General features: G+C 38.2%; 2 protein-coding genes across 3 annotated transcripts in view; both read right to left on the reverse strand.

Annotated features, from left to right (window-relative positions):
• Nucleotides 1–23637: 23637 nt before the first annotated feature.
• FHL5 (four and a half LIM domains 5) lies at nucleotides 23638–82786 on the reverse strand. Of its 2 annotated transcripts, none has more exons than XM_040239149.1 (6): nucleotides 82611–82786; nucleotides 40962–41132; nucleotides 40002–40176; nucleotides 37983–38152; nucleotides 33387–33573; nucleotides 23638–25511 (listed from the first exon to the last, which is right to left on the reverse strand). In XM_040239149.1, the coding sequence occupies exons 2-6, from the start codon at nucleotides 41118–41120 to the stop codon at nucleotides 25348–25350; spliced, it is 855 nt and encodes a 284-aa protein (XP_040095083.1). In that variant the 5' UTR covers nucleotides 41121–41132; nucleotides 82611–82786; the 3' UTR covers nucleotides 23638–25347. The 2 variants fall into 2 exon arrangements, with proteins under 2 accessions (XP_040095083.1, XP_040095084.1); XM_040239150.1 differs by lacking the exon at nucleotides 82611–82786 and adding an exon at nucleotides 41252–41403.
• Nucleotides 82787–92148: 9362 nt separating this feature from the next.
• The window catches only part of UFL1 (UFM1 specific ligase 1), a 70770-nt gene continuing 18739 nt past the window's right edge, over nucleotides 92149–144179 (reverse strand). The window contains exons 6-19 of the mRNA XM_040239151.1: nucleotides 139738–139868; nucleotides 114095–114153; nucleotides 111970–112116; nucleotides 110128–110303; nucleotides 108619–108798; nucleotides 106795–106915; nucleotides 104436–104552; nucleotides 101308–101425; nucleotides 100061–100227; nucleotides 99849–99979; nucleotides 94563–94643; nucleotides 94166–94251; nucleotides 93488–93668; nucleotides 92149–92868 (exon numbers count right to left, since the gene is read on the reverse strand). Of these exons, the coding sequence (XP_040095085.1) occupies nucleotides 92650–92868; nucleotides 93488–93668; nucleotides 94166–94251; nucleotides 94563–94643; nucleotides 99849–99979; nucleotides 100061–100227; nucleotides 101308–101425; nucleotides 104436–104552; nucleotides 106795–106915; nucleotides 108619–108798; nucleotides 110128–110303; nucleotides 111970–112116; nucleotides 114095–114153; nucleotides 139738–139868 (1914 nt within the window). The 3' untranslated portion in view covers nucleotides 92149–92649. The remainder of the gene's footprint in view (nucleotides 92869–93487; nucleotides 93669–94165; nucleotides 94252–94562; nucleotides 94644–99848; nucleotides 99980–100060; nucleotides 100228–101307; nucleotides 101426–104435; nucleotides 104553–106794; nucleotides 106916–108618; nucleotides 108799–110127; nucleotides 110304–111969; nucleotides 112117–114094; nucleotides 114154–139737; nucleotides 139869–144179) is intronic.

Below are 144179 nucleotides of genomic sequence, written 5' to 3' on the forward strand. Positions count from 1 at the left end.
GTTATATATTCTTGCATCCTTTATCATAGACTATGTGATTATAGCTGTGTGGATTTGTCTTTGGGTTTGCTGTCCTGTCCCATTGATCTATTGCTGTTTTTATGTCAGTATCATACTATCTCAATTACTGTAGCTTTGTAATATATCAAAGTGGTGATTTTTCTAACTCTTTTCTTCTGTAGCAAAGACATTTTTCTTTCCTTTTATATATATACTCATTTATATCAGTTTGGACTCATGGATTTTATTTTATTCAATAGGATGCAGTATTTCATTATCATTATATGAGGTGATGAGTATATTAATAAACTTGATGGGAGAACCCTTTCACAGTGTATATCAGATCATCACTGCATATATTTTAAATATTTTACAATTTTTCTTAGTGATGATATTTTAATAAAGCTGAAAAAATACATTCTCATAGCATGGAATTTGACTCTAATATGTACAAAATCAATTATGAATAGTCAATGATTTTGAAGCCATATCTTTGTTGTAGTTAGTGTACAACTTCTTGAACAATCTACTAATATTTCTTTTTTAAAAATTAAGTTTACCACTATCAGTAGGATGATTCTCTCTTTTAGATTTTAGGTTCTGGTAAATTCACATAGTTGTTTAGTCACTTAGCTGTATATGACTTTTTTATGACCCATGGACTGTAGCCTGCCAGGCTTCTCTGTCCGTAGGATTCTCTGCAAGAATACTGGAGTGGGTTGCCATTTTCTTCTTCAGGGGATTTTCCTGACCCAGAAATCGTACCCACATCTCCTGCATGGGTCTTCTGCACTGCAGATGGATTTACTGCTGAGCCACCAGGGAATCATGCCTTTCATAAGATTTTTTATTTTCTTTCTTCTTCTTCTTCTTTTTTTTTTTTTTTTTTGGCTTAGCCACCCTCTTACCCTCAAAGAACAACTTGAGAGGTTAGAAATTGGTTAAAATATATGCTGATAATAGTTACTTCTGATTATTTATTGATCATTTCTCAGTGTAGTTTAGTCCAATAAGTATTATCCATTTGGGCTCTAACAGTATGTTTTGTTTGGGATGTCTTTAGGTCAATCTCTCTTTGAAAATCCTATATGTAAAATTCTGAAAATTGGATCTTATTTGCATGTGTAGAAATCTACAGATTTATGAACAAAAGTGAAATGGCATAAACTTAGATGTGATTACCATTGTTTCTCATTTTGTCATTGAACAGAAGTGGTATGATATGGTTTAATTGAAATTGCACAAAGAAAACTCTATGTACCATTGTTCAGAGTCTACACAATAAGAAACCATGTATCTAAAGCTCATGTTTGTAGACAGAGAGAACAGACTGTCATTGCCAAGGGGGAGAGGGTTAAGGAAGGGATGGAGTGGGAGTTTGGGATTAGCAGATGTAGGCTATTACATATGAAATGGAAAAACAACAAAGTCCTATTGTATAGCAGAGAGAACTATATTCAGTATCCTATGGTAAACCATAATGGAAATATATATATATATATAAATGAATATACTTGTATAACTGAGTCACTTTGTTGTATAGCAGAAATTCATACAACATTATAAATCAATTTTGTTGTTTAGTTGCTCAGTCATGTCTGACCCTTTTGCGACCCCATGGACTGTCACCCACCAGGCTTCTCTGTCCATGAATTTCCCAGGAGAGATCCTGGAGTGGATTGCCATTTCCTTCTCCAGGGGGTCTTCCTGACCCAGGGATTGAACATGTGTCTCCTGTATTGGCAGGCGGATTCTTTATCTCTGTGCCACCTGGGAAGCCCAAAACAATTATAATTCTGTAAAATAAATAAATAAAGCTCATGTTTATTTTTAAAAATCTAATTCTGAAGCTTCCTGGAGAAAAATTACCTGGAAGAAGATTAGAGCTTGGAAGGATTTCAAATTTAGATCAGAAGTATGGAAAACATGTAGTGGCTTTATGATCAGGGCCTCTCCTTCAGTTTTCCAGGTGGCACATTGATAAAGAGTCTGCCTGCCAACGCAAGAGATCCAAGAGACACAGTGTTGATTCCTGGGTCAGGAAGATCCCCTGGAAAAGGAAATGGCAACCCATTTCAGTATTCCTGCCTGGAAAATTCCATGGACAGAGGAGCCTGGTGGGCTACAATAGTTCATGGGCCCACAAAAAATCGGACTCAACTGAGCACACACACTTCATGAGTTTAGGAAATAGGTAGGGTAATTAAGAGTGAAAAAGGGAGTTTTCTGGTTGAGAGGAGTTGAAATAGGACTAAGTTTTTCATTTAGCAGGTTATTTAGGGTTTGTATTAGTTTTAGGCTTAGCCCAAATAAGGCATTCTTTTGCTTGAGGAAGTATTTACTATAGATGTTCTAACTCCTTATTTTATTCTGTGATAATTTTAGAAAATAGCCTTGACTCTCCATTAAAGGGAGGTTTACTCGAGTTTGCAAGTTGTTATTTTAGATGATGAAAGCCACACAGTTGTACATCTTCTCCGTAAATATGGTTTTAAGTAGTACTTAATCAGATTTAGGTACTTTTAATGGAGAAATAGCTTTTGTTTTCTTTTAATTTTAAAGGAATGGTATTTATTTGACAGTGGCCTATCTGAAATGGTATTGGTGTTGGAAACACAGTGCTCCATAGCAAGTTCACATTTATTTTCCAGAATGACTGATGCAGAAGCTTAAATGCCTCTGTGCTTCCTACAGCAGTACACAGAAAATGAGTTCAGATGGCCGTCTTCTATCTCCAGATGCTCTGCTTCCATTCTTCCCACACAGATACAAACAACCTAAAAAATAAGTCAAACTATAGTCATTGAAAGCTGCCACTCTGGTCTGTGGGTGCATAATGGCTTTCCCATTCAACGCTGCAAAGCTGGCTGCAGTTCAATGATTACACATCAGCTCTGAGGCAGAGAGCTTCAGTATGAGGGTGATGAATCTATCCAAATTCAGTGGCACGTGGCTCACACTCATTTTAATCATTGTCTGTATACTATTGCTGTCTACCATTTTTCTTCACAAGAATATAAGCATTTACTTACAATTGGTTAGTCAGGAACAAAGCATCAGGTAAGTAGGGGACTGTATTTGTTTCTAAAAGTGATTTTATTGCTTTTTAAAAGTTCTACTGACAGTTGTATAAACAATTATACCTTCTTGTGAGTAGGCATGTCTTTTAAAATTTTTTTAATTGGAGGATAATTGCTTTACAATGTTGCATTAGTTTTTGCTATACAGCATTGTGAATCAGCTGTAAGTATACATATATCCTCTCCCTAATAAGCTTCCCTCCAACCCCACCCCCCCATCCCAACACTCTAGGTCATTACAGAGCACTGAGCTGAGTTCCTTGTGCTTATATCGCTTCCCACTAGCTATCTGTTTTACACATGGCAGTGTATGTATGTCAAAGCTACTCTCAATTCATCCCACCCTCTCCTTCCTACACTCTGTCCACAAGTCTGCTCTCTACATCTGCAGGGGAACTGTCTTTATATCATAGACTGTGACTCCATTATACCCTCGTTTTTATGACCGAATTGATGACAGGTTTCAAGTTAGAAGCAAATGTTGACTGATAATATCTATTAAGCACACGCAAATGGTAAATGCAGTATAAAAACCTAAAACCGTTGTATTTACTGTCATCTCACAGCTCATAATCTCAGAAAAAAGATAGAAGTTCAGCCTCTTCCTTACTTACCCACTGGATCCAAAGGAGAGTGACAGTAAGACTGTAGTGAAAAAATATCTTCCCTAGTTATTCTTAATTCAGCTTTTATTAAATAGATGTTATTTGAGAATGCTTTTGAGAAGGGCAGTTGATTACAAGTGGGCCCAAGGGAACTTTTTGGATCATAGAAATGTCTTATATTAATATTTTGATTCTGCTGGTAGTTATACAAGTGAATACATTTGTCAAATCACAGCAGACTGTATATTCAAAATGGATGAATTTTAATATATTTATATCATACCTGACTTCTAATTTATAAAGCAGTCCTGGAAATTAATATAAAGCCCAAACTAACTGATAGAACATTCTTCATAGGATATGAAAAATCAATTAACAGAAAAGGAAATACAAATGACTATGAAGAAAATATACAGATGTTAGACTCCTTTCAAAATAAGCAAAGGCAATTTAAAATAATGACCCAGAGATGATATGGAGAGGGTGGTGGGAGGGGGGTTCAGGATTGGGAACTCATGTACACCCGTGGCAGATTCATGTCAATGTACGGCAAAACCAATACAGTATTGTAAAGTAAAAAAAAAAAAAAATATATATATATATATATATATATAAAATAAAATAATGAGGCTAGTCGTTTTTTAAAAAATAAGTTTGAGGAAAATTATTGATAACAAATGTATAGAAAAATAGGTGCTGTCAAGAGGACAGCATGAAGAATCCTTGTGACGATGGAAGTATTCTGTGTCTAGACTGGATCACTGTCAACATCAGGCTATTGTATTGTGCTGCGGGTTTTCAGGATTTTACCATCAGGGGAAACTGGCTAAAGGACACAGGATCTCTCTGAAGTTACTGCTTACAACTGCATGTGGCTCTGCAATTACCTCAAAATAAAATGTTTAAAAAGAATCCATGTACAGATTAGCATGTGTAATTGGCTCCTTTATATATAAAAGGTATGAGAAACAATCTATAATGGAATGCTAGAAAGATGGAGAAGGAAATGACAACCCACTCCAGTACTCTTGCCTGGAAAATTCCATGGATGGAGGAGCCTGGTGGGCTACAGTCAATGGGATCACAAAGAGTCGGACACGACTGAGTGACTTCACTTTAGAAAGATTAAGAAACTTTAATGTAGGATGGAGGAATGGAGGAAAGATGAGGGATACAAATAGAAAGGATAATTTTCATTATATATTCCTTTTTAAAATTTCATTTATTTGTAACTGGAGGATAATTGCTTTACAGTATTGTATTGGTTACTGCCATACCTCAAGATGAATCAGCCGTAGGTATAGATATGTTCCCTCCCTCCTGTCTCTCACCCTATCCCACCCCTCTAGGTTGTCACAGAGCACCTGTTTGAGCACCCTGAGTCACACAGCACATTCCCATTGGCTTTCTGTTTTACACATGGTAATGCGTGTATTTCCATATTACTCTCTCAATTTGTCCCACCCTTCCCTTCCCCTACTGTGTCCACAAGTCTGCTCTCCATGTCTGCGTCTCCACTGCTGCTCTGCAGATAGGTTCAGCAGTAGCATCTTTATAGATTCCATTGTTGTTCAGTTGCTCAGTCATGTCTGACTCTTTGTGACCTCATGAACTGTCAGGCTTCCCTGTCCTGTACTGTCTCCTGGCGTTTGCTCAAACTTATCTCCATTGAGTTGATGATGCCATCCAACCATCTCATCCCCTGTCACCCCTCATCTTTCCCAGCATCAGGGTCTTTTCCAATGAGTCTGCTCTTCACATCAGGTGGCCAAAGTATTGGAGCTTCAGCTTCAGCAGCAGTCCTTCCAATGAGTACTCACGGTTGATTTCCTTTAGGATTGACTGATTTGATCTCTTTGCAGTTCAAGGGAATCTCAAGAGTCTTTTCCAGCACCACATTTTGAAAGTATCAATTCTTTGGTGCTCAGCCTGCTTTATGCTGCAATTCTCACAATCTGTACATGACTACTGGAAAAACCATAGCTTTGACTGTACGGACCTTTGTTGGCAAAGTGATGTCTCTGCTTCTTTAATACACCTTCTAGGTTTGTCATAGCTTTTCTTCCAAGGAGTAAGCATCTTTTAATTTTATGGCTGCAGTCACTGTCCACAGTGATTTTGGAGCCCAAGAAAATAAAATCTGTCACTGTTTCCAGTTTTTCCCATCTATTTGCCATGAAGTTATGGGACCAGATGCCATGATCTTAGTTTTTTGAATGCTGAGTTTTAATCCAGCTTTTTCACTAGATTTTTCACATAGATTCCATATATATGCATTAATACTTGTTACTTTTTTTTATCTTTCTGACTTACTTTACTCTGTATAATAGGTTCTAAGTTCATCTACTTCATTAGAACTGACTCAAATGTATTCCTTTTATTAGTGAAAGTCACTCAGTCGTGTCCAACTCTTTGCAACCCCATGGACTATACAGATGGAATTCTCCAGGCCAGTATACTGGAGTGGGTAGCCTTTCCCTTCTCCAGGGGATCTTCCCAACCCAGGGATTGAACCCAGGTCTCCCGCACTGCAGGTGGCTTCTTTACCAGCTGAGCCACAAGGGAAGCCCAAGAATACTGGAGTGGGTAGCCTGTCCCTTCTCCAGCTGATCTTCCTGACCCAGGAATCAAACCAGTGTCTCCTGCATTGCCGGCAGATTCTTTACCAACTGAGCTATCAGGGAAGCCCTAGAAAATGATGATAGAAAAAATTACAGAAAAGAATTTTCTTTTATGAAAATTCCCTTTATGGCTCGTTTTATGGCTGAGTAATACTCCATTGTATATCTTAATGTGTACCACAGCGTCTTTAGCCATTCATTTGTTAATGGACATTTAGGTTGCTCTCACAGTATATATTCTGTTTTAGATTCTAAACTCCCAAAGTTCAAGTATGTATTTTCTTGACACAGACCTGCAGACTTCTGCTTGCAATTAGTTCCTTTTTTTTTTTTTTTTTTTTCTTTTTAAAATTTTTTTCTATAAATTTTATTTTTAAAAATTCAATATAATTGATTTACACTATGATATAAATTTCAGGTATATGACAGGGACTTACAATTTTTAAAAATTATACTTCAAACTGGTTTATAAATGTAATTAGAAGATTTGCCAAGAGGACAAATCTAGTTGAATAAAAATATAGAACATGGATAATGGATTAAATAAAGCTGGAAGTTGAGTGATAAAATAGGAGATAGTAAGAAATATGAGAAATAGACATACTTGTGAATACTTACAAAATGTAACTTTTTCCATCATCATTTTCTTTGTTATGAACTCATCATTATGAAGCTGTCAGCTCTGGCTGTTGGTTAACTGATTCTTGAATCAGTGTTCATTTAGTCTATTTGCTTCATTGACTCAACTCTTATCTTGTTACTGCTTGAGTGTGTGTGTGTGAGAGAGAGAGCGAGAGAGAGTGAGCGAGAGTGAGAGGCGAGAGAGAGTGAGAGAGACAGAGAGATGGAGAAATAATAAGAAAAAAGGAGAAATTGCGTATCTTACAGTTTTGTCTTTGGGTTTCTAGTCATTTCTCAGTTCACTTTCTATCCCAAAGAGGCCACACATTTTAAACAATTAGATGCCTGGCACCAAGTAAGTACTTGATACGTTTGTTAATGTAAGCCTTGTAGCAATGCTGTGATGAAAGTTGTATTGTTATCATACTCAGCTTTATTCTTCTCATCTTCAAAATGAGTGAGATGTACAACTTCTCCAATCTTACATAGCTAGTAAGGAACGGAGCCAAGGCAGAAGTCCAGCTCTGACACCAAGTGTTTGCCCCTTGCTGCTCTGCTTATCTGACTGAGGAGCTATCGTGTGAGCACAGCGGAGGTGATGCTGTGCAGCACAGCTCCAGCAGAGTTGGTGGGGACAGAGGTGAGAACTGGGTAACTCCTTGACCAGGTTATAGTAGTCTGTATAATGAAAAGCCTGAGAATATCATGGGTGCTTGGGTCATCCTGAAGGAAATGTATATTTTATAGAGAGAATGAAATATTTTGTCAAAAAACTGAACATGGGAGAAAAGAACAAAACATTTGATATTCTGTATTGGGGAAAAGAACATGATGGTGCCTTTTACTAATGAAAATTGGTAGTAGAGTTGTTTAATTGAAAAAGAGAAGGAAATGCTTCTATTGCCCAGTTCTGCTATATGTATAGAATGTTATTAATAGTCAAGGGATGAGGGAGAGGTTTGGTTCTTGGACACAAGGGCAGGGACTGGTGATGTGAAGGGTACGAGGAGGTCGTGACTCAAGGCAGTTAGGCTGGGTAAGCTTGTATGATGGCATATAAAGGGGGGGAAAAAGTGAAAGTTTTAGTCACGTCTGACTCTTCATGACCTGTGGACTGTAGACTGCCAGGCTCCTCTGTTCTTGGGATTTCCCAGGCAAGAATACTGGAGCGGGCTGCCATTTCCTTCTCCAGGGGATCTTTCCAACCCAGGGATCCAACCTGGGTCTTCTGCATTGCAGGCAGATTCTTTACCATCTGAACCACCAGGGAAGCACCAATACATACTTGGAAAGAAAAGAATAGGGCCAGAACAAAGATGAAGAAAATGAAACTCTTACATTAGAGAAAAAGGAGAGGAAAGAGAGAGACCATGACTCATTTCAATGACAGACTGATAGATCTGAAATAAATTTTTGAAAGAAAAGAATCAGATATGTTTTACATAACTGTTGAAGATAGAATGTTTCACTGTGCTAAACAATATCAGGGTATAATTTTCAGTTAATTTTAGGCTGGTAGAAATATCACTTTTGTGAAGCCTACTGTATCTCCCTTCTCCTCGTGTTTGAATTTCTTTTCTTCAAAGTGCAACCCAGAGACCAGTGACATAACCAAGTGCCAAGTCCCATTCCAACTCTAAAATTTACCACACTGGCCCTTTGGGAACCTCAAGGATAGAAAGACTACGGCTTTAAATTGTCTCCTTTCTCTCTTGCAACTCTTCACTTGGTGAGGCCAGAATATATGCATGACTCTCAGATGATTGTTGAGTGGCTTCAGTCCTCATGGGACAATGGTTTAGAAAAAGCCTCTCTCACTGATTTCAGGGATTTTGCACATAGCATGGGAGTTTTCAGGGTATTTTGCCTTGCTGTAACTCACCCCTCCAGGATTTCATGGACCAAGTGACTACATATAAGGAAGCTCTCCCTGGGGAGAGAGCCTCCATGTTAACCCAGTGATCTTCAAGAGGGAAGGTCTGAGCCCGTAGAGATGCTGCCAAGATTACTCCTTGTCGAGAGTCCTGCCTTTAAAGTCTGCTTCCTTCCATTGCATTGTCCAGTTGCAATAGGAGTTTCTGTGCAGTTTAAAAATTATTACCCAATCCACAGTCTGGGGGGTGAAGAGTAAACTTCTGTGTTTTGCTAAATCGCTGTAGTCTGCTATTTCACACAACATGTGCTACTGGCATTTGGCCCAGAAGAAACTTTTTTCTAAAAGTAAATGATTACTAAGGAGATTACAACTATTTGACAAGAACCAAACATAGTCTAAGGTTTGGAGAAAGTGTGAGGGAGAAAAACAATATAAATTGTGGTATACAGCTGAGGCCCTTTGTATTCCTCCTGATTAAAATTTGCCTGATAAATTACTTTCTGGAAATAAACTGTAATTCCTCAACAATAACCTATGCTTCTTAAGACCAGGGCATTCAATAATGAATGGGACCTAGATAAAATAGGTTCTAAAAGTGTAATTTTTACTTTATCAGATAAATGTTATGTTTTCTTAAGAAGAGCCTCTTTAGAGTGTCATACTAAAATATTTGCAGTTGAGGTAGTATGATGTCTGGGAATTGCTTAAAATAACCTGTGTTTGAGGGGAAGGGAATAAGTAGAGATATAGGGAAAGAGATTGGCCCAGAGTTACAAATTAATTGAATTTAGGTGATGAGTACATGTGTTTATTGTACTTCTCACTCTGCTTTTACATATGTTTTCCAGCATGAAAAGCTAAAAAATAATAGCACATAATGGTCACTCTTAGAGACATTTAATTCTTGTGAATATGACTGTCTTCCTCAAAGACAGATGATCCAAAACTTCATAGCAACCGTACAGCATACTTAACACTGCCCCCGTATATTTATTTAGCAAGAAATGTTGGCAAAAAGTATTGATATATTTTTCAGGAGAAAGCTGCAAAGAATTCAGCCTGGTTAAGCCACATGTGGAAGAATCCATAGCACATCCACCTGCCTTTCTATGGAAGCATTCTCACGGGTGAAGAGAGCCATGCATTCAGATGCCAGGAAAAAGTGAGGTTCTAAAAAGAGAGGACAGTGTGAATAGAATGTAGTTTTTATTAGTCTCTTTGAGGTTGGCATCAAATTCATGTCATGGATGTTTATAGAATTTATTCAATTAGGATTCTCTTGAAAATTCTAATAAATGCATTTAAAATTTTCTTCTTTTGCAAAATACCAGGGATTACTGAATTCAGTTATAATTTCCTCCAGAAAAATAACAGCACTCCCAATGTACTATTTTTTTTTTCAGTTAGTCACTGCCAAAGCACAGTTCCCAGATAGAGTGTGCCAATTTTCCAACCAGATTGGCAGCTATGGCTTAAAAAACAATGTTTGAAACTATTGTTGGTGCAGGTGCATTTTTACATATAAGCAGAAAGAGAGACAGATTAATCAACCATTTATGAGGGAATTTGCTGTAATAGTATAAGCTCAGGCTCTGAAGCCAGACTGCCAGGAAGTATCTCAACATTTTCTTTCTGTGTGGCCTTGGGCAAGTTTTGAAACCTTTTCATGTCTCATTTTCCCCTAACTCTTTCATAGTGCAGGGGATTAACTAAGTTAATATTCATAAAGGCTCCAGAACAGAATTAGCTCCTGCAGTCACAGAGCTTATAATGATAGATATGCTATTAGAATGAGGAGGAAATGGCAACCCATACCAGTACTCTTGCCTGGAGAATCCCATGGACAGAGGAGCCTGGAGAGCTACAATCTGTAGGGTCGCAGAGAGTCAGACACAACCGAGCAGGAGCACGTTAGACATCAGTCCTGGAATATTGGAACCTGAAAGACTAGAATGTCTAGTCTAATCCTCTTATAGCTGAGGAGGCTTGAACGAATACCAGTGTCCAGGTTCCACGCTCGGAGTGCTGGGGTAGGGCCCTTGAGTGTCTAGTGTGCAACCAGAGGCGAGAAAGTTGACTTGAAAGTTACAGAAAATTGTCCTATTGCAGGTCTTTCTGCTTAACTGTACTCTCTGACATCTGGATGGAACATTCTGTGGAGGCTTTCAGCCCTTCACCCAGTGTCTGTGCATCTGTTTCCACTATGTTAAAGCAAAGCAACACAAACATATAATTAGCATGCTCATACCTAGTATTTATTACTGTGAAAACCCCTGATTTTTCTTTCCCAGCTTAAAAATAGTTGTTTGCTTTAAAATGCCATGTGCGAAAAGGCCAGCATTGCAAAGCATAGAGGTGAAAGCAATTTGCCTAAATCTGAAGTTTAGCAAAGAGCCTGGGCTAATCTAGAAATGTTGCTTTAGATGGTAACAGTTTTCTGCCACCTAGTGGATAATTAAAATAATAAACTGGCCTTTATTTAAAAAAAATCAATATTGTCACAAAGCTATGGCTTCTGAATGTCTTTTTATGGGAAGGAAAGGTTTAGTGTTAGTTAGACAAATAGTTTTCCACAAATTGTCTCGAAGGTAGTCTTCCATTTTTATTGATTTATTGACAGTTTTTCATTGTAAAGAAAATTCATTATGTCTCTTAATATTGCTAAAAAAGAAAGTGTGGATACACAAAATGGAAATCCAAATATGCCCAGTTCCTTTATGCTCACCATCCTTATGGCAGAAAGCAAAAAAGAACTAAAGAGCCTCTTGATGAAAGTGAAAGAGGATAGTGAAAAAGTTGGCTTAAAACTCAACATTCAGAAAACTAAGATCATGGCATCTGGTCCCATCACATCTTGGCAAGTAGATGGGGAAACAAAAGAAACAGTGAGAGACTTTATTTCTGGGGGCTCCAAAATCACTGCAGATGGTGACTGCAGCCATGAAATTAAAAGACGCTTTCTCCTTGGAAGAAAAGCTATGACCAACCTAGACAGCATATTAAAAAACAGAGACATTATTTTGCTAAAAAGGCCCATTTAGTCAAAGCTATGGTTTTTCCAGTAGTCATGTATGGATGTGAGTGAAGTGAAGTGAAGTAAAAGTCACTTAGTCGTGTCCAACTCTTTGCAACCCCATGGACTATACAGATGGAATTCTCCAGGCCAGAATACTGGAGTGGGTAGCCTTTCCCTTCTCCAGAGGATCTTCCCAACCCAGGGACTGAACCCAGGTCTTCACATTGCAAGTGGATTCTTTACCAGCTGAGCCACAAGGGAAGCCCATGGATGTGAGAGCTGCACTATAAAGAAAGCTGAGCGCCAAAGAATTGATGCTTTTGAACTGTGGTGTTGGAGAAGACTCTTGAGAGTCCCTTGGACTACAAGGAGATCCAACCAGTCCATCCTAAAGGAAACCAGTCCTGAATATTCATTGGAAGGACTGATGCTGAAGCTGAAATTCTGATACTTTGGCCACCTGATGGGAAGAACTGACTCACCGGAAAAGACCCTGATGCTGGGAAAGATTGAAGGCAGGAGGAGAAGGGGACAACAGAGGATGAGATGGTTGGATGGCATCGCCAACTCGATGGACGAGTTTGAGTAAGCTCCAGGGAGGCCTGCTGCAGTCCATGGGGTCTCAAAGAGTCAGACACGGCTGAGGGAATGAACTGAACTAAATGTTCACTTCCAAAAGTTTACATACTTACAGGTGTGTGGTATAGATGGATGTATTTATATTTGGCTCTTATAAAATTTTTTCTGTACTAGAAGAAATTAAAATATTGTCTACACAGAAGCTATCTACAAAAACATTCTTAGGACCAATAAGTGTGTTTAGCAAAGTTGCAGATACAAGGTCTTCATAAAAATCAACTGTATTTCTGCAAACAAATAATGAACAATGGTGAATCCAAGTTTTAAAAAACCTATACACAAGCTCCAAAATAACTGAAATATTTAGGTATAAATCTAACAAAACCTAAATAGGATCTGTATGCTTAACCATCAAAATACCCATTGCCAGACAAATAACTACTCTGCAACCCAGGCAATTAGCCACCAGTCAAAGTATAAATAAGGCTCAATGAAAGTTCAGTAACAAAGTAATGTTCAAAATAATAAACAACATTGCTTTACTTAAAAAAAAAATGGAACTTTTCATTATTGGGGGTGGTAGTGTCCAAGCTTAAGAGCGTAAACTTGAAAGCCAAACCTCCTGATTTAAAATTCAGGCTCTCCCTTGTACTAGCTGTGGTAACTTGGAGAACTTACCTCTTTGTGCCTGGGCTTTCCCATGTGATAAGGATCATACCTCAGAGGGCAGCTGAGAAGATGAAATTCAGTCAAAGTCCTTAGTCTCAATGATGTTAGTAATTTTACTAATTTAATGTTGTTGTTACTTTAACTATTTAACATTGTTTAAAACAATGTGAAAACATTTAACTGTTTAAAAATGTTATTGTTTATGTGTGTATCAGTATTTATGGGGAAGAAGTTCAGAAGTGGTTTGTTCTGAGACCACATTCACTTTAAAAAATTAACAAGCATTTGTTTAGGCTTATTTTATACTCAACATTACAGGGTATTCCTGAATACCCTGAATCAGACATTTTCCTGTTTTTGAGTCAATGTTCTCATAAATTAATGGGGGAGAATTAACTATAATTCAGAGCAAATATATTGAGTGTGAGACTAGAGTTACCATAAAGTACAGAGGTGAGAGAGGGTGTTTCCAGCTGGAGAAGTTGACTTATGAGCTGTAGCTTAAATAATGGATAAATTTTAATGGAAATTAAATTGCCTAAGTGGAGATGGTAGAGAGGACTCCATTTTTTAATGTTTGAAAATTTCCTCTAAGTATATTTTCTTTTAATAGAAATGGAAAGGCATTTTATTTTAAATATAGCAGTGTTTATGAACTTGCAGTGTGTATGAACTTATTTACAACACAGATACATATTTTAAGCGAAGGAATCAAGTTGGGAAAAAATATAAGACATTTATTTTGGATTCAACGAGTAATAAGATTCAGTTAAAGCAGAAGATTTCTTCATTCTTTCACCTAATTTGAGCATCTACTCTGTGCCAGGCTCTGTTCTAGGTATATGTATGATATAGACAAAGACTCTGTCCTTAAGAATGCATATTCCATTGCAGAAAGAATCCTGAGAGAGATGTCTGGGAAGAGACGGTGGGACTAGATTTGGGAGGAGACCTAATGAAGAACCAACAAAGGCTGCTGAGTGAGATGGAGCCACGATCAGGTGCTACCTGAGAAATAGTTTTCTGGTGAAGGAAGTGTGCATAATAGATGTAGGGAAGAGGCTATAGGGGCACAGAAACATATTTCAGTAGGAGGCAATTTAAAAAGTCCAGGCAAGAGGTCATGAAGCCTTGAACTGTGGAAGCAAAAAGGAGAAAACAGACTCAGAAGACATCCAACAGGTGGGGCAGGACTTGGACCAGCAGAAAGAAAGCGTACGAAAAATAATGCAAGATGGCTTGCTGCAGAGAGAGGAGGCAGAACTACGTAGTATGTTGTCAGCCTCATTGGCAGCATAGACTCTGGAGTCAGACCTACCTGTATCAGAATGCCTCAAGCCAATTATTTTATCTCTTTAAACCTTTGTCTCATCAGCCCAATTGGGATAATTAAAAGTACCACTTTATTAGATTGTTGAAGGAAATAAACACAGGTACTTCGCACATCACTGCAGACATGGTGAGGGCATGGCCCTGGAGGCTGTTCTTGGGGAATGTTAGGAAGGCTAAGCAGAGTCACCCACGCTTTCATGTATTTAGCATCAGACGTGCTTGTAGGGGGGCTTCCCAGGTGGCATTAGTGGTAAAGAACCCACCTGGTCTGCGGGAGACATAAGAGATAATGGGTTTGATTCATGGGTCAGGGAGATCCCCTGGAGGAGGAACTCACAATCTGCTCCAGTATTCTTGCCTGGAGAATCCCATGGATAGAGGAGCCTAGCAGGCTACAGTCCATGGGGTTACAAAGAGTCGGGCATGACTGAAGTGACTTAGCCCCGCGCGTGGACTTGTAGGGGAGGTTGCTCTCACCTTAAAGCTGACAACTGTTCACAAAAAAGGTAACTAGCCAAGAAGTTTTCAACAGTTATTCCATGTTAGAGAATGAGCTACAAATGAAAGGGCCTTCTTTTGCTTTGAGGAATCCTAGCAGCTGTGAATTTGGTGATAACTCTCCTCATAAACTGGCATAGGCCTCATTTACAGCAGCTAGAAACATACCTCATTTAAGGAAGAGAGATTTCATGAAAAACCCAAGAATGGGAACTGGACTAAAATTTCAATAGCCAGAGTGTTTTCAGTCTTAGGATCTGTCTCTGAACATTTGCCAGCTGAACACTTGTTATTACCCTATCTTTAGAAGCTGCATATAAAGCATAATATCAGGCAGCAGAATTGTGGGTGTTTGTTAAGAACCAGACAATATGGATCAAGAAGTATGCCTAATCTAGGTTAAAATCATTAACACTAGTAGGAAATTTCAGCAAGTTTCCTGGATCTAAGATAAATATATAAAAATCAATAGCATTTTTAGGTACTAGGAACAATTAGGGTTCCCTGGTGGCTCAGTGGTAAAGAATTCACCTGCAATGCCGGAGACCCAGGTTCAGTCCCAGGGTCTGGAAGATCCCCTGGAGAAGGGAATGGGAACTCACTCCAGTATTCTTGCCTGAAGAAACCCATGGACAGAGGAGCCTTGTGGGCTATTATAGTCCATAGGGTTGCACCGAGTTGGACACGACTGAAGCGACTTAGCACAGCACAGATTTTTTTTAAAAAGACACCATTTTGACAAAAGTAATAGTTATGTAACCACCACCATCACTCCTCAAATTTTCCTTGTAACTCTCTGAATTCATACCCTCACCCCCAGCCTCTAACACCGATTTCTGTCTCTATAGTTTTTACTTCCTCAGAAATTCAACTACATGGAATCATCCAGTTTACAGTCATTGCTATCTGATTTTTTCATTTTTATACATGTTTTTCCATGCATCAGTAGTCTCTTACTTTTTATTCTTGGGTAGTATCTCACTGTATGGATACACCCTGGATTTTTATCCAATTACCCATTGATAAACACTTAGTTGCACCTGAGTCTCCTGCATTGCAGGTCGGTTCTTTACCACCTGAGCTACCAGGGAATCCTGTTATTATAAAAATAAAGCTGCTGTTAATTAATAATCTTTCTTAATAAAGATTTGTATACAAAAAAGTGTGCTTAGATGTCTGTTTTCTGGAATTCCTTCCAAAGTAATTAAGTGAATAGTCTGAATCTATGTCCAGAGGGAAGTAATACCTGTCAACAGAAAGAGAATGCTGAAATAGAGAAATGGGGACCTCTGGAGGACCAGGGCAGCCCACGCATGCTGTTATGGTATGATAAGAGAATTTAGGATGCTTAGAGCTGTCTGTACACAGCAACAGGTTAAAGTAAAGTCCTCTGCACTTTTGAGAGACACAGAGAATGCACTCTGGAGTTTAAGCAAAGTAAGTACAATTACATTTCTAACTGTAAGTACATGATCCAAAACTTGCTGTCTGGCTTGACTCCATATTTGGCAGACGTATTTGGGACGGTCTGGCTTGACATAAAAGCTACTCTGCATGCAAAATCTATTTTGAGGAACCAAAAGGAAACTTCAAGTAAAGAGTTATTCTCCAGGGCACCTGAAGATTAAGTGTTTGAAGACACCCTCGTGAATTCTGGTTGAAACAAGTGCGTCCTACAGATCAGTAGTCTGTGGATAAAGAAAACAGTGATATCAAAATAGAAGATTCAGAGCAGATGCTTGAAGTTGCAGGTGCTGATTTGCAGTCTAGCTGCTTCTCACATGGGCAACTTCATTTCACACAATCAAGATGAGAAGCAAAAAGGATTTACATATTTATCATGGTTACTGATAACATAAAATATTATTATAATAACTCTTTCATAACTAAAATTTAATTCAGTGAGTATTTATTGCTCTTCTACCAAGTGCCAGACATTTTGTTAAGCTCTGGGTTTTTAAATGATGAATAAAAGCATTATCTAGGGGTAGAGCAAGGATAGAAAGGAAGGTGACAATAACTGACATTTAAATTTTTAGTAAGTGAAATGTTTTAGGTAGATGTGAAGCAGCTTGCATCTATTTCATTTAATATTCAGAGCAGCTTTTTGAAGCTTATATTCAGTTCAGTTCAGTACAGTCGCTCAGTCGTGTCTGACTCTTTGCGACCCCATGAACTGCAGTACGCCAGGCCTCCCTGTCCATCACCAACTCCCGGAGTTCACTCAGACTCATGTCCATCGAGTCCGTGATGCCATCCAGCCATCTCATCCTCTGTCGTCCCCTTCTCCTCCTGCCCCCAATCCCTCCCAGCATCAGAGTCTTTTCCAATGAGTCAACTCTTCGCATGAGATGGCCAAAGTACTGGAGCTTCAGCTCCAGCATCATTCCCTCCAAAGAAATCCAGAAGCTGATATTACAGATCCCCAATTCAAGACGGGACAATCGAGACTCAGAGTTGAGTAGCTACCAAGTGTCATACACGAAGGAAAGTGGCAAGGTCGAGACCTATACCTGGTATGCCTGGCTCCAAAGACCATCATCTTTTAGTTAGATTTTCTCCCATTTCTGACTGTAATGTAAATCAAGTTATTTAAACTGCTCACAAAATTGTAAAAGAAATTGAGGGAAATGGTGAATTTTTTTTCTAAGGGATATCAGTAAAGATTTGACATAGGTGATAACTTTGGGTTTTGGAGGTTGATTAACATTTTGACAGTCAGGAGACTCGTAGGCATAGGAAGTGTAAAGGAATGAAGCTTGTAGAGAATGACAAAACTTGCAAGGGAAAAGTTTTAAATTGTGGCTTTTCTTATGAGAATTAGGTATAAGGGATTGGGAAGGGGGTGGGATCCGAGGCAGATTAAAAAAAAAAAAGCTTTATGAGATGTACTTTAGGTATCAGATGATTCACTGATTTCAAGGATACAATTTAATAATTTTTTAAGTAATTTTACCAAGTGGTGGTGCCTCCATCGTCATAAATCAGTTTTAGAATATTTTCATTCCTTTCAACAAAGATCCCTCATGCCCATTTATAGTATATCCCCATTCCTTCTCCCTGCCTTGGGAAACCATGGCTCTACTTTCTGTCTATAAATTTGCATTTTCTGACATTTTGTATAAATGGACTCATACATATACATCTTTTTTGTCTGGTTTCTTTCACTCAGAATGACGTTTTCAAAATACATGTTGTGGCATGTGTCAGCACGTCGTTTTTTATTTTTGACTAACATTCCCTTGAATGGTTATGCTGGGCTTGTTTACCCATTCATCAGTTGAATGCTCGGGTTGTTCCACTTCTTTGGCTATTAGGAATAATGCTATTATGAACATTTATGTGGATGTATGTTTTCATAGCTCTCAGGTAGATAACTGGAAGTGGAATTGCTGGGCTGTTAGTTTTACATTTAACCCTTTGAGAAACTGACAAGCTATTTTCCAGAGTGGCTGCATCATTTTACATTCCTGCCAGCAGTGTATGAGTGTTCCTATTTCTCTACATCTTAATAGCACTTGTTATTGCCTGACTTAGTCTTTCTAGTCCATGTGAAATGGTACCTTGTGTTTTAATTTGCATTTTCTTAATGACTAAATGGTGTTGAGTATCTTTACATGTGCCCAAGATATAAAATCTAAAGATTCTGTTTGGATGATACATTTAACTAAGATGCAGAACACAATAAGTGAAATTTGTAAGAAGAATAATAAAGTAAATTAAAAATAAATAAATTAATTAATTAAAAAAATAAAAAAAATAAATAAAGTTGTGAGCTGTTCACATGATACTGAGTTGCAGATGTTCAGAAGGCAGAGAAAAACTCAGGTCTGGAACTCAGAAGAGAATTGAAGGCAAGACATGTATATTTGGGCTCAGTTACATAGAAAAGGCAATTGAAGTCAAGAAACTAGATGAGTTAATTGACAGAGAAAATGTAGGAATATCTATTTTAAAGAAATGGATAAAGGGAGGGATGACTTTAGGAGACATAAGAGAGACAAGTGCCATGCATGCCACTGGAAACAACTTTTAAATTTTGCTAATGTTCATATTTTATTATACTTCTTGCAGTGTTTTTCTTCACACATAAACTAATAAACTTGGTAACATGGACATATTATACATATTTAATAATATTTTATTTCCACTCAACCTTGAGTCATGAACATTTTCATGTCACTAGTCTTATTTTTTAATGGCTAAAGTATTTAATTATAAATAGATACCATAATTAATTTATTCTCTTATTTTGCACCTTATTAAAGAATACTGAAGTAAACCTTTCAGTACAAAATATTTGTGTGGTTCTCCAATGATTTCCCAGTATAAATTCTTAGAAATTGGAATTTCTTGTTAAAAGCATATAAAAAATATTAAGACTCTTTATTTACATTGCCAAAGTTCTTTCCAGAAATACCTTTCTCTCTCCAACAGTGTACGAAAATAATGAGCCAAATGTATCAAACATGAAAAGACTATCTCATAGATATAAGGAAAATATTTAACATTGTTATTCTTTTAGGAGATCTGTTTCCAAAATTGCCACGAGCCCCTATTGATGACAACTAACTGGAGAATTTCGTTTTTAATTTTTAAAATTATTTAAGGTGTACTACATGGTAATTTGATAGATACATATAAAAATCAATATCTCTCTATCAGTACACACACACAGACAAATATATATATAGTGAAAATATTACTATAGTCAGATTTTGAAGGAACAATGGAAGACCAACAATAGCAAATACCTCACGACAACATTGGAACTGTAAATATTATTGACTTTGGTGACTACATATCTGTTGGAAGTATTTGAGAGTAATTTTTCCTTGAGAGCAGTTATGCATGCATGCTAAGTCGCTTCAGTTGTGTCCAACTCTGTGACTCTATGGACCAGGCTCCTCTGTCCATAAGATTTTTCAGGCAAGAATACTGGAGTGGGTTGCCATGCCCTCCTCCAGGGGATCTTCCCCACCCAGGGATCGAACCTGTGTCTCTTACGTCACCTGCATTGGCAGGTGGGTTCTTTACTACTAGACCCACCTGGGTGACAGATATCAAATTGTAGTTCTCATGTCAAATTTTATCAAATTTTCTTTTCCTTTGTCCATTTATTTTGCTTTCTTCAAATGCCTTGTGGTTTTGAAAATGTTTTATTATACTATAGGGAAAACTGTCTTTAAAATCAATTAAATTTTGTTTTTTTTTTTTCAGGAATGTTAATTTCTTATTACCACTCTTTTATTCTTCATTTCTTCTTTATTCATACTCCCTCATTTATTCCCTTGGGTTAAAGTTCTCAGATAAATGGCTTCATAAATGATGCTACGGAGGCAAATTAGGAGTAGATTGTAACTTGTAAAAATAAAGAATAAGCCTCTGGGATTCCATGTGTGGACTTCCATAAATGTCAAACCTAATTTGTTTTTAGATGTGATGGGAATAGCATTTAATGTCACTGTTTGAGTCATTGAATGGATGTCTGTTGAGCTCATCAATGTTCCTCATTCAGAGAACCCTTTATGGGCATCCACTCCATAAGTTTATTACCATTCGTGGGAAAATACTTGACCCAAATACTCTTTGCTTCTCTGTGACATGGATCATAATTCTATCACAGTGAGCTGTTTCCTTTCTCAACCACAGAGATATACAATCCAGGCATTCTGAATACACATAAACTCTGTTATTTCCTGTATAAACTGAAACTTGAGCATGAATCATTTCCATTCCTTTCCCCTCCTTTTTGATTCTCAATTTGAGAAATATCTCCTCCAACCCCACATTTAACAGGTGTGTGTGGGTGTGCGCGGTCATATCTGACTCTCTGTGACCCCATGGACTGTAGCCTGCCAGGCTCCTCTGTCCATGGGATTCTCCAGGCCAGAGTACTGCCCTGGGTTGCCATTTCCTTCTCCAGGGATCTTGAACCCACATCCCCCGCACTGGCAGGCAGATTCTTTACTGCTGAGTCACCAGTGAAGCCCGATCGATCTCCTTTACTTCTTCTTAGAAAGAGGACCACAAAGTTCCCCAAACATTTCTTTATAGTTATTCCAGCTGACTTTTGGAATGTTTCTGGTAGGACAGTGAAGATCTAAAGATCTGATAGTTTTGGGGGAAGAGCTTCATGATAAAGATATATCCCTGCAAATATAATTTCTAGTAATATTCTGACCATTTCATTGAAGAAATACCATTCCAAGACGTAAATGTTTGTTTATTGAGTACCCATAAGAATTTCATCATATATTTCAAAGCCCTGTGACTTAAAAAAAATGCACGAGAAATGTTTGGTGAGAGATATTTTTCTGAATGTTTCTTTGTGGAATACATTCTGACATTAAATGAATCATCTAATGTAACTCTAGAGAGAATTTAATTGATGCTTGTAGTATGGATTAGCTGAAGTTACATGAAGTCTATTACAGATGCAGATTTTGCTTTAGACAAAATTAAAAAGAGATTAAAAGCAATAGGAGTCTTACCAATTCCCCCAGTATATAAATGAAAAGAAATTAGCAGAAGACTACCTCAAAATAAGAAATAAGAAAATTCAACTGAAGTGAGATATCTCTGATAGAATATTTTTAGAATCACAGATATAGTAATTAAAATAATTCTTAGTTTAGAATATTTTAAAATGTGATCATTATAAGACAGAACATAGATATGGAAATATTACTGTTTGAGTCAGACAGAATTACATTATGCTATTCCTGTTTTAATACTCTGAAATGATATTTGAACAGATAGCTAATTTAGGTGTTATAAAAGTGAAGATAAAATTAATAACTATGTAATAGACATATAAACACTATAAAGTTACTCCATATCTATCTTGCTTACTGCACAGTTAATGTAAAAAATAAATCTCTAAATACAGTGAGAAATATGTACTATGAAAACTTATTTAGCATAAGAAAATTTTGAAAATCAGAATTTGTAAAACAAGCAAAAATGATATTGTAATAATGAACATTTATGATTGTATTTGAGAATAATTTCTGTGCTCAATGAAATATACCTCAAGCATATTCTAACCATCTTTTCCTATTTAAAACATGAATTGCTATCAATATACCAAAGTAGGTTAAAAAGTAATTTTTTCTTAAAAATGATGTTATGTAGGACTAAATTTTGCAGTGATATTTAATCAAGGTTTTTTTTGACGGCGTGATTCATTTTCACCATGGTTGAGCAATCTTTCCCTCCAAAGTACAATTTAATGTTTCTTTTTTTAAAAGTAAGTTTTCAACCCATGATTGTAGCACCATTACACTTCACTTAACCAGTAGGCCCTAGATTTTTCCAATATGATGTGTTATGGTTTTGTTGAGTGAAAAATGACTTGGGCACCCTTCCTCTTATGATGAAAGCAGAAATTCTTTTCTGCATTTTTCTTTTTCATCTCTAACTGCAACATGACAACATAAAATATTTGATTCATTGACTTGTTCACTCATCTATATCATTAAATCTAGCTCTTGGTTTGCATTACCTATTGCTGCCCTTTTCTTCACTTCTGCAGCCACTAATCAAAGGTATTACTGGAGTCAGATATCTTCACCTTCAGAAACTTGCCCTCTTCTGTTCTAGGCTACATGCGATCATTAGCACAAGGTTCTTTACACATTGTCATAATGCTTAGCACAATGTTCTTTACATGTTTTTCTCCTCTTTTTTTTTTCTTTTTCTCCTCTTTTTAAGAACAGTAACTAACTTTCTCTTTCCTATTCTATTAAGTATAAACCGTTTATTCTAAGAGTTCATACTCTCCCTTCATCTGACCCTTTTCTTTAGCAATCCCATTTCTTCTTCCTCTTTGGCACAGTTACTCTGCTATTTCCAAGCCACTGGGTTGTTCTCAGCACACAGGTTGGTTTCTAACTGCTTCCTTATTTGTGCAGATGTCATGCCCTGAATGTTGGGAGCCCACTTCTTTCTGAGACAGTCCATTCTATCTTGTGATAAGGCAGTTAGAGGGGTTTTCTTTTTATTGACCTAAACCACCTATCACATATTATGTATGATTTTTACTTTTATCTTTATGTGTCAGTCTAATTGTGTCTTTTCTCAGTTGTTATTGCTCTGTGTTATGCCTATAGTGGTGCTTTTTATCAGCTCTCTGCATCTGGCAGTCCAGTGCTTCCATACCCTGATCTACCTCCCCACCACTCCAGAATCATAGCAGCTTGAGCTCTAACTGTGCATTGTACATCTTTAATATGTGTTTGATGACTAAGCTACCCACTAAATATGGAAGAAATATCTTCTAAAAATAGAGATAATTCCACATTTAGAAGGTAGCTTAGTGATAAGATATACTTAGCTGTACTTATCAAAGGATGACAAAATCTCTGTCTTGGAAATGATTTTGTGAATTAAGTAAAATGCCTGATCATGTGCATACTCACATCCCCCCAGTCTCACACAGCAAAATTCCTAAACGATACCAGTTGTTTAAGAAAAACCATTTTGTATGTTTACTTCTAATTGATTAACTGAGACAGTATTACATATTGTATATCCACACAGATTCAGAGTGGCTTGGCTTTCTAAATATATGGTTCACTGTTCTTATATTCTAAAGCATTGAACAATTGGCACATTCAGTTCTACATGTGCAATTTCAAGCAATGCAGGAAGAATATTAATATTTTTGCCTACATTTAAATGTTAACATGAGAAAATATCTTGGCATTGTTAATACCCAAAAAAGGACAAATATATCTTTCAAATAGCCAATGAAGCCTGACCTTTTATTTGTATCTCTAAGTTGCTGACATCTCCAAATGTTCTTGCATTTTAAACTTTTTCAAAAATTGTGTTTCCATAACAATTTTAATTGAATCTTCTGTGATGCTATTTTAATCATTGTAACCAACCACAGCATGTAATTAGACTTCAGTCAGAACCTTTAGTGCACTAATATGAGAGTGGACACATAAAAATGTCGTGTCAGTCTGGATTTCTTCTCCTGACCTCTCTCTGCTGCACCCGTGACGCTATAACTAAGGATCATAATTGAACAAGAGCAGAGGTTGATTTCCATTTATCCTACATAGTATGGAAATTTTTGTCCAGGGGCAGCTAGTTAGGGTCATCATCAATAGATGTGTGGTATAAAGATAAACATATAGTGATAGGTTTTCATTAAGGCCGTGACCAATAAACACACTGGTTTATTTGTAGAATGGCTCCTGAAGGTCGAGAGTGCCCCTCAGAGTCAATGCAAGAGACTGAAGTTCTAGGCACGGTGACGTAAGTAGCACAGGTGATGTGGGTAGCCCAGGTGCGGAGGAAGCCTCATTTACAGACCTTATTGCTCTATTGTGCTTCTTTACAGGTCCTGAATTATCAGCAGTGAGTTATTCTTTTTAGGTTATTATTATTATTAGACTTCTTTAAAACTCACTTTTATGTCTTCTCATTAATCATCTGTGACATGTTGGAAGGCAAAATGCATGAGGCTCAGAGCTAATTATGCATTCTATTATGCCTTTAGATATCTGGATGAAAGTCATGTTCCAACTCACAATCCCTTCCCTAAAACTCATTTCCACAAGTGATGATTTAATGATCAGTTTACTTTAAAGGTTTGCCTTTGGGGACAATGATTATCCTGGTTTGCTCTTTTGAAAGAATAGACTTTTCTTTCAGGGAATATGTAAATATTTAGGAAAAAATTTCATTGTGGACTTTGAAATGCTTTCAACACAAAATGTGTTGAAACCTATGCTTCAACTATCCCTGGGGGGAAAGGACATCTTTGTATCTATGCAGAGAATGAGGGGCATGGTGCCCAGAATTCTCAAATTCCTTTGATTAAATATGGTAACCAACTACTTGTGGAAGCAGGGAGGATGAGGGCAAATTGCAGCTTTGTTTTTCAACTCCAAAGTTAGTACTTGTGAACAATAAAAGAATGATAAAATGACAAAATACCTAAATATGATGATTACTGATGTTTTCCCTGACCATTTTTGTTTTTCTACCATTCACAGCCAAGCATGTTATGTGTAACTAGTGAGGAATGCAAACATTAGTCTCATATATATGTCTTTCAATTTGATCTTCTTGGTATCCTTCTTACTCTGCAGTTTTGAAAAACATCAGTTTTCAGTAATAAAATCCATGACTTCTAGGTATAGGTTATACATTAGATTACAATAAAGAAATATTTTCCCATATTTTCTAACAGCAGAGTGCAGTATTTTGCAAGGAAAGGTGTCTTTGTGATTTAGAGTGTATTCATTTCTGTTAGTCTGTGCTTTTTCTGAGCCCTTATAGTTCAGTTGGAATGTGTGCAAAAACACTTGTGCTATAAACTCTGCATGAATTTTTTCCTAAACATTAAGTCAGAAGGGCAGTGTCAGTTGAGTTTTGGATTTAGTGAGAACAAAAGCAAGGTGGATTTGCGGTGGGGAGGGACTGTCTCCTTCTAGACGTCAGTGTCCACCCCAGAACCACATTTGCGGCAGAAGACTTCCTTGTTGTGAGTCAGGAAGCCTTCCCCCACCAAGGAGACGGAGCACTTCCCACAGTTAAAGCATTCACTGTGCCACTGGCGGTCTTGAAAGCAGATAAACTTGGCGCCTCTGAGACCTGTAAAGCAATTGGAGAAAAAGAGTAATCTATTCTTTCAACAAATAGATGGAGCATTCTATCAGGTACACTTCTGGGAGCTGGAGATAAAACAGAGAGTAAGACCGCATCAAGAAAGTAGCCAAGAAATGATGCCACCCGCAACGGCCTGTATCCATCCATTTGGGAATGACACCCACAGGTTCTTCCTTTGAGATCCAGCCAGATACTCAGTCAATTTTGTCCCATAATCTACATAAGTATGTTGAACTTGGGTATGCTGCTGCTGCTGCTGCTGCTAAGTCGCTTCAGTCGTGTCCAACTCTGTGCAACCCCAGAGACGGCAGCCCACCAGGCTCCTCCATCCCTGGGATTCTCCAGGCAAGAACGCTGGAGTGGGTTGCCATTTCCTTCTCCAAAGCATGAAAGTGAAAAGTGAAAGTGAAGTCGCTCAGTTGTGTCCGACTCTTAGCGACCCCATGGACTGCAGCCTACCAGGCTCCTCCGTCCATGGGAGTTTCCAAGCAAGAGTACTGGAGTAGGTTGCCAAGAACTTGAGTATACAAAGCACATATTTTTGGAGACAGCTCCCAATTGCCTAAGACATAAGGCTTCCCTTGTGGCTCAGAATCTGCCTGTAATGCAGGAGGCCTGGGTTCGATCCCTGGGTTGGGAAGATCCCCTGGAGAAGGGAAAGGCTACCCAATCCAGTATTCTGGCCTGGAGAATTCCATGGACTGTATTAGTCCATAGGGTCACAAAGTTGTACACGGCTGAGCGATTTTCACAAGACATAAGGAAATTTAGGGTATTGCAATGAGAAGAAGGAATAAGTTTTGAAGTCAGAACTTCAAAGTAAGTTCCATATCTTACTTATCTAAGTAAGTTACTTACTTAGTTACTTGCTTATCTAAGTAAGTTCCTTACTTATCTAAGTAAGAATATTTTTTCCTTCCTCGTGACCCTGTTTACTTTGAAGCAAAGTTAAGGTAAAATAAATGAATACTTCCCAGCCTGGTATCTGATATTTTAATGACTTATAGTTCTCTTCTCTCTTTTCCCATGTTTAATTTTATTCAAGATAAAGTCCCACAGTCATACTATGGCTTGAGACACAATTTCCAAAAGGCTCCAATAGAGAATTTCACCCAAACTGTCCTTAGCTAGCCTCGTATGATAACCTTGCTACCTTGCCCAGAGTTGACGACAGTGTAGGCTTGCAACAAAGATGTGTGAATCTGATTTCTGTGGCTGCTGAAGCCATGTTACCCAATGAAATCAGCTCCCCCATTTCAACTTGGGCCTTACTTGAGCCATAGGGTTTCTATTAATAAGAAAGGTATGAGAATTTGAGTCTTTGATGAGACTCTGTCTCTTTACCCCATATATGAATCCAGGGTACAGTTTAAGGAACTGATTTTGAGGAGTTGTAAAAAAAGGAGAAAAGGTCTAAGGTCTGGTAAGGGTTTAGGTTGCCCTAGACTTGAATCTTCATTTGCTAGGTTTTCTCCAAGTGATCTTAGTGCTATGAAATTCTTGTGGTTTGCTTATCACACTATTTTAGTGAGGCTAAAATAGTTCATGTGCTGATGCACATATGATTTCCAAATATTCCATTTGGGATGGTAAAGCAAAAAAGGTGAATAAATATTTTATTTCAGGTAAATTCTCCTTAGATATGATAATGAGCTTTTGTTTCCTTCCTGGAAATGTTTTTTGATGCCTTCACATACAATTTACTAGTTCAGGGATACATTTACATCAAATTCTTGTACTTTTCTTGATTAAATTTATAGCTTATTTATGATGTCATCATTACTTTCTAATGAGAGTAAATCAATAATGTACCAATTAATCCCCTTAATGTTATTCAAGATGTTAATAAGCTGATTGCAAGAATAATGTTCTATATATACATAAACCACTTCTGTTCATGAATTTAATTATTACATATCTAGCATTTTGATGCACATGAAATTTTCTTGATTTTGTTATTAAGCTTTGTACAGGTGGCAAATGTAAAAATAATTCTTCTAGAATTTTACAAAGAAGAATAAAAAGGAAGCATCTGGTAGCAGGGATATAAGAAAGTCTTGACTTAACATGTGAGATGGTTATAAATTGTTTTGATTTTGGATGTGTTTACTCCCTCATATCATAAGGGTCATTTTCAATAAGAAAGTCAACCAGGAAACAGGACTCTGACACCTGTTTTATCTGGCTTCATTTATTCCTGAAAATGAAGAGCTGGCCTTTGTTGAGCTCTTAAAGATGAACCAGTCACTATTCCAAGCCCTTTACTTCATATAGCTCTCACCTCACTCCATGGGGTAGTTATTACCATCAACCCGACTTTGCAGATAGTAATTGTCAAACAGAGAGGTTAGCCTCTTGGCCAAATCACCCGGCTGCTAAGTGGCAGGTCTGGGATTCAATCCTAGGCCATCTGTTTCAGAATCTGTGCTTCCAACTTCACCAAATTAAGTCTGAATTTTCTTTCTTAAGGAACATAACCAGAAATATTAGCATCTCTGTCTGAAGAAGCCAACATTTGAAACTCACTTTACTGAAAATAAACAGAAATAGAAAACAGCAAAGATGTGATCTTATTTAATTCCTCATTTTGCAAGAAGACAAATGAGGACCTTGGAGGTGAATTGCATACCTATAGTCACATAGTAATCAGGGGCAGAGACAAGGCCATGGTCTTTTACTCCCTAGATCAGTGCTCTTCCCACTAGGTCAAGCTGCTTCATTTATCTCCTTAGAAAGGCAAATCCTATCTTAGAGGAGAAAAAACTTATAGTTACATTTTGAGTTGTTCCTTATAGATCTAGTTAATTTAAAATGATGTTTTAAAAACAATTCTAACATAGTTTCTGGGGATGACATATTGTTTGCCTGAATGTACAATTTTCAGAAGATAAATGTATGGTATTAATATATAGTTTCCTGCGGTACATTAGTTCAAATAGCTCAACTTTAAAGAAGCACTACTACAGAGAATATATATATATATCAGTTCAGTTCAGTCGCTCAGTCGTGTCCGACTCTTTGCGACTCCATGAATTGCAGCATGACAGGACTCCATGTCCATCACCAACTCCCGAGTTCACTCAGACTCACGTCCATCGAGTCAGTAATGCCATGCAGCCATCTCATCCTCTGTCGTCCCCTTCTCCTCCTGCTCCCAATCCCTCCCAGCATCAGTCTTTTCCAATGAGTCAACTCTTCGCATGAGGTAGCCAAAGTACTGGAGTTTCAGCTTTAGCATCATTCCTTCCAAAGAAATCCCAGGGCTGATCTCCTTTAAATTGGACTGGTTGGATCTCCTTGCAGTCCAAGGGACTCTCAAGAGTCTTCTCCAACACCACAGTTCAAAAGCATCAATTCTTCGGCGCTCAGCTTTCTTCACAGTCCAACTCTCACATCCATACATGACCACAGGAAAAACCATAGCCTTGACTAGACAGGCCTTAGTCAGCAAAGTAATGTCTCTGCTTTTGAATATGCTATCTAGGTTGGTCATAACTTTCCTTCCAAGGAGTAAGCGTCTTTTAATTTCATGGCTGCAATCACCATCTGCAGTGATTTTGGAGCCCCCCAAAATAAAGTCTGACACTGTTTCCCCATCTATTTCCCATGGAGTGATGGGACCAGATGCCATGATCTTCATTTTCTGAATGTTGAGGTTTAAGCCAACTTTTTCACTCTCCACTTTCACTTTCATCAAGAGGCTTTTTAGTTCCTCTTTACTTTCTGCCATAAGAGTGGTATCATCTGCATATCTGACTGCTACTGCTACTGCTGATAAGTTGCTTCAGTCATGACCGACTCTGTGCAACCCCATAGACGGCAGCCCACCAGGCTTCCCCGTCCCTGGGATTCTCCAGGCAAAAACACTGGAGTGGGTTGCCATCTCCTTCTCCAATGCATGAAAGTGAAAAGTGAAAGTGCAGTCGCTCAGTCGTGTCCGACTCCCTGCGACCCCATAGACTGCAGCCCACCAGGCTCCCCCGTCCATGGGATGCCCCAGGCAAAAGTACTGGAGTGGGATGCCATTGCCTTCTCGGTTATTGATATTTCTCCCAGCAATCTTGATTCCAGCTTGTGTTTCTTCCAGTCCAGCGTTTCTCATGATGTACTCTGCATAGACGTTAAATAAGGGTGACAATATACAGCCTTGACGTACTCCTTTTCCTATTTGGAACCAGTCTGTTGTTCCATGTCCAGTTCTAACTGTTGCTTCCTGACCTGCATACAGATTTCTCAAGAGGCAGGTCAGGTGGTCTGGTATTCCCATCTCTTTCAGAATTGTCCACAGTTTATTGTGATCCACATAGTCAAAGGTTTTGGCATAGTCAATAAAGCAGAAATAGATGTTTTTCTGGAATTCTCTTGCTTTTTCCATGATCCAGCAGATGTTGGCAATTTGATCTCTGGTTCCTCTACCTTTTCTAAAACCAGTTTGAACATCAGGAAGTTCACGGTTCACGTATTGCTGAAGCCTGGCTTGGAGAATTTTGAGCATTACTTTACTAGCGTGTGAGATGAGTGAAATTTTGCAGTAGTTTGAGCATTCTTTGGCATTGCCTTTCTTTGGAATTGGAATGAAAACTGACCTTTTCCAGTCCTGTGGCCACTGCTGAGGTTTCCAAATTTGCTGGCATATTGAGTGCAGCACTTTCACAGCATCATCTTTCAGGATTTGAAATAGCTATATATATATATATATGTATACACATACACATACATATATATATTTAAAAGTGTTAGTCGCTCAGTTTATGTCTGACTCTATGACCCCATGGACTGTAGCCTGCCAGACTCCTCTGTCCTTGGGATTCTCTAGGTGAGAATACTGGAGTGGGTTGCCATGCCCTTCTGCAGGGGATCTTCCTGACTCAGGGCTCAACATTGCAGGCAGGTTGTTTACCGTTTGTTGCCTGAGAAGCCCATATATATTTAAAAATCAGATCAAAACATACTAAAGTGAGTTGGAAGTTTTTGAAGGCATTCAGTTTCTGGTGTGTCTCAATCACAGAGCCTAAAGAAGATTAAGATAATGATCAACAGACTGATTATTCTAAATATATATCCTGTATTTGGATTACTTTGGGGACAAATCTTTGGTTCCTGATCATCCCTATGTTTCATGTGGAAAATGTGGTTTTTCTGTCTGATTTTGAAAAGCTGGGTTCAGTAATTGACCTGCAGCAGTCCATCAGAAAAATCACAGACACATGCATCTGTGGTGATGGATCAGAATGGAAACTCATCAGGTTCAAAGCTTGTATAGGCTCTTTAAGATCCATACTAGCCATTTGAGTCCCTGGAAGTTTTCAAAGATTTTAAAGTTGTTAAAATTTCTCATTTCTTCATGGAAATCCACCAACCCACCCCCCGCCAGCGCCCTGTCCCCCACCCCCTACCAGCCCCCACCTCCCCGCCTTTTCTGGCCAATTCAAGAAAAGTGTTGTAGAATAAATTGTCTGAGTCCATCAAGCTGTGATTGCATATTCTACTAAGTTTTTGGAGCTCCAGTTACTGTTACATTTTTGGAAGTTTCATTTCTAACTAGAACCAGTAGAGAGGGTGGCTTATTCCCTTGGCTGCAGGAGTTGCCAGATATGCAGAAGCAGGAGAGCAGAGTTATTAACAGCCCAAGCCTTGGAGCCCTATGATCTAAAATTGCCAGTGTATGTCCCTGAAAGGGCTGCAGAGGTGACATAGCTGAATGATTGTGGGAGGAACAAAGGAGGCAAGCCCTACACAGTGGGCCAGTCACTCTCCCTGTGACAGTGACCTGGCCAGGAGTGTGAGGGCAGTATGCTCACCTCGGGCAGGCTCTTCATTTTCTTTTTGGCTGAAGAGATGGATTTTACATTAGTTGTTTCCAAGCTTATGCAGGCCAAACAAAACATGCTTGCTGGCCAGCTGTAGCCCATGGGCTGGTGTGAGATTCTAAAAAATATGGTGCCTTGTATGGAGAAACAAGACCATGCTCTGTTTATCTAGGAAACTTCCTCCCTTGCAAGAAAGTGAAAGCCTATCAAGCTGGGCTAGCAGCAAAACTCTTTACTTGGAGATAAATAAATATTCAATTTTACTTATGATATATCTGAAGATGGAGGAGAAAAGGGATAAAATAATCTGTAATAATCCTGTGTTACATAAACTGAGCCAGAAGTGAAATATGATCTAAGAGTACTAGGAATGGAGAACAGAAATACAGTTCTGCCATGCTATTTGGTGACCATATCTAAAAGAATAGCTATTGAAATGGAATATTACTCAGCCATAAAAGGGAACTTATTTGAGTTGGTTCTAATGAGGTGGATGAACCTAGAGCCGGCTATACAGAGTGACGTAAGTAAGCAAGAAATATTATATATTAATGCATGTATGTGGAATCTAGAAAGATGGTACTGATGAAATTATTTGCAGGGCAGCAACGAAGGCACAGACACAGAGAACAGACTTATGGATTCAGGAGCTGGGGAAGGAAGGAGAGAAGGGACATATGGAGAGAGTGACATGGAAATATACATTACCATATGCAAAACAGATAGCCAATGGGAATTTGCTGCATGACTCAGGGACCTCAGATCGGGGCTCTATAACAACCTAGAGGGATGGGATGGCGGTGGAGGTGGGAGGGAGCTTCAAGAGGGGTAGGACATAGGTATTCCTATGTCTGACTCATGTTGATGTTTAGCAGAAACCAACACAATACTGTAAAGCAATTATCCTTCAATTGAAAATAAATTTTTAAAAAGGAGAGAAAAAAAGAGCTATTGGGTTTCTCAGGGATGAGAGTGTCAGTTCTCTTATGACAGGATTAGCATTTTAGAAGTAACTCAGAGGAAAATACAACGTGCTTTTTACCTTGAAAACTCATTTAGCACAGATAGATTTACCATTTATGTTATTTTCAAATCATATCACACATTTTTGTTTAACAGAATGCTATCTTATTTTATCTATTCATAATTTGATAATTCTGTAAGTGAACAGAATGAAAAGAGAATAATACGTTTGTTAGAATCATCTTAAATTGAGGTTTAATTAATTCCTCACCTATGCTATCGTAATTATTTATAACTTCTGATTTTGCACAGTACTTGCATTTAATTAAAACTTTTTCTACTTTAAGGCCCCTTTACACTTGTTTAGAATTGAGCAGCATTTTGATTTATAAGTATCCCTTTCTCCCACTCAGTTTCTTAAACTTCTACCTCAACTCAGGCCTGGAGAAGGACATGGCACCCCACTCCAGTACTCTTGCCTGGGAAATTCCATGGATGGAGGAACCTGGTAGGCTACAGTCCATGGGGTTGCAAAGAGTCGGACGCGACTGAGCGACTTCACTTTCTTTCTTTCTATAGTTCCTTTTGGAGAAGGAAATGGCAACCCACTCCAGTGTTCTTGCCTGGAGAATCCCAGGGATGGAGGGGCCTGGTGGGCTACAGTCTATGGGGTTGCAAAGAGTCGGACATGACTAAGCAACTAACACACACACACAGACACACACACAGACACACACACAGACACACACAGACACACACACACACACACACCTCCCCCCCACCAAGGCCTCCTTGTGAAGATCTTCTTTGTTCATCTTACTCTCCTTTCCTGAACTATTACTTTACTTTGAGTCAGTACCATAAAGTTTAGCATTAATGACCCTCTACAGAGCCCAGCTGCCTTAATTATACTCTATACTTACCTTGAGGGTTCTGTGTACTATTCATATTTATATATAAGTACTCATGCTTGTTTCAAAAGGAAACATAAGGGAAAGATCATCCTTTTTAAAATGACATTTCCTAAATGAACTGTATAGCATTTTCAGAACCATACTTTTTCATGCTAGGAAGATATTAAACTTACCAGTAATAGGCTTGGTGCAGGCGGCACACTTTTTGGCATAAAGATGGTTGTAGCAATCCAGACAGAATGGATAGTCATCTCTGGACATAAACTCTTCCTCACAGAGCTCTTTCCTACAGCCACTGCACAGGAAACACTCCTTATGCCATGGCTGGTCACGAAACGTTATCCCACCTGAAGTTATCACCTGGAAAATGATCACAAAAAAAGGCGATGACCATGGAATGTCTTCTGTGATTCTCTTCTTTGCCCACAAGTGGTACTTCTAGCTACCCTATCACCTTGTGTCAGGATGTCTTTTTCCTGTGATTTCTTGGAACCAAAGTAAAACAAAAGGCTATCTCGATCAAATAGAACTGGTGAGAATTATCCTAATTTTTCTCCTACAGTGGTATAGGAAAGAAGCAGGGTCATGATGAGCTCAGGAAGATAAAAAAGATATAGGCCCTTGATTTCTTTGCTCATCTTTCTCTTTCTTGTTGGTCTTCAAAGATCTGCCATTAGACTTAAGATACTTTCTATGCTATGCTCTTATGTTCATATATAACTTCTAAGAATCCTTAAAAAAAGCTATTTTTTCCTGAATGCTTTATTCAGCAGTAGCAACCCTGGAGGGATTTGCTCAGCACCATTCTCAGGTGGTGCTAGTGGTAAAGAACCCGTGCACCAGTGCAGGAGCTGCAGGAGACTCAGGTTCAGTCCCTGGGTGGGGCAGATCCCCTGGAGGAAGAAATGGTAACCCCCTCCAGTATTCTTGCCTGGAGAATTCCCATGGACAGAGGAGCCTAGTGGGCTATAGTGCACGGGGTTGAAAGAGCTGGACATGACTGAAGGAACTTGGCATGGCACACATCATCTGCTAATAATGACTAATATTTCTAAGATGTTTTTTCAGTCTTTAGTCCTGTGCTTAACCTGTTCTTAACATTCTCAACATCCTGACACAGTATCTTCCCTCTTTAGAGATGAACCACTCCAGAGAGTTAGAGCAGTTACATCTCTTGCTAGGGACACACAGAGTGAGAATTCAAACCTGCAGTCTGATTCCACAGTCTGTGTGCCTAACCATGAACATATACTGAGACGAGATTGCTTTGCACTGATAAGCCACTGAGAAATCCTTGTTGAATGAATGAAGAAACACCAAGGGAAAAAATGTTTGAAAAGCAATTCTACCATTGTACCTAGCACAAATGGGATGACTGGGCAACTGTGTGAGTTTTCAGCGCTAGGATTCAGTCATCAGTGCTGTACGTTGAACCTTAATGTGTGATGTGTTAGGGTTTTGCAGAGATGCTTGTTATTCTGCCATAAAATATTTTCTAACCCAGTTTAATCCAGGGATTCTACCTTTTAAAAGACTGAGATATCTCTATTTAAAAATCAGATGGAGAAACATTAGACAACTTTACTTGTGTAGCAATTTTTAAGTCCTAGCATCTTTCAAATCCATGGCTGCTGAGCTCTTGGGGGTGGCTTGGGAACCTGGCAAGCATTCATAGAAATGTCTTCTAATGACTGAAGCAATGTGATATCTGAGATGGCGCCTGTAGGCTTTGTATGCAAATTAACTAGATATAGAAAAAGTCTATTCTAAGCCGTTCTATTGTGACAGATTAAACAACTCCAGGCTTTTGAAAAGATTATCCTAAAGATATTTAAAAATTTTCCAATGACTACCTTAATAATTAAAGATATTTGATAGAAAGTTATTTTTTGTAAACGAGAAAAATATATATACTATTCTAAATAAGTAAATGGGAAACATAATGGTGTGTCTGAACTAAAGCAATTTAAAATGCCCCCTACTGACTTCAAATGCCTTACAACAGGCACAGCAGAATTCAAGATTCTTTTGATTTGTTTGGTCAAATGATTAGCAGGCAAGGCTTAAAAGATTCAAAACTTGAAAACTGTATTCACAGCAAAATGAAACTTGATGTACACACTAAATATTGTTTCATTATGGAGATGAAACTCTGGAACATTAAAAATAGCTTGTTTGTGATTATATTCCTTTTGAAGAGGCAGACAGGCTAAGATGAAGTCTAACATCCAAGCCTGGTTTTTGATACTGATTGATCCCAGGACTTAGAACATGTTTCTTCTCTGGCAAAGTGGCGGCAACAATGATTTTGCACTCAGTGGATGACAGCTGATCAATTTTAGAACATGTGACACTTGTGGAATTTGAATTCAAAGGACTATTGTTTGAGGTTACTTGCTTTCTGGTAGAAAATACATTTTAGTTTCAGAAAATAAAATCTATGAAAAAATTCTGTGGGCTGGTTGTCAAGTAGTTTTTGCTTATTTTCTTTTGTTTTATATTTGGTCTTTGGCTTGGGTTGAAACAAATTGTTTTTCTTCAGCTTGGATCATCTTGATTAGAAACATTTATATCCAGTTTTCCTTAAAGGACTTGTGGTTTTAAAAAATTAAATAGAAAATAATCTGGCATGTTGTGATCTTTCTACTACCCAATACAAACATTTCATAAATTTCTGGGGACTTAAAATCATGTCCTAAATATAGGGCAGGCTCCTCTAACCTGGGAAACATCAGGGCTTTGGCCCCAGACAGTGCTCAGCTATGATATACTAGAGAAGATATTTGAATCTCAAATAGCACTGAAGGAAACTTTACATTGTGTGCCCAACAAATGATTTTAAAATGACTCCCACAAGTCTCATTTTAGGGTAAGTCCTTAAGAAATACAGCCTAAAAATGGCCAACTTAGTTGTCCCTCAAAACAATCAAGTCAATGTATCCATTTTATTTCCATCATCTCTTTCTAAATGCATTTCATTGACTGATACTTTTGCAGAGCTGCTTCTTCATCTGTCTCAGGGTCATAGAGTCTAACTGTTTCTTGTAAAGTCATTTTCTAAGTCAGTATTTCTGATAGAGTAATGGAAGTCTCCATGGTTGAGATGGTTTTATGTCATGTTACTTTCAGTTGTACTTTTCAGCCACCACAATCCTAAAGGAAATCAGTCCTGAATATTCATTGGAAGGACTGATGTGAAGCTGAAACTTTAGTACTTGGGCCACCTGATATGAACTGATTCATTGGAAAAGACCCTGAAAGACTGAGGGCGGGAGGAGAAGGGGAAGACAGAGGATGAGATGGTTGGATGGCATCACTGATTCAATGGACAGGAGTTTGAGCAAGCTCCAGGAGTTGGTGATGGACAGGGAAGCAGCGTGCTACAGTCCATGGAGTTGCAAAGGGTCAGACAGTAACTGAACTGAACTATCGTGTAATTTAATAATTGTAATTTAGGACTTTATCGATGCCTTCTCAAATGCAGCTTCAGTATTTTAAATATATGTAGAAACTTACTGTGTGTGTTAATTTGTAGATAGTGGTAATGACATGCTAGCTGTCTGGATGTAAATATGCAAATAGTCTTAAGAGATCTGCTAGAGAGGCCTGTCGGAGAAGGCAATGGCAACCCACTCCAGTACTCTTGCCTGGCAAATGCCATGGATGGAGGAGCCTGGTAGGCTGCAGTCCATGGAGTCACTAAGAGTCGGACACGACTGAGCGACTTCACTTTCACTTTTCACTTTCATGCATTGGAGAAGGAAATGGCAACCCACTCCAATGTTCTTGTCTGGAGAATCCCAGGGATGGTGGAGCCTGGTGGGCTGCCGTCTATGAGGTCGCAAGAGTCGGACACGACTGGAGCGACTTAGCAGCAGTAGCAGCCACAGAGTAGCCTGTAGATCAAAAGTGTTTAGAACCCACTATACATGTTTCCATGATTCAGGCTTTCTGATCACAACTTACAGGGGTATTTGAAACTTATGATACCTCACAGGTCAAGGATTCCTTTGAGAACATCAATATATATTAATGGATTACAGACATGTTATCAAGGTGATAGAGATGAGTGACTTCATATAAAACTTAGAGGATAAAAAAAGAATTGTACCAAGTTTACTTGAAAAATGTGACTTTTTTTCCTGTTGGAAAAGTTTGAATGGGTATCCAAGTTAAAAGGCCCTACATGAAGCTTTGCAACTGGAGGCGAAGGAAACCACTTGCAGTGCTTAGCCTTCTTTCTGTCTAATGAATGAGTTTCCCTAATGATCTTGTCACTCTTGACTGTCATTCTCTTATCTGTCTACTGCTAGAAATATAAAAGCTTCAAGCCAAGAAGACATTTACATTGCTTGGATATAAAGTGAGAAGTTAAATATCCTGTTTAAATTGGTTCCCTTAGTCACTCTGTGAGACAAATCCATCTCCCTCTGAAATTATATGGATCAAAAATTTTCTAAGAAATATTTGTATTCAAAGAGAGATGTGGGTCCTTCTTGCATGAACGGCAGTGAATGGAACTGGAATATCAAATCACTTGAGCTTTTGGAACATTAAATTCATGTTCTGGTGGCATTTTATGGTGATAAAAATAGATGGGCTTCCTCCCTGTGACAGGTAGTGCTTTTGAACTTGTTGGAATTCAATACTAACGTGAGTGTGCAAAGATGGCTATAATATGGTAGTATCAGTTAATTACAAATATATAATGTTGCTAAAAAGCAATGGTTTGGAAGATTTCATAAGCTTCATGCTCTATAGATATTTACCTTCTTACAAAAGGTGCAGTAGTGAGCAAACTCCTTCTCAAAACACGGCACACAGTAATTGCCAGTCTCTTTGGAAATCAAAGGTTTAGTTCCTATTGGCTGTCGGCAGTGCTCACACACAAAGCAGGTTTCATGCCAGTAGTTACCCTTAAATTCCATTTTGCGGGAACCTGGACCCCAAAAGTAAGAGTCTATTAGTATAAATCAAGTTTCATTGTTTTCTTTCAAGCAGTAATACATCAGATCACTTAAACTATATGTTAAGGCAATAAACTAATCAGCCACATAGAAAAAAAAAATAGTGTTTGGTTTCCAAAACATTTATCTGAAAAAAGAGGTCAATAGAATTCAGCCACAATGATGGTGAATCACTCTTTTATTGGAAATTCTTGTGCTATTTCATAATTTTATGATGTGAAAGGACTATAAAAGTAGACTCTGAAAGGCTGCATATGGTTTAGATAAATTGGGCCATAATAAGAATTACAAGGATATTAGGAATGCCCAGGGCACAGACTTCTGAGATTGATGTTGTGCAGTTACAGTCTCCCAGAAAAATCTGTGAATCTATAATAAGAAGATGAGATAGAATTGTTCTTATGCTGTTGTCCATAGGTATTGAGAAGAGGATCAACGAAGAGGATTATTACTTGCCTAAAGGTGTAACAGTTTACATGGATCCTTGCTTTCCCTGAGAGAAAAGAAAGATGACTGACCCTCAGAGCAGTGTTTGTTGAGATACAAAATGATGCTTGATTCCATTCTCCTATGATGGGCTGTGCTTTTTGATGCTATTGGTTCTGCCTAGGACAGGGTGTTAAATGCAGTTTTAGCATTATTTATTGGTGTAGCTTTTATTCCCTGGTTCAGTTTCTGGTTCAAAATGTTTCTATGAATTATGTTTATGACAATATATAAAAGACAGTACACTTTGCCCAATGGAAACAGAAAGTGTAATCTTTTCATTTCTAAAGTACACTAAGCAAGATAAAGAGATAGTAAGAAAGATGTCTTTCTGAAAAGCAGGGTTTTGTGTAATAGTCCCCTTTATCTGTGAGGGAAACACCGCAAGATCTCCAGTGGATGTGTGACACTGCTGCTGCTGCTAAGTCACTTCAGTTGTGTCTGACTCTGTGTGACCCCATAGACGGCAGCCCACCAGGCTTCCCCATCCCTGGGATTCTCCAGGCAAGAACACTGGAGTGGGCTGCCATTTCCTTCGACACTGCAGGCAACACCAAACTCTGTGTGTGTGTGTGTGTGTGTGTGTGTGTGTGTGTGTGTGTGTGTGTGTGTGTGTGTGTGTGTGTGTGTACCGTGTATTTTGTGGTCTCTTTCTGAATATACCTTGCTATTAGAATTTACTGCCTTTTCCATCTTATCTAAGTGCTTACATGCACTGTGGCCGTAACTTTTGCAGTTTGAGGCATGACAGCAAAACTAGCATAAATTTCTTTTTCCTCCTTCATGATTTCATGCATGGGGAATTTGTTCTTACATTAGATCTTAGTAACCGCAGCATGCAATTTATTTCCTTATTAAATTGAGAACTGTCTTTTCATTTAAAGGAAGCACTTTATGGCTTTTTTTCAGCATACCTGAATTGCCAGCATCACTACTATTGCACTTTGCGGCCATTATTAACTAAAATAAAGGTTTCTTGAACCCAAACACTGTGATACAGCAACAGTCTGATCTGGTAACTGAGATGGTTATTAAGTGACTACTGGGCAGGATGCTCTGGACAAAGAGATGATTCATGTCATGGAACAGGTGCAGAGAGGTTTCATCACACTACTCAGAACAGTACACAATGGAAACCTTAAGGAACTTTGATTGCTGGTATTTTCCAGTTAATATTTTCAGACTTAACATTTTTGACCTTAGGTAACTACAACCATGAAGAGTGAAACCATGGAAGGAGAATGGAGGTGCTAATGCACTACACTCTTCCTGTGCTTGGGTTTAATTTAAAGCATTGTAGCTTCAGTTACAGACCAAAAGGCCTTGAGATCTTACCAGGCATGATGGTCTTCTTGCAGTGAAAGCACTTGGAAGAGCACTCATTAGAATAGCACTCCGAGCACAGCAGGCGCTCATCCTTGGCAGCAAAAGGCTTTTCCACCAAAGAGTGATTGCATTTGGTGCAGTTAAAGCATCCTTCATGCCAGTGCCGGCCTTTGTAACAAAGATCCTTCGAGATAGTGAATAAAAGTTAATTAAGTGTGTTTGTGATCAAATAGGCCATTTTGTAAGACAACACTAAACACTCTGGGGCTCTGGTGCTAGGAGGTTGTGCTGTTAGCTTGAGGGCATGATGTTGATACTACTACCTGGAGAGAGGAGACTCTCTGCGGCAATTAGGAGCTAGAGCCTGCTTCCTTGGTTGGTCACAAAAGACAGATGGAAAATAAGGGACTCTCCTATTTCTTCCAATTTCCTGAGATGATTTTTATTTTTAGATGATAACATCCTATTACTGTTTAAGATTTAAGTAAACAAAATCTCAACACTACTTACCTAAAGCAAAGATTTTAAAAAAAAGAGAAAATATACAACAATATGCATTCTGGTAGGAATGGGCTGTATGTATGAGAGGTGTCAGGGCACAGTGTCTTTAATGAATATGAAACTGATTCAAAGTTAGGAAATAAAGGTTTTTGAATCTTTATACTTCCGATTGTTTATACAGTTCTTCATTTATACTCTTGTCATTCTAGAAAAAACACTTTAGCTGTGTAACTTTGGTCAAATAACTTCTTTAATCTTTAGCATCCTAGACTGTCTCCTAAAATCACTGTAAGGATTAAAGCATGTGTTATGTTTCACAGTGCATAGTGCTTTGAACATCAACTTGATTGATGATAGCTTTGAAAATCCTTATATCTAGTAGCAGAGCATTAGATTATTAAAGAAAAATAGGAATCATAACACATTTTTCTGCTGATCATATGCAATAATTCTGTGAATTAAACCTACCTTGGAACCTGATTCAATTGGTTCTTTGCACTCCTCACAATAGTTAGAAAAGATACGATCGTAACAAGAAACACAGTATGGATTGTCATCCTTTAGTACATATTTCTTCCCAAGAAGTGATGCCATGCAGTATTGGCAATAAAATTGAGCAGTTGTCATTTTGCCTTAATCCTGTGAATAGAAAAATAATTCACATACATAAAGGGAAATTTTTTGATAAATTATAAAGCCTCAATACAGCATGAGTCTAGCACTTGAATGGATTTATATCTTCTTATATGAACACCCACCAGTTTAGGAAATATGCTGTAGTCATGGTGACACTTGGAGGGATTTAGGAAAGGCTACTCTCCCATCTTGGCAGTTCCTGTGTATTTTGCTAGCAAAACATGTCAAGCCAGCAGCCGGAGTGTGGAAAAACATCTTGTATTCATCATTCACTAATGTGGAATTCAATGAGAAAGTGATATTTGTTGAAATAGGATGGTTTCACCTCAAGGATATAAAAATGAACTGTTGATAGAGCTTTCACTAACTGTCATCACTTACTAGCTTGTTGTAGAGATCTGGAGGTGGAGTTCCATGGAAATAAGTCTTTTTTTTTTTTCTAACTGAAATAGAAATTACTAATCAAGTACATTGTCATTTTCTATGCCATCCTTTTATTTCCCAAATCTCTGGGCTTCCCAGGTGGTGCTAGTGGTATAGAACCTGCCTGCCAATGCAGGAGACTTAAGAGATGCAGGTTTGATTTCTGCACATTAGTTAGTTCTAAGGTCCCTGGAGACATCCTTCTTACCTGTGGCTTCACCCTCCCCAACTACACTGTTGTACCTGCCATTGAGCAATATGTAGACATGCAGTCAAAACCATCAGTAGTAGAAAAGAGCTATATGCTTCTTAAAGTTTTAGGGCTAAACTAACATGTACACAGAAGGAAAAATAGCAGCAGCATTTTATAAAATGAAAAATATAAAGCCAAGGTTAAGAGAATTATAGTTATTTTGTAAATTTAGGAAAACCATTAAACAAAATACATGGATTTCAAAAGGTTTGTGTTCAGTTGTTCAGTCGTGTCTGACTTTTTGCAACCCCATGAACTGTAGCATGCCAAACTTCCCTGTCCTTCACCATCTCCCAGAGTTGGTCAAATTCATGTCCATTGAGTCAGTGATGCCATCTAACCATCTCATCCTCTGTCATCTCCTTCTCCTCCTGCCTTCTATCTTTCCCAGCATCAGGGTCTTTTCCAGTGAGTTAGATCTTCACATCAGGTGGCCAAAGAATTGAAACTTCAGTTTCAACATCAGTCCTTCCAATGAATATTCAGGGTTGATTTCCTTTAGGATTGATTAGTTTGATCACCTTGCTGTCCAAGGGACTTTCAAGAGTCTTCTCCAGCACCACAGTTCAAAGGCATCAATTCTTCGGAACTCAGCCTTTTTCTAAATTTATTGTCCAGCTCTCACATCCATACATGACTACTGAAGAAACCATAGCTTTGACTGTACAGAACTTTGTCGGCAAATAATTATGTCTCTGCTTTTTAATGCACTGTCTAGGTTTGTCATTGCTTTTTCCCAAAGAGCAAGCATCTTTTGATTTCATGGCTGCAGTCACTGTCCACAGTGATATTGGAGTTCAAGAAAATAAAGTCTGTCATTGTTTCCATTGTTTCCCCATCTATTTGCCATGAAGTGATGGGACTGGATGCCATGATCTTAGTTTTCTGAATGTTGAGTTTTAAGCCAGTTTTTTTCACTCTCCTCTTTCACCTTCATCAAGAGGCTCTTTTAATTCTTCTTTGTTTTCTGCCATAAGGTGGTGTCATCTGTGTATCTGAGGTTATTGATATTTCTCCTAGAAATAGTGATTCTAGGAGAATCTCCTAGCTTAGTGATTCATCCAGCCCAGTTTCTCATGATGTACTCTGCATATAAGTTATATAAGCAGGGTGACAATATACAGCGTTGACATGAAAAGTGAAAGTGTTCCACTCCATTGTTCCATGTCTGGTTCTAACTGTTGCTGCTTGACCTGCATATAGGTTTTTCATTAATTAGGATTAAACATGAGTTTTTTGTTGTCACCAAAAGTAGTACCACTGATTTTCTTGGAAAATAAATATATTATGAACTACAGATACTTTCTAATTCTCCATCTCAGAAATTTGTTATATTTTTTTTTTCAATTTTAGCAAAATGAGAAAATCCACTATTGTGATGCTTTTTTACAGAACTTTTAGTGCTAGTTTTTATTTACTGTATTTAAATTGCATTCCCGCAAGTTTGCCTTCTTTCATTTTAATGGTAACATTTTCAGCTGAGTGTCTTGTTAAATGTACTCTGCCATTAAGTCTGTATATAGTAGATCTTCAGTAACAGAGAAAAGACAGGATTTGGAACATGTTTGTCTTTTCCAAGGAAGGACGAAAATTCAGACTACAAGTTCCCAATGGAACATGCCAAAATTATCTGTGAAGAATATTGAATCCCCTATTTGCTTAATTCCACAGAAATGTCCCTTTTAAGCAAATACTACACACACTAAAAGGATTGCTGAAGGCTTGGGAACAGGAGGAAATAAATGTGAGTCCCTTGAAAGATTTTAAAACTCAAATTTTGTTCATGTTTACAGTGATCAAGTGTTTTCTCTCTTAATAGTGAAATAAAATATATACTTTTAACTTTCATCACTTCATATGGAAAATGCCATTTTCATTAGTCATGTATTTCTTTAGTCTTAGATGTGTATAATAGCACCATGAAGCATAGCCTCTCAGAACTTAGAAACTCCCAGGCTCCTTCCATTTTGTGAGGCTTTTGCTAAGTCACTTCAGTCGTGTCCGACTCTGTGCGACCCCATAGACAGCAGCCCACCAGGCTCCTCGGTCCATGGGATTTTCCAGGCAAGAGTACTGCAGTGGGGTGCCATTGCCTTCCCCGTGTGAGGCTTTTAGTATATTATAAAATGAAGAAACAACCAAAGGGATCACAAAATTGGCAGATTTTCAAGTTTTTATTTTAAACCACATTTTAAATACAATAATACTTGTACCTCATTTGGTGATGAGTTGTCTAAATATAAAATCTAAATCTCTAAATATTTTATAAATATTGATATAGAAGTATATCAATGAATATAAATACTTATCTAAATGTAAGTACAGGAAGATATGGTTCTGCCCCATCTCCATTATAATTACATAATAGGTCTTGCTCCATAAAAATTCTTAACAAAATGGACCATATTTTCCCCAGTTTCTTTTAAAAGAGAAAGTACATCTTATTTCACCTGTTTTTTAAAAGCAATGTCAGGAAGCTGGGGAGGGTGAAAGAGTTAGTCCATTATCTCAAAACTGTATAATTTTGCATTTTATAGAATGATACAGTGGGAATAGGCATTTGGTCCAGGTCAATGTGTATTGAAATATCTACTCAGTAATAGCTGAACTCTCTGCCCTCAAGAAGTCTGGATCCTCTTAGCTCTTACATTGGTAATCAGTTCAGTTCAGTTCAGTTCAGTTGCTCAGTCATGTCCGACTCTTTGCGACACCATGAATCGCAGCACGCCAGGCCTCCCTGTCCATCACCAACTCCCTGAGTTCACTCAAACTCATATCCATTGTAACAGTGAATATAATTTGAGATAGAGTAGACTGAATGTTCACTCTCTTATTCTTGGTTGGGAAAAGTACACTAAGGAATTCAGTCCTCATTTTTATGAAGTCTGTCATTTAATTATGGGTATAGGAATACATCCACGTAGAGTTTTCTTAAACAGGAGTGTTACAACCATATAGAATATGATACACATTCCACTAGAACCATAGAATTCTTAGTGACTTTATAAAGGAGTGAGGAGCTACAGCATAGGAAGACCTTCCTAGGAAGATTTTAAAGAAGTTAAACTTTTGCAAATCTGTTAGGAAGGAAGGAAGAGAACAAGGATTTTGATTAGCAGAGAAAGGAGAAAAGACAATGAGAGAAGGCATGGGATTACATCCAAAGCTGGGAAATGGTAAGTCTTGCCACCAAATTTTCACCGAGGTATATTCAGGATAAAAGAAGACCTTCCAACTATTTAAAGCTATTTGAGTAACAGTTAGAACTGAACATGGAACAACAGACTGGTTCCAAATAGGAAAAGGAGTACATTAAGGCTGTATATTGTCACCCTGCCTATTTAACTTATATGCAGAATACATCATGAGAAACACTGGGCTGGAGGAAGCACAAGCTGGAATATCAAGATTGCCAGGAGAAATATCAATAACCTCAGATATGCAGATGATACCACCCTTATGGCAGAAAGTGAGGATGAACTAAAGAGCCTCTTGATGAAAGAGGAGAGTGAAAAAGTTGGCTTAAAGCTCAACATTCAGAAAACTAAGATCATGGCATCCGGTCCCATCACTTCATGGCAGATAGATGGGGAAATAGTGGAAACAGTGGCTGACTTTATTTTTCTGGGCTCCAAAATCACTGCAGATAGTGACTGCAGCCATGAAATTAAAAGACGCTTACTCCTTGGAAGAAAAGTTAAAAAGCAGAGACATTACTTTGCCAACAAATGTCTATCTAGTCGAGGCTATGGTTTTTCCAGTGGTCATGTATGGATGTGAGAGTTGGACTATAAAGAAAGCTTTTTAATTGATGCTTTTGAACTGTGGTGTTGGAGAAGACTCTTGAGAATCCCTTGGACTGCAAGGAGATCCAACCAGTCCATCCTAAAGGAGGTCAGTCCTGGGTGTTCACTGGAAGGACTGATTTTGAAACTGAAACTCCAATACTTTGGCCACCTTATACAAAGAGCTGACTCATTGGAAAAGACCCTGATGCTGGGAAAGATTGAGGGCAGGAGAAGGGGATGACAGATGATGAGATGGTTGGATGGCATCACTGACTCAATGGACATGGGTTTGGGTGGACTCCGGGAGTTGGTGATGGACAGGGAGGCCTGGCGTGCTGTGGTTCATGGGGTCGCAAAGAGTCGGACATGACTGAGCGACTGAACTGAACCTTTAATACCAACAGTTCTAAATGGGGTTGCTGCTGCTACTGCTGCTAAGTTGCTTCAGTCTTATCCCACTCTGTGCGACCCCATAGACTGCAGCCCACCAGGTTTCACCATCCCTGCGATTCTCCAGGCAAGAACACTGGAGTGGGTTGCCATTTCCTTCTCCAATGCATGAAAGTGAAAAGTGAAAGTGAAGTCACTCAGTCGTGTCCAACTCTTAGTGACCCCATGGACTGCAGCCCACCAGGCTCCTCGGTCCATGGGATTTTCCAGGCAAGAGTACTGGAGTGGGGTGCCATTGCCTTCTCCAAATGGGGTTGGGGGTAGGCAAAAATTCAAGAGTATGAATTTTTCCAATTGGGTCACATTTTACTGCCTTATTCTTTCCTAAACATAATTCTGTACTTTTTTTTTCTTTGCCTGTTTTCCTCCTCTTTATCCCTTTCATTAATATTTCTGAATAATCAGGGAATAATTTGTACCCATAGTTCAGTTCAGTTGCTCAGTTGTGTCTGACTCTTTGTGACCCCATGAACTGCAGCATGCCAGGCCTCCCTGTCCAGCACCAACTTCCAGAGTCCATCCAAACCCAGTGTGCCATGTACACCTGCACAATGCATTATCCAGACCAGCCCAGTGGCAGAAATACCTGCTCAACCATGAAGACCAATTTTTCTTTTTCTGGTGCCAATAATGTAACTCCTTAGACAACATTTCTTTCTCAATCCCATAAAGGGTCATGCTCACCCTCTTACATGGAAACATCTTTGATGAACTTTACATACAATGCTGATATATCATTTCCCTTAAAGACAACATTTGGTGCAGAACAGACTGGTCAGATGACCTGGGAGATAGTAGGGTGCACCGATTGTAAGTTCTTAGCTTAAATACTTACTTATGACCTTATTAATGTTACTATGTTGTATTCAGCCTATTTAACAAGATTGTTTCCTGCATTACCAAATGTGTGACTGAACCTCTGATAAAATTAATAATGATTCAGTTCATTTCAGTCACTCAATCGTGTCCAACTTTGTGACCCCATGGACTGCAGCACAATGGGCTTCCCTGTCAATCAGCAACTCCCAGAGCTTATTAAAACTCATGTCCATTGAGTTGGTGATGCCATCAAACCATCTCATCCTCTGTTGTCCCCTTCTCCTCCTGCCTTCAATATTTCCCAGTATCAGGATCTTTTCCAATGAGTCAGCTCTTCACATCAGGTGGCCAAAATATTGGAGTTTCAGTTTCAACATCAGTCCTTCCAATGAACACCCAGGACTGACCTCCTTTAGGATGGACTGGTTGGATCTCCTTGCAGTCCAAGGGACTCTCAAGAGTCTTCTCCAACACCACAGTTCAAAAGCATCAATTAAAAAGCTTTGTTTATAGTCCAACTCTCACACCCATACATGACCACTGGAAAAACCATAGCCTTGACTAGATGGACCATTGACAAAGTAATGTCTCTGTTTTTTAATATGCTGTCTAGGTTGGTCATAACCCACAAGGACAGACCAAATGGCTTGTTTTCAATCATTTTCTAACAGGTAAAACTACCATGTGATTCTTATCTCAGGAGCCCCCATCTGAGGTTTAATTTGGCTAAGATGTTTAAAAATGTTTGCTTCCAAATATTTAAAATCCTTGAACAGAGCTGATTTATGAGTCATAGGAAATCTTAATATTAATAGTAGATCCCAATTGGATAGCATTTAACTTTTCTAGGCATGAACTTAGAAATGTTAGTATCAATATCAATTAGATACTCACGTCAAGCTTTTCAGTGGGATAAGATTATATATATTCTTGTCAAACTTCTTTCAAAGTCATTCTGCAGTTACACAACAGTTTACCGAATTTTTATCACTGTATACTGAGGTTTTAGAAGATTTTTTTAGAGGTACACTGATACATCTAAGAACCTATGAAGATAAGGTAAATAGCTCAGAAGTTCAGTGTCATGGATGGACTTGACTTTCTTCTTCCAATTCTCTGCTTTAGATTTTAGATTTTTGCCTAAAAGGATGTCAGTTTACAGTAATAGCTTTCATGGGTGAGAATGCTGTTGGATACATGTTTTTTTAAAACTAGGAATAATTTTGTGTCAAGTAATGTTATATGGTGAGTTAATGATTAGAAGGCAAATTCTGTGAGCAATATACTCACTTATATTTTTATTATGCTGAACAGAATTAATAAATTCACAAGAAGTATACTGCAGAGAACATCAAGCAGGAGAGAGGCAGGGACTTGAGGCCATGCAGGTCATCGTTAACATGATTGTGTTTGCAGGGCATCATGCACCGTTCACTCATTCATTATATAAACAGGTAAACCTTTTTTATTTGCAAAGTAATCAGCTAAAAGTCCGTGAAGGACGTAAAAATAGACTAGACTCAAATTCTATCCTCAGAGAGCTTATAATCTAGTAGAAAGAGTAAGGACATTTTATAACTAAACAAAAATTTGGAAGTGATAAGGAGAAATGAAAATTTATAATAATTTAGAGCAAAGGTTCTAAACATGATGCATATTAGAATTTTAAAAATTTCCCCCAAAGTGTACCTGTATCCCAAACCAATGAAATCAGAATTTCTTGGTGGGGAGGGAAGGAGAACAAGTATCTTTAAACTGCCAGGAAGTTCTAATGTCCAGTGAGAATAAAAAAAGCCTCAGTTAAGGAGAGGAAAGGGATTACTTTTAGCTTGGAAAAATTCAGGAACAACTTAGAGAAAATGGCATGTGAATGGATCGTGTGGTAGGTATTATAGATTTGTTCTCCCAACCTGGTTCTATCCTCCTTCTGGTTGGAGAGGTCAGGCAGCTAGAGATTTTTCCTGGAACCTCTTACAGCTAATATTCAGGATGCAAATTTAGCTGTTAACTCCAAATAGGTGTGTACATGGGCAAGCGGAAGCAAAGTAAAGGACATGCTCCGGCTGCTGTTGCTGCTGGTGGGCTGAGTCATAGAGTGGTGTGTGGTTTCCACCATTCAGAATGCCTGGACTCAGGTTTTCAGGGGCCAGGGACTTGGTTTGGGGCTGAGAGAGACAGGTGTGGCAGTGGAACTGCTAGCAGCAGCAAGTTTCTGACCTCTGGATTATGGGGCAGACTTACACTGTTGGTGGGAATGCAAACTAGTACAGCCACTATGGAGAACAGTGGGGAGATTCCTTAAAAAACTGGAAATAGAACTGCCTTATGACCCAGCAATCCCACTGCTGGGCATACACACCGAGGAAACCAGAATTGAAAGAGACACGTGTACCCCAGTGTTCATTGCAGCACTGTTTATAATAGCCAGGACACGGAAGCAACCTGGATGTTCATCAGCAGACGAATGGATAAGAAAGCTGTGGTACATATACACAATGGAGCATTACTCAGCCATTAAAAAGAATGCATTTGAATCAGTTCTTATGAGGTGGATGAAACTGGAGCCGATTATACAGAGTGAAGTAAGCCAGAAAGAAAAACACCAATACAGTATACTAACACATATATATGAAATTTAGAAAGATGGTAATGATAACCCTGTATGTGAGACAGCAAAAGAGACACAGATGTAAAGAACAGACTTTTGGACTCTGTGGGAGAGGGAGAGGGTGGGATGATTTGGGAGAATGGCATTGAAACATGTATACTATCATGTAAGAAGTGAATCGCTAGTCTAGGTTTGATATAGGATACGGGGGCTGGTGCCCTGGGATGACCCAGAGAGATGATATGGGGAGGGTGATGGGAGGGGGGTTCAGGGTTGGGAACTCATGTACACCTGTGGCGGATTCATGTCAATGTATGGCAAAACCAATACAGTATTTAAAAAAAATTAAAAATAAAGTTAATGAAAGACAAGACCCCCCCAAAAAAACCCCAAAATATTACTTTTCAGAGTAACAATAAATTGAGAAGTTACCTACTTCTCAACAGAAAAAATGAAAGGTAGATGATGGAAAAATAAAATGGCTGGGAAAAAAATGGGAGCCTACCTAGAAGTCTATACTTTATCTTTTGATAATAAAGGTGAAAAAAAAAAAAGATTTTTTCAGACAATTAGAAACTGAATATACCAATAGCACATCCTTATTAAAGTAAATACTTAACAGTATTCTTCATGGAGAAGAATATTGAGCTCAGACTGAAGCTCAGAGATAGATGGGTGAAAAACAACCAAAATTATAAATATGTAGATGAATCTGAATAAATATTAACATAGAGCAACTTTAAAGAATTTGAAAATTTAGGCAAAATGGGAAACTTCTAAGATAAGTAAAATATTAAAACTGAACAAGAAGAAATATAAAATTTCAACTGGTTGGTAACTATTAGACAAACTGAATTTGAAATTAAAAGTCTACATACAAGGTAAAATACAAGTTCACATGGCTTCTTCAGTGGATTTTACCAAGAAAGAAATAACAATAATATTAGCAAACGCTACCAAATAATTAAAAACAAAAAACATCCATTTAATTTTGAACACATTAAAATTTTGATGATGTTGTCTTAGTCACTAAGTCATCTGACTCTCTTGTGATCCCATGGACTCTGGCCCACCAGGTTCTTCTGTCCATGGGATTTCCCAGGCAAGAATACTAGAATGGGTTGCCATCTCTGTGGGATCTTCCCAACTCAGGGATTGAAACTCCATCTCCTGCATTGACAGGCAGTTTTTTTTTTTTTTTTTTTTAAATCACTGAGCCACCAGGGAAGCCTAAAACTTTGATACCAAAATCTAAAAACATTATGAGAAAAAATGTTTAGGCCAATCATGCTCATAATAATAAAATATGCAGTAATTGCAAGAAAGCACAGATAGTGACTAACTGAATCCAGTGATTATGAAAAAGTTAATATGATAAGTAGAGTTTATCCCAGGAATGGAGTTTTAGTTTAAAATTAAAAGAATCATTGTATTTTACCACATTTACCAAATAAAAGAGAAAGCCATATTCTTAGCAGATGCAAAAAGACATTTGATAAAAAATTTTACTTCACAATTAAAAGCTTAGCAAACTAAGAGGAATTTTCACAATGCAGTAAAAAATACAGCAAATATTATCCTTACTGGCAAATGTTGGTAGTTTTTACTGAGATCAGAAAAAGGAAAAGAATGTCCTTGATTATCATTTCTGTTCAGTTTTATACTGAAAGTTATAGTCTATGCACTAAGATGAGAAAAAATGTAAGAATTGAAAAGGAGCAAATACAGTCTCATTTACTGGTGACTGATTTTTGTGCAAAAACATCTAAGTAATTCCATATTATTAGAATTTACAAGTGAGTTATCAGTTGCTGGGTAAAATGTATAAAAATCAATTGTATTCTTATAGTAACACAGAGAAAATGAAAATTTTAAAAATATATAATTTATGATATAATTAAAAGACCTCAATTACATTTTAATATAATAACAATGTGAAACCTCTACATAGAATACTTTGAAGGAACATAAAGAAAACTCAAAGCAGTATAAAGATATACTATGTTGATGGACTTCAAAATTTACTTTTGTGACAGTGTTATTCGTCTTTTACCCCTTTCAAAATATATAGGAAAATGTTTTCATTAACTTGTAACAAGGAAAGAGTTCTTAAACAAAGTGGAGAGAGTACTAGCCAAATAGGGGAATTTTAATAAATTAGACTACACTGAAATTAAGAACCACTATTTCTCAAAGGGCTCTCTTGCTGGCTCAGTGGTAAAGAATCCACATGCCAGTACAGGAGAGGTGAGTTCAGTCCCCGGTCTGGGAAGATGCTCTGGAGAAGGAAAGGGCAATCCACTCCAGAATTCTGGCCAAGAGAACCCCATGGACAAAGGAACCTGGTAAGCTACGGTCCATGGGGTCCCAAAGAGTCAGACATGACTTAGCAACAAATTTTTCAAAAGACACAGAGAGAGTGAGAATGATAGCCAAAGTGTCAGGGAAGGTATTCAATGCAAGAATCAACTAAAGAATCATATCCAGAACACATAAAAATTCTACAAATCAATAAGAAAAAAACCTAGACAATCCAATAAAGGAGAGAAAATCTCAAATAGATACTATACCAAAGAGGATATTCGAATAACTGATCAACATGAACTTGTGTTCAGTCTCATTAACAGTCACTGAAAGAGAGTTTAGCAAGTTCTTTGATACAAAACCAATATATAAATCTCACAGAATTTCTATACCCCAGAAATACAATGTTAAAAAGGTTTTAAAATAATAAAATTTATACCTGTATTAAATGTAGTACAATGTATCTAAAAATTTTGATAGTAGGAGGGCTTGTCATGAAAACCAAAACTTAAAGTAGTTAAGGCAAAGTACTAGAACTGGATAAACCATCTGTGCAATGTAATAGAAAATCAAATCAAACATTTACACACATACAATAATAGTTCAGTAAAAGAAAAAGTATTCAGTAAGTGGTACTGAAGTAATTGGTTATTCACATGTCAAAAAACGAAATTGGGTCCTACCTTACACTGTATTGAAAACAGTTCTATCATCAACATAAAAGCAAAGCTTAAAATACAGTAGTAAATTTCTATGATCAGGTTAGGGAAATTGATCCAGAGAGATGATATGGAGTGGGAGGTGGGAGGGGGATTCAGGATTGGGAGCTTGTATACACCCGTGGTGGATTCATGTCAATGTATGGCAAAACCAATACAGCATTGTAAAGTAAAATAAAGTAAAAATAAAATTAAAAAAAAAAATAAAAAGATGCAAAAACACAAGCTACAAATAAAAAGATAATTTTAAAAATTTCTTATTGAAGGATACTATTAATATTGAAAAGACAAGCCACAGAATAACAGATTAATGGATGATATTTGCCACATATATAACTGACAAAGAATTACTATGCAGGATATATAAAACATTCTCATAAATCAATAAGAATTAAAGGTAAACCAATAGAAAAATAGGCAAAAGACATAAGCAAAAATTCTTCTTTCTAAAATATTTTAAAGGAAGCTCAATCTACTCAGTGAAATTTGAACTGACCTGTTCAGCAAATGATGAGATAATTTATACTCACAAGGTCAGAATAAACTATCAAGTCTGAAAATTGGAAATGTTAGAATAAGGAGCAACGAGAACTCACACACTGAAATAAAACTGAAATATGGATGGACAAAACTACTTTGAAAAGCAACTTTTTTCATTGTATTGTAAAGTTGAACATGTACCTTTCAAATGACTCAGTGATTTATTGCCTAAGTGTGTGAATCATAAATCTTGCAGGGATCACCTGAGAGAGTGCTCATGGCGCACAGTTTATGGTAGCCCTAACAGCAGCAGACTCTGAAAATCTATCAAAGGAAAAGTGGATAAATAAGTATTAATAGATGTATGGTCATATAACATACTGCTATACAGCAATAAAAACAGAATTACAGGTACCCTCCTTAATATAGATAAACTTCACAATATTGAGTGAAACAAGTTATAAAATAGTACATACATTAGGATTGCATTTTTATAAAGTTAAAAAGCAGCCCAAGTTGATTATTTGGAATTATAATAAATATGTTAGTAAACATAATATTATTAAGGCTATTAAAGCACAGAGATGATAAACACAAAAATCAGGATTCAGTTTAAGATTAACTTCTGGAGTTAGATTGGAATTGGGACGTGTCAGAGGGTTTCAAATATATTGAAAATACTTGATTTCTTTAAGCAAAATTATTTCTTATACTTTGCATATAATAGAAATATTTTTAATATATGTTTTATTTTTAATAGTTAAAAAATGAGTGGGTGGTAAATGTGCAGAAGTATTATAATAGATTAAACCATTCTTTTATTATGTTTGTCAACAGAGAAGTAATCCAGATGCAAGTAGCAATATCTTGAGGATATTTCTGCATGCTTATGGCGGTTATAGAATTTATTGTCCAAACAAGGAAGATATGAGGATAGTTGAGGGCTGATTCAAAGGGCAGTTGCTCAGGACGATCATTTTATTTAATTAATTTATTTTTTCAAGAAGAAAAATGAAATTTAAGCCAACCTGAGAATGATAACTTAGGAGATAAACTGTCAGGAAACTCTGAGAAATGTCCCACTTGTTACAAGTCTAATATGCAGTCATATACATTTTCAAGACAGAGGATTATACATCCAAATGATGTTTTACATAAAGCTCGCTAGGAATACATAGACCAAATAAGCATGTACAAAGTGGTTATCAAATCACCATGACCCCCTACTGAGTTGGGAGTGACCATTTAGGTGCAAAAGGGAGGAGACAGTTTTCTCTCTCTCAATACTCATTTACCATGAATTGTGCAAAGCCAAAATGTGGTTCCAGTGTGCATGAGATTCATCTTATTACTTGGCAATAAGACATGAGCTTTGTCTTATTACTTTCCTGTCAGAGATTACAAGCTTCAAAAGTGAGAGGGCTTTTATTTTTTATAATGAAGTTGAAACGTGTTAGTTTTAGTCTCTCAATCATGTGTGAAAGTGGAAGTGAAGTAGCTCAGTCGTGTCCAACTCTTTGTGACCCCATGGGCGGTAACCTACCAGGCTCCGCAGTCCATGGCATTTTCCAGGCAAGAGTACTGGAGTGGAGTGCCATTTCCTTCTCCAGGGGATCTTCCCAAACCCAGGTCTCCTGCATTGCAGACAGATGCTTTACCGTCTGAGCCACTAGGGAAGCCCTCAATCATGTGTAATCATGTGTAACTCTTGGTGACCCCATGGACTGTAGCCTGCCAGGCTCTTCTGTTCATGGGATTCTCCAGACAAGAATACTGCAGTGGGTAGCTATTCCCTTCTCCAAATTATATCCCAAATTATATCCTGGAAGTTGAAATGTACTAGGATATAATTTGGGTCTTTTGGTTTCCAACAATGTCTATATGTTGGTGTGGTTTTCAGGAATTTTATTCAGTTAAGGGAGTTGAATTACCACGTATCCTTTATTCTAAATATCAAATGTAAGTTGTTAGATTGATTCGATTACAGCTTTTTAGTTCCACATGGAGGCAAGAAGTACTATATAAATTCATGAAGTTGATTTTGTGTCTTGATAAGAGGATATACAGTAAATGATATTTAAGATAATTCCATCTTTACTACATGATTTGCAAATTTTGCTAAATAGATGAAAATAATGCCACAGTCATGGAAGGACTGATGCTGAAGCTGAAACTCCAATTCTTTGGCCACCTCATGTGAAGATTGACTCATTTGAAAAGACCCTGATGCTGGGAATGATTGAAGGCAGGAGAAGGGGATGACAGCAGATGAGATGATTGGATGGCATCACTGACTCAAGGGACATGAGTTTGAGTAAGCTCTGGGAGTTGGTGATGGACAGGGAAGCCTGCCGTACTGCAGTCCCTGGGGTTACAAAGAGTCCTGAACCGAACTGAAAAGTGTACTATTCTAATTAATTTTTTAATTGGAGTATAATTGCTTTATGATATTATGTTAATTTCTGCTGTACAACAATGTGAATCAGCTAGATGTATACCTGTATTCCTTCCCTTCCACCCCGGTCATCACCAAGCACTGAGCTGGGCTCCCTGTGCTATACAGGAGCTTTCCACTAGCTGTCTATTTTACACGTATGTGTGTGTTAGTTACTCAGTTTTGTCCGACTCTTGCAATCTGATGGACTGTAGCCCAGCTCCCCTGTCCATGCAATTCTCCAGGCAATGACACAGGAGTGGGTTGCCATTCCCTTCTCCAGGGGATCTTCCCAACCCAGGGGTCAAACCCTGGTCTCCTGCACTGCAGGCAGATTCTTTACCACTGAGCCACCAAGGGGGCTGGTAGTGTGCGTATAGCAATGCTACTCTCTCAGTTCATCACACCCTTTCCTTCCCCACTGTGTCATCTATGCCTGTGTCTGTTCTCTACCCCTGCCCTGAAAATAGTTCATCAGCACCATTTTTCTAGATTCCATATATATACATTAATATATGATATTTGTTTTTTCTCTTTCTGACTTACATGTAGTCTGTATGACAGATTCTAGGTTCATCCACAAAGTGCACTGTTCTTTAATTCAAAGTTTGCTGGACTTTCTGGCCTAATCTTCATCTGGTTTTTCATAGTAGCCTTATTCAGCCTGTGCTAATACATCTCTGCTCATCTGGGAGTGCTGCATGACTGCTTCAATTGCCCATTCTGGTCTTTCACTGATTCTGTAAAGTGGATCTGTTTCTGCTTTTCTTTAGGAAAGAAGTTGAAAGAATTTAAATCCAAAGGGCATAAGGAATGTTAAAATGCTCTTGAAAAATGTTAGTTCAAAACATTGAAGTCTTTGAAACATGTGATTGATATACAGAACTTGGATGAAGACTAAAAGTGGATGAAGAATCTTAATTTGAACTATGCTGAGATGAATTTACCTGGGCTTAATTTCCCCATTTAGTATTTTAATTTGAATTGTTGCTCTGAGGGCAGGTAGTGGGCTGATGGTCAGCACAGAGCATTTGGGAAGCCTCATTGAGCGAAGTATATTTTTCTATGCTCCGTAAGGAGGTACAGATACCATGGTGATACACGTATAACCATGGCAGCTTGTCTGCCAGCGCACTTGTTTCAGTTATTCTCCCTCCCTGCCTGTCCCCCCCACATATCTTTATTGTGGTGGTGGTGTTTAGTTGCTAAGTCATGTCTGACTCTTTTGTGATATCAGGGACTGTAGCCTGCCAGGCACCTCTGTCTATAGGATTTTTCCAGGCAACAATACTAGAATTTCCTTCTTCAAGGGGTCTTCCTGACCCATAGATCTAAGCTGCCTCTCCTGCGTTGATAGGCGGATTCTTTACCGCCACCAGGGAAGCCATACCATCTTACTGATTCCACTTCAGAAGCATTCCTTAAGTCATTGTGTAAACACCCCCCCCTTATATTTCTGACGGACAATAGTGGCTTACATAGAGTTGAAGATATTATTAAAAATTTCTCAGTCTATTGAGTGGAACCAAGCACATTTCTACTAGGTGATTTTGCTCTCTAAATAAGATCAGTTTCCCTGGGAATTCCAGAACATCCTTCACAATGCTCAAGAAAATTCTTTCTCAGACTCATGATCATCTCCTTTCCCTGGAGAAAAACATGACAACTCTTCTTTGACTATAAAATCAACTCCATTACTTAGCATGGAGAGCGTTTACTACTTTGTCTACTTTTCTCACCATCTCTTTGTCCCTTCTCTAACCTTGGGCCATGTGGTACATACACACACACACCAGCCCTTCACCTATGCTTTAGCCATTTCCAATGACCCAGTGGTAAAGAAGCTGCCTGCCAATGTGGGAAACATGAGAGCCTTGGGTTCGATCCCTGGGTTGGGAAGATCCCCTGAAGGAGGGCATGGCAACCCACTCCATTCTTCTTGCCTGGAGAATCACTTGGACAGCAGAGCCTGGCAGACTACAGTTCATAGGGTCACAAAATGTTGGACACGACTGAAGCAACTCAGTATGCATGCATGACTCCCTATTATTCTAATGCACTATGTCTTTTTATACCTTTGAGCCTTCACACATGACTTTTCTTCTATCTTTAATGACCTTCTCCTTCTCATCCCCTACCTTGTCCACCCCCTCATGGTTCAAGGTCCAGCTAAAAATCCTTCTCTGTAGCTTTCTCAGATCTCTGAGGACACAGAAGTGGCTCTCATTAGTTCATACATATGTGGGTTTTCACCACATTTGTATTGTGTGTCTTTCTCACTTCTAAGCTCCTCAAGGGAGGGATGAAGCCTACTTCTGTGTATCTCATGTCTGAGCACAGCAGGGCTTCAGCACATGTTTTATGACTGAAGAAATGAATGAATGGAAAACTTCCTATTTCCCATGAGCTCGGAATCCAAGACAAGTCCTAATGAAAACATAGAGGATTCTATCGACAGCATAAAAGATAAAGGTTCAAGAATAAAAAAGTTAAGAATTTGCATATTTGACTTCAATAGTAAATTAATTCATATCTATTATATCTTTGGCAAATATATCCAAGGACTGAGATAGAGATTAGGGAACAGAAGGTGAAGCTCCAAGGAAGCTTCTTGTCTATGGCAAGGAGGGTCCTTTCACTTTCCCTGAAGAAGTCAGCTAGAATGCCCTTTAAATCCCAGCTGAGGAAGGTATCAAGGAAACAGCAGAAGGTGGCTAATCTATTGATATTATTAAAGGGTTTCTCTCTAAACTGTGGGTACCAGTAAGCTTCCATTAACAGTTTTTGAACTGTTATGATCAGATACTTCAGTTCTCTGTTGGAAGCTTCACCAGCCTGTGAATATGATTTTCAGAGACAAATCATGTCTTTACCAAGATTGCAAGGTCATTGTCTTCTGAAATCTGTGATGTTAGCTGAAGTATTGTTTCACTGAAGTGTTATCTGAGTGACTGAATTTGACAGAACTTGGGCAGAGTTAAGTGAGATATATGAAGAAATATATCCTCCACAGTCTGTGTAAACTAGGGCAGATGAAATAAGTATTAATATATGTTTTACAGTAGAAACTTTATTTTTGGGGGGCTCCACAATCACTGCAGATGGTGACTGCAGCCATGAAATTAAAAGACTCTTGCTCCTTTGAAGCTTTGACATAGACAAACCTAGACAGTGTTTTAAAAAGCAGAGACATTACTTTGCCAACTAAGGTCCATCTAGTCAAAGCTATGGTTTTTCCAGTAGTCATGTATGGATGTGAGAGCTGGACTACAGAGAAGGCTGAGCACCGAAGAATTGATGCTTTTGAACTGTGGTGCTGAAGACTCTAGAGAGTCCCTTGGACTGCAAAGAGATCCAACCAGTCCATCCTAAAGGAGATCAGTCCTGAATATTCATTGGAAGGACTGATGCTGAAGCTGAAACTCCAGTCCTTTGGCCATCTCATGCAAGGAACTGACTCACTGGAAAAGACCCTGATGTTGGGGAAGACTGAAGGCGGGAAGAGAAGGGGATGACAGAGAATGAGATGGTTGGATGGCATTGCCGACTTGATGGACATGAGTTTGAGCAAGTTCCGGGAGTTGGTGATGGACAAGGAAGCCTGGTGTGCTGCAGTCCATGGGGTCAGACACAACTGAGTGACTGAACTGAACAGTAGAAAAATTTAAATTCTCAGATTTGAAAATACTAGGGAGTTAGAATAACTAGTAAAGTTATACTCTTATATTTTTCCTTTGTTTCTTTTCCTAGTTCTGATGGTGGAGTTGAATAGACCTGTGTGTACTTTATTATCTGGTTTTTGCTTATAACCCAACACATAATATACAGAGAATACTGGGTTGGAATACAGAGGCTATAGTTTGTTGCAGAGGCTATAGTTTATTGCAGTAGTTGCTTTAGCCCTAGCATAGAAATGAGTGCTATGGAAACAATTTAATCTTTCTGGCACTTACTTTCCTTAACTATGAAATGAGAACATCATTAGCAGTGTATGATCCTACTAAAGTATCAAGTGAGATTGGGATGGAAAAGGCATGAGTGAGTTGGCTGTAGGTGTACTTGACTTGATGGAAAATGTGCAATTATAACTGTAGTTCCTATTTTGAAGAAGGAGGCTATTTTCCTAACCCCTCAAACACTACTTTTGAAAACTCAACAAACAATTTTAAAAATAACTAAAGCCATAACTTCAGGCCATTAATCAAAAATAACCTAAAACAAGCATCATAGAATTGTGGTGGAATGTTTGATATTAGTCTCTAGGGATGTATTCACAAGCTCAGTTTGTTGGAAGCTGAATGTTTTGTGTAGAGAGGTCAAATGAGAATTCTCCTGAGAGCTGATGCCACTGCTCTCCCATGAAACAAAACAGCTGACAAGAGCTTTCCATCTGGTTAATTTGTTCTGTGGATACTAACAAAGAAAACAAGTGCTTTGTATGATTTTCTTGGAGGCATTACTTTCAGAATCATGTAGTTATGGCAGCTATTACTGATACAGAGGTAAAATGTAGTTCATGATACTATATAAGAATAACCATATTTTATCAAATGTTGTATTCTTTACAAAACAGAAAAAGTAGAGCTCTTAAAAATACATGGTTTTAATACCATCCTTGATTCTTTTCCTCACTGGGATATAAGAAAAGTTTAAAGACAAAAAGAATACCACTTTTAAGGTGAAACTGCATTATCTAGGCCTCTGCCTATTGAAATACCAAACTTCCTGCTTTTAAATCCATCATTAGGCTTGTCTTAGTTTTTATCCTGAAGGAACCACTATCATTTCAATAGGTATAAGCTGTCTTCCCTTCTACTCCTTGTCAACTTGCTATTATTTCTGTAAAAGTTGTTCTGGAAGAGCAAATACTGTTCCTAGGTTGCCTGAGGATCTCCTTAAAGTCTTGAGTTCTCATTTAGTGCTGGGGTTTGGTATATACAAGACTAGACTATTCGCTCAGTGGTGTCTGACTCTTTGCGACCCCGTAGAATGTAGCCCACCAGGCTCCTCCATCCATGGGATTCTCCAGGCAATACTGGAGTGGGCTGCCATTTCCTTCTTCAGGGGATCTTCCTGACCCAGGGATAGAACCCAGGTTCCCTCATTGCAGGCGGACGCTTTAACCTCTGAGCCACCAGGGAATCCCGGTATATACGAGGACTGAACTAAATGTGGTAATTTATGTAAATATGTTTCACATCGAGTCTGCACATGTAGTGGTAGGGTATTTCCTGCATGTGAATCCCCCAAATCAACCTCATTTCCTGGAAGTGGATTCTAATCTAAACATAACTGCAGATCTGATGTTAATATTAGAGACTATTTCCTTCACCCATTTCTAAGCTTTTTGAAAAATTCGAGTACGTATGGAATACTGAAGATAGTAGTTGTGATAGTTTTTTGGTTCTGTTTTGTTTTGCTTTGTTTGGCTGGTCTTCTTTTCTATTTGAGGTCACCTTCTTCATGCTCACCAACTACTCTCAGTCGTTGAGCCCTGTGTGCCGTGCTGTGCTAAGTTGCTTCAGTCATGTCTGACTCTTTGAGACCCCATGGACCATCGCTGGTCAGGCTCTTCTGTCCCTGGGGTTTTCCAGGCAAAAATACTGGAGTGGTTGGCATTTCCTACTCCAGGGGATCTTCCTGACCCAAGGCCTGAAAGCACGTCTCTTATGTCTCCTGCACTGGCAGGTGTGTTCCTTACCACTAACATCACTGGGGAAACCCCATCTGAGCTGGAGTAGTTTTCTCAACATTGGGGAGGGAGCTGATTTGTCTACTTAACACTGTTTCTATCTGCTTTTTCTTGCAGCTATTGACAAATACAAGTATATTTAGCAAGAAGTGTGACCTGCCACTGTAGAAACGAAGTCTACTCTAGAAGGACTGAATCTCTAACACATGCTGGTCAGCTGAATTACTTACAGCGCCAGGTATTTGAGTTCACAAGATCACAGGAGAATTTTGCTATGGCCTAGTGGAATGTGCTTCATCAGACAGGAAATGCAATGTCTTTTGTACCTTTTTTCCTTCAATTTTTGAGTTCAATGTCATGTGTTATAACGACACTGTGATTTGATCACTATAAAACCAAGACTGCTATTTTGTTTTCTTGGTGTTTTAAAATAAACTCTAATTTCCTTCCATAATTAGTAATGAGAAAACTCTATCCTTAATTAATTCACCTTAAGAAGATGATAAACATATTCACTTTACACTGTGGCTTGAGAGCAGGTTAGGGTAATAACCACGGACCCAGAAATTTAGGAAAGATGAGCTGAGTGCTCTAATCACAACAGTCTGATTGATGCTTCTTAACTCCATGTGATCTTGAAAACCTAAAAGTAATGCTACTCAGAATATAGAAGAATCAAGCAAAAAATGCTTTCCATGATTTTCTTCCAATAAATATGTTTTTAAATATGAGAAACCACTTCTATTCTGATGAAAAATAACATTAGAAACTCTCCAGTGTAGTGAAGAGTATGCTTTATTTGGAAGGTGGCCAATATAAAATGATAAATGTATCCTTTGTCTAATAGACCCTATAAAATAGTTTTCTAAGTCGAACAATGGCTTAAAATGACAACTCCAGTTAAACAAATTGGGAAGAACTTTCAGTCATTTAACTAAGGGCACTAAATAAGAGTTCACAATCAATCACACAGTTCTTTCCTAAGAATAAGTCTAACCATATAATATACTGGTTTTTATGTATCCTGGCATTAATGTATATTATAGATTCTTTTGGTTTATGACCTTCTTCTAATTCATAAAACATAATGATGGAAAAGGACCTCTTTTCTGGGTCTTCTGAAATAGACTCTATCAACAAGTTCTATTTCAAGTATTAACTTAAAGCTGCAGACATTTTTGCATTTTAAGATATATGAATTTATATTATAATGTATATATAAAGAACATGAGTTACATTTACAAGTTGTATTACAATATGTTCAATGAAGGCCCTTTGTGTTTCTCTTAGATAATGTTTATATTCTAACTTCTATTATAAGTTATGGAGGAGGAGGAGGTAATTGTACTCCTTATGACCATAATGTAGGCTCACCGAGGGCAACCACTGTATCTTTGTTGTTCTTCAGTCACTAAGTCGTATCTGACTCTGCAACCCCATGGACCGTAGCACACCAGGTTTCCCTGTCCTTCACTATCTCCCAGAGTTTGCTCAAATTCATGCCCATTGAGTTGGTGATGTTATCTAACCATCTCATCTTCTGTTGCCCCTTTCTCCTTTTGCTTTCACTCTTTCCCAGCACTGAGATCTTTTTCAATGAGTCACCTCTTCACATCAGGTGGCCAAAGTATTGGAGCTTCAACATCGGTCCTTCCAATGAATATTCAGGGTTGATTTCCTTTAGAATTGACTGGTTTTATCTTCTTGCAGTCCAAGGGACTCTCAAGAGTCTTCTGTAGCATCACAGTTTGAAAGCATCAAAGAAACTCAGCCTTCTTTATGGTCCAACTCTCACATCTGTACATGACTACTGGAAAAACCATAGCTTTGATTAGATGGACCTTTGTTGGCAATGTGATGTCTCTGCTTTTAAATATGTTGTCTAGGTTTGTCATAGGTTTCCTTCCAAGGAGCAAGTGTCTTTGAATTTCATGGCTACAGTACTGTCCACAATGATTTTGGAGCCAAAGAAAAGAAAATATGTTACTGTTTTCACTTTTTCCCCTTGTATTTGCCATGAAGTGATGGGACCAGATGCCATGATCTTAGTTTTTTTGAATACTGAGTTTTAAACCAACTATTTCACTTTTCTCTTTCACCTTCATCAAGAGGCTCTTTACTTACTCTTCACTTTCTGCCACTAGGGTGGCATATCTGAAGTTGTTGATATTTCTGCCGGCAATCTTGATTACAGCCTAGTGATTCATGCAGCCTGGCATTTCACATGATGTACTTTGCATATAAGTTAAATAAGCAGGTGACAATATACACCCTGATGTACTCTTTTTCCAATTTGGAACCAGTCTGTTGTTCCATGGCTGGTTCTGACTGTTGCTTCTCAACTTGCACACAGATTTCTCAGGAAGCAGGTGAGATGGTCTGGCATTCCCATCTTCTTAAGAATTTCCCATAATTTGTTGTGATTCACACAGTCAAAGGCTTTAGCGTAGTAAATAAAGTAGAATTAGATGTTTCTGTGGAATTCCCTTGCTTTCTCTATAATCCAATGAATGTCAACAATTTGATTTCTGGTTCCTCTGCCTTTTCTAGGCACAGCTTGTACATCTGGAAGTTCTCAATTTATGTACTGCTGAAGGCTAGCTTGAAGGACTTTGAGCATAACCTTGCTAGCATGTGAAATGAGGCACAATCGTACAGTAGTTTGAACATTCTTTGGCATTGCCCTTCTTTGGGATGGAAATGAACACTGATCCTTTCCTGTCCTGTGGCCACTGCTGAGTTTTCCAGATTTACTGGCACACTGAGTGCATCAGTTTATCGGCATCATCTTTTACGATTTCAATTAGCTCAGCTGGAATTCCATCACCTTCACTAGTTTTGTTCTTAGTAATGTTTCCCCAAAGACCCACTTAACTTTGTATCTTACTCATTTCTGTGCTCCACATGGAGCCTGGAAGTGTCCAGCACTTACTGGATGATCTTTTAAAATGTCTCAGATAAAACTTACAGTCATTTTTTACTGAAAGTGATGATGACTCAAGATCAAGAAAATAAGCTGAAGTACCTCCCGTCTTGAATATTCTGTTGGAAGGCATTCTTATGAATCTCTAGTGACTAGAAGCATGCCAGGTATAAACTAGCTTCCCTTAATTTCTAGGGAGGAGACATCAGATACTCTTTCTTTTTCTCTGAACTGGTAGGGCAAATCAGAGGGTAGCAAATGTCTTGTCTTTGCAAGTCTACCAGCAGTTTAATATATGGATACAGGTTTGGAGTAAATGTCTCTTTGGACCTTTTAATTCTGTTTTCAACAGTAATAGTCACTGCAGCCTTTATACTCCTGTGAACCTCTAGTAGGGATTCTCCTAGGTCCTTCACAGACCAGGGGAGAGGGTGGCAATCCCAGCAGTCCACCACTGAGGGCTGACCATAAGGCATAAGTGCCATAAGGCATAAATGCCCCTCTTCACAGGAACATAATTTCCACTCATTCTCAAAATTCTTAACTCTTAGTTGATCATTCTCATAACTTTTGCACGGACAAGTCAAAGAACCAGTTTATAAAACTACTCTAATCATTCCATTTGGCATTTTGGAAGCATCTAAATACATATATGGAAGAAAAATATGACATTTGTGTTCTGCCTTATAAGGTAGAATATTGTAAATCACACCCATAGATGGTGCTTTGAAGCAAATTAGATAATATACATCAAAATACCTTAAAACAATTATGAGTTATGGAAAAATAAACCTTGCTGAAATATATAAGAATTAACGGTAGATAGAAAATTTTAAGAATATATATAGTTTGTTATCCTAATAGTGCTATAACATTTGGTACTGATCAAAAAATGCTTTCCTTCTCATTAATCAACATTTAACTTAAAAATACCTGGGGGGGTTGGATAGGGGGTATGGGATTGGGAACACGTGTACACCCGTGGTGGATTCATGTTGATGCGTGGCAAAACCAATACAATATTGTAAAGTAAAGAAAAAATAATAATTTTTTAAAAAGTGAGAGGAAAAAAAATAAAGAACTAAATCAACCAAAAAAAAAAAAAAAAAACCCAAAAACCTAGACACTCCTGAAGAAACTCAAAACAGCGATGAAGAGACTGGGAAGGTAGTGAGATTTATTTTCTGCTTGTATATAGTCTTTTGTACCTTTTGAATTTTGTACCAAATGACCTATTTTAAAAACTAAATGAAATCTTAAAAGACTAAACTTACTTAAGTCACTTGTTCTTGATAGAACGTAAGGACTAGAAGAGATAGATAAATTTTAACTCCTTATTTTACAGGGATAGAAATTAAACTCCAAAGAGGATGTTTATAGATCTAGTTTTTTTTTTCCAGAAAAATGGAATATATCTTCCAAATAAAATTTTGTAAATACTTAGAAGGAGATACCCACATTGCTAATCAAGACGAATTTTAATAAAACTTCTTTTCAGACTAGATTACTAGTTAGTAAAGATTGAACTTTAGGACCAAATTGTTAAATAGAAATGAGATTTTCTTTAAAATCAGCCAAAATTTAATGCCAGTTTAGTGACCCACTTAAAGAGTCTTACATGTACCACTGTTTTGGTAATTTCACACAATTAGTTTCTCAACTTTGCTCTGCATGATCTCATTTCTATAAAGGAAAAAGAAAGAATTGACTTCCACTTTCCAATATATTAGTTGTACAACCAACCAATCTTTACTTCAATGGTTTACTAAAATAATTAAATCTCAGTCATTACAACAAGGATGAGGAAAGATAGAGAAAGAAGGAAGGAAGATGTGGAGACATAGAAGAATTATAGAGAAACTTGGAGAAAGGAATCCCCTATAGATACAATAAGATATTTAGAGAGAAGGCATCTAGTGCTGCAGTCATTTTGATATTTTTCATTCTCTTAAAAAAATGCTTCTGATTTCAGCCCATTTTCACAGTATCACTAGATCTAGGAGCTGAGAGGGATTTTTGAAGTTCTCTAGTTTATTCCTCTCATCTATCATGTGAGAAAAACTGAAGTCTAGGAACGCAAATTGACTTTTTTTAAGCTTACAGAGTCGTCATTGAAAAAACTTCATCCAGAATTCAGACCTCCAGGCTCCTTATAGAAGCCATTTGCTATCACTGTTTTCATACAAACACAGGCAAAACTTTGTATGAAATGACAGCTTTGGTTACCGCTGTGATTTTTTAAAAAGGGAAGAGGTGAAGTTCACTTCTGTTCAGTCACTCAGTCACGTCCAACTCTTTGCAACCCCATGGACTGCAGCACCCCAGGCTTCCCTGTCCATCACCAACTCTCAGAGCTTACTCAAACTCATGTCTGTTGAATTGATGATGCCATCCAACCATCTCATCCTCCGTCATCCCTTTCTCCTGCCTTCAATCTTTACCAGCATCAGGGTCTTTTCCAATGAGTCAGATCTTAACATCAGGTGGCCAAAGTATTGAAGCGTTAGCATCAGTCCTTCTAATGAATATTCAGGACTGATTTCCTTTAGGATTGACTGGTTTGATCTCCTTGCAGACCAAGGACTCTCAAGAGTCTTCTCCAACACCACAGTTCAAAACATCAATTATTTGGCACTCAGCTTTCTTTATAGTCCAACTCTCACATCCATACGTGACTACTGGAAAAACTATAGCTTTGAGTAGATGAAACATTTTTGGTAAAGTAATGTCTCTGCTTTTTTAATATGCTGTCCAGGTTTGTCATAGCTTTTCTTCTAAGGAGCAAGCATCTTTTAATTTCATGGCTGCAGTCACCATCTGCAGTGATTTTAGAGCCCAAGAAAATAAAGTCTGTCACTGTTTCCACTGTTTCCCCATCTATTTGCCATGAAGTGATGGGACCAGATGCCATATCTTGGTTTTCTGAATGTTTAGTTTTCAGCCAGCTTTTTCACTCTCCTCTTTCACTTTCATCAAGAGGCTCTTTAGTGATGGCACTATCTGTATCCAGCACTCTACCTTTTCACTGTGTCCAGGTTGCAGCCTCACATGCATTAAGAGAGGCGATCATTACATGCCTGAAGGCAAGCTGCCACTAGCTGTAAAAGCCATGCCATTAGCCTCAAAAGCAAGTACATGTTCCCCCCAACATTCGCGACAATTCAGTTTCTATTGGTTTTTGCTATAGTTGTGTGTGTTAGTTGCTCAGCGTGTCTGACTCTTTGCACCCCCATGGACTATAGCAAGTCAGGTTCATCTGTCCATGGGGTTTTCCCAGGCAAGAATACTGGAGTGGGTTGCCAGGCCCTCCTCCAGGGGCTCTTCGCGACCCAGGGATCAAACCTAGATCTCCCACACTGCAGGCAGACTGTTTACCTTCTGAGCTACCAGAGAAGCCCTTTGTTATAGTTATTACTGATTAACTGTGCAGTTGGGAAGAAAAGCTTTATCTTCCGCATCCTCACCTAAAAAATTGAGGTAATGATGTGTGTGCATGTGGTGTGTGCGTGTTTGTGTGTATGTCTGTGTGAGTTTATATGCCATAAAGAGGGAGTTTGGGTTTGGGTTGGAGAAGGGGTGGAGATTAAGGCTAACTAGTTTTCCTAGTATTTATACCTGAAGCAAAATAATCTTCCTACCCAGAATGTGATTTAAAAAAACACAAGGCAGGGTTATATCCTGTACTTTGTTGATAACACTAATCAGTAATTACAAGCTACTCTCTTGACAGTTTCAAATTTGTTGGTGATGGAGTGGGTGGCCACTGAAATAGTTACAGGGTAATCTTTAAAATCAGCTCTAATTTTTATCTGTTCTCAGTCTCAGAGATTTTTTAACCAGAGTCAGTTCTTGGTATCTGTCAAAGGAAAATGATTGGACCCAAAAGTATTCATGGCCTTCACTCAGCACTTGTGGGTTACAGCTTTGGCAATACAATGTGTGGATCTCAGGTTGCTTATGCTAATCCTGTGTATAAAGCAAAGGGGAAAATCTGTTGTCATTTCTTTGGAAACCAAATGTTCACAGTATTAGTTGACAAGTACTGGTTATGATTTAGTGTTATTTTCATTTTCACCCCAGAGCTCACTCAATGTGCGAATTTTTAAGGGCTGCCAACCTGTCACACTAGCGGTAGCAGAGCCCTCTGCCTTGTTCAGGGCTGTGTCCTGGCACCTGAAAGAGAGCCTGGCCTACGTATCTGTTGAATGAATGCAGGAAGAAAGTTGAAGCTTTGGCCATAGGACCTTGACTATTTAGGGTCAAACTGCCACTCCCCTCCCACTTTAGAAATCGGACTGATCCAGAGTCTTTAAATGACTGTCTTTGAATCACATTGCTTTCTGTGACTTATTCCTGGTCTAAGTTCTTTAGCATAGAGTTTCAGACCTTTCAAAATCTGGCATCTGTGTTGACCTGGTTTCTTCAGTTTTAAACCCAACATCAAACGGTTCTCTGAACACGGAGAACTTTATTTCTGTAGTTTTCACAAAGAGCTCTTGAGTGCCTAACATAGTGCTTGGCAGTGAAGGTAAAACTGGGTCTCTCCTTGTGAAAAACTTCTACTCTAGCATGGGAGAAACCTACAAATAAGCACTTTACTCCATCACTCTGCCACCAGACCAGAGTCCTGGCTCTAAAACTCCACAGCTCTCCGTATGTCAGCACACACTGTGCACCATAGCCCTAGTTAATCGTCCTTCCTGCTCAAAAGGGAGCTTCAGGCAGGACAGATGCTATGTTGGCCCCAAACTGGCTCATGTCTAGCATATTATCAGCACGTGCTGGTCACTCACTAAATATTGTGAATGAGAGGGAGTGAGAGGAGAAAGGAGAGGGCATCTGGACATAAAAACTTGGATGTAGGTACAGGATGCCCTGGAAATTTTAGGAAATTTCTAGAAAATGTCAGGTAAAGCTTCATCCAGAGCTGTAACTCAGTGGTAATGAATCTGCCTTCCAATGCAGGAGATGCAGGTTCCATCCCTGGGTAGAGAAAATTCCCTGGAGGAGGAAATGACAACCCATTTCAGTATTCTGGCCTGGAGAATCCAATGGACAGAGGAGCCTGGCAGGCTACAGTCCATGGGGTTGCAAAGAGTCAGACACAATTGGGAATCCATGTGCATGTTTAGATCTGTAGCTTGAAGGTGGAATAAAAGCAAGTCTCTAAGTAAAGGTGGGCTTCCCTGGTGGCTCAGAGGTTAAAGCATCTGCCTCCAATGCAGGAGACCCGGGTTTGATCCCTGGGTTGAGAAGATCCCCTGGAGAAGGAAATGGTAACCCACTCCAGTATTCTTGCCTGGAGAATCCCATGGATGGAGAAGCCTGGTAGGCTATAGTCCACGGGGTCGCAAAGAGTCAGGCACGACTGAGCGACTTCACGTTCACTTTCACTTTCTAAGTAAAGGTGAGGAAAAGCAGCAAGGACTCCACACAGCTGTGTGGAGAGCAGTAGGTGGGGGTGTGGACTAGGCCAAAGATCATTGCTACAGCTGCTAGAGGGACCACACTTGGAGTGTGGTCCATACCTGGATAGGTGAAAGGTCACTTACTGTTACACGTCAGAACTTTCAAAACTCAACTACACATTGCTATGAATAATTTTAGCCTACTGTTCTCTTCTTGGTTGGCTGAAAACCATTCTGTTAAGCAGGCCTGAGACGTATAACATCAACTGAAAATCTCTCTTATTTGGCATTTCAACAATTTACATTGATGACTTAAATTTATACTAAACTAAGATTACAGGTGTTACTGTTGTTCAGTCGCCAAGTTGTGTTCAACTCTTTGCAACCCCATGGACTGCAGTAAGCCAGGCCTCCCTGTCCCTCACATCTCCCGAAGTTTGCCCAAGTTCATGTTCATTGCATCAGTGATGCCATCCAGTCATCTCAACCTCTAACGCCCTCTTCTCCTTCTGCCCTCAATCTTTCCTAGTATCAGGGACTTTTCCAATGAGTCGGCTGTTGGCATCAGGTGACCAAAGTACTGGCGCTTCAGCTTCAGCATCAGTCCTTCCAAAGAATATTCAGAGTTGATTTCCCTTAAGATTGATTGGCTTGATCTCCTTGCAGTCCAAGGGACTCTCAGGAGTCTTCTCAATACCACAGTTTGAAGGTATAAATTCTTTGGCTCTCAGCCTTCTTTACAGTCCAGCTCTCATACCAATACATAACTGTTGGGAAGACCACAGCCTTGACTATATGGACCTTTGTCAGCAGAGTAATGTCTCTGCTTTTTACCACACTGTCTGGGTTTGTCATAACTTTCCTGCCAAGAAGCAATCGTCTTCTGATTTCATGGCTACAGTCACCACCCACAGTGATTTTGGAGCCCAAGAAGAGGAAATCTGTCACTACTTTCACCTTTTCTTCTATTTGCCAGATGACATGATCTTAGTTTTTTAACATTTAGTTTTCAGCCAGCTCTTTCACTCTCCTCCTTCACTCTCATCAAGAGGCTCTTTAGTTCCTCTTCACTTTCTGCCATTAGAGTGGTATCATCCACATATCTGAGGTTGTTGATGTTTCTTGCACCTATCTTCATTCCACTTGTAACTCATCCTGCCCGGCATTTCTCATGATGTGCTTAGCATATAGGTATAAGCAGAATGACATCAGACAGTCCTGTTATACTCCTTTCTCAATCCTGAACCAATCAGTTTTTCCATACAGCATTCTAACTTGCTTCTTGACCTGCATACAGCTTTCTCAGGAGACAGATAAGATGGTCTAGTATTCCCATCTCTTTAAGAGCTTTCCATGGTTTGTTATGATCCACACAGTCAAAGGCTTTAGTGTAGTAGATGAAACAGAAGTAGATGCTTTTCTAAAATTCCCTTTCTTTCTCTATGATCCAGCGAATGTTGGCAATTTCATCTCTAGTTCCTCTTCCTTTTCTAAACCTAACTTGGACATCTAGAAGTTCTTGGTTTGAGTAATGCTGAAGCCTAGCATGCAAGATTTTAAGCATGGCCTTACTAGCATGGGAGATGAGTACAACTGTCCTATGGTTTAAACATTCTTTAGTACTATCCTTCTTGGGAATTGGGATGAGGATTGACCTTTTCCAGTCCTGTGGCCACTGCTGGGTCTTCTAGATTTACTGACATATTGAGTGCAACACTTTAATAGCATCATCCTTTATGGTTTTTTGAATAGCTCTATTCCAGCAGACCTTACATTTATACAAAGAAGTAGGAATATTTTTTGAATTAAAAATCATATTAATGAGAATCTCTCATTTCTCTCAGACTTCTATACTGGCCATGTAAAGGAATTTGTCTTTGGAAAGTTTTGGAGGTGAAATGTTTGTCCCTTCACTTGCTAATTCTGTTCTCCCTGGGAGGTCACTTAACTGAGAAGCAACTGGGCAAAGGACCCCACTCAAGTGTTTCCCACTTCCCTCCAATGGGATTTGCCAAGGCATAGGCCTAAACTCTGTTCTCCTGGAGGGAGCCCACTGCAGCCACCTGGCAACAGGAAGGAGCACTGAGTCCGAGTTCTTTGCTGCTGCTGCTAAGTTACTTCAGTCGTGTCCAACTCTGTGCGACCCCATAGATGGCAGACCACCAGGCTCCCCCATCCCTGGGATTTTCCAGGCAAGAACACTGGAGTGGGTTGCCATTTCCTTCTCCAATGCGTAAAAGTGAAGTCGCTCAGTCGCATCTGACTCCTAGCGACTCTATGAACTGCAGCCCACCAGGCTCCTCAGTCTACGGGATTTTCCAGGCAAGAGTATTGGAGTGGGTTGCCATTGCCTTCTCCATACACAGGCTAGTTTTTATTAATCAGAATGGTAAATTAGGATTCTCTGATTATTTTAACTTTGTAGTTTAAAACTTAACAAAAACAAAGTGAAGGAATGAATAGTGTTATTTCTAAGCTCTTGGCTCAGTCAAAAGACAAACAATAAATAAATATTTTAATTACCTTGATAAGAATAACCATTGATTCTATTTTAAATGTCTTTAGTAATTTAACTTGTAATCTAGTCCCTCTTTAGATTACAGTTCATAAGATTTTTGAATTTTGAGTATCAGTTTTTCAGATAGAATTCTAATAATTACCTACATTTATTTTCATTAATCAATTTTTTTCAGATCACTTGGTATCTGAATGAAAAGTATCATAAGCAAAGTACTAATGCTATGCTATGCTATGCTAAGTCACTTCAGTCATGTCCGACTCTGTGCGACCCCATAGACTGCAGCCCACCAGTCTCCCCCGTCCCTGGGATTCTCCAGGTAAGAACACTGGAGTGGGTTGCCATTTCCCTCTCCAATGGATGAAAGTGAAAAGTGAAAGTGAAGTCACTCAGTCGTGTCCGACCCTCAGCAACACCATGGACTGCAGCCCTCCAGGCTCCTCGGTCCCTGGGATTCTCCAGGCAAGAGCACTGCAGTGGGGTGCCATCGCCTTCTCCAAGTACTAATAGGTGTTTTAATACTGATTTATGGTTTACAAGGGCTTCCCTGGTGGCTCAGACAGTAAAGAATCTGTCCACAATATGGGAGACCCAGGCTTGATCCCTGGGTTGGGAAGATCTCCTGGAGAAGGGAATGGCAACCCACTCCAGTATTCTTGCCTGGGAAATCCCACGGACAGAGGAACCTGGCAGGCTACAGTCCACAGGGTCACAAACAGTCAGACACGACTGAGCGACTAACACACACATGTGGTTTACGAGGTGCCTTTGGGTCTATTATCTAGAACATTAATTCTTAAACGTTTTTAGTTTGAGAATTTCTTATAAAAGCAAAAATAAACAAATGGGACCTAATTAAAATTAAAAGCTTGTGCATAACAAAGGAAACTATAAGCAAGGTGAAAAGACAGCCTTTGAAATGGGAGAAAATAATAGCAAATGAAGCAACTGACAAACAACTAATCTCAAAAATATACAAGCAACTCCTTCAGCTCAATCTCAGAAAAATAAATGACCCAATCAAAAGATGGGCCAAAGAGCTAAATAGACATTTCTCCAAAGAAGACATACAGATGGCTAACAAACACATGAAAAGATGCTCAACATCACTATCAGATAAATGCAAATCAAAACCACAATGAGGTACCATTTCACGCCAGTCAGAATGGCTGCGATCCAAAAGTCTACAAGCAATAAATGCTGGAGAGGGTGTGGAGAAAAGGGAACCCTCTTGCACTGTTGGTGGGAATGCAAACTAGTACAGCCACTATGGAGAACAGTAGGGAGATTCCTTAAAAAACTGGAAATAGAACTGCCTTATGACTCAGCAATCCCACTGCTGGGCATACACACTGAGGAAACCAGAATTGAAAGAGACACGTGTACCTCAATGTTCATCACAGCACTGTTTATAATAGCCAGAACATGGAAGCAACCTGGATGTCCATTAGCAGATGAATGGATAAGAAAGCTGTGGTACATATACACAACGGAGTATTACTCAGCCATTAAAAAAATACATTTGAATCAGTTCTAATGAGGTGGATGAAACTGGAGCCGATTATACAGAGTGAAGTAAGCCAGAAAGAAAAACACCAATACAGTATACTAATGCATATATATGGAATTTAGAAAGATGGTAACGATAACCCTGTATGTGAGACAGCAAAAGAGACACAGATGTATAGAACAGTCTTTTGGACTCTGTGGGAGAGGGAGAGGGTGGAATGATTTGGGAGAATGGCATTGAAACATGTATAATATCATATATGAAATGAATCGCCAGTCCAGGTTTGATGCAGGATACAGGATGCTCGGGGCTGGTGCACTGGGATGACCCAGAGGGATTGTATGGGGAGGGAGGTGGGATGGGGGTTCAGGATGGGGAACATGTGTATACCCATGGCGGATTTATGTTGATGTATGGCAAAACCAATACAATATTGTAAAGTAATTAGCCTCCAATTAAATAAATTTAAATTAAAAAAAGAATTTCTTAGCACCTAATAAAAGTTATTTACCTCTCCTTAAGAATATATTCACATTTCTGTGTTCATGGAACTTTTTCAAACTTGGTGAAGCCAAGGTTCTTGGAACTAGGCTGCTGAGTGCAGGTTGCCAACTACATCTCAAGAACAAAAATCCAGCCACAATCTGTGTTTGCATGGCTTGAGGCCTAAGCATAGCTTTTACATTTTTAAGTGATCAAAGAAAATCAAAAGAAGGATACTTTTTTTGCTATGTGAAATTATATGACATTCAATTTTCAGTGTCTATAAAGTTTTATTGAAACACAGTCTCTTTCATTTACAGTCTATGGCTACTTTTGAACTATCACTGCAGAGTTGAATAGTTTTTGAAATCTAAAATATTTATTGTCTTTTCCATTTACAGAAAACATAAAATATATTTTGTGTTTTTTAGTTATATTTTGTTGAGTGTTTATTAAATTATACTTAACTAGGATTTGAAAAGAACTTCTGCACACTGCTTAAAAAATATAAAATTATTTACTAAATGACTTTTAAAATAACATTAGGGATCAAGACCATCCCCATGGAAAATAAATGCAAAAAAGCAAAATGGCTGTCTGGGGAGGCCTTACAAATAGCTGTGAAAAGAAGAGAAGTGAAAAGGAAAGATATAAGCATCTGAATGCAGAGTTCCAAAGAATAGCAAGGAGAGATAAGAAAGCCTTCCTCGGCGATCAATGCAAAGAAATAGAGGAAAACAACAGAATGGGAAAGACTAAAGATCTATTCAAGAAAATTAGAGATACCAAGGGAATATTTCATGCAAAGATGGGCTTGAGAAAGAACAGAAATGGTATGGACCTAACAGAAGCAGAAGATATTAAGAAATGATGGCAAGCATACACAGAAGAACTGTACAAAAAAGATCTTCACGACCCAGATAATCACAATGGTGTGATCACTTGCATGGAGCCAGACATCCTGAAATGTGAAGTCAAGTGGGCCCTAGGAAGCATCACTATGAACAAAGCTAGTGGAGGTGATGGAATTCCAGTTAAGCTATTTCAAATCCTGAAAGATGATGCTGTGAAAGTGCTGCACTCAACATGCCAGCAAATTTGGAAAACTCAGCAGTGGCCACAGGACTGGAAAAGGTCAGTTTTCATTCCAATCCCAAGGAAAGGCAATGCCTTAGAATGCTCAAACTACCGCACAATTGCAGTCATCTCACACACTAGTAAAGTAATGCTCAAAATTCTCCAAGCCAGGCTTCAGCAATACGTGAACTGTGAACTTCCAGATGTTCAAGCTGGTTTTAGAAAATGCAGAGGAACCAGAGATCAAATTGCTGACATCTGCTGGATCATAAAAAAAGCAAGAGAGTTCAAGAAAAACATCTTGCCGGGAGCCAGTGTGAGGAACTCCGCCCATGGCAAAGGTCATGAGGAAGGATGCTTCAGCATACGCAAAGGCGTGATCAAGCCTCAGGAAACTCCCTGTTCCCGAGCATCTACCCCCAAAACCAGAGTCTACCTACCTTACTGTTTCATGCTCTCACCTATATCTCTGACTTTACGGGGGGCTGACCCCTGTTACCTCTCTCGGAGAAGGAGTTAACTTACAGCTCCAAGTCAATAAAAATTCCTGGGCGTGACAAGAGTGTTCCAACATATGAACTCCTCTGAAGGTTATCTAGCCTGCCTGTATGGGTTCGTCCAGCCACATGTGATTGTTTACAGCCTCCCAATTGTGAAAGGCATGAGATGTATTAGACTTACTAAAGGCAAATTCTTTTGGGAAGTTAGAAATATTTGGTATAGTGGGTTGGTTAGGAATTATACTGGTGAAGGGTTCATTTGTTGTGCCAATAATTGCTGCTAATTCCCTGCCCTGGGTGTGACAAGGGTGTCTCAGGTCAAACCTCTCTGCTGACAGACTAGCTTGAGTGACAACCTCTCAACCATAAACAGCACAGAGAGCTTGGAGTATTTTGAAAGTCTTAATTAGCATAGGGCTTTTCTCATTGTTGAGTCAATGATTGCCGCCAGGCCTCCATATCCTTAGGCACCTGGGAATATATTAATCAATGTATTTGGAATATACAAAAGGAAATATAATAGTTTTTGATGTTAGAAATACTAGACTTTTTGAGTTAATGAATTTTCTCTTTTGTTATAGATCACTGTACTTTGTTATAAATCACTGTGTCTTGGCTATGTAAAAATGTAACTTTACCACTATCTTAAGACTAAATAGATCTTAAGGGGAACATTGGCGAAGGGTTTTCCTTTGTTGGGCTGATGTTTGCTGCTAAATCTCCATATTCCCTGCCCGTATAATGAATATAACTAGCATATAGGAGAAATAAGTATTAACCTTTAAGCAGATAGGAGAAATAAGTATTATCCTTTAAGATTAATCATGTTAACCTTGGGTTAAATAAATTCCTTTCTTGATTGTAACTCACTACACCCTCACCCTATAGGAATGCAACTTTATTTGGAGGGTGGTGCCTGGTTTAAGAAAAAACACCCTTGGAAAAAATGTTTTTTTTGGTTATCAGAAAGAAAGGATCATAAAATGTCAGCAGGCCTCATGGCCAGAAGATGATGTAAAACCCCTAAGACCTTTTTTAATACATTTATGTGAAGCACCTGATTTTGATAAAGGTCAGGACTGCTGACCCCCACGTGACTCTGTATTCATCCCTATGTATAACAAAAGGTATATAAGCAAACCTAAAAATAAAGAAATCGGATCAGTTTCTGGAAAGACTGATTCCCCCATGTCTCTTCTTTCTTGCTCTCCGTTTTTCTGGCTGAATTCCCATCTGGAGCGTGGGTGCCCGCCACGTCTACTTACTTGCCCCGGTTTTTAAGTTCCATACAAGAGGGAGCCCAAGGAGGGGCACTTTCCGATATTCAAGTGGCACCGGTGGCCCAACGTAGATGGTGCAAATTCCTTGTTTTGGAATTTTATTTTTATCCCACGTAAACCAAGTTATTCAGCCTCTTTTTCTCTCCTACTATTTTCTGGCCAAATTCCCATCTGGTACATGGGTACTCACCAAGCCTACTAATTTTGCCTGGGCTTCTAAGATCAGACCAGGGAGGCCTCAGTACCTCCTCTCCTTCGGGAGAATGGAAAGACGCCTGTGGCCTATGTAGGTGGTGATTGGTATTCCATGTAAACCAAGTTATTCAGCCTCTTTTTCTCTGCTAATTTTCTAATCCCTCTCTATCTGTAATTAAATAAGTTTTTTCCTAGGATGCCAATTCCGTCCCCACCTTCGAATTACCCTGGATCCACTGGGGCTGGACTCTGGCAACATCTATTTCTGCTTTATTGACTATGCCAAAGCCTTTGACTGTTGGATCACAAGAAACTGGAAAATTCTGAAAGAGATGGGAATACCAGACCACCTGACCTGCCTCTTGAGAAACCTATATGCAGGACAGAAAGCAACAGTTAGAACTGGACATGGAACAACAGACTGGTTCCAAATAGGAAAAGGAGTACGTCAAGGCTGTATATTGTCACCCTGCTTATTTAACTTCTATGCAGAGTACATCCTGAGAAACACTGGGCTGGAGGAAGCACAAGCTGGAATCAAGATTGCCGGGAGAAATATCAATAACCTCAGATATGCAGATGACACCACCCTTATGGCAGAAAGTGAAGAGGAACTCAAAAGCCTCTTGATGAAAGTGAAAAAGGAGAGTGAAAAAGTTGGCTTAAAGCTCAACATTCAGAAAACTAAGATCATGGCATCTGGTCCCATCACTTCATGGGAAATAGATGGGGAAACAGTGGAAACAGTGCCAGAGTTTATTTTTGGGGGCTCCAAAATCACTGCAGATGGTGATTGCAGCAATGAAATCAAAAGACACTTACTCCTTGGAAGGAAAGTTATGACCAACCTAGATAGCATATTGAAAAGCAGAGACATTACTTTGCCAACAAAAGTCCGTCTAGTCAAGGCTATGGCTTTTCCAGTAGTCATGTGAGAGTTGGAGTGTGAAGAAGGCTGAGCGTCGAAGAATTGATGCTTTTGAACTGTGGTGTTGGAGAAGACTCTTGAGATTCCCTTGGACTGCAAGGAGATCCAGCCCGTCCATTCTAAAGGAGATCAGCCCTGGGTGTTCTTTGGAAGAAATGATGCTAAAGCTGAAACTCCAGTACTTTGGCCACCTCATGCAAAGAGTTGACTCATTGGAAAAGACTCTGATGCTGAGAGGGATTGGGAGCAGGAGAAGGGGACGACAGAGGATGAGATGGCTGGATGGCATTACTGACTAGATGGACATGAGTTTAAGTGAACTCTGGGAGTTGGTGATAGACAGGGAGGCCTGGCGTGCTGCAATTCATGGGGTTGCAAAGCGTCAGACATGACTGAGCGACTGAACTGAACTGATAGAGGCTAAAATATTCAAGGTCTTGTGCTCAGGGCTCAGTTGCTCAGTCATGTCGAATTCTTTGCAACTCCATGAACTGTAGTCCTCCAGATTCCTCTGTCCATGGGATTTTCCAGGCCAGAATACTGGAGTGGGTTGCCATTTCCTTTTCCAATTCAGAGTCTTAACTAGTAAGAAAAATAACTTGTGCTTAATACTTAGCCTGTGCCAGACACTGTTGTAATTTTAATATAACACATTTATCCCTGGTGTCTCAGAGGTTAAAGCGTCTGCCTCCAATGCGGGAGACCCAGGTTCAATCCCTGGGTCGGGAAGATCCCCTGGAGAAGGAAATGGTAACCCATTCCAGTATTCTTGCCTGGAGAATCCCATGGACAGAGGAGCCTGGCAGGCTACAGTCTACGGGGTCGCAAAGAGTAGGACAGGACTGAGCCACTTGACTTCACTTCACATTCCTCATTTTAAACCTAAGAAAGTGTTATAGTGTCATGATCTTCATTTCATATAAAAGGACCAATAACAGACACACACACGCACACACATGTGTGTGCAGTAAGTGACTCTTCTAAGTTATCAGATTTAGTGAGGAATACAACAGAGACTTGGCTCCAGCCAATCTAGCATGAAAAGTATGGTCCACGAACCAGTATTGTCAGCATCACCTGGGAACTTGTTACAAATGCAACAACTGAGGCACCAACCCAGACCTACAGAATCAGAATGCACGTGTTAACAAGGTGGTTCCTGAGCACTTTAAAATTTGGGGACTTCTGCTGTAACCCACTGAACTCTGCGGCTTCTCTCTAACTTTGAGAAGGAATCTGGACATTATCCTAAGGCCAGTGGAGAGTCAGGAAAAGGCTTGAAGTAAGAGATGGTGAAAATAAATCTATTTTTAGACCAACAGTTTCACGTCAATGACTCTGGCTTCAGTATGGGGAGTGAAGCCAAAGAAGGCAATTCTGGAGGCAGGGAGACCCATGAAAGGACTACTGTTCACCAAATAAAGGAGGATGGCAGCCTGAAATAGGGTGATGGCAGTGACAAAGGGAAGCTGGTGAGTGGATGAGCTGGTGTGAACAGAATTTGGAGATTCTTTGGGTATATAAATTGAGGGAGAGGTGGAGTCAGTTCACCTCCAGTTTCTGGCTTGAGCAACTGGTTGTGTCATGGTGTCATTTTCTGTACGAGGATACTTAGGGGAAGCAAGGTGGAAAGTATGAGAGGCGGTTGATGAGTTTACTTTTAGATTAAAATGAGACTTGAGAGGACTGTGGGAAAGTCAAGGAGAGCTATTCAATCAGGTCCGAAGAGTGAGTGTGGGGAAACCACATAAATTCCTTGGACATTTTGAAAAGGATCCCAGGGCAAATTATAGGTCACAATTTCTACCTGGCTTGCCCTTCATGTCCCTCCACTTACTCCATTGTATTCACTAAGGTCTACACCTGCTCTGGGAAGTCCTATATTCAGCAGACAATCAGACATAGAGGTTTGTTGCTCAGGAAAGATACCTTAGCTGGACGTAAAGACTTCGGACTCCTAAGCATATAGAATAGACTGTAACTGAAGCTGTGACATTGCTCAGAAAGAGGAAAGGAGTCTAGGATATAGGGAAGAGGTAGAGGAATCTGTGAAGCTGACTGAGCCTAGTGGTCTTAGAGGTGGGATAAAAAACTAGGAGTTGGACATCACGGAAGCTCTGGGTAAAGAGTGTTTCAAGATGGGAAAAGTGGAGAGTAAGGTAAAATGGTTCTGAAACAGTGCAAAGAGAATAAGAAAGAAATTTCTGCTGGATTTAGCAATACACTAGTGATTGATCACCTCAGTGAGAGCTGGGGAAGACTGATGAGGATCAAAGCCAGATAGCAATAGATTGAGAAGTGAGGGCTAAGAAAGTGGGGATTCTTTACAGTGTAGACAATACTTTCAGAATATTGATCTATAAAGCTTAGGAATGAGGGTAAACTGGAAAAGCTTGGTAATGAAGCAGAAGCTTTTGAAGATGGGGGATTTGAATATGCTTAAATGCTGAAGAGAGGAGCCAATAAAGAAGGAAAGATTAAAGTCCGTGATCCCTGAAGTAGAGGATATGAGATAATGGGCACTGATTTAGGTCTTTCCTTTTATGCCCCAATCTACCAATAGGTCGGTATGGGGATTTGGGAGAATAGCCAGAGAATAGGGAGGTCCCCCTTCAGTCACCTGTTCCACATTCTGGGGTCTCTAGAGGCTTAGTCCTATCACCTTTCCATTCTAAGCCTTAGTCTCCACAGAAGAAACTTATGATATTTGAATCTTCCACTTTTATATCAGTAGACATGCTATCCAGAACAAGTATGACTATGGATTAATTATGTATCTGCTTCAAAAATTAACCCTTAAATGTCATCTTCAGCTAAAATCTTTGCCTTAACCTTACCTGTCCTTGGGTAAATTGAGAGAGACAGACATACTTCCACCTTAATCCGTTTAAAGATTGCATAAACCCACCAACTCCAGGTTTTGTGGAGAATAGTAGTTCCTAATCAGGACACCTCAAGAATACTCAAGAATAGGTTTCAAGAGTATATCAACCCCAGAACTGTTAAAGGAAAAAAATCTATATACAATGTGCCTTTTTCCTTCTGAGACATGTCCGTTGATTCTCAGATTGTTAAGAGAATCTGTGATCCCAAGTCTAATGTGCAGATAGTGCTCAAGCTGATAATTTTGGAGGGATTCGAGCTGTTATGGTAGGAGGGAGTCCCCTATCCTCCTTCTCCTTCCCCTCCTATTCACAATTCCTTCCAGGGGGCCAAAAGGTAACCAAGAAAAATGATGACAATCAGACAGGATAAAGAGAATTACAAGAACATGGAAATGTAAGGTTGTTTAACTGACATCTGATTCAGAACTTTCCATGTGAACCCAAGTATTTGGTTTCCAATTCTAAAGAGGTCGTTTCCTAGATTGAAAATGTGAAAAAACAAATCTAAGCTTATGCACCATGTTCTAGAAAAAATTTTACTTTCAATATTATAGTAGAAAGTTGCTAGCCTCGCTTAAGGAACCCAAATTAATCCAACTTTACTCAGAATGTTGTTGGCAAATATAATAAAAATAAGAGGTAGATTTGTCAGTGAGGTGATGTTACATTAAAGCACAAATCTGCTGCTCTTGTTTAGGTAGAACAGTCCCAGAATTGGCAACTAATGACAACACATGGGAATAAATAGAACAAGTGTAGAAAACAGATGTCAGAGTTTACCTTTCCCACCGAGCAGTTTGGATTATGGCTTTAGGCACATATCATAACAAATATGTTAAGAAATATCCTGTGTGATGTGTATATCTGCAATTGTTTGTGCTAAATTTTAACCCATGTATGTTGCTAATAAAAATCCTAGAACCTATACATGATAATATTGTGAATGTGAAATGACAGCTAAAATGACTTGTTACATTTTATTTATAAGAATTACACATTTTATTAATGATTCTTTTTGGTTCCCACATTTCCAAAACCCAAATTGACAAGTTGAGGAGTTGCATTTGGTTTTCAAATGGATGACAGACACCAAAAAGAATCTGATTAGAGAGGGAAAAAGTATAAACACATATGGGAACCATACTTCTGCTTTCATGATACTATCTCAGTTTCAAGAAGCAATGCTTTAGATTCATTTAGCATATTACACATGGGTCAGACACACAGAAATTTTAATTCAATCTTAGAAAGCCTAAGATTAGGAATTGTCTTTATGCCTGCTTGTGAAAAAGAGGCAGTTTTTCTTTTTTTTTTTTAATAGCAGGAACTCACTAACTCAAAATCTGTAAATGACTTTAAATTGTGCTCTGGATATATAAATCCAGCCGTAAAATATCCTTAGTGATAAAGTTAGTCATTCAAATAAATTAAGCCAATTAAAACCCCAGAATCAAGTCATTCCCTTTTTTATGAATACAATGAAGCTGTATCTCCAATTACAGACAATTTTCAGAACTCAGGAGACAAGTGAAGAGTTATTTGGCTACTATGTTGCCTTTATACACATGGCATCAAATTGAGAAATCTGAAAAGCTCAGCATATAAAGTTTGATAACTCCGGGCTCAAATGCCTTTTAAAAAGTTTCCAAGAAACTTCAAGATATATACTTGCTTGCCAAGTAAAACCAAGTCACCACAAAGTTTCCTTTAAGTAGCCATGAGAAAGTTTATAAAAATCTCCAGCACTTAAAAAAAAAAATTAGAAATGCAAAGACAACATTAAGGAGAAGAAAACAAAACTTACTTTTTCTTAAAGCCGCTTCTTCCAACAGTTTAAACAGGATGAAAGGAGAATATATGATGATTTACTCATTCATATGTTACCTCCAAGAGGTACAGGATGGGCCACCAAAACTATCTGAGGGTCCCTCCCAACTGCAGCCTTTTTAACTTTGTGGAAGAAAATAGGAGGGTGTGTGGGTTTCCTCCAAGTCTTGTGACATGTACATAGCTGACTCCTACTGGGCTGAAAAAGCACTCGTCAATTTTTACTTAAAATTATGAGTAGCAAATTCTCTGCAGGACATCCTTAAAGGGAAATCCTGCCAGAATTAGTACATGAAACGTCTAGATAATCTCCAGAAAGTTTAAAATATAAAGTGTACATACAGACATTCACATACACTCAAGAAATTCCCACTGCTTAGTCTAAATTGAGGGTATATTTAAATAAAAAAATTTTTTCTATAAAGGATAATGTATTTCCTGGGTTTTTGTTGTTGTTGTTGTTGCTGTTATTTAAGTGACAGAATCCTTCTTATGGGTTGCTGTGTGCTGTGCTTAGTCGCTCAGTCATGGCCGACTCTGTGACCCCATGGACTGTAGCCTGCCAGGCTCCTCTGTCCATAGGGATTCTCTCCAGGCAAGAATACTGGAGTGGGTTGCCATGCGCTCCTTCAGAGGATATTCCCAACCCAGGGATCGAACCCAGGTCTCCTACATTGCAGGCAGATTCTTTACTGTCTGAACCACCAGGGAAGCCCCCAAATACTGGAGTGGATAGCCTATCCATTCTCCAGGTGTTCTCATCTCAGGAATCAAACTGGAGTCTCCTGCATGGCAGGCGGGTATTTTACCAACTGAGCTAAAATCAGATCTTCTTATAGGTTAGAAATGGACAAACTACCGAGATTTTCTGTTGAAATATCTGGAAAGAGATGAGGCCCGATGTTCTCACCTGTAGCGTTTTTGGTAGCTTGAGAGATGAATCGTGGGGTGTGGCCTCTATCACTGCCTTCCTGGGAAACTGGTGAACTTTGAACCTTAGACTTGACTCGGATAACTCAAAGTAGTTACCTGCTTCTTGCACCTGTACTCTGGACCTGGCATTCCCTGCTGCTGCCTCTTTCCCTCTGAGCTGGCAACAATTGTTATGTCACGTCCATGGCTGTATGACTTCACTTAAGCACAAACTGTCTTTTGAAATCTGAAGTCAAAACTTAAAAAGTGGCCAGATATTTCAGGAGATGGATCTAAAGAAATGGTTGAATACTGAACTAATCTACAACAGGAATTCTCAGTGGGTCATATTTATCTACAAAGCAGGTGACATTTACTTTTGATCTCTCTGTTTAAGGCCATTTCTTCAGTTTGTAAAGGTGGGTGAGGAAGGAAATGTTCTGCTTTAACTCCATCTAGTCCCAGACCGAGCTTGACCTGTCCTTGCTCCAGGTGCCAAAGAAATATGTTAGAGTTTTCTGAGGTCACACTCAGTTACATACAATCAAAAAACCTGAGCTAGGGAAATATATAAAAGCAATCAACTCAGTGCCTTGTTATTTACCTGACTTTGATGATAAAGATATTATGAAAATGAAAACATTGTGATGAGCAGCAACAAATTGATTCAGTGAAAGGACAAGAGAACATTCAAACTATTATAAAAATTCAATCTAACATAAAATCTATTATTAGTAATAGCTTTTAATTCTCATGATGCCACGGATAGACCAGCATTAATTTTCTCCTTTTAAAGGTGAGGAAGTAGAGTCCAGGAGTTATAAAGTCGCCTATGTCCCCATGTAGTTATGGAACCCTCTTTATTGCCCCCGTGTTTTCCTGAGAGGGTAATCTTCATTCATGCATTCAACCTAAGATCCTCCTGCTCCATTCTCAAACTACTCCACATAGCTCCATTAAGCTCATAAAATATCTTAGTTAACACTCTTAAGAGTAACTGTCTTTAATCTTACCTGAAATTTCTCATCTCTGCCATGTCCATTTCTTTTTGAAACTCTCTTCCCTTGGTTTCACTAAGTCATTCTCCTAATTTTCTTCTTGGGCTTAGCATCTTCAACCTCCTTTCCCTTTATTCACCTCACTCGTCCCTAGAATTTCATTTTCAGTTCAGAATGCTTCTCTACACTCTCCATGGATTTTCTCATGAAAACAATTAGCAATGTATTATGACTGCTAAACCTGTATTCTCAGCTGGTATTGTGCTCTAAGGTTCTAGGCCTGTATCCTGTGGTCTCTTCGCTGTCTTTGCACAGAGGTCCATAGGCATCCCAAACACCTTTATCTCTTTCCCACCTCCCACTGTACAGATGAGGTCTGCTGCATTCCTTGTCTCAGGACATGGCACAGTCACCTAACCCATCATACCTTGGACTTCTCACTTTCCTCAGTTAGTCTTCACCATCCCTATCCTCAACTTCTGGTGGTTCTACTTTGTTAAATATTTCCTAGATTTGTCATTATCCCTGCATTCTGGCCCTCACATTTCTCACTTGGATTGTTGTTATCAGTCATAAAACATTTGGCGTCTGCCTCAGTCTAGTCCCCTTCTATAATTTCTTTGTATCACTATAAAACAATATTTAAAGATATGTTTATTGAATTATAAAATACACGCTTCTTGCAGAAAGTCTGAAATAATGAAAAACATTGTTTAAAATGACTTGCAATGCAAGAGACAGTCACAATTCATCACTCAAATATCTTTGAAATATTCTGTATGCATACATGTAGCTATACAAGGAAATGTTTATGAATTTTCATGCAAATACTTACACAGCTTCATGTCAATCTATGCCAAAACCAATACAGAATTGTAAAGTAAAAATTAAAAATAAATAAATTAATTTAAAAAAAAAAACAAAAAACAAAAAACAAAAATACTATAAGTGAAGGGGAAAATGCTATCATAGTTAAGAGATGGGATTTGTTCCTAATTAAATTCATTAAAGAATAAAAAAAAAATAAATATGTTTAATAAGAAAATCAAAACCACACTGCATATATCTTTTTTACTTAATATACTGTGATTTTCCAAATCAAATATTTTTGAAGTGGCTGCAAATAATGGCTGCAACATAATGAAGTATGTGATGGAATAACACTTCCTCTTTTTTTCTCTATGATCTGTTTTCTTCAACATCAAAACTTAGCCTCAGCATTTATAATTTATGACTCACAAGACTTAGATTCTGGTGGGAAAGAGAGAAGAAAAAAAATAGAACACTGTAAGTTCATTAATTTAAACATTTAATTTAAGGCTGCACTTTACTAGTAAGACAGTTTAGTAGGAAAACAATTTGCTAAAATGATTTTTTCTTCTTTATAATGAATAATAGACACAGGAGAAAACCTGTGGGGATTTTGTCTTAGCTTGACTAGTCAGAGAAAGGACTTTTCTTTGGTGGAAGACTGCCTCCTTTCCTTGAGAGATGTATCATCCACATTTCTCTTCTATCAGAGTCTGGGGGGAAAAGATTTGTACACGTTTTTAAGTTCACATTTTACTTCTCAGGAGACATTGATCTCTCAAATAATACATACATTTTAAAGGATTTTGGCAAACTGTCAAATTGCCTTTCAGAATGGATGATCCTTTTAAAAGACAATCACCTCACTTCCCTGGTTAATCTTTAAAGGCAACCTCTTGCTTTTAGGAGAATGGCTAACTTCTCAGCTTAGCATGTAAGCCATTTTGTGATTCCTCCTCCTCTAGTCTCTCCAGCTTCATCTTACACTACTTCCCAAATCATTTTTCATATTTCTCATACTTTAGGAATTCCAAAATTTCTCGCTTCATATTCTCTTAGTAGTCTGGAATCTCCTTTTCTTTGCCCAGAAACGCCCTTACCAGGCTAGTCCTACTTTTCTCAAGGGTCGCCTCCAGCTGGTTCAGTTCCCCTCCCTGCAGTGCAAGACAGCTTGCTTTCTTCTCCCATTACATCCTCTGCTTGCTGCTCTCCAAACACTGTATTGAACTGTAACTGTTGATTCTTGCCATCACCTTGAAAGCAAGACACACTTTTAAGATTTGTAGTATTATTCTTTGTACTTAGTTGTCTTACAGGATCCAGGAGATTATTGAGCCAGGGATTGAAACTCACCATGTCCTCCCTTTCCTCCATCACACCCCAGTATAATCCCTTCCTTCCTGCTCTTCAAACATACATCCAGGTTAAGTCTTACTACTAATCATTGAAGAGGAACAGAGGTGCAAATAGAGACAAGCCTGGTAACACAAATAAAACACAACATTGGGAACTTTAAAAAATTTAATACCTGTTTAATGTAGTAGTTCCTTCTTTTTGTGTGTGATGTAAATGGAATAAACAGTTTTGAAGATCCAAAAGTCAGGCTTTCTTTCTTAACGATTTGGAAAAAGTCTGACCTGGGTTCTATTTTTTTTAAAAAAATTTATTTATAGTTGATTTACCATGTTTCAGATATATAGCAAAGTGACTTTTTAATGCTATATATATGTATATATATACACACATACATATATGTGTGAACACATACACACAGAGATACTTCCCTGGTGGCTCAGATGGTACAGAATCTGCCTACAATGCAAGAAACCCAGGCTCGATCTCTGGGTCAGGAAGATCCCCTGGAGAAGGAAATGGCAACCCACTCCAGTATCCTTGCCTGGAAAATCTCATGGGCAGAGAAGCCTGTCAGGCTACAGTCCATGGGGTCACAAATAGTTGGACACAACTGAGCGACTAACACTAAAACACAAGCACACACAAATATATACATATATATTTTTCAGATTTCCCCCCATTGTTGGTTATTATCAGATATTGAATAGTTTCCTGTGCCATACAGTAGGTCCTTATTTCATCTGAAATTCCAAACTTATCTCCCCTCTACCCACTGCTATCCCCCCTGGTAACCATGAGTTTGTTTTCTATGTCTGTGAGTCTATTTCTGTTTTGTAAATAAGTTCACTTATATGGGCTTCCCGGGTGGTGCTAGTGGTAAAGAACCCAACTGCCAATTCAGAAGACATGAGACTCGGGTTTGATCCCTGGGTTGGGAAGATCCCCTGGAGGAGGAAATGGCAACAAACTTCAGTATTCATGCCTGGAGAATCCCATGGACAGAGGAGCCTAGAGGGCTACAGTCCATAGGTTCACAAAGAGTCAGACACGACTGACGTGACATAGTACACATGCATTTTCTAGATTCTATGTGATACCGTGTCTCTCTGACTTGATTCAATTAGCATGAAGCTCTAGGTCCATCCATGTTGTTGCAAATGGCATTATTTCATTCTTTTTTAATGGCTAATATACTACAGGAAAAGTGAAAGTTGCTCAGTCGTGTCTGACTCTTTGCAACCCCGTGGACTACACAGGCCATGGAATTCTCCAGGCCAAAATATTGGAGTGGGTAGCCTTTCCTTTCTCCAGGGGATCTTCCCGACCCAGGGATCGAACCCAGGTCTCCCACATTGCAGGTGGATTCTTTACCAGCTGAGCCACAAGGAAAGCCCAATATACTATATATCTCTCTGTATAATATATATGCCCTATCTTCTCTTTCTGTGTATCTTTTGATGGACATTTATAGGCTTCTTTTATGTCCTCCCATTACATCCTCTGCTTGCTGCTTTCCAAACACTGTATTGAACTGTAACTGTTGATTCTTGCCATCACCTTGAAAGCAAGACACACTTTTAAGATTTGTAGTATTATTCTTTGTACTTAGTTGTCTTACAGGATCCAGGAGATTATTGAGCCAGGGATTGAAACTCACCATGTTAAGTAGTGCTGTTGTGAACACTGGGGTGCATGTATCCTTTCAAATTAGTTTTTGTCTTTTCAGGGTATGTGCCCAGGAGTGGACTGCTAGATCATATGGCAACTTCATCTTTAGTATTTAAGAAACCTCCATACTGTGCTCAATAGTGGCTGCACCAATTTATATCCCCACAAACAGTGTAGGAGGTTTTCTTTTTCTCCATACCCTCGAGCATTGTTTATAAGCTTTTTGATGGCCATTCTGACCAGTGTGTGGTGATACACTTCATTGTAGTTTTGATTTGCATTTTTCTAATAATTATGATGTTGAGCATCTTTTCAAATACCCATTGACTATCTGTATGTTTTCTTTGGAGAAATGTCTATTTAGATGTATTGCCCATTTTTTAATTGCTTTTTTGTTGAGTTGTATGAGCTGTTTGTATATTTTGGAAATGAATCCCTTATCAATCACATCATTTGTAAATACATTCTACCTTTTGAGGGTTGTCTTTCCATTTTCTTTGTGGTTTCTCTTGCTGTGCAATGCTCTTAAGTTTAACTAGGTCCCATTTTAAAACTTCTGTTTTTCTTTACATTACTCTAGGAGATAGATCAGAGAAGGCAATGGCACCCCACTCCAGTACTCTTGCCTGGAAAATCCCATGGACGGGGAAGCCTGGTGGGCTGCCGTCCATGGGGTCGCTAAGAGTCGGACACGACTGAGCGACTTCACTTTCACTTTTCACTTTCATGCATTGGAGAAGGAGATGGCAACCCACTCCAGTGTTCTTGCCTGGAGAATCCCAGGGACGGGGGAGCCTGGTGGGCCGCTGTCTGTGGGTTCGCACAGAGTTGGACACGACTGAAGCGGCGTAGCAGGAGATAGATCAAAAAAAGTTACCATTTATGTAAAGGAGTTTTCTGTATGTTTTCCTCTGTAAGTTTTATAGTATCCAGTCTTATATTTAAGTCTTTTAACTCTATTGAGTCTATTTTTTTTATATGGTGTTAGAGAACATTGTAATTTCATTCTTTTACAGGCAGCTGTCCACTTATGGAAGAGACTGTCTTTTTTCCACTGTATATTTTTTCCTTCTTTTTCTGTAGATAATTGACCTTAAACACACGGGCTTATTTCTAGACTCGATTCTGTTTCACTGATCTGTGTGTCTGTTTTTGCTTATTTGATTACTGTAGGTTTATATTCTTAAGTCAGGGAGCAGGATTCTTCCAGCTCTTTCTCGAAACTGTTTTGGCTATTTGAGGTCTTTTGTGTTTACATACAATTAGCAATTTTTTTGTTCCAGTTCTGTGAAAAATACAATTGGTAATTTGATAGGGATTACACTGAATCTGTAAAATGCCTTGAGTAGTATGGTTATTTTAACAATATTCTTTTAATCCAAGCACATGGTCATCTCTTTCCATCTGTTTGTGTGGGCTTCAGTTTCTTTTATCAGCATCTGAGTTTTCTGAGTACAGGTCTTTTGCAGTTAAGTTTATTTCTAGGTATCCTATTCTTTATATGGGTTCCCTTATTTCTAGAATTTCATTGTTATAGAAATGTAATGGATTTCTGTATATTTATTTTGTATCCTGAACTTGACTAAATTCATTGGTGAGCGTATAGTATCATGTCATCTGCAAATAGGGACAGTTTTACTTCTTTTCCAATTTGGATTCTTCTTCCGATGCTGTGGAGTCCTGGGTTCTATTTATTCTCCTGTTTGTGTAGTGTGGCCTTCAGAGGGGAACAACTTGAGTGAATCTGTAGGCTATTTTAATAGCCATAACTTTAACAGTGCTCTCAGATTTTGTGGAAAATCTACATGCCAGAATTTATAAATCTGTTTCTTTCATTTTCCTTATATACTATGTACACTGGGGTCAAAGCTTCATTGGTATTAGTCAAAGACAGTGAAACTTCCATTGTCCCCACCCCTTCTTAACTCACAGAAGTTAGTTCTTGATAGGAAAAGACTCCCATTTGGCTGTGGGTCAAGTGGCATTTCTAAGGAAGGAATGAACTGTTTCTTTTCACTCTACAGACACACTACTTCAAATTACGGCTGCACTTTGACTTCACCCTTGGTGCTTCATGGTCTGACTAAAGTACATTCTCCAAAAAGTTCAAGATGGGTCTACATTCAGGCTAAGCCACTTCTACATTTATTTTTTATATTTTGTGTTAAGGTCTTTTTGGGAAATACACTGATTTTTGGTTAAGATATGCCACTGTTCACTGACTCTTTCTGATGGTCAGAAATGAGTTTCCTTTGACTATTCAAAAACAAATGGTCTGGAGATAGAACATATATAAATACCTGAGCATATTATTCAAATATCCCTGCCATTATGTGCAACAGTAAGAAGTACTAATAGCAGATAAAAGTTTAGCTATACATTTGCTGAAATCCAGGTAACTGAAAATGATTTATTAAGGTGAAATGGTTCATGAATGGCAAACTTGTAAGGAATGAAAGACACAGAGGACTATGGAACTATTTTTGTGTACAAACATAATAAAATCCTCTAAAAATATTCAGAATAATAATTTTAAAATGTAAATACACATACATCAATCCTAGTAATTAAGATAATAGAAGATTCAAAGTACATAAAATTTAATAGAAAGAGAACTTTATTCTAAATAACACTCTTAAATCTACCCATTAAGAGCACAGTAAACATTTTTTATTTTATTAATGAAATTAGATTTTTACATATAAAATCAGCTAAGTAATTTTATTTACAAAAATAATAAAAACTGCTTATTTACTGTGGAAAAATAACCATTTTGATAAAAGAAAATAATTTAATGAACGTGTAATGCAACAAAGTAAGAATGGCTTTTTGTTTCATTGTCTGATACTTTGACTTAAATGTGGATTACTTTGGTATCTCTTGAAACCTAAGTAATAAGATCCTTAAACAAGCACTGAATAAAAAATTAGGTTGGGTGTATTCTGGAAGCTGAATCAACATGACTAAGTGGAGTTTGTGGTCACAGACAATTTGTCATTTTTCTTTCTTTGCCCTTAATGAAAATACATTAATAGAAAATTACCAATGGAAAATACTTTAAAATTTATAATATTCCTATCAACTTTGACATTGCTTAGCAAATTATATTAACTTCTTTCAATGTTAATACTTTGTCTAGAATTAGGGTAGAGGTAGACTAATCTTTGTATTCAAACATTTTAAAACATCATTTTAAATGCCATATAAGGAATAATATAAAATAGTATTTTTTAAAATATTTGAGGTTTAATTTACTATATTTTAAATAATTAAATTCCTTTTTTATATACAGTAAGTTGCTTAAAACTCATTTGATTAAAATTATTACTCCAAGGAACTATTTGTCTTTTAATTGCTAATCTTTACAAATTAAGAATACCTATTTCTTAATAAGTTTCTATTTTTGAAAAAAAGTTCCAATGATTTAAATGCATTATAGATCCCCTACAACAAAGTATTAGGTGACAGTGTCTACTGATATGAAAAATGAAATTCAGAAATGCAAACTGGGTTACAGAAAACTATTTGTACTACATTTTTAGTAAATGTGATTTAACACCTGTAAGTAGTAAATTATACTTTTCCTCTCACTCTTGTTAGCATCTTATTTTAGAATAGAGCACAGAAATGCATGGGGCTCTCAGGTATTCTATATCTGTAAACACATCCCTGAAGCCCCCAGACACAGAGAAGTTCACTCTTGTGGGGGAAATGAGAGACCCTCTATCTGCCAGGAATAAGAGCAAGAGCTTAGTAATAAAACAAAAACAATAGCTGGCAAACTTCTGTATTTTAGGTTTGAAGCATTCTCTATTAATTTTAAAGAAAAATACACTATTTTCATTTTGATACCAAAGGTTTTTCCTTTCTTTAGAAAACATTGACCACATTTTGAGTTTCTATGTAAATTATATTTACACATGTCACCTGAAATCTAGTAACACAACAAATGAGTCCTTTCCTAGAGATAAAAGATATCAGAAAATTTATTTTTCATTCAGCTTATATCAAGAAAATAAACTTGAAATGTGTAATTTTTAGAATAATGTGAAAAAGAAACCTTCCATGGAGAGTCCAATTTACAAAAACTTACATTTTTTTAAAACTTACAATGAATACAATGCTACTGTTTTAACTGAACTGTGGGTGTAGGAGGTGCTATTGAGGGGATTCTGGACTGTGAAATGAGGTTTTTTTTTTTTGGTAACCACTCACCTTTAACTTTGGGGGAAAAATATTTACTGTATGACAATATTAAGTAAATTAAAATCATCACTCTTCTGTCACTGATGACTTCCTCGATTTGAGAACAAGGTCTTTAATGGACGAGGAAAGCTCCTGAAGTTCTTTACGAGTTGTATTGATGATATCCTCTTGTTCTTTGTCTAATTCATCACTCAAGGGATCTTCTCCCTGCCCAGCCTTCTTATTTTGACTGACTAAATGCTTTACAACCAAACCTTGATACTTTACTAAAAGAGTATGTTGATCCTGTGAAAAGAAAAAGGAGAGGAAAGTTAACGAACATGATTTAATTTTCTGTGGGACAAAGTAAGATTTATTCAACCATTATACACTGCAGGTCTTCATCGTTACAAATTACTGGTCATAGAAGTAGAAGGCTGAATCTAGCAAGGTCCTTGCTCTCAAGGAGGTTTCTTGCTCTCAAGGAGGTTAGTTTGGGGGAGATAAAACATGAATACAGATAATTTTAATGTAAGTTGACTGAGCTGGGTTCTATCACCAAAGATAAAGTGACATGAGAATTCAAAGAAGCCAGTTTACTTCTAGCTGAGAAGTCCCTCAGAACAATGTGTGTTCGGTAGGACTTTTTGAGCCGATCCTTGAAGGACAGGTTAAACCTGCATAAACTGAAATGGAAGACTGAGCATTACTATATCACTTCCAAAAGCTTAATTTCTAAATTCAGAATATTCTTTACTAGAGATCTTAAAGGATCCTGAAACATTCCTGAACTAGACTGAGTTTTAAAAATCAATCTCCTCCTTCACTGTTCCCACTCTAGGAAGCAGAAACATGATGTTAATACACTCAAAATATTCAGAATCTACAAGTTTTAAAAGTTTCAAGTACACTGAAAATATAATACCTCTGGAATTTTACTATTCAGAAAAGCAATGATCTGGGGGACACATCTTCCAGGTGCATGAAGCATGCTATGGGTTAAGAATTGAAACAACAGAACCGACGTGAGATGCAGAATAAGAGCAGGGTCTTCTGTGACTTTTAGCTGTTCAACCAGTGCTTGTCGATGCTGAAACAGTACCTGCCTAAACAAAAAGAAAGTAACACAAGCATGTTATCATATTCTAACAAGTTCTCACCAATTTCAGTTCTTCCCTTCTGTATTCATTTTTAGGTTTCATAAACAATTTAAGGGATCGTTTATGCAACAGACACAGTTCAGAACAGCACTGATAAACTAATATGCTAAAAAATGATAGAAAAACTATATAGATAGAAAAACTATACATCAGAGATTCTCAAAGTATGCTTTTTATTTTGAATTGTTGGGTATCAAACAGAAGTGCACTGGTTTAAATAAGGCTTCCTATAAAGAAGGTCTTAAGGCTAATAAGAATTATTAATTCCTAGGCTTGATCAGCTATGGGATTAAGAACTCTGATACCTTATTCCATTGGGTTAGAGAGGGACACTTAAGGATATGAAGACTGACTATGTTTGAAGGTCTACAGCCATTTAGATACAACAGTTCTCTTTGCAGGATTCAGACAGATTCCAATTTCAGACATTAATTCAGTGTTACCTTTCTCTTTTTTTGTCTCCCTTCTTCAACATAATATCACAAGCTTCTGCTGCAGAATCCAGACAAGCAAGAAAGTCTTCTATGCTCTGGAAAGGTGTTTAAACCATTATTTACTTTTATAAACAGTTGCCGAAAGAAAAGCAGTCATTTAATACTGTTTTATAATTTTATACCCCAAATACAATTTTTAAAAAGGTCATTTTGTCATTAGGTTTGAAACTGTGATTTAGGACTAGACAGTAAAGTGTCCCCAGCTTCGTCTCTCTCTTCACCCTCAAAAGGGATGTCCTGACTGTAAATTAATAGTTTTAAATTTAGTTTTCAGTTATTTTGATAAAAATCTATTCAAAGATCACAAATTCTAGCTCATATCTAAATACAGTAAAGCTTTATTTACCTTTTCATTCAGAGAGTTGTGGAGTTTTGTGAGAGCCACTTTTGTTTCTTCTGATAATTTACTTAGAATTTTTTTTCTTACCTATAGGGAAAAAACAATCCTTTGAGATTGTATATGCACTACATGTCAAAGCTACAGAGTACATCATGAGAAACGCTGGGCTGGATGAAGCACAAGCTGGAATCAAGATTGCTGGGAGAAATATCAATAACCTCATATACGCAGAAGACACCACCCTTATGGCAGAAAGCAAAGAACTAAAAAGCCTCTTGATGAAAGTGAAAGAGGAGAGTGCAAAAGTTGGCTTAAGGCTCAACATTCAGAAAACAAAGATCATGGCATCTGGTCCCATCACTTCATGGCAAATAGATGGGGAAACAGTGGCAGACTTTATTTTGTGGGGCTCCAAAGTCACTGCAGATGGTGACTACAGCCATGAAATAAAAAGACGCTTACTCCTTGGAAGAAAAGTTATGACCAACCTAGACAGCATATTAAAAAGCAGAGACATTACTTTGCCAACAAAGGTCCGTCTAGTCAAGGCTATGGTTTTTCCAGTGGTCATGTATGGATGTGAGTGTTGGAGTGTGAAGAAAGCTGAGCTCTGAAGAATTGATGCTTTTGAACTGTGGTCTTGGAGAAGACCAGTCCATTCTAAAGGAAATCAGTCCTGAATGTTCATTGGAAGGACTGATGTTGAAGATGAAACTCCAGTACTTTGGCCACCTGATGTGTAGAGTTGACTCATTTGAAAAGACCCTGATGCTGGGAAAGACTGAGGGCAGGAGGAGAAGTGGATGACAGAGGATGAGATGGTTGGATGGCATCACTGACTTGATGGACATGAGTTTGAGTAAACTCCGGGAGTTGGTGATGGACAGGGAGGCCTGGTGTGCTGCAGTCCATGGGGTCACAAAGTCAGACACGACTGAGTGACTCAACTGAATATATGTTCAAACAAAGCAAAACAAAAAATGTGTATTATTCTTGTTCTTAAATTTCAGACTGCAAACTCGGGATAAAATACACTAAAATATTTTAACATCAGAACGCTAGTCAACAGCCAGCCAAAGAGGCTAGATGCAGCCCGCATTCATCCCATTTGCTCCTGCAGTAAAAGAGGAGGATCAGAGAGCTTGTGAGTGAATGAGCACATACCCACCGTTCATCTTGCAAGAAAAAGAGAATCTGGGGTAAGAGGCTGCTCCTTATCTTTTCCATTGTGGTGGGAAGAGTATTCTTCCCTAAGGCCAGATGAGGGAGCCCCACTCATAAAGATCAAGCGTATCTATAAGTGAGGGGACTTGAGCCATGGATAGACAGATGCTATACTGTCTGGTGTGTGGAACTTTACAAAGCACATCTGGGGCGGAGTGCAATAAAGTTTGGTGGCATTTGTGGACAGTCTTATGGCTCCTCCTAGTGCAAAAGTTCTAGAGGAGGTCTTACTGGAACGGTGTGGGCAGCAGGCTCTAGAATTAGTGTCTCGGAAGACTGGACAACCTACTGACTCCTGCCCTCCATGTTATACCAATCTTCCTGTGGCCCTTGAAAGGCATGGGACAGAACCCATGTGTTTTCCACAGTGGAGGTTGGCATGCAGGCAGGTACAGGAAACAGTCCACATAGCTGGCACTCACTGTTCGAGCTGAAGAATGGAAGGGACACAGTGCCTTTCTCGGGTAGGAGGAAGAGATAAATGGACCTCTGTTTGGAGGTTTAGGGAGAGTCCTTGATATGAGGAGAAGCTGCATGATAATAACATTTCCCCCAAACTGCCTATCTCACTTATGTGACTAATGTCACATCAGGAGAGGCCGCAAGCATTAGGCTGATTTAGTTTGAACTGGATCAATGCCAGTGATATGCAGTCAGTCTCATAAAGGCACTTTTGTCTCTTTCATTCTTCCTAATCTCCAACTTTAAGTGGATCTAGGGTGGCTCAGAGGTTAAAGCGTCTGCCTGGAATGCAGAAGACCCGGGTTCGATCTCTGGGTTGGGAAGATCCCCTGGAGAAGGAAATGGCAACCCAATCCAGTACTCTCGCATGGAGAATCCCGGTAGGCTACAGTCCATAGGGTCACAAAGAGTCGGACGTGACTGAGTGACTTCACTTCACCTCAGAGTGTGGAAGGAGAGGAGGATGGGGCAGACCATACTTTTCTTCCTCTAGGCAAATGGGAGCCATAGCTCCACCTTACACTGCAAAAAGGGAAGAGAGGAGCTTTGAATTTGAGATTAGAACTTAAGAAAATGAACTGGAGTCAGTCTAAATAAATGATACAGTGTCATGAAATGAAAATAACTGCAAAGTTATAGAATCTGGTCAGATAAGGGATGTGCAACTCAACAGGAAAGAGGGGTCTGACACAGCAATAATTAGGAGAAAATAAAACCTGATTTCAAAATAACTAAACTCCATTACTCTCACCCTCTCCCCACCTTGTTCTGGCTGTCTCATGGGATTCTAAACTGTTATGCTAGCCTAGATCTCTGAGGATTTGTTAATATTTCAGCTGCTTTACTTCCAGTCTCTGTGACAGACACCTCTTCTCCCTATCTATACTACCTCTTTGGATAGTCACCTTCATTCTCTGAAAGGTTATCTGGTGAAATTAAATCCAATCTGGGTCATCTGATGAGCTTAAAAGAAGATTTTGTACACTACAGAGCTTATTTGTGTGTGCATGCTTAGTCAAGTCCAACTCTTTGTGGCCCCCTGGACCACATGGGCCAAATTCAGACTTAAATTGAAGAAAGTAGAAAAAACCAATAGACCATTCAGGTACGACCTAAATCAAATCACTTACGATTATACAGTAGAAGTGAGAAATAGATTTAAGGGACTAGATCTGATAGAGTGCCTGATGAACTATGAAATGAGGTTCGTGACATTGAACAGGAGAAAAGGATCAAGACCATTCCCAAGAAAAACAAATGCAAAAAAGCAAAATGGCTGTCTGAGGAGGCCTTACAAATACCTGTGAAAAGAAGAGAAGCGAAAAGCAAAGGAGAAAAGGAAAGATATAAACATCTGAATGCAGAGTTCCAAAGGATTACAAGGAGAGATAAGAAAGCCTTCCTCAGCAATCAATGCAAAGAAATAGAGGAAAACAACAGAATGGGAAAGACTAGAGTTCTCTTCAAGAATATTAGAGATACTAAGGGAACATTTCATGCAAAGATGGGCTCGATAAAGGACAGAAATGGTATGGACCTAACAGAAGCAGAAGATATTAAGAAGAGGTGGCAAGCATACACAGAAGAACCGTACAAAAAAGATCTTCATGACTCAGATAATCACGATGGTGTGATCACTCACCTACAGCCAGACATCCTGGAATGTGAAGTTAAGTGTGTCTTAGCATCACTACGAACATAGCTAGTGGAGGTGATGGAATTCCAGTTGAGCTACTTCAGATCCTGAAAGATGATGCTGTGAAAGCGCTGCATTCAACATGCCAGCAAATTTGGAAAACTCAGCAGTGGCCACAGGACTGCAAAAGGTCAGTTTTCATTCCAGTCCCAAAGAAAGGCAATGCCAAAGAATGCTCAAACTGCCACATAATTGCACTCATCTCACACGCTAGTAAAGTAATACCCCAAATTCTCCAAGCCAGGCTTTAGCAATACGTGAACCGTGAACTTCCAGACGTTCAAGCTGGTTTTAGAAAATGCAGAGGGACCAGAGATCAAATTGCCGACATCCACTGGGTCATCGAAAAAGCAAGAGAAAAACATCTATTTCTGCTTTATTGAATATGCCAAAGCCTTGACTCTGTGGATCACAAAAACTGTGGAAAATTCTGAAAGAGATGGGAATACCAGACCACCTGACCGGCCTCTTGAGAAACCTATATGCAGGTCAGGAAGCAACAGTTAGAACTGGACATGGAACAACAGACTGGTTCCAAATAGGAAAAGGAGTACGTCAAGGCTGTATATTGTCACCCTGCTTATTTAACTTATACGCAAAGTACATCATGAGAAACGCTGGGCTGGATGAAGCACAAGCTGGAATCAAGATTGCCGGGAGAAATATCAATAACCAAAGATACGCAGATAACACCACCCTTATGGCAGAAAGTGAAGAGGAACTAAAAAGCCTCTTGATGAAAGTGAAAGAGGAGAGTGAAAAAGTTGGCGTAAAGCTCAACATTCAGAAAACGAAGATCATGGTATCTGGTCCCATCACTTCATGGGAAATAGATGGGGAAACAGTGGCAGACTTTATTTTTTGGGGCTCCAAAATCACTGTAGATGGTGATTGCAGCCATGAAATTAGACGCTTACTCCTTGGAAGGAAAGTTATGACCAACCTAGACAGCATATTGAAAAGCAGAGACATTACCTTGCTGACAAAGGTCTGTCTAGTCAAGGCTATGGTTTTTCCAGTAGTCATGTATGGATGTGAGAGTTGGACTGTGAAGAAAGCTGAGCTCTGAAGAATTGATGCTTTTGAACTGTGGTCTTGGAGAAGACTCTTGAGAGTCCCTTGGACTGCAAGGAGATCCAACCACTCCATTCTAAAGGAGATCAGTCCTGGGTGTTCATTGGAAGGACTGATGCTGAAGCTGAAACTCCAATATTTTGGCCACCTCATGCAAACAGTTGACTCACTGGAAAAGACCCTGATGCTGGGAGGGATTGGGGGCAGGAGGAGAAGGGGACGACAGAGGATCAGATGGTTGGATGGCATCACTAACTTGATGGACATGAGTTTGAGTAAACTCTGGGAGTTGGTGATGGACAGGGAGGCCTGGTGTGCTGTGATTCATGGGTTCACAAAGAGTTGGATGCAACTGAACTGAATTGAACTGGACTACATGTAGACCACCATGCTTCTCTGTCCATGGGATTGAACCTGTGTATCCTGCACTAGCAGGTGGATGGACTTTTTACTACTGTGCCACCTGGGAAGCCCAATAGCGAATTTATCTTTTTTAAAAGAGGTGATGTTCTCCTGTTACTTTCTATACGCTAACAGGAAGTAGAAGGCCAAGCATGCATGTTATCATATTTATTACAGGCATTTTCAGACACAATGACTAGTATTTCCTTTACAATGACTAGTATTTCCTTTTATTATTACTGTTAATAGACTGGTCATATTACCAGTCCTGGGAGCAACTGTATATACAGTGTACTAAACCTGAACTAAAAATCTGACAGATTTCTAAAAACTCCTTCCTGAATTTCATTTTCCTTTTAGGATGTGAGAAAATAAAATGTGCCTGGACTTCAAAGCAAAACACATCAAGAGTGGCAAGAAAAACACTAACTTACTTCACTGGTAATGGCTGCAGGATCATCTACTGCCATCATTAAGTCCGAAGCTAAGAAGTTGAAAATGAGATTAGTGATATCAGTACACACTGTTTTCAGCAAGTGTTTGGTAAGAGCAGCCTGGGTATCATCTGGAAAATAAAGATGCTTTATTAAAACGAATGTCCGAGAACAACTGAGAATCAATGAAAAAACACTATTAAGTACAATACCTGTAAAGAACTTCATCCCTTTTTCAAATAATCGAATATTATTGTAAAGGTTTGAAACCTCTTCTTGCAAGTCCTTGATCGTGCGCTTTCTACCAGTTCCAGAGGCCGAAGAAGTTGAAGACATGTAAACTGAATGTACCACCTCGAGGTAAGTTTTATTTAAAGGTCTATGAATAAGATAAATATATTTAGTTCATTAAAATGCACTGGGTTTATGTAGAAGGAAATTTTGCTTCTATGGAAATAAGGCTTTAAAAAGATCTCTATTTTAAAAAAAATAAGATTTGGAGAATGGGTCACAAGAATTTTTCCTCTAATTCCAGAAATTAAAATTGAGAATAATTAATTTGAAGTTATCATCAAATTTACTGCACTAAAGACAACAAGAAAAATGGTTTTAACAAAAGCTTCAGTTCAAATTCAGTTCAGAGCAGACTATAAATACAGCAGATTATAAATGTTTCCCATCCTTAGGAATAATAAGTTATAACTTAAACTCTCAATTTCTAAAGTACTATAAAAAGATCCATATTTTAAAAAATCCTTATGCTAAACACAGAATAGACTTTTAAAATGTAGTGGCAAACAGTTAATAGTAACTATTTCAACTTTTCATATATGAAAAATGTAACAATGTAACGTATTTATGCACAAGAGCATTCATTTAAAATTTTTAAAATTTGACTACAAAAGCTCTATTTCTAAATTCAAAAAGTTAGATACACTGGGCTCCTGGATTGCATTTAGAGAAGCTTATACACACAGACTAACTTGTGGGAAAACTTCATGGTAGTTAGGGATAGTCGTTATATACAATTTATTTCTGTATAAAAATAAATTTAGCCTGGCTCATTTACAAGGTAGTGCTGTCTAAATTTATTCTCTCTGAGGGCAGTTTGTTACTTTATTTTCTCTCTAAAAGTGCACTGTTTATCTTCTGTTTGACAGAGAATAATCTTTTCATTGTAGATGTTACTTTTCATGCAATGTTGTTTTTCTTCCAACTAGGACTGGAAGAGAGAAGGAGAAGAGACTGCCTACACATTCCTGCCCTGTATTTTTGGCACTGTCTTGCCCAGCACATTTAAATATTTGTTGAACTACTTCTATAAGCAAACAAAATCTGGAATTCAGTGACTGTTAAATTTGAAGTTTTGAAAACACCAATATCATATGTTTTCAATGAGGTTGTGAAAATTTTAATAACTCACTAAATTTCTACCATAAAACAAAAAACATATACTTGCTTTATTAAATATTCTGCAAGCTCAGAAATAAACTCCTCAGGGGCATCTTGTAAGTGTTTTCTTAAAAAATCCTCAATCTCATCCTGGAACATAAAAGTAATCTCTGGTTTCTTCTTTCCTGTAATAAAAATGAGCCACAGGAAAAAACAACAAAAATAAGCAACCTACAAGCAAATAATGTATTTAATAAGATAGTAATTTATTCATTGCTGATCATAAAGTCTCTAATGTTAACTTTTGTCACCAAAATTGCCCATGTCAAATAGAAATAAGCAATGAAAACACTGTTAAAATAGAAAATATAGTGGCATTTCAAGTAATAAAATTTTGTTTTCTACATGTCAGTCAAAAATAGTAATGATGATTCTTCCCCTAATCTAATTTGGATGATGCAAATATCTGGAAATCAAAACAATCAAGTGGACTGTTAAAATCTTAGAATAAATTTTTGTTGAACAATGGATATGGAGCAGACTGTCCTTCTTTATAAATATTTACTAAAAATCAAATCATCCTTATAATCAAGTGTACCACAGTTCTAGTAGAATGAAGCTAAAAACTGTCTTTTTGAACAGGCATGGATGAAAAAACCTACAATTTTACAGCCATAATTATTTTTGCTCTCACAAAAATAATTCTATGCCAAGGAAAATTTGTATGTAATGGAAATAATTGTTAACTGAGGAAATGTCATGCCTACTCACTTACTTGGAAAAGTATGGGTTGCAAAGAAAGCTAACAGTATTTCCATAATTAATTGTTAAAGTATAAAAAAGTGATTATTGCCAGCTAAATTAGGTTACTGCCTCTAAAATAAAACCTTAGAGATAACAGAATAGCTCAAAAATCAATTTTCAGTATGCATCAAGATCTAAGTACAGCTACTTCTTGTAGCTTTAGAATAGATAGGAAAGTACTATCCTTTTTTTTCCCCTGAGTTCTGCTATTCATTCCTGCTCTCTGACATCAAATAGTTATGTGACTTCTGTCTGCTTCCTGTAGGTATTTGACTAGTTATTAAACTGTATTGTTTCCTTCCAGTAATCTTTTACACAGAGTTGAGCATGTATTTTAGCTGAGAATCAAACTGCATCCCCCATTTCTGAGATTACAACAAAACAATTTTTCAAAAGCACTGAAACTGCCTTTTTTAAAAAAAATTCTTTTATAGCTCCTCTCCTACTAAACTATACAGAAAAGGAGTATCACAATGCCTCAATTACTTAAGACTACAGATTTTAGAGAAGTATTTTCTTAAATGCCCCTTCATTAACTCCTTGTTTAACCTCTGAGGAACTCACACAGAATAGTTTTAATGCTAATGAAAAAAAGGGTTGAGTTCACAGTTTCTAAGATAATTTTCTGTTAATTAATATTGCTTTATGTATGTTGAGAACAGTACCTATTTTGACTTATTTTAGAATACTTTAGATGGATCTTAAGCAATTGTTCTATTATAAGTAGTGGTGTATTAACATCTGAAGCCTTGTCACTTGATATTTATATTTCCCAAGCCAATAAATAATAAATTCTGTGGAAGAGGTACAAAAAAAAATCTCAAATCATCATTTCAAGTTTCTCTTTGTGCTGGAGAAAAGGAGAAGGGGAGGTATCATAGTTTCATTAATTTTTAAAACAAACATAAAAAAATCATACATTTAGAAAAGCAAAGTAAGGTGTGCCTTGCTAACTTAACCATACCAAATACTAACTAAAGCCTAGATAAAGAAAGATGCATATACCTAGTTCCCCTGCTTAGATAGAAGCAACCAACCAATTAGGTGTTACCATAAAAATTAAACATGGATAAAATTATTTTTAACTTAAATTTGCAGAGAGTCACTTTTCATAAAATGTTCTAATTTGCTTTGCATGGAAGCTGGGAGACCATAAAAATCTATGCAAGCTGTAACTGCAAAATGTTTCTAATAAACAATGGGAAAATTTATGATTGTTCTGTAACCTTTTAAAAATGTTTGTGAAAACATTCAAAGTTTTTATTGCTGGTTATGAATGTATATGGAAATGGAAAATAAGACTAATAATTCTAATTTAGTACACTGTAATTTAGTGCATCAAAAACACTGAGAATGAAAATGTTTTCTTTGTAAAAAGCTTATCAATAATAATTTGAACACTGCTTACCTTCTTCTCATCCTGTAACTTAAAATACAGAGCAAGCATCTTTTCTAGGCCTGAGCAAGCTGTCATATTCCCTTTATAACTCTCATCAGCTTCCAACATTTTATTCTTTGCCCTCTCAACACTGAAACACTTATGAGAATTCCCTTAAGGTGAAGCTTTTTTGTCAATTTCACGCCCTGCCGCTGCTGCTGCTGCTGCTGCTACGTCGCTTCAGTCGTGTCCGACTGTGCGACCCCAGAGACGGCAGCCCACCAGGCTCCCCCATCCCTGGGATTCTCCAGGCAAGAACACTGGAGTGGGTTGCGATTTCCTTCGCACCCTGAAGACATCTTTATCCTTTTTGTCATAATCATTTCGCTTATCTGCATCAAGTGTGCCTTTACCAAGCTCCTCTGCACAGCTAAAGTTTCTTGAACAGAAGCAACTTCAACATTCCCACAGTCAGGTGTTTCTTCTACAGCTCCACTTATTCTTGATTCATATTTCCAGTGTTATCACTTTCCTTTGCCACACATTCATCTTTGTTGGCCAATTTCCTCTTTTGATTATCCATTTTTGTAAAATGCCACATGGATTTATCACTGGGGGACAAGGAAGTAACACAACTACATGCTGTGTTTTCAGCGGGTAAAGCAAGTTAAGAGACGCACAGTGATCAGTCCCTGACAAACTTGGAAATAAGCGACGTGACTGTCAGAGATCATGATGCACATCTGCTGTTCACGTGACCTGTGGACTAAGGAGCCAGCAGCCAAGTCGGTACCTTATGCAATTACTCAGTCAGTACACTACCCTGGTAACTGAAATACGAACTGCACTGTTGGGGTACTGGTGCTATTTAATCGTGAAATTGTGCCCACTGAAACTCTGCAAAGCAAGGACTTCCTGCATAATCACAGACACCTCACTGTATGCATCTTAAGAAAGTTAAGTTAAAAAAAAAATCACACACATACAAAGGAGAAGTGAAATGAGCTACACACCTGTGTGAGACGACTCATCGTCACTATCATCATCTTTTCTTCCCTTCTTCTTGGTTTTCTTAATTTTGTACTCTCTGGCATTGCCGCCACCTCCTCCTCTCACACTTCCACTGCCCTCTGGTGGGAAAATGACATTAGTTAGTATTACCTAATACTGTTTTTAGAAATAATGACACTATATTGCCAAATAAACTTAACTTTTAGCCACTTTTTAATGTTGCGGTTTATTAGAATATTTTTAAAATTCAAACAATAAAAATTAATAAGATGAAATATTTGAATTAAAGCAACTCACTTAGATAGCCTATCTACTCTAAATGCAGTCTCTCTCTAATAACATCTATTTTCTGAAGCTTTGACTTTTTCCTGGCCAAACCTATCCCTTTACCTTCCTTCTATCTTCCTCAAAAGTACCCGAAGTTGCTTATCTCTGTTACCACAGCTTCACTAACAGCCCCTATTCCAGTACCTCACAAATTTGGTTTTGTCTTCTTGATTGAAAGATTATTCCTCAGGTTTGCAGGAGACATGCTGACTCTCCCACCATCCTAAAAAAGAATGAACTTCTTGACAGTAGGGAGCCTCTCTCACTAATGTTCTCATCCTCGGGGTTAAGGCAATGCTGGACAGATAACAGGTGCTCAATAAATTCTGACCATAAATTGGTTAAGTGGAAAAATAACAATCACCTACTGGCTAAATAAAGACTAAAAAAATACAAACCAAGAAACAGACTAAGACACTATAAATAAATTAGAGGTATTTCTCTATTATATATTTAAAATATCTATTCAACAAAATAATAATGGGATTATAACATTGAAAAATATTGAAAACATATTTCTTCATAAAAGATTCATTTTTAAAATAGAATGATATATATATAAACAAAGATTTTTTTCTAAACTCTAAGTAGAATTCCCTTAAAGTCAAAGTGAACTGAAAGTCACATAGTCGTGTCTGATTCTTTGCAGCCCCATGGACTATACAGTCCATGGAATTCTCCAGGCCAGAATACTGGAGTGGGTAGCCGTTTCCTTCTCCAGGGGATCTTCCCAACCCAGGGATTGAACCCATGTCTCCCACACTGCAAGCAGATTCTTTATCAGCTGAGCCACCTAGATTTCATCATATTCTATAAGTTCTATTGCTTTTATGATAGAAAAACACAACTTTCAAAATAAAAGTTTAAAGTGAATGTGTTTTTTACATTTGGTAATAAGTTTCTTATGGTAAATATGTTTGACATTATTCCACGAACTGTAATTAAACTATTATAACAGCAGTATCAGAGCAAAACACCAGATGACCCTGAAGTTTTAAGGCTACAAAACAGACTATACTGATATAAGTACAACCAACTGATTAAGTGGTTTTAAATCTTCAATTAACAAAATATGCATTGCTATGAAAATTATGATTACAGTAATTTACCATATAGTTTTCCTAGAATAGAGAAATTTCAAAATACCATTATTGATTCTGTATAAAAAGATTTTTGAAGAGAAAAATAATCTTGAAGTAGTGAACTTCCACAGCAAATAAAGTTTTTATAATGCATGTTCAGTATAGCTGTATTTATTGATGAAATACATTGAATATCTAATTTCTTTAACCTTGATATAGCACTAATAAAATTTTTCATACTACAAAAAGTATGGAAAATACATGTTAATTTCCCAATGCAAGTTACTAGTATACCAGTGATACCTAGGATAATTTCCAGTGATTCTAAATTAAAAGAATACATAAAAACAGGCCCTCAGGAAATTAATTCACTCAATAAATACTTATGGAGCACTTAAAATATGCCAAGGAGTGCTCTAAGTATTAGGGAAACAACAATAAATGAGATGGAGAAGATTCCAAAATGATAAAAGACATCACAGTGATAAAAGTGATGTAAAAAACTACGAGAATAATATATGGAGACTGACAATGTTGTCTACTATTCTCGGTAGTGGTTGGGGAGGCCTCTGTAAGGAACTGACATTTCAAGGGGAGCTCTTGATGATAAGAAGGAAACAGTTACTTGAATTCATGAGACCATTCCAGGTAGAAGTGAACGTAAACTTGCAAAGTCTGAGAATCAAGAAAGAAAAAAGAAAGCTACTAGGGCTGGAACATTAAAGAGCAATGGGAATAGGAAGACATGAAATTACCTTAATTCTCACAAAATAAAAGAGTAACCATCAATATTTTCATTTTTATTATCAAGTTAATTCATTAGCAAAAGATGTGGTTAATATCAGCAGATGAATTAAATAAAAGGCCTTCCTAAAGGTCTGATAAATACAAAGTTCACTGCAATGAATAAAAAACTCATCTTGAATCTTCCATGTTATTAATAATTTGTTACCTGTTGCTTTCCTCCTTCGTTCATCTTTTTTATCCTTTTTACTTGTATTAATGCTTTCTAAAATGGAGATTTGTTTCAGATCTTCTTCAGTGATTAAATGAACAGGATTGTTTTTCATTTCCTGAAATAAAACATACTTATTTTTTGTAGGCAAAAATACAAAATATTACGAAATGCATAAAATAAAACTTGTTTATATACTCATATCCTAATTGTTTTTTGTTTGGTTTCACTGCTAAGAATTATAGAGCTTTGTCTCAGCTGCCACTCAGATTGTTAGTCCTTGCCCCAAATCAATCTCCTTCCTTGTTGTCCTTGACTTTTTGTATTTATCACCAGGTAATGAGAAATCCTATGCCTGATCACATAACAACTAACTGGCCACACAGTACTGGATGTAATCCTCTTTAAATGTTATTGGCTAATTTTGCCACTGCCTAACAGGTGACCCTTTCTCCCTCTCTTTTCAAGATTCCCATGGTCCAGTACCACCTGGATATCCGAGATGACTAGAAAGATAATGGAATCTCCATTCCCACAATAATGATCACATATGAGTTGCATACTTAGTCATGTAAACTTTTCCCCACTCTGGACTCATTCTTGATCTCTGCTTTTTTTATAAATTTATGTTAGAAACAATGAACTATTTCAAAGTTCAGAAAATGGTTCTAAATCTGTAGTGAAAAACATTTTCTTGTTGAAAATATTTCCTTTTCAGTTTTTCAATGAAATGTTATATCATTTTGTTTGAGTGTCATTTTATTTGAGATGATAGTTCAAACAAAGGAATTTTTTTTCCCCTGAATTTATTTTTGTGGTTGGAGGGAGGAAAACAAGAAAAAAGATAGTGTTAAACTGCAGTTTAGTAAAAGGTGACAATGAAAATAATAATGTAGTCATTTACTAACTGGTGGCTAACATGTATCAGACATTTTATTTACATCATTTCTTAATTCACATTTATCCTTGTAAGAATAGGCATCATCCTTTTCTTTGAAGATGGGGGAACTAGAGGTCTATTAGTCAAACACCTAGGGTAAACAAGCTGAAATTAGAACTCAGGTTTACAGATATCAGTCCAGTGTACTTTATACTCCTCTCTGCTGGTTTGCAGGCCAAAGAGAGAAAAGTTATGTCATTTTTAAGATTATTAAGGAGCTTAAAAGGAATATAGATAAACACAAATTATATACTTAATAGGCCCTCATGAATTAACAGTCTGAGATATAAATGGGCTTTTTCTACCTATTTGTGAGCAGGCTTTATTATGAGGGTGCTGTTAACCAGAAACACGAATTCAACAGTCATTAAAGCAGACATGGTATGACCTCTGCTTCTAAACACTTCCACAGTAGCTGCTCTGAGGAACTAATCAATTTGGATAGTAACACTTTCCTCAGTAAGTTATCTGGCTGGTAACTACTAAATAGGTAAAATTATGAGGCTCTGCTAGACAGAGTAAATATAATGTGCATTGATAAATAGATACACTCTATATTATGCATATAATCCACTGGTATCATTGTTACGGATTTTAATGTTGGACAAATACTTTCAGGTGATAAGTATATAATTTCACTGATAAGATTTTGATTTATAAAATCAGCTTCCTATGTTCTAATTTCTATATTCTGATGGGAATGAAGGAGGAGAAAAATAAATCCAGGAGAGGAAATAAAAAGGAATGATGCACTGAAGGAAAATAATGTATGAAACAGTGTTCAGTTTTGGGTATACTGCTTACCTTATTTTCAAAAGTCATCAGATGACTGTAATGTGAAAATACTGTTAAATCAGTAGGTGAAAGGAAATCTGGCATACCTTTTCAGCTTTCTGGTGCATCAGTTCACTGAACAGATCTGTACAATCATTTATAAATTTTTCACTGACTACAATAGTATCGCTAAAGACTACAGCTGAAGCCTGTTTGCTGAGTGCTCTCATTACATGTTGAAGCAATATTGCAGCGTCTTCAACTGATAAGGAACTGGGTAGCAGAGGCTAGAATTACAAACAAAATGAAAACAAAGTATGAATGCAATATAATACAGATCAACCATTTGTTATATATATGCCCTCCCTAAGTGATCTCACTAAGTTCAATGGTTTTGGAACCATCTATAGAGGAGAGTGAAAAAGTTGGCTTAAAGCTCAACATTCAGAAAACGAAGACCATGGCATCTGGTCCCATCACTTCATGGGAAATAGATGGGGAAACAGTGGAAACAGTGTCAGACTTTATTTTGGCGGGCTCCAAAATCACTGCAGATGGTGACTGCAGCCATGAAATTAAAAGATACGTACTCCTTGGAAGGAAAGTTATGACCAACCTAGATAGCATATTGAAAAGCAGAGACATTACTTTGCCAACAAAAGTCCGTCTAGTCAAGGTTATGGTTTTTCCAGTGGTCATGTATGGATGTGAGAGTTGCACTGTGAAGAAGGCTGAGCGCCAAAGAATTGATGCTTTTGACTCTGGTGTTGGGGAAGACTCTTGAGAGTCCCTTGGCCTGCAAGGAGATCCAACCAGTCCATTCTGAAGGAGATCAGCCCTGGGATTTCCTTGGAAGGAATGATGCTGAAGCTGAAACTCCAGTACTTTGGCCACCTCATGCGAAGAGTTGACTCATTGGAAAAGACTCTGATGCTGGGAGGGATTGGGGGCAGGAGGAGAAGGGGACAACAGAGGATGAGATGGCTGGATGGCATCACTGACTTGATGGACTTGGGTCTGAGTGAACTCCGGGAGTTGGTGATGGACAGGGAGGCCTGGCGTGCTGCAATTCATGGGGTTGCAAAGAGTCGGACACGACTGAGCGACTGAACTGAACTGATATGCTGAACAACCTCACAAATTATATTTCTAATTTTATCACCACCCTGAACTCTGAAATCACATATCCTACTGCTTCCCTAACCTACCTCAACTCATACCTAAAAACATGTCCTGTTCAAAACAACTTGGTTTGTGCCTCCAGGTGTGTCCAGAACCCAGCTCCCATCTTTTCTTCCCCATTTTCCCCCCATCTTAACCATGGACCCACTTTCCATTTCGTTGATCAGGCCCTAAACCTACAAGTCACGCCTCGTTCCTCTCATAAACTCACAACCTAACTTCAATTCTTGATACCCTTGCCTCCAAAATACATTTCTTCTTAGCTCTTTCTACTACCTGAAATTATCATTTTCATTAATATCCCTCTCCCTTCCTCAACCATGAAAGTATTCCTCTTGAGAGCTGTATCCTAATTCTTAAAATGGTCATATACTAGTGAAATACCAGCTGTTCTTGGTTTAAAGGAAAATTAAGAAGAAAAAGATAAAACATACTGCAATATCAACCCATGTTCCAGAGCTGATGGCTTCCTCTACTGATGCTTCCACCTGATCCACAAGTCCTTGGCCAACACAAGCTGCTTTCAAAAACAAGAGTTGTGTAGTCTTATATCTTTTCTTTATGTAGCTCACAGCATCTGGGATTCCAAGTCTGGACAAAGCATCAAATTCTAGAAATGCATTACAAGATTGGAATAAAATTGTTAATCACTCTTAGAATTCTTAGAAAATGTTAAGTTCTATCAAAATCTATTCTTTGGGAATGCACTGTATTTTAATAGAATTTTTCAAGAATAAAACATATCACAGCCTCCTTCCTGGTTATGTTACCTTGTGCCGTGTTTTCACGCGTGCTCAGTTGTGTCTGACTCTTTGAGACCCCATGGACTGTAGTGTGCCCATCAGGCTTCTCTGTCCATGGAATTTTTCAAGCAAGAATACTGGAGAGGGTTGCCATTTCCTTCTCCAGGGCTTCTTCCCAACCCAGGGATCAAACCCTTGGCTCCTGCTGCATCTCCTGCACTGCAGGCAGATTCTTTACTGCTGAGCCACTGGGGCCCTATGTTACACTCCCAAATTTTTATTACTGAACATATTTGTAGATAAATTGGTTCAATTACTTCATTAATCCTGCTTTGTCTTTTACTCTCCAACTGAGGAGTCGAAGGGAAGCATGAGGACAAAAGAAAAAAGGGCAATAAAATTAGAACTGAGGATAAAGGAATATAATGATTAGAGAAACAAAAAATGAAATTTTGCTTATCACAGTTAGCTAAAGGAATGGAATTTATTTTTCAAATGTTTTATCAGACAACTGATGATAGCAAGTCTCTAGTCTAATTTATACTAGTAAAAGAACTAGTATATAAAAAGTAAAATATTTAAGACTTAAATTTGTAACCATTAACATTACTGGAGATAGCTACCAACCTCTCTTTGTCCTCAAATAATAATATTTAAGAACATGAATTACAACAAAATTTTAATTCAAGTTCTTGGCTGCAAAGGCACATTATAGAAAGTCAAGAAAATGTAAGTCAAAACACTACTCATTCTAGCACACATTTAAACTGAACGCTAATGACTTATAGGTTTACTTATTTTTAGGTAACTTATCTCTTGCGTTTCTCTAGTGGCTCAGGCAGTAAAGAATCTGCCTGCAATGCAGGAGACCTGGATTTGATATCTGGGTCGGGAAGATTCCCCTGGAGAAGGGAATGGCAACCCACTCCAGTATTCTTGCCTGGAGAATTCCATGGACCAGGAGAAGCCTGGTTGTTTATAGTGCATGGGGTAGCAAAGAGTCAGACATGACTGAGTGACTAATTCACACACAGAGGCACTACTTGTTTTAATGATTAAATTCAATCAATGTATTTCTTTCAAATGATGGAACCTCAGAAACAGAATTTAGTATAACTTCAATGTTTCTGAAATACTGGGTAACTAATAAAAATGATAAAACTGACAGCCAATAAACTATTTCTAAGATTATGTAAGCCAGGCAACTTCATTAAGTTATAAAACAATTACTTTTTATGAATTAAAAAGAACTGGAAGTATTTGATATATAGTATCACATTACTGGAAGGCTGGTAACAATCAATACCAGCTTTGGCCTTTCTACATTACAATTGTTCAGTGACTATGGAACTAAACTCAGTTGCATGACACAAAAACCTTCAATGTGACTACTTTCATATTCAAAGAGAACCACTCTAGTCTGCTGGTCAACAGTAAAGTACATGTGTATACTCACTCCCAGGATTAATACAGTCTTCTAAGAATGTGTTTAACATTAGAAATGATTTTTTGTTTAAAGAAAAAAAAAATTACCCAGATAGCCATTCTGCCTGAGAAAAGAATCCACCCAAGTACTCTGTGTTCTGGAGTAAATGTCAGGGATAAACACTGCCTTATCCTGTCTCCCACCAACCACAGTGCCTCGTAAGCGTCCATTATTAACAAGTTCTTCAAGAACAGCTTAAAAGAAAAACAAACAAATAGAAACAGAGCAGATAAAAATCTCAAAAACACTTTACAATTTCACCATTTATTTATTATCCTTAAAAAAAGCAATTTAAAATTCAAGTTACATACTAAATAAAGACATTATATTTTAGACAAAACTTTCCTGCTACTTATGAGAATACTCATGTCATAAATTCAGGAAAATGTGCCAACTAGATAAAGATGCTGAACTGTAATTCAAACTAATTAATATTAATGTTGAACTGTTTAGTCTGAGTTATTTTGGAAAAACATTCCATTATCTATCTCATGATTAAAAGTAGATGACTATACACTTTCAGAATAGATAATACACAATCACTGGTATAACCAAGTTCAATATTCTCATATTTAGAAAATCAAGACACCTGGATCCTATTAGAATCAACAGTGTAAAATGAAGCCATGAAAAATCTGTATAAATTATTATACTTCCACTGTTTAAGCTGATGCAACACATTTAAACCCTACCTATAACAGAAGTATAATACATGGCTAAGAGGATGGGTATGGACCCAGAGAGCGTAAACTTCGACTCTGTCACCTACTGGTGCTGCCATTGACACCAAATTTATGCTTTTTATTTAAACTGTAACATTTAACTACATACTTTGTTGTTTTAAATATCAAGCCCCTAAAAAAAGGATAAAGCAGATAGGAAGGAGTTACTTCTAAGTGTACCAGCAAGAGCATTCAAAAGATGTCTGGGACAAAATGATTCAGGAAACTTAGCCTTTAACAGAAATAAAAATTAGTTTAAAAATGAATTTCAGAATTCCACTGCTGAGTAAATCAGAATACATCAGAAAGGTCTAGATTTCAAACATATAATTTAAAATTTTGTGTGACTGTACAACACAAATCCAAGCTAAATTCAGACCAAAATTATCAAGTTATCAGTTATTACTTAAAGAAGTTTACATTATAATGAAATTCCACCAAACCCAATTAAGCAGATTCCAAAATATATCACATTTTTAATTTTAAGTTTGTCTTAAAAAATTTATCTCCACATTCTGAAAAACATAGTGAATAAAAATTAAACTTTTGGTTCTGAATTTGAATTTCTTTTCTATTATTTATTTTAATTCTTATATTTGCATAGATACCTGAGTTGAAAAATTAAGCCACTGCTTTAAAAAATTATTCCAGCCAAGCTTAGGGGAAAAAAAAAAAAAAACCTCTTCAAAACCTCTTAAGAGTTTCACAAATGAATAGCGAAAGAACTCAGCCATGTATATACATATAAACTACCACATTGTTAATCAGCTATACACCAATACAAAATAAAGTTTAAAGTTTGAAAAAAAAGTTTCACACACAAAATAGGCAATGGACCAACATTATTTTAGAGAATCACTGTATTTTTTAAATGCTAAGAGTATACTTTTAATGCTATAAGCATTTTGTAAAATTCTTTTAGCCAAACACCCCATGGATGATAGCCCACCAGCTCCTCTGTCCATGGCATTTTCCAGGCAAGAATAGTGGAGTGGGTTGCTATTTCCTACTCCAGAGGATCTTCCTGATCCAAGGATCAAACCCAGGTCTCCTGTATTGCAGGCAGATTCTTTACCATCTGAGGTACCAGGGAAGCCCCCACACCCTTACTTTCATAAAAAAATTTAGTAAAAATTGATAAGAAACAAAGTGAAAATTATTCTTAATCCTAAAATTTTAAATCTCTCTATATATGTATACACACAACAGAGTATTTTATACACATACACAATTTCTTTAAAAATTCCATTCCTCTTGAGGTACCTAATACTAAATGGTGGATATAACAGATAAGACACATACATGAAAAATGGTATAGAGAAACTTAGCAACTAGAAATATTTTAATAAGTTTTAAGATTAAAAGAGGTAAAAATATTATAATTAGTTAAGTTTTATATTTAGTCTATTCAAAAGCTAATTAAGTGAAATGCAATTTAAATCAAACTCACAGTAAAGAAGCTGCTCCTGAAATCCATATCTTGAAATCAAAGAATTCACTGCTGTAGGCCTTTATGTAGAGGAAACAAAACAAAAACCTTTTTACTGATTATAGAGTTGCACATAGTTAGGAATTAAATAAACTAGGATGATTAGCTTATGAAAAACATAAATTAATTTAGAAGAAAAAAAATGAAGGCAAAAATTGTATCAGAGATCAAGATGGTGGAAAAGAAAGATGTGGAGTTCATCTCCTCCCATAAATACATCAAAAATGCATCTACATGTGGAGTAATTCTCACAGAATACCTTCTGAAAGCTGAAAGACCTCATTCAACTAAAGTTGCAAGAAAGATCACCAAGAAACTGGGTAGGAAGAGAAAAAGGAGCTGGGACAGGATCTATGCCCTCAGAAAGAACCTGTGAAAGAGGAAAGGTTCCTTCACCCTGGGAACCCCTTTCACTGGCTGAAATGTCAACCAGGACGGAAAGAGAGCTTCAGAGACTCAGAGGAGTGTGCAGTAACTGGCAGAACAGAGAGAGATTGGCACTAACGGTCTGTCCACCTCGCTGCAATCCCCAGCCAAGGACACACGTGTGCTAGTGGACATCGCGGGTTGGGTGCTGAAACGTGGGGTCCAGGGGATAGACCTGGGGAGAGGACAGAGGTTGGGTGTGCAGAAACAGCCTGAAGGAGGTGGAGTGTGCTTTGGAGGTGTACACAGGATTGACCCTGAATCTGCTGTAGAAGCCCCATTGTTAATACAGTAACCCTCGAGAGAAGGGAAGGGCAGGGCCCCACCAGAGCATCTTTAATCTCTGTGTGCTCACAGTAGTGTGGCTCTTCCTTTATGAGCTCTGGGAGGATGCAAGAGCTGGAGTGATGCCCACATTTGGAGGTGGGGCTGAAATCTGAGCTGTCTCAGCAGCTGATCAATCTACAGATTTACGCCATGCTGGTGGTTTTGCAAGCTCAGCACCTGTTGGACATACAAGCAGATTACTGGTGCTCCTGTGGCTGGGGCAGGTCTGGCATGAACAGTTGCAAGCTTTGGGGGCATGCATATATATAGGTGGGACTGGCGTCTGTAGCTCTCCTGGCGGGTCCAGGTGTGTGACCGTGACAGCTTAGGCACCTAACTGCAGGGGACCTGAGCCTGTAGATCTGTGCTAGTGGTTTTGTGAGCACAGTGCTTGAGGGTAACCCAGGCCAATTTCCTGAATTCCCATGGTTGAGGAGTCAAAAGCAATTCCAACAATGCACTTTTTGAGCCCACAAGATGACGGACGGGCAACACCACAGAGTGCACTCCCAGTGGACAGCTTCTGTGGAGGAATTACGCAGTGCTTTCTCCCGCAGTGGGAGCACTCCAGTCCTGCCCTTTTCATACCACAGCTTTGAAATGGATTTGGGGGCTTCCCTTGTAGCTCAGTCAGTAAAGAATTTGCCTGCAGTGCAGGAGACCTGGGTTCGATCCCTGGGTGGGGAAGATCTCCTGGAGAAGGAAATGGCAACCCACTCCAGTATCCTTGCCTGGAAAATCTCATGGACAGAGGAACCTGGTGGATTGCAGTCCATGGGGTCGCAAAGAGTCGGGCATGACTGAATGACTAACACACATACTCCAACAACTAGGGAGCAGCTCTGTTCCCAACAGGGCTCTGAAAACCACAGAGCAAAGAGGAGGCCCTGCTCAATATCCACTGGAAGCTCTGGTCACAATACCAGTCACACCCCCATCAAGGGGATAATGGCCAGCACATACTGAGAAAAGACTTGACAAGCACCTGTACTAAAAAGAGCCCTCGCATCAAATGTTAAGATTCATGCAGGCTACCCAGGGATGCTCCTACATAAAATCAGTTCTCTAAGACCACAGTAGATAGCTATTTCTCCTAAATTAAGAGAGTCAGAAAAACGTAAATAAAATGAAGAGGGACCATACCCATTTAAAAGATCAAGACAATTCCCCTGTAAGAGAAAAAAAAAAAAAAAAGAAACAAACTTCTCCAGTCTACTAGACCCTGAGTTCAAAAAGGAGGTAATAAAACTACTGAAGATTAAGAAAGGTTATCAACAGAAATGCAGATCTCTGTAACAAGTAACTATAAAGAGGAATCAAGAAAAACTAGAAAACTCATTTGCTGAGATTAAAGCCAAGTTAAAGGCAATAAATAGCAAACTGAATGATACAGAAAATGGATAAATGATCTGGAAGGTGGAATAATGAAAATCACCCAATAAGAGCAGCAAACAAAAAGACAAATGAAAAAAAAATGAAAGCAATATATGAGATCTATGGGATAATATAAAGTATGCCAATCTATGCATAACAGGATCTCAGGAGAAGAGAAAAGGGGATTGAAAACACTGGAAGAAACTATGGCTGAAAATCTCCCAAATCTAAGGAAACAGATATCCAGGTAAAGGAAGCACAGAAGCTCCCCCTCAAAAAAGAAGAACCTAAACAAACCCCACAATAAGACATATTATAATTAAAATAGCAAAGTTAGAGAAAGGTTTCTAGGCAGCAAAAGTAAAAACAGAGTTACAAAGGGAACCCACTTAAGCCTATCAACTGATTTCTCTACAAAAAGGTTTCACGCCAGAAGAAAGTGACATTTGATGTCTTGAAAGGGAAACCTATAACTTAGCAAACTCTACCAGCAATATTGTCATTTAAAATAGGGGAGATAAAGAATTTCTCAGACAAGCAAAAACTTAGAAAAAATACAGCAATACTAAACCTATCCTAACAGAAATATTGAAAGGTCTTCTCTAAATAGAAAAGAAAGAATAATCTGTAGGGGGAAAAAAAAAAATCACAGCTGGAAAGTAAATCACTTAAATAGGCCACTACACAGATTAAAAAAATATTGTGAAAGAAAGTGACAATAACTACAATGACCAGCAACAGGATAAACATGAAGATGTGAAAGAGGACATCAAAATCATAAAATATGGGGGAAAAGAGTAGTAAAATATAGATTTTTAAGAATATGTTTGAGCCTATATGATTACCAGTTTGAATCAAGGGTTTGGAATGTGTTAAAACATCTGAAAAATAGGGTAATCATAAATCAAAAATACACAACAGATTCACAAAACCCAAAAAACAAAAGCATACTACAAAAGAAAACCATCAAACCACAAAATGAAAGACAAAATGAAAAAGGAACCATTAAGAAATACAAAACAACTGGAAAACAAGGTTTAAAATGGAAATATATACCAATAATTACCTTAAAGGTCAATAGACTAAATGCTCCAAGCCAGAGTCAAAGAGTGGCAGATTGGATGAAAAAAAAAAGGCCTACAATATGCTGCCTACAAAAGATCCACTTTAGGGGGCAAATGACACCTAAGGATTAAAAATGAGGGGATGGATAAAAGTATATCATGCAAATAGCAGTGGCAAGAAAGAGAGGCTAGCAATACTCATTTGAGGAAAAATAAACTTTGAAATAGAGACCATAAAAAAAGATAAACTAGGACACTATATAATGATGAAAGGATCAGTACAAGAGGATATTACACTTGTTAACATATATACACCCAAAATAGGAGCATCTGAATACATAAAACAAATACTAACAGACATAAAGGGAGAAACTGATGGGAATACAATAATAGTAGGAAATTTTAGCACCATATTCACATCAATGGAGAGATATTCCAGACAGAAAATCAATGACACACTACAACAGATTTAATTGATATTTTCAGGACACTACATTAAAAAGATCCAAGAATACACATAGTTGCCGAGTGCACATGGAACATTCTCAAGGAGTGACCAGAGATGAGGCTATAAAACAAACCTCAACAAATTGAAGAGGGCAGAAATTATTTCAACTATCTTTTTTGACCACAACAGTATGAAACTAGAAATTGACCACAGAAACAGAAATAAGAAAAAACAAAAACAAAAAAACTATTGGTGGAGACTATACAACATGCTACTAAAAAAATAATGGGTCATGATAAAATCAAAGAGGAATGCTGAAAATACCTCAGGATAACTGACAATGAAAGCATAACCATACAAAATCTCTGGGATGCAGCAAAAGCAATTCCCTTAGAGGGAAGTTCATAATGATACAGGCTGTCCTCCTAAAACAAGAAAAACCTGAATTAAACAACCTAACCTCTAACCTAACACCTAAAAAAAACTAGAAAAAGAAGGAAAAATAAAACCTACAATGAACAGAAGGAAGGAAATAATGAAGCTCAGAGAAAGATAAATTAAATAGAGTTAAAGAAACCCAGAAATAATCCAATGAAAAAAATGGGCGGAATACTTAAGACATACATTCCATAAAAGACATACAGATGGCCAACAGGCACATGAAATAATGTTCAACATTGTTAATTATTACAGAACTGCAAATCAAAATTACAATGAGGTATCACTTAATACCAGTCAGAATGACCATCATCAAAGTCTACAAATAAATGCTGGAGAAGGTGTAGAGAAAAAGGACCCCTCCTACACTGTTGGTAAGAATGTGAATCTGTACAGGGACTATGGAGAACAATATGGAGGTTCCTTAAAAAACTAAAAACAGAGCTACCATGTGATCCTGTAATTGCACTCCTGGGCATACAGCTAGACAAAACTATAATTTGAAAAAAACATGCATCCCAATATTCATTGCAGCACAGCAACCTAATGTCCATTTAGCAACCTAAATGTTTAGTGACAGATGACTGGATAAAAAAGGTGTGATACACCTCCCCCCATACACAGTGGGGTATTACTCAGCCATAAGAAAAATGCTGTTTTCTGCAGAAACATTAATGGAGGTAGAGACTATCATACTAACAGAAGTAAGCCAAATAGCATATGATATTGCTTATATGCAAAATTTTAGAAAATGATATGAATAAACTTATTTACAAAACAGAAACGGACCCACAGGCATAGAAAACAAATTTAGTTACCCAAGGGGAAAATGGCGGGAGAAATAGGGGAGGGATAAATGAAAATCTTGGGATTAATACATATATACTAGTATATATAGGGCTTACCTGGTAGTTCAGATGGTAAAAAACCTGCCTGCAATCTGGGAGACCTTGGTTCAATTCCTGGGTGGGGAAGATCCCCTGGAGATGAAAATGGCAACCCACTCTAGTGGAAAATCCCATGGACAGAGGAGCCTGGCAGCCTACAATCCATGGAGTCACAAGAGTTGGACACGACTCAGTGATTAAACCGCTACCCAACCCGGGCTTGTGAACCATAAATTTCCAGATATTTAAGCTGGTTTTAGAAAAGGCAAAGGAACCAGAGATCAAATTGCCAACATGCGCTGGATCACTGAAAAAGCAAGAAAGTTCCAGAAAAACATCTATTTTTGCTTTATTGACTATGCCAAAGCCTTTGACTGTGTGGATCACAAGAAACTGTGGAAAATTCTGAAAGAGATGGGAATACTTCTGGGTGAACCAGAAGAACTTCCAGAGTTCTAGAAGAAACCTGTATCCAGGTCAGGAAGCAACAGTTAGAACTGGACATGGAACAACAGACTGGTTCCAAATAGGAAAAAGACTACATCAAGGCTGTATATTGTCACCCTGTTTATTTAACTTATATGGAGAGTACATCAAGAGAAACGCTGGACTGGGGGAAGCACAAGCTGGAATCAAGACTGGCAGGAGAAATATCAATAACCTCAGATATGCAGATGACACCACCCTTATGGCAGAAAGTGAAGAAAGACTAAAGAGCCTCTTGATGAAAGTGAAAGAGGAGAGTGAAAAAACTGGCTTAAAACTCAACATTCAGAAAACGAAGATCATGGCATCTGGTCCCATTACTTCATGGCAAATAGATGGGGAAACAGTGGAAATAGTGTCAGACTTTATTTTTTTGGGCTCCAAAATCACTGCAGATGGTGACTGGCAGCCATGAAAAGATCCTTACTCCTTGGAAGGAAAAAGATGACCAACCTAGACAGCATATTGCAAAGCAGAGATATTACTTTACCAACAAAGGTGCGTCTAGTAAAGGTTATGGTTTTTCTAGTAGTCATATATGGATGTGAGAGCTGGACTATAAAGAAAGCTGAGCGCCAAAGAATTGATGCTTTTGAACTGTGGTGTTGGAGAAGACCCTTGAGAGTCCCTTAGACTGCAAGGAGATCCAACCAGTCCATTCTAAAGATCAGTCCCAGGTGTTCACTGGAAGGACTGATGTTGAAGCTGAAACTCCAATATTTTGGCCACCTGATGCGAAGAAAAGACCCTGAAGACTCATTTGAAAAGACCCTGATGCTGGGAAAGATTGAGGGTGGGAGGAGAAGGGGACAACAGAGGATGAGATGTTTGAATGGCATCACCAATTCAATGGACATGAGTTTGGGTAACCTCCAGGAGTTGGTGATGGACAGGGAGGCCTGGCATGCTGCGGTTCATGGGGTTGCAAAGAGTCAGACACGCCTGAGTGACTGTACTGAACTGAACCACTGTAGAGCACAGGGAGTTGTACTCAGTATTTTGTAATAATCTATAATGGAAAAGAATCTGAAAAAGAATATATACACACACATATACATATATAAATATAACTGAATCGCTTTGTTGTACACCTGAAACACAACACTGTAAATTAACTATATTGCAATTTTAAAAAAATAGAAAGTCAATAAAACCAAGAGTTGGTTCTTTGAAAGGGTAAACAAAATTAGCAGACCTCTAGCCAGGCTCACCAAGAAGAAAAAGAGAGAACCAAATAAAACAAGAAATGAAAGAGATGAAATAACAACCAATATTGTAGAAGTATACAATGTCTGTTATAAGAGAATACTATGAGCAATTACATGCCATAAAATTAGACAACCCAGAAGAAATGGACAAGTTTCTAGAAATATACAGCCCACCAAAACTGACTTAAGAAGAACTACGTAATTTGACCAGACCTATCCCTAGAAGTAAAATAGAATCTTTAATTTAAAAGCTTTCTACAACAAAAGTCCAGGACTTGATGGCTTCACAGGCAAATTCTACCAACCATACAAAGAATTATACTGATCCTTCTCAAAATCTTCCAAAAGACTGAAGGGGAGGAAACACTCCCAAAGACATTCTATAAAGCCACAATCATCCTGATACTAAAACTAAACACACCATCAAAAAAAAGAAAAGAAAATTACAGGTCAGTATGTTTGATGAAAATAGATGGAAAAAATATCAACAAAATATTAGCAAACTGCATCAAACAACACATAAAAAAGACCATTCACCATGACCAAGTGGAATCTATCCCAAGTTCACAAGAATGGTTCAACATATCAAATGAACGTGATAAACCATATAAAGAAAATAGACAAAACCACATGACCTCAACAGATGGAGAAAAGCATCTGACAAACTTTCATTATAAGCAGATGACATGATGCCATATATCAACAACCATTCATGAAAAAAATTCTTACCAAAATGGGTAAGACGAACATATCTCAAAATAATAAAAGCTATGTGTGACAAATCCACAGGTAAGTTAATACTCAATGGTGAAAAGCTGAAAACCTTCCTAATAAAATTTTGGAACAAGACAAGCGTGCCCACTCTCACCACTTCTGTTCAACAGAGTATCAGAAGTCCTAGCTGCAGGAATCAGAGAAGAAAAAGCAATAAAGGGTATCCAAAATAGAAGGGAAGAGGTAAAATTTTCATTATAAGCAGATGACATGATACCATATATAAAAAACTCAAAAGATTCCAAGAGATGATTCTATGCATGGACATCACCAGATGGTCAATATTCTTTGCAGCCAAAGACAGGAGAAGCTCCATACAGACAGTAAAAACAAGACTGGAAGCTGACTATAGCTCAGATCATGAGCTCCTTATTGCAAAATTCAGGCTTACACTGAAGAAAGTAGGGAAAACCACTAGGCCAGGTATGACCTAAATCATATACCTTATGATTATACAGTGGAGGCGAATAGTTTCAAGGGATTACATCTGATAGACAGAGTGCCAAAAGAACTACAGATGGAGGTTCATAACATTTTATAGGAAGGGGTGACCAAAACCATCCCAAAGAAAAAGAAATGTAAGAAGGCAAAATGGTTGTGAGTAGGCTTTATAAATAGCTGAGGAAAGAAGCTAAAGGCAAGGGAGACAGCGAAAGATATATCCAACTGAATGTGGAGTTTCAGAGAAGAGCAAGGAGAGACAAGACGGCCTTAAGTGAATAATGAAAAGAAACAGAGGAAAACAACAGAATGGGAAAGACTAGAGATCTCTTCAAGAAAACTGGACATATTAAGGGAACATTTCATGCAAAGATGGGCATGATAAAGGACAGAAATGGTAAGGACCTAAGAGAAGCAGAAAAGATTAAGAAAAGATAGCAAGAATACACAGAAGAATTATACAGAAAAGTGTCAATGACCCGGATAACCACGATGGTGTGGTCACTCACTTAAAGCAAGACATCCTGGAGTCTGACGTCAAGTGGGCCTTAGGAAACATTACTATGAACAAAGCTAGTGGAGATGATGGAATTCCAGCTGAGCTACTTAAAAATCCTAAAAGATGATGTTGTTAAATACTACACTCTGTATGTCAGCAAAACTGGAAAACTCAGCAGTGGTCACAGGACTGGAAAAGGTCAGTTTTCATTCCAATTCCAAAGAGGGGCAATGACAGAGACTGTTCAAAGTACTGTACAATTGTGCAAGCTTATGCTGCATGCTAGGCTTTAGCAGTTACGTGAACCAAGAATTTCCAGATGTACAAGCTGGTTTCAGAAAAGGTAAAGGAACCAGAGATCTCTCGCCAACATTCGTTGGATTACCGAAAAAGCAAGAGAATTCCACAAAGACATATACTTCTGCTTCACTGACTACAATAAAGACTTTGAGTGTGTGGATCCAACAAACTGTGGAAAACTCTTAAAAAGATGGCAACACCAGACTACTTTCCTTGTCTCCTGAGAAACCTGTATGCAGGTCAAGAAGCAACAGTTAGAACTGGACATGGAATAATGGACTGGTTCCAAATTAGGAAAGGAGTATAAGACTGTATATTGTCACCCTGCTTATTTAACTTCTATGCTGAATATATCATGTGAAACGGTGGACTGAATGAATTACAAGCTGGAATCCAGAGTGCTGGGGGACATATCAACAACCTCAGATATGTAGATGACACCACTCTAATGGCAGAAAGTGAAGAGGAACTAAAGACCCTCTTGATGAGGGTGAAAGAAGAGAGTGAAAAAGCTGGCTTAAAACTCAACATTCAGAAACTAAGATCATGGCATCTGGCCCCATCATTTCATGGCAAATAGAAGCTAGAAGAGTCAAAATGGTGACAGATTTTCTTTTCTTGGGCTCCAAAATCACTGCAGACAAGCACTGCAGCCATGAAATTCAAAGATGCTTGCTCCTTGGAAGGAAAGTTATGACAAACCTAGAAGGCACATTAAAAAGCAGAGACATCTCTTTGCCGACAAACGTCTGTACAGTCAAAGCTATTATTTTCAGTGATCATATGCAGATTTGAGAGTTGGATCATAAAGAAGGCTGAGCACTGAAGAACTGATGCTTATGAATTATGGTACTGGATAGTCAGTTCAGTTCAGTTCAGTTGCTCAGTCGTGTCCGACTCTTTGCGACCCCATGAATCACAGCATGCTAGGCCTCCCTGTCCATCACCAACTCCCGGAGTTCACTCAGACTCACGTCCATCGAGTCCGTGATGCCATCCAGCCATCTCATCCTCGGTCGTCCCCTTCTCCTCTTGCCCCCAATCCCTCCCAGCATCAGAGTCTTTTCCAATGAGTCAACTCTTCACATGAGGTGGCCAAAGTACTGGAGCTTCAGCTTCAGCATCATTCCCTCCAAAGAAATCCCAGGGCTGATCTCCTTCAGAATGGACTGGTTGGATCTCCTTGCAGTCCAAGGGACTCTCAAGAGTCTTCTCCAACACCACAGTTCAAATGCATCAATTCTTCGGCACTCAGCCTTCTTCACAGTCCAACTCTCACATCCATACATGACCACAGGAAAAACCATAGCCTTGACTAGACGGACCTTTGTTGGCAAAGTGATATCTCTGCTTTTCAATATGCTATCTAGGTTGGTCATAACTTTTCTTCCAAGGAGTAAGCGTCTTTTTATTTCATGGCTGCAGTCACCATCTGCAGTGATTTTGGAGCCCCCCAAAATAAAGTCTGACACTGTTTCCCCATCTATTTCCCATGAAGTGATGGGACCGGATACCATGATCTTCGTTTTCTGAATGTTGAGCTTTAAGCCAGCTTTTTCACTCTCCACTTTCACTTTCATCAAGAGGCTTTTGAGTTCCTCTTCACTTTCTGCAGGGGGGTGTCATCTGCATATCTGAGGTTATTGATATTTCTCCCGGCAAACTTGATTCCAGCTTGTGTTTCTTCCAGCCCAGCGTTTCTCATGATGTACTCTGCATATAAGTTAAATAAGCAGGGTGACAATATACAGCCTTGACGTACTCCTTTTCCTATTTGGAACCAGTCTGTTGTTCCATGTCCAGTTCTAACTATTGCTTCCTGACCTGCATATGGGTTTCTGAAGAGGCCGGTCAGGTGGTCTGGTATTCCCGTCTCTTTCAGAATTTTCCACAGTTTCTTGTGATCCACACAGTCAAAGGCTTTGGCATAGTCAATAAAGCAGAAATAGCTGTTTTTCTGGAACTCTCTTGCTTTTTCCATGATCCAGCCCATGTTGGCAATTTGATCTCTGATTCTTCTGCCTTTTCTAAAACCAGCTTGAACATCAGGAAGTTCACGGTTCACGTACTGCTGAAGCCTGGCTTGGAGAATTTTTAGCATTACTTTACTAGTGTGTGAGATGACTGCAACTGTGTGGTAGTTTACATTCTTTGGCATTGCCTTTCTTTGGGCTTGGAATGAAAACTGACTTTTTCCAATCCTGTGGCCACTGCTGAGTTTTCCAAATTTGCTGGCATATTGAGTGCAACAGACTCTTGCAAATCCCTTGGACAGCAAGGAGATCAAACCAATCAATCCTAAGGGAAAGAAACTCTGAATATTAATCAGAAGGACTGTTGCTGAAGCTAAACCTCTAATACTTTGGCCTCCTGATGCAAAGAGGCCACTCATGGAAAAGATCTTGATGCTGGCAAAGAATGATGGCAAAAGGAGGTAGGGGCGGCAGAGGATGACATGATTGGATAGCATCACCAACTCAATGGACATGAATTTGGGCAAATTCCAGGAGATACTGAAGGACAGGGGAACCCGGCATGCAGCACTCCATGTCTGGCTGCAAAGAGTCAGACATGACTTAGTGACTGAACAACAACAAAAGACTCTACACAAAACCTACTAAAACTGATAAACGAATTAAGCAAGGTAACATGATAAAACATTAACATATAGAAATCTGTTGCATTTTTTTATACTAATAATGAAAGTTGTCAGAAACAGAAAGTAAAAAAGCAATCCTTTTTAAAATTGCATCAAAAAATACTCAGGAATAAACCTCATCAAAGAGGTGAAAGACTTACATGCTCAGAAGTACAAAACATTAACAAAGGAAACTGAAGATGATGCAAACAAATGGAAACATATCTCATGCTTTTGGACTGGAAGAATTAATATTGGTAAAATGTCCACAGTACCCAAAGCAATCTACAGATTTAATGTGATCTGTATCAAATTACTCATGACATTTTTCACAGGACCAGAAAAATCCTAAAATCTATATGAAACCATAAAAGACCCAGAATTGCCAAAGCAATCCTGAGGAAAAAGAACAAAAGCAGGAAGCTCAACCCTCCCAGACTTCAGATAATATTTTAAAGCTATAGTAATCAAAACAGTATGGTATTGGCACAAAAACAGACATCTAGATCAATGGAACAGAAAAGAGAGCCCAGGGAATTCCCTGGTGGTCCAGTGGTTAGGACTCTCCATTTCCACTGCTGATGGCACAGGTTCAATCCCTGACTGGGGAATTAGTATCCTGCAAGCCACATGGCAAAAAAAAAAAAAAGCCCCCCAAGACAAAATACAGAGAGAGCTTAGAATAAACCCACCACCCATGGTCAATTTATCTTTGACAAATGAGGCAAGAATATACACAGAGAAGAGTCTCTTCAGGAAGTGGTATTTGGAAAGCTGGAGAGCCATATATAAATCAATGAAATCAGAACACTCCCTCACACCGTACACACACACAAAAACTCAAAATGGCTTAAAGACTTAAATGTAGGACGTGACACCATAAAATGCCTAGAAGAGACATAAACTGTAGCAATGTTTTCTTAGGTCAGCCTCCTAAGGCAACAGAAATAAAAGCAAAAGTAAATAAATGGGACCTATTCAAACTTATAAGTTTTTACACAGCAAAGAAAACCATAAACAAAATGAAAGGACAGCCTATATACTGGGAGAAAATATCTACAAATGATGAGACCAACAAGGGATTAATTTACAAAATATACAAACAGCTTACATATCTCAATTAAAAAGATCAAAAATCCAATCAAAAATGTGCAGAAGACCCAAATAGACATTCCTCCAAAAAAGACATACAGACGGCCAACACACACATGAAAAGATGCTCAGTGTAACTAGAGAAATGCAAATTAAAACTTCAATAAGGTATCACCCTCATATGGGTCAGAATAGCCATCATCAAATAATAAATACTGGAGAGGATATGGAGAAAAGGGAACCCTCCTACACTGTTCATGGGAATGTAAATTGGTAAAGCCACTATGGAAAACAGTATGGAGGCTCCTTAAAAAACTAAAAATAAAGTTGCCATATGATCCAACAATCCTGCTTCTGGGTACATAAACTGGTCAAAACTGTGATTCAAGAAGATGTATGCACCCAATGATCAAAGCAGCACTATTTACAACAGGTAAGACATGAAGCAACCTAAGCGTCCATAAACAGAGGAATGGATAAAGATGTGGTACATATCAGTTCAGTTCAGTTCAGTTGCTCAGTCGTGTCCGACTCTTTGCGACACCATGAATCACAGCACACCAGGCCTCCCTGTCCGTCACCAACTCCCAGAGTTCACCCAGACTCACGTCCATCGAGTCAGTGATGCCATCCAGCCATCTCATCCTCTGTCGTCCCCTTCTCCTCCTGTCCCCAATCCCTCCCAGCATCAAAGTCTTTTCCAATGAGTCAACTCTTCACATGAGGTGGCCAAAGTACTGGAGTTTCAGCTTTAGCATCATTCCTTCCAAAGAAATCCCAGGGTTGATCTCCTTCAGAATGGACTGGTTGGATCTCACTGCAGTCCAAGGGACTCTCAAGAGTCTTCTCCAATACCACAGTTCAAAAGCATCAATTCTTTGGTGCTCAGCCTTCTTCACAGTCCAACTCTCACATCCATACATGACCACAGGAAAAACCATAGCCTTGACTAGACGGACCTTATTCAGCAAAGTAATGTCTCTGCTTTTACATATATACAATGGATTACTACTCAGCCATAAAAAAAGGGATGAAATAATGCCATTTGCAGCAATATGGATAGACCTACAGATTATCATACTAAGTGAAGTTAAGTCAAACACAGAAAGATATCATATAGTATCATTTGGATGTGAAATCTAAAATGTGATACAAATGCTCTTATTTAAAAAACAGAAACAGAAAACAAACTGATGGTTACAAAGGAGAAAAGGGGTAGGAGCGGGATAAATTAGAAGTTCTGGATTAGGAGACACTAATTACGATAGATAAATAAGGTTCTACTGTATAGTACAAGGATCTATATTCAATACCCTGTAAACTATAATGGAAAAGAACATGAAAAATATATACATATATATACACCTGAATTACTTGCTTTACATGAGAAATGAACACAATACTGTAAATTAACTTAAAAAAAAAAAAAAAAAAAGAAACTGCACCAAACTTTATATCCTTAAGCAGAATTATGCTACTGAAATACCAGGTAATTAATCTGTCTTCCTATTCCAGGATCAATTTCCTTTCCAACCAAAATTTAACTTCAGATTTAGTGATATTGATCCTGGGTGTTCATTAGAAGGACTGATGCTGAAGCTGAAATTCCAATACTTTGGCCACCTGATGCGAAGAGCTGACTCATCTGAAAAGACCCTGATGCTGGGAAAGATTGAGGGCAGGAGAAGGGGACAAGAGAAGATGAGCTGGTTGGATGGCATCACTGACTCAATGGACACGGGTTTAGGTAGACTCTGGTAGTTGGTGATGGACAGAGAGGCCTGGTGTGCCGCGGTTCATGGGGTCACAAAGAGTTGGACATGACTGAGCTACTGAACTTAGTGATCTTGACTATCTGCCTTGCCCCTTATATTAATATATTTTTGTTTATTCTGTTCTTTCTGTCTGAGAGACTGTCCTCACCTGGTAAGTCACTGAATCTTTTATGATTGTATTTTTGAAGAAAAATGAGATCATACACAAACTGAAAGGAAACTGGAATGCTGTGTTCCAGTTAAGGAATTTGACTGGGAGAGATCCACTTTAATTAATCTCTTTTAACAATATTTTCTGTAATGACTGCACATATTTTTAAAAGCAGTTTGAATGAGATATATATAACTTAAATATAAATCTAACCAATTCTAAATATAGAATTCAATGAGCTCAATAAATTAATAGAGCTGAGCAACCAACACCACAATCCAGTTTTAGAAGGTTTCCCTCACCCAGAAAGTTTCTTCCTAGATATCTGCAGTTAATTCCTGTTAGCACTTGTAACCCAGAGAACCACTGATTGGATTTCTGCCCCTACAAATGTGCCTTTTTAGAGATTTCTCATCAATGGAGTCAATATGTGTCTTGTGCATCTGGCTTCCTTTGAGTGAGTGAAGTCACTCAGTCGTGTCCGACTTTGTGACCCCATGGACTATAGCTTATCAGGCTTCTCCGTCCATGGGATTCTCCAGGCAAGAATACTGGAGTGGGTTACCATTTCCTTCTCCAAGGGATCTTCCCGACCCAGGGATCGAACCTGGGTCTCCTGCACTGGGGGCAGATGCTTTAACCTCTGAGCCACCTGGCTTCCTTACTTAGCATGTTTTTGAGGTTCATGAATAATAAAGCAGAGATCAGCATTCATTCCTTTTTATTGCTAAAGAGTATTCTGGTATATGGATATACCACATTTTGTTGTTTGTATCCATTATCAGTTGATGGACATTTGGATTATTTCCAGCTTGGGGATATTATGACTAATGCTGCTATGAAGATTTGCTTTCATGTCTTTCTGTAGAGATATGCTTTAATTTCTTTTGGATAGATTCTTGTGAATGCTTTTCTTTTACAATAATTATAATTTAAGTAAATCATTAAAAAATAAATCCAGATTTTTTTTCTGACTCCAATTCTTTTCTTCCCTATTTATTTTAAGCCAATTATACCAGATCTCTGGTTTAGGTGTAGTCTGTATTTTTGTTTTTATGCACTAGCCAGAGACTCTTGCAGGGCACAAACAAAACCCTGTGCTCACCAGGATCAAGGGAAAGAAAGGAGCAGTAACCACCACATGAGACTGAGCCAGACCTGCCTCAGTGTTTGAGGATCTACTGGAGAGGCATGGGTCAGCAGTGACCTGCCACAGGGACAGGAACACTGTTGCCAGCAGTCCTAGGAAGTGCAGCTTATTGGCATAAATCCTCTTGGAGGAGGTTGTCATTAGGCCTAACAGAGACTATACCCCTTCCACAGAGACCACAAGACTCCAGGACTGGGCCACCTCAGGCCAAACTACAGGGAGGGAGCACAGTCTCACCCACTAGCAGATAACTGGATTAAACATTTACTGAGCATGGCCCTGCCCACCAAAGTAAAACCAAGTTTTCCCCACAGCCAGTCTCTCCCAACAGGAAGCTTGCACTAGCTTCTTATTCTCACCCATGAGTGGGCAGAGAGAATGAAAACCACAATTACAGAAAGCTAACCATATGATCACATAGATCACAGGCCTGTGTAACTCAGTGAAACTGTGAGTCATGCCATGTAGGGCCACCCAAAATGGACGGGTCATGGTGGAGAGTCCTGACAAAGTGCAGTCCACTGGAGGAGGGAATGGCAAACTACTTCAGCATTTCTGCCTTGAGAACCCCATGAACAGCATGAAAAGGCAAACAGATATGACACTGAAAGATGAACTACCCAGCTCAATATGCTACTAGAGAAGAGCGGGGAAATGCTCCAGAAAGAATGAAGAGGCTGAGTCAACGTGGAAATGACGCCCAGTTGTGGTTGTATCTGGTGGTGAAAGTAAAGTCCAAAGCTGTAAGGAACAGTACTTATTGTGTAGGAACCTAGAATGTTAGGTCTATGAATCAGGGTAAATTGGAAGTGGTCAAACAGGAGATGGCAAGAGTGAACATCGACATTTTAGGAATCAGTGAACTAAAATGGACGGATATGGGAGAATTTAATTCAGATTACCATTATATCTATTACTGCAGGCAAGAATCCTTGGAAGAAATGGAGTAGGCCTCATAGTCAACAAGAGTCTGAAATGCAGTACAAGAGTGCATCTCAAATACGACAGAATGATCTCCATTTGTTTCCAAGGCAAACCATTCAACATCATAGTAATTCAAGTCTATGCCCCAACCACTAATGCTGAAGATGATGAAGAATGCTTCTGTGAAGACCTACAAGACCTTCTAGAACTAACATCAAAAATAGATACCCTTTTCATAACAGGGTATTAGAATGCAAAAGTAGGAAGTCAAGGGATAACCTGGAGTAACAGGCAAGTTTGGCCTTGGAGTACAAAATGAAGCATGGCAAATGCTAACAGTTTTGCCAAAAGAATGCACTGGTCATAGCAAACACCCTTTTCCAACAACACAAGAGATGACTCTACACATGGATCATCAGATGTACATACTGAAATCAGGTTGATAATATTCTTTGCAGCTGAAGTTGGAGAATCTGTATACTCTCAACAAAAGCAAGACCAGGAGCTGACCGTGACTCAGATCTTGAACTCCTTATTGCAAAATTCAGACTTAAATAGAAAAAAGTAGGGAAAACCACTAGGCCCTCAGGTATGACTTAAACCAAATTCCCTGGGATTATACAGTAGAGATAACAGATTCAAGGGATTAGATCTGATAGAGTGCCTGAAACACTGTAGACAGAGGTTCATAACACTGTACAAGAGATGGTGACAAAACCATCCCCAACAAGAAGAAATGCAAAAGGCAAAATGGTTGTTTGAGGAGGCCTTACAAATAGCTAAGAAAAGAGAAGCAAAAGACAAAGGAGAAATGAAAGATATACCCATTTGAATGCAGAGTTCCAAAGAATAGCATGGAGAGATAAGAAAGCCTTCCTCAGGGATCAGTGCAAAGAAATAAAGGAAAATAATAGAATGGGAAAGATTAGAGATCTCTTCAAGAAAATCAGAGATACCAAGGGAACATTTCATGCAAAGATGGGCTCAATAAAGGACAGAAATGATATGGACCTAACAGAAGCAGAAGAGATTAAGAATAGGTGGCAAGAATACACAGAAGATACAAAAAAGATCTTCATGACCCAGATAACTACGATGGTGTGATCACTCACCTAGAGGCAGACATCCTGGAATGTGAAGTCAAGTTGTCCTTACGAAGCATTACTATGAGCAAAGCTAGTGGAGGTGATGGAATTCCAGTTGAGCTATTTCAAATCCTGAAAGATGATGCTGTGAAAGTGCTGCACTCAATATGCCAGCAAATTTGGAAAACTCAGCAGTGGCCACAGGACTGGAAAAGGTCAGTTTTCATTCCAATCCCAAAGAAAGGTAATGCCAAAGAATGTTCAAACTACCACACAATTGCACTCTCACATGCTAGCAAGGTAATGCTCAAAATCCTTCAAGTGAGGCTTCAACAGTATGTGAACCAAGAACTTCCAGATGTTCAAGCTGGATTTAGAAAAGGCAGAGGAACCAGAGGTCAAATTGCAAACCACCACTGGACCATAGAAAAGTGAAGGGAATCCAGAAAAACATCAACATCTGCTTCACTGACGACACTAAAATCTTGACTATGTGGATCACAACAAAATGGAAAATTTTTAAAGAGATGGGAATATCAGACCATCTTACATGCCTCCTGAGAAACCTGTATGCAGGTCAAAAAGTAACAGAACTGAACATGGAAAAAAGGACTGGTTCAAAATTGGGAAAGGAACACATCAAGGCTGTAAACTGTCCCCTGCTTATTTAAATTATATGCGGAGTACATCATGCAAAATGCTGGGCTAGATGAAGCACAAGCTGGAATCAACATTGCTGGGAGAAATATCAATAACTTCAGATACGCAGATGACACTACTCTAAAGGCAGACAACAAAGAGGAACTAAAGAGTTTCTTGATGAGGGTGAAAGAGGAGAGTGAGGAAGCTGGCTTAAAACTCAACATTCAAAATACTAAGATCATGGTATCTGGTCCCATCACATCATGGGGAAAAAATGGAAACAATGGCAGGTATTATATTTTTGGGCTCCAAAATCACTGTGGACAGTGACTGCAGCCATGAAATTAAAAGACGCTTGCTTCCTGGAAGAAAAGTTATGACAAATCTAAACATATTATAAAGCAGAGATATTGCTTTCCCCAAAATGGTCCATCTAGTCAAATCTATGGTTTTTCCAGAAGTCATGTATGGATATGAAAGTCTGACCATCAAGAAGACTGAGTGCTGAAGAACTGATGCTTTCGAATTGTGCTAGAGAAGACTCTTCAGAGTCCCTTGGACAGCAAGGAGATCAAACCAGTCAATCCTGAAAGAATTCTACCCTAAATATTCACTGGAAGGACTGATGCTGAAGCTCCAACACTTTGCAAACAGCTGACTCATTGGAAAAGACCGACGGTGGGAAAGATTGAGGACAGGAGAAGGATGAGATGGTTGGATGGCATCACCAATTCAGTGGACATGGGTTTGAGCAAACTCTGGGAAATATGAAGGACAGGGAAGCCTAGCATGCTGCAGACCATGGGGTCACAAAGAGTGGGACATGACTGAGCAACTGAATAACAAAAATATGACTAACAGACTTTTAAGTTATTCAAACTACTTGACCTTCTCTTGTTGACTATTTAAGACATGGTAATTTTTCCATATAAAAGGAGAGAGAAAATATTAATTCAAAATATGCTTAATATTTGAAACCTCTGTATGGGGATTTTTGATTAAATTATTATTTTTTCCATATTTCCATATAGGCCAATTTGGTTTTATTATTTTACCTAAAATATTCAGCTAAATTATCTACAGTTCCTGGAACCAATTAGCCCCTTCATGGATCACTGTCCTGTGGTGGTGAAGGGGCATGTCAGACTCAGTGAAGCTATGAGCCATGCCATGTAGGGCCACAAACACAGATGGGTAAAGTGGAGAGTTCTAACAAAACATGGTCCACTGGAGGAAGGAATGGCAAACTACTCCAGGATTCTTGCCATGAGAACCCAATGAACTGTATAAAAAGGCAAAAAGATATGACACTGAAAGACGAGGCCCACAGGTTGGATGGTGTCTAATATGCTACCAGAGAAGAGCAGAGGACAACTACTAATGATAGCTCCAGAAACAATGATGTGGCTGGTCCAAAGCGGCAGTGATGCTTGGTTGTGGATGTGTCTGGTGATGAAAGTAAAATCCAATACTATTAAGAAAAGAATTACATAGGGACCTGGAATGTTAGGTCCACAAATCAAGGTATATTGGATGTGGTCAAGCAGGAGATGGCAAGAGAAAACACTGACATCTTAGGAATCAGTGAACTAAAATGGATGGGAATGAGTGAATTTAATTAAGATGACCATATATCTCCTACTGTGGGCAAGGATCCCATTGAAGAAACGAAGCAGTCCTCATAATCAACAGAAGAGTCTAAAATGCAGTACACTTGGGTGCAACCTCAAAAATGACAGAATGATCTTGGTTCATTTCTAAGACAAGCCACTCAACATCAGAGTAATCCAAGTCTATGCCCCAACGGGTGTGGAAGAAGCTCAAGTTGATCAGTTATACGAAGACCTACAAGACCTCCTAGAATTAACACCAAAAGAATATGTCCTATTTAACAGAGGGGACTGGAATGCAAAAGTAGGAAGTCAAGATACCTGGAGTAACAGGCAAGTTTGGCCTTGGTGTACAAAACGAAGCAGGGCAAAGGCTAACAGAATTCTGCCAAGAGAAAACACTGGTCAAAGCAAATACCCTTTTTCAACAAAACAAGAGACGACTTTACACATGGACATCACTAGATGGTCAATATCAAAATCAGACTGACTACATTCTTTGTAGCCGAAGATGGACAAACTACATACGGTCAGCAAAAACAAGACCTGGAGTTGACTGTGCCTCAGGTTATCAGCTCCTTATAGCAAAATTCATGCTTAAACTAAAGAAAGTGGGGAAAACCATGAGGCCAATCAGGTACGACCTAAATCAAATCCCTTATGATTAGACAGTGGAGGTGACGAATAGATTCAAGAGATTAGATCTAGTAAATAAAGTAAGCCTGAAGAACGATGGACAGAGGTTCGTAATATTGTACAGCAGGCAGTGAGTAAAACCACCCCAAAGAAAAAGAAATGCAAGAAGGCAAAGTGTCTGAGCAGGCTTTACACAGTGGCTGTCTGAGGAAAGAAGAGAATTGAAAGCAAGGGAGAAAGGGAAAGGTATACTCAACTGAATGCAGAGTTTGAGAGAAATGCAAGGTCAGAGGAGAAGGCCTTCTTCAATGAACAGTGCAAAGAAACAGAGGAAAACAACAGAATGGAAAGGCTAGAGAGCTCTTCTAGAAAACTGGATATATCAAAGGAACATTTCATCCAAAGAGGAGCACAATAAAGGACACAAACTGTATGGACCTAACAGAAGCAGAAGTGATATAGAAGAGATGGCAAGAATACACAGAAGAACTGTTCAAAGAAGATCTTAATGACCCAGATAACCACGTTGGTGTCATCACTCATCCAGAGCCAGACATTCTGGAAGTGTGCAGTCAACCGGGCCTTAGGAAGCACTGCTGTCAGTAAAGCCAGTGGAGATGACGGAATCCCAGCAGAACTATTTAAAATCCTAAACGATGATGCTATTAAAGTGCTGCACTCAGTATGTCAGCAAATTTGGAATATCCAGCAGTGGCCTCAGGACTAGAAAACTTCAATCTTCATCCCAAATTTCAAGGGTAATACTACAAGATGTCCGAACTACTGGACAATTATATTCATCTCCCATGTTAGTAAGGTTATACTCAAAATCCTTCAAGCTAGCCTTCAGTGGTATGTGAACTGAGAACTTATAGATGTCCAAACTGGGTTTAAAAAAGGCAGAAGTACCAGAGATCAAACTGCCAACATTTGCTGGATCACAGAGAAAGCAAGGGACTTCTAGAAAAAATATCTACCTCTGTTTGATTGACTACATTAAAGACTTTGACTGGTGGATCATAACAAACTGGAAAATGCTTAAAAAGATGGAATACCAGACCATATTATCTATTTCCTGAGAAACCTGTAGGCGGGTCAAGAAGCAATAGTTAGAACCTTGTATGGAACAACTGACTAGTTCAAAATTGAGAAAGGCATACGACAAGGCTGTTTATTATCACCCTGTTTCTTTAACTTTTATGCAGAGCACATCATGCGAAATGCTGGGCTGGATCAGTTACAAGCTGGAATCAAGATTGCTGGGAGAAATATCAACAACCTCAGATATGCAGATGATACCACTTTAATGGCAGAAAGCAAAGAGGAAGCAAAAAGCCACTTGATGAGGATTAAAGAAGACAGCAAAAAAGCCAGCTTAAAATTCAATATTAAAAAAAACTAAGATCATGGCATCTGGTTCCATCCCTTCATAGCAAACAGAAAGGGAAAAGGTGGAAGTAGTTACAGATTTCCTCTTCCTAAGCTCTAAAATCACTGTGGATGTTGACTGCAGCCAAGCAACTAAGAAAGGAATGCTTCTTGGCAGGAAAGTTATGACAAACCTAGACAGTGTATTAAAAAGCAAAGACACCCCTTTGCTGACAAAGGTCTGTATAGTCAAGACTATTGTCTTTCCAGTAGTCATGTATGGATGTGAGAGCTGGACCATAAAGAAGGCTGAGCGCCAAATAATAGATGCTTTTGAACTGTGGTGCTGGAGAAGACTCTTGAGAGTCCCTTGGACTGCAAGGAGATCAAACTAGCCAACCCTAAAAGAAATCAACCCTAAATACTCATTGGAAGGACTGATGTGGAAGCTGAAGCTCCAATACTCTGGCTAACTTGATGTGAACTGCTGACTCATTGGAAAAGACCCTGATGCTAGGAAAGACTGAAGGCAGAAGAAGAGGGTGACAGAAGATGAGATAGTTGGATGGCATCACCAATTCGATGGACATGAACCTGGACAAACTCCAAGAAATGGTGAAGGGCAGGGAAGCCTGGTGTGCTTCAGTCCATGGGTTGCAGAGTTGGGCACGATCTGGCAACTGTACAACAACAACAAACCAATTAGGTCCAATTACATGGTCTGTGAATTTTGCTTTCCTCTGTTTATCTTATTACAAGCTTTTCATGTTTTTTATTTTCTGTTCCTTTCTACCTGAACGTATTCCTACAAACGTACAAAGGGCTCCTTGAAGAACTTTATCTTAAAACTACTGGGTGCATAAATTATTGTGGATGTTCTATAAAAGTTTAATTGGATTGCACAAAATTTCTAGCTTTTTTAGTACAATGAAACTTAGCTGCTGGATTTTTATTTCAACTTGGAATTGCAATGTAGTTTACCTACATATCTCATTCTTCTAACTAATTACTTCAGTGTGAACTCATGGTGTTTGATACACAAAAATAAAAATGCAAAAAAGAAAATATATATATATAGGGGTGTACATGTATGTTGTCATTGTGCCACTCGGTTGTGTCCAACTCTTTTTTGATCCCATGGATGCCAGGCCTCCCTGTCCTCCCATGTGTATCATTTAGCTTGTCTGCTGAGGGCTTGGGAGCTGGAACAACCCAAACAGTAATAAACAATCTAGTGTCCAGATCTTGGTTTCTAAATACTCTACTAAAATGGCTGATTCTAAGGTTGAACAGGCAAAGGATAACCTGAGCCTGGAACTTCTTTGCATATCAGAAAGAAAACAAGTGTTGGAAAGATTGAGAAATGTCAAAAGAACAAAGAAGCCAGGCTGAAGGGCATTCCACTAACCTAAATCAGAGCCAACTTGAAAATCTAAATAATGATAACAAATGGATTATAAGCCAAAGAATAATATAGAAAGCCGTAAGTCTGTAGTGATTTAATAAATGAATAAATTGAAAATTTGATGAAAAACAGGTTAACTCACAAGATCTCAAATTGCCCTCCCCACAAATAATTATAAAGGGAAACAAAAAACCTTAATGAGAAATCTATATACATTCTTATTAAGAAGTTACAAGGCACCTCATCAGTAAATCCTGGAGAAGGAAATGGCAACCCACTCCAGTATTCTTCCTGGAGAATCCCATGAACAGAGAAGCCTGGCAGGCTACAGACTATGGGGTTGCAAAGGGTCGGACACAACTGAGCACAACACAGCAGCATCAGTAATTGGAAAAATCTAAATTGCATGCCACCTGATAGGGTTCAATGACAAAGACATATAATCACTTCTCTGATATTCCTGCCAATGATGAATAACCTGAATTATCAGTAGAAAATGTAGCAGAAAGGAAAGAATGAATATTCTCATGAAAGTAAGGTAGGTATTCGAGATTGAAAGTGACCAAGGAGACTTGACAAGTACATGCAATATGTGATTTTGAACTGCAATATGTGATTCTTTTTCTATATAGAATACTATTAGGATTCAACTGGTAAATCACAAATGGGATCCAAAGATTGGATGGCGGTAATGGATCAAGGTCAATTTTCTGATTTTGATGTTGGTATTGTAGTTTTATAGGACACTGCCCTTGTTTGTAGGAAACAGACTAAAGTATCTTTGACATAATGTCAGCTACTTTCTTTCAAATGGGACAGAATTTGAGAAAAGGGTTCTCTTTCAACTTTTCTATTAATATAAGTGTGAGATTAAAAAAAAGAGAAAGAATACTATTGCATTAGATTGCGAGCTCTCTCTTCTAACCTTCTAGTGTTTTGTTCTACTAGGGCCCTGCATGTATCAGGTATTCAATCAGTGTGTCTGATTTACTGAATGACAAAAGGAAATCACTGTGGCTTTCATGCAAAAGAGCATCCTGAAACAGTAAGAATAGAAGAGGAGGGACTTGTTAGAAAACTACTAAAACAGTCCAGTAAAAAATGGCCTGAATTGGTGAGAACAGTGATGTCAGAGAAGTAAAGATTACATAAACATTTAGACTATGACTTCAAAAGATGTGTTACGGAAACGGAGGTGAGAGAAAGGTGGCATAAAGGATGACTCCCAGGTTTCTGGCAAAACCAGCCTGATGATGGCGTTTACTGATAATGGAAACACAAGTGGAAGAATTCAGAAGAGATGAGGAGTGGGACAGCTCAAGACAGTGAGTTAGTTTAAATATGTTGAATTTGAGGCACTTGTAAAACACTTTAATAGAGATACTATACAAGTTGTACGTGTCTGGAACTTAAAAGTAAAAGCACCTATGCAGGTAGTGCAGGACTGAGAAGAGAAGATGGCCTGAAAGAAAACTTTCAAGACTAGTGAATGGAGGAAGAGCCAGAAAAGCTGACTTATAAGGCACAGCCAAAAGAGGTTAAGAAGAAACTAGGAAAGTGTGGTGTTAAAAAAAAAAAAAAAAAGAGAGAGAGAGGAGAACATTTCAAGAAGACATAATTGGAGTTAAATGGTGCTACAAAGTCAAGTAAAACAAGGACAGGAAATACCCATTAGATTTAACGAGACTGACATCATTGCTGTGTTAAGTGGAAGAAGCCAGATGGGTAAGCTGAGAAGTGACAGAAGGTAAGAAAACTGAGACAATAACTGTAGACATCAATTTGAGATGGTTCGCTTTAAGGAAAGGAATAAACAAGCTGGTAGAGGGAATGGAATCCAGGGTTAAGAGAGGTTTGATTGTTTTAAAATGGAGAAATCTGGACATTTATAAGCTGGGGGACCAAAAAAACTACTGAGATAAATTTAATGACACAGGAGAAAAGAGAAAACTGAGAATGCAGGTTTTCTTAATTCCATGCTGGAGTTTGTCACAGAGGCCCCAAACATTCAGTTAAAGTGATTTTGAAAGTACAATGGTTATTCATTAGACTACTAGAATTTTATTTAATAAAGAGTTCTAAAGTCATCCAGCACCATCTGAGGCTCAAAGAAGTTAGGTAACTAACTTACCTGTTCAGGGTTACATGGTTACTATATGATAGAGCTATGACCCAGGGGTTTCTGACTGCAAGCTCTTTCCAAGATCCCAGAGTGACTATATATGATCTAAGTATTCTGCAGAAGTGCATTTGGGATCTTAAGGGTGGTGAAGGTAGAAGAAAAAGATGTGGGTTGGAGAGAATGTGGACACATTCTAGAGTCTGGAATTCCCATTTCATGGAAGTTCCCCTTCTGTTTAATAAACTAGGGTCCTGAAGAAGATTTAAGGTGGGGGGGGGAAGGGAAACAATGATCAAAGAAATGTAAAAACACACATACTTTAAAACTTGCTTACCGGGTAATAGCACTGAACAGTCCACGGATGCGTGCTTTATGTCTAGATACAAAAGCTTCAGTAAATATTACTCCTCTGTTATCAAGATCAATGTGTCCGTTAATAATTCTACCTAGTCGCTGAGTTAATGCCTGAGGGTAAAGATGGATGAAAATTCTTATTAAAATGACAGAACAAAATTACAGATTTACATTTGTACAGGTTTACTAAAGTATGCTGCATGCTGATGTTGTATTAATCATATGATTGAATAATTTCAGCAAGCATGAATTAACAAGATATATAAAGTAAAATGAAGACTTAGGATCTAGGAAACTTCATAGTCTTATGGTGAAAACAAGAATTGAATGAGTCTAATAACTGATATGTTAAAAAACTCAGCTACCTGCTAATCAGGCCTATTTATAGGGTAAAATAAAAGAGATTAACCAGTTTTCCAGATATAGGCAGCCTGAAACACAGACAACCAAGACATTTACAAGGATCCTGGAGAGGATCCTATATGGAACCGTTAATACTAACAAGAGAGATAAATATTATCCCAAGATTCTGCAACCTAGGGATACATAAAACCTGAAAAGTTATACTCTGTGATACACATATTAACAAACTGTGTCCATAAATCTATACTGACAGACAACCTGATTTCTTGGTAACCTGAGGAGAGCATTTCTCCACAGCTACACTATGACTGGGATCAGGTTTATGAAATAAGCTTGGATGTATTTCCCTTTCCAGGACAAGTTAAATCTACTCGAGTCAGCCTGGCTGATACTTCTATGGTACAGAAAAATGCTTTCCAAGCAACTTTTTTTTTTTAATTAAATTTTTATTTTTACTTTATTTTACTTTACAATACTGTATTGGTTTTGCCATACATTGACATCAATCCACCACGGGTGTACATGCATTCCCAAATATGAACCCCCCTCCCACCTCCCTCCCCATAACATCTCTCTGGGTCATCCCTGTGCACCAGCCCCAAGCATCCTGTATCCCGTATCAAACATAAGACTGGTGATTCGTTTCTTACATGATAGTATACATGTTTCAATGCCATTCTCCCAAATCATCCCACCCTCTCCCTCTCCCTCAGAGTCCAAAAGTCTGCTCTACATATCTGTGTCTCTTGCTGTCTCATATACAGGGTCATCACTGCCATCTTTCTAAATTCCATATATATGTGTTAGTATACTGTATTGGTGTTTTTCTTTCTGGCTTACTTCACTCTGTATAATCGGCTCCAGTTTCATCCATCTCATTAGAACTGAGTCAAATGTATTCTTTTTAATGGCTGAGTAATACTCCATTGTGTATATATACCACAGCTTTCTTACCCATTCATCTGCTGATGGACATCTAGGTTGTTTCCATGTCCTGGCTATTATAAACAGTGCTGCAATGAATATTGGGGTACATGTGTCTCTTTCAATTCTGGTTTCCTCAGTGTGTATGCCCAGCAGTGGGATTGCTGGGTCATAAGGCAGTTCTATTTCCAGTTTTTTAAGGACTCTCCACACTGTTCTCCATAGTGGCTGTACTAGTTTGCATTCCCACCAACAGTGCAAGAGGGTTCCCTTTTCTCCACACCCTCTCCAGCATTTATTGCTTGCTGACTTTTGGATTGCAGACATTCTGACTGGTGTGAAGTGGTACCTCATTGTGGTTTTGATTTGCATTTCTCTAATAATGAGTGATGTTGAGCATCTTTTCATGTTTGTTAGCCATCTGTATGTCTTCTTTGGAGAAATGCCTATTTAGTTCTTTGGCCCATTTTTTGATTGGGTCGTTTATTTTTCTGGAATTGAGCTGCATAAGTTGCTTGTATATTTTTGAGATTAGTTGTTTGTCAGTTGCTTCATTTGCTATTATTTTCTCCCATTCAGAAGGCTGTCTTTTCACCTTGCTTATAGTTTCCTTTGTTGTGCAGAAGCTTTTAATTTTAATTAGATTCCATTTGTTTATTTTTGCTTTTATTTCCAGAATTCTGGGGGGTGGATCATAGAGGATCCTTCTGTGATTTATGTCAGAGAGTGTTTTGCTTATGTTCTCCTCTAGGAGTTTTATAGTTTCTGGTCTTACGTTTAGATCTTTAATCCATTTTGAGTTTATTTTTGTGTGTGGTGTTAGAAAGTGATCTAGTTTCATTCTTTTACAAGTGGTTGACCAGTTTTTCCAGCACCACTTGCTAAAGAGATTGTCTTTACTCCATTGTATATTCTTGCCTCCTTTGTCAAAGATAAGGTGTCTACAGGTGCATGGATTTATCTCTGGGCTTTCTATTTTGTTCCATTGATCTATATTTCTGTCTTTGTGCCAGTACCATACTGTCTTGATGACTGTGGCTTTGTAGTAGAGTCTGAAGTCAGGCAGATTGATTCCTCCAGTTCCATTCTTCTTTGTCAAGATTGCTTTGGCTTTTCGAGGTTTTTTGTATTTCCATACAAAATCTTGAAATTATTTGTTCTAGTTCTGTGAAAAATATCGGGGGTAGCTTGATAGGGATTGCACTGAATTTGTAGATTGCTTTGGGTAGTATACTCATTTTCACTATATTGATTCTTCCGATCCACGAACATGGTATATTTCTCCATCTATTAGTGTCCTCTTTGATTTCTTTCATCAGTGCTTTATAGTTTTCTATATACAGGTCTTCAGTTTCTTTAGGTAAATATATTCCTAAGTATTTTATTCTTTTCACTGCAATGGTGAATGGAATTGTTTTTTTAATTTTTCTACTTTCTCGTTATTAGTGTATAGGAACGAAAGGGATTTCTGTGTGTTGATTTTATAGCCTGCAACTTTACTATATTCATTGATTAGCTCTAGTAATTTTCTGGTGGAGTCTTTAGGGTTTTCTATGTAGAGGATCATGTCATCTGCAAACAGTGAGAGTTTTACTTCTTGTTTTCCAATTTGGATTCCTTTTATTTCTTTTTCTGCTCTGATTGCTGTGGCCAAAACTTCCAGAACTATGTTGAAGAGAAGTGGTGAAAGTGGGCACCCTTGTCTTGTTCCTGACTTTAGGGGAAATGCTTTTAATTTTTCACCATTGAGGATAATGTTTGCTGTGGGTTTGTCATATATAGCTTTTATTATGTTGAGGTATGTTCCTTCTATTCCTGCTTTCTGGAGAGTTTTTATCATAAATGGATGTTGAATTTTGTCAAAGGCCTTCTCTGCAGCTATTGAGATAATCATATGGCTTTTATTTTTCAATTTGTTAATGTGGTGAATTACATGGATTGATTTGTGGATATTGAAGAATCCTTGCATCCCTGGGATAAAGCCCACTTGGTCATGGTGTATGATCTTTTTAATGTGTTGTTGCATTCTGATTGCCAGAATTTTGTTGAGGATTTTTGCATCTATGTTCATCAGTGATACTGGCCTGTAGTTCTCTTTTTTTGTAGCATCTTTGTCAGGTTTTGGTATTAGGGTGATGGTGGCCTCATAGAATGAGTTTGGAAGTTTACCTTCCTCTGCAATTTTCTGGAAGAGTTTGAGTAGGATAGGTGTTAGCTCTTCTCTAAATTTTTGGTAGAATTCAGCTGTGAAGCCATCTGGACCTGGGCTTCTGTTTGCTGGAAAATGTCTGATTACAGTTTCAATTTCCATGCTTGTGATGGGTCTGTTAAGAGTTTCTATTTCTTCCTGGTTCAGTTTTGGAAAGTTGTACTTTTCTAAGGATTTGTCCATTTTCTTCCACGTTGTCCATTTTATTGACATATAATTGCTGATAGTAGTCTCTTATGATCCTTTGTATTTCTGTGTTGTGTGTTGTGATCTCTCCATTTTCATTTCTAATTTTATTGATTTGATTTTTCTCTGTTTCTTGATGACCCTGGCTAATGGTTTGTCAGTTTTATTTATCCTTTCAAAGAACCAGCTTTTGGCTTTGTTGATTTTTGCTATGGTCTCTTTTGTTTCTTTTGCATTTATTTCTGCCCTAATTTTTTAAGATTTCTTTCCTTCTATTAACTCTGGGGTTCTCCATTTCCTCCTTTTCTAGTTGCTTTAGGTGTAGAGTTAGGTTATTTATTTGACTTTTTTCTTGTTTCTTGAGGTATGCCTGTATTGCTATGAACTTCCTCTTAGCACTGCTTTTATAGTGTCCCACAGGTTTTGGGTTGTTGTGTTTTCATTTTCATTAGTTTCTATGCATATTTTGATTTCTTTTTTGATTTCTTCTGTGATTTGTTGGTTATTCAGAAGCAAGTTGTTCAGCCTCCATAGGTTGGAATTTTTAATAGTTTTTCTCCTGTAATTGAGATCTAATCTTAAAGCATTATGGTCAGAAAAGATGCTTGGAATGATTTCAATTTTTTTAAATTTATCAAGGTTAGATTTATGGCCCAGGATGTGATCTATCCTGGAGAAGGTTCCACGAGCACTTGAGAAAAAGGTGAAATTCATTGTTTTGGGGTGAAATGTCCTATAGA

Source organism: Oryx dammah, unplaced genomic scaffold (genome assembly GCF_014754425.2).
Source record: "Oryx dammah isolate SB20612 unplaced genomic scaffold, SCBI_Odam_1.1 HiC_scaffold_4, whole genome shotgun sequence".
Lineage (NCBI taxonomy): Eukaryota > Metazoa > Chordata > Mammalia > Artiodactyla > Bovidae > Oryx > Oryx dammah.

Bases quoted from the DNA above. Each gene is read 5' to 3' on its own strand.
- FHL5 (XM_040239149.1), bottom strand. From the start codon at position 41,120: ATGACAACTGCTCAATTTTATTGCCAATACTGCATGGCATCACTTCTT. The intron at 40,177-40,961 runs GTAGGTTTAATT...ACTATCTCGAAG, and splicing joins CAATTGAATCAGGTTCCAAG to GATCTTTGTTACAAAGGCCG. The intron at 33,574-37,982 runs GTAAATATCTAT...ATCATTTTCCAG, and splicing joins ACTGCACCTTTTGTAAGAAG to GTGATAACTTCAGGTGGGAT.